The sequence below is a fragment of the Dermacentor andersoni genome, chromosome 8 (genome assembly GCF_023375885.2).
Source record: "Dermacentor andersoni chromosome 8, qqDerAnde1_hic_scaffold, whole genome shotgun sequence".
NCBI classification, from domain to species: domain Eukaryota; kingdom Metazoa; phylum Arthropoda; class Arachnida; order Ixodida; family Ixodidae; genus Dermacentor; species Dermacentor andersoni.
The window spans coordinates 146,649,307-146,793,485 of NC_092821.1; the positions used below are offsets into that span (position 1 = coordinate 146,649,307).

The following is a 144,179-nucleotide window of genomic DNA, read 5'->3' on the forward strand; positions in this document are numbered from 1 at the left end:
GGCGCGGCCTGTGGTGTTTGTAGCAGACGAGCGCGGCGCGCTGCGGGAAGTGTCGTCTGCTATCCCGGGGCTACTGGATCCGGTTTTTTCATTCACCTGGCTTCGATACAGTTGCATCGACAAGTAACTCTTCCTCCATGCAAGCGCACGTAATGCTTCTGCCGTCTGCCAGCCTTGAATAAATAAATAAATAAATAAATAAATAAACAGGCACAGCATAAGTAAAGAAACAGAAGATGAAAACCGCAGTGTTCTTTCGTCTGCTACTTGGCATCGTTCCTTATTTTTCTTTTAAATTTTTTTTCGTAGCGTGCATCCGACCAAGATCAACCGCGTTGTCATGGGATAGCACGGAATAGGTAAGGAATATATTAATTTGAATCGCATTCGCTCGTTAGCTTGTTCTCGAATGCAGTAGAGGTCTCGAAGAATGCCCGCACAGGTCGAGGGTTAGAAAAGGGGTTACGGCTTGCGAGCGATGCTTCATGCACAAAAGGTTTGATTTGTTGAAAAAAAGTTTCAGTCAGAATACCAGCAAAAAAGAGGACCTACGCAAGATGGTAGGGAATTCCGAGAAATATACAAGGAACTACTCGGAAAGTGGTGGAGAAGGCATTAAACATTGCAGGAAATTCTTCCACGCCAGGCCATTTGACGGGACGACTTGAGTCTCGTTGCCGACGGCAGAACGTGTTGAATACCGAGGTTTCGTATATATTCAAGAGGTGGGCACGGAGCTTTAAGGGTCGCTGTTCGCTTCTATTTTCTATTTCCAAAGTTTCAAAAGAAAAATTGCAGTCTTGGTGCGGGGCTTGAGCACTAAAACGCCGGCTACAAGCGTGGCTACTATGTTGGTGAAATGCCGTTAGAACGAATATTTCGTGAAAGAACCATTCAAATCCCCAAGCAAAATTACAAAATCCAGGCGCCGATCTCCGATGGAGTAACTTAGGCGATCTCTCACTTACTCTCTTCCCCACTCAATCCTCCCTCACTCTCGCTGATCATTCAACACCAGAGGATCACTCATTTCCATCGTGATCATTAACACTCAATCACCCGCTGGCTCGCTCGCTCGCTCGCTCACTCACTCACTCACTCACTCACTCACTCACTCACTCACTCACTCACTCACTCACTCACTCACTCACTCACTCGATTATCAATCGCTCATTTGATGATCATGCACTGGATCGCTCATACTCTCTAAGGTCACACACTCACTACGCCCAATCACTTAATCACTCACTCACCCACTCGCTATCTTGCTCACTCTCTCGACAACCACTCGCCCCTCTGATGACCCCTCGACATTTATTCACTCCACGATTGCTTAGTCAACAGCTCATACTCTTACCCAATCACTCACCCTGCCACTCGCTCATTAAATTATCACTCGTCCCTTTGATGATCACTCGACATTTATTCGCTCCATGATCGCTCCATGATTACGTAACCAGTCACTCATCCACTTATACGCATCACTCACATTGTCGCTCGCTTACTAAATGACTGCTCGACCACTCATTCACTCCGTGGTTGCTCTCACTCACTACCCATTTCTCCAGTCCCTCACTTACACCTTTTTACACTCACTCGATCAGCCGTTCATTCACTTGGTGATCACTCCATCATTCACTCACTCTCGCAATGTGTCACCGCGAGAAGGATATCAGACAACCTTAAATGTGGATTCGACCGTTTACTAAAACGCACGCGAAATTAATGGAGCCTCTTGCGCGGCAAACGGATGGCGAACGCCAAATGTTGTGGCGCCACCTGGTTTTATAGATCAGCGCACTTTTGCAGCAACAGTGGCGTCTTCTTGTTTTCAGGTTTGACAGCGCCAGAAAGTACGGCTGATCGCGATATTGACGACAAAACATCGCCAATACTTGGTCCCGGAGAGATAATAGACTTAGCTAAAGCAGATTTCAAGTTTTATCGCTGTCGCGGTTCTGAGTCGTTCGCTGTCGCGATCGACAAGGCTGAATTCACTCCGCAGCGATGAATGATTATTAGAGTCTTTTGGCTACGTAACTTGAAATTCCGTGCCTGTGGAGATAAATGTTACCAGAAACGAATTCACCTTTCATGTAAACGCTTCTACTCGTCTAATCGAATGCCGTCAACTCTTCCTCAGCAAATTAACGCTTGGTCACTTAAACAGAAAGTAAGTGGACGCAACACGCGTTGTTTTGTCCAGCGCGTAAAACTCAATTTGCCTGCAAAAAAACGTAAGACTCGCGATTTGTGCAGAATGCGGCGCTACGACTGTGTCACTTTGTGTCTCGTATACTCATGCATTCCGATGGGCTGTGTGGCGACATTCTTCTTACTGTTTGACCCGGCGTAACCGCACAGCTAGTTCTGCCTGCATGCGCCGACGCCTTCTTCAGCCAATGGTAAAATCCCCGCGATATGCATGCCACTATAGACTAAAACATCTCCGAGACTTCCGAATCAGTCGTGGGGAGGCGACAAGCGCAACTGGAACGTTGACAGCGCTGTCATCGGGATTTTACCAAAACGCCAGCTTGCCTCACTCGGCAGGAATCGCGGCACACCAATACAAAACGTTCAACGTTCCAAGGCGTTCCAAGCAAGTGTCCGGCATGATACTTCGTCGCAAAGGCTGAGCCTATCGCGCGATCGTTAGTCCACGGAGTCGCTTTCTTCGACAAAACTGCTCGCAGTTTTTCCCTGCGAACGGTCAAGTGTTTCCTTTAACTAACATTATCTCGCCCCGAAAACGAGAAAAGTTATTGTTCAGAACCTCAAGCTCATAAAGTCAGTGGATGCCTGAAGCATAGCACAAGGGCAACCACTTCAGAAGAGCACGGGGGTAGCGCCCGTCTCCTCGATGATAGGTACGCAGTGTGACACAATACACCCATGTAACCTTCTTCGCTAGAGGGATGTCTGCAGTTCGACAGCAGGAGCAGCTGTGAAGGGTGACGATGGGCGTCCGGGTAGACATAGCCCTTTGCTGCCTTCCTCCTCTCCTATTGTCCAATCATTGCACCAATGAGCGAGCGCCTCCGCGCTGTGCGCGCGGTAGCGGTCAAGGAGGCTTTGAAAAAATCGCTGGAGCGGAAATCTGGAAATGACGCCCCAAAAGTGAAGTCGGACCACCTCCATCTTAGGAGGGGCTCGATAAAACAATGGCGTGCACTGAACGGAAGAAGCGCGCTCTTCTCCCTCGCCACGAGTTTAGCAGTGCCTATATTTTGCCGTAATTCGTAAATTGCAAATGTGCCGTAAGGGAATTAAGTCAGACGTTAATTACTCTCTTCTTTTCTCTTTTTGCTAACTTGTTGAATATGCATGTTTCGGTTTCTCGTGCTAGCAATGCATGCACCCCCTCGAATTCATGCGCCTCCTAGCATGCGCCTCCTCGAAGTAGTTCGACGACAAAAATTATGCTATCTGCCGCAGGCAATATTTTGAAAATTCCGTAAAACATAGAAACGATCACCCTGTGTATTTAATCATTTACGGCGTTGGGCAAAAATTTAAAACGAAAATACACGCGAGTAAAACAGACATTCATACCATATTCGTAGGTGCTGTCTAAAACATGGCAGCCATGACGCGCTTCAGGCTCCGCGATCACTTACGGCGGATGAAGCCCACAAAAACATAGCCTATATACCCGTGACAGCCTAAGAGTTACGAGGTTATATGTGCGCCGTCACACACACAAAACGCAATTTGCGTAGGTGCGCGCCAGCCAATTAGGTTCGCTTATTTGCCTGACGTCAAGTGCTTGCGCATTTTAAAAACAACCGTTTTTCTCTGCGTAGATTTCACTTTGCATTAGTGGTTTCAGGATGAAACATTAACGTCCGGGGCAAATTTTGTGGGCGATCTTGATATCACAGCCCAACCATAGCTAAAATTTTACCTTGAAGCAACTAGCTTTTATTTTCCAGTTAGTCTGGCATTTACATTAACATAGCAACATCATAAACATGTGAGCGGACTCTACCAGGCTTGGCTCTCTTTCAAAGGTAAACGGCACGTGCACTGCGTTTTTCGTGGGACGAGCTTGACTTTTTAAAAAATTTCATTCTGAAGTTATCACCGACTTCTAGATATTAATTCTGTCCCTCAGGGGCAAGGAACGAAGCGGCCCACACCGCTGCCGGCGCAATCGTCAACTGCGGGCCTCCTGGCACGAAATCCTATGACCCGTTCCACCCACCCACATCAGCGGAGGAAACCGAAACCACACCGCATACTTGCCAAGCCACTACTGCAGCGCTAGCGGCTTGGACGCCGGCTACATTCTCCTCCACGTTCAAAAAACTAACGAAAGACGAACGCGACGGCTACAGGCGACTCCAGAGTAATATCCTTCACACGCACGGCATATTATTGCATCCCATCCGACCGACGCTATACAGCTACGCCTGTCCACATTGCAACGTGCCCGACAGGGTTGGCACACCTACTGCAATGTAAGCACTACCGAGCAATCATCGCAGCGACACCACCAGCAGCAGCAGCAGCAGCAGCAGACGCAGACCCAAACCTCCTCACTGAAACTTGGGAGGCTACGAACTCCAAGCCGGAACCTATAGGACGACGTTCGCCAACTCGTCTGCCGGGCCCGGCGGGCGGTCCAGGCCAGAGGGCTTCTGGAATAAGGGACGACCCTCCCAGCACCTCGAGTGACAAGTCACTGTTACAGTAAAGGCTTACTCGTTCGTTCTTTCAGAGGCAACCATATCGCTGGGCCGCGGATTTGCACATACCACTTCCATCATACGGCCTCGCCCGCACGCGAAGTCAGCCGCCTTTGCCAGTCTACGTTGGACACGTAAATGTGTTTTGACCTATCTAGCTTTTCAATTTGCCTCTCCTTTGCATTTTGCAAGTTTGTTTAAAAGGAACTCGTTAGAAATGAAGTTCTTTGTGAAAGTGTTGCGGCTTTCGAATCTGGCGGGTATTCAACAAACATTTTTTTCTTGAAAGCCGCAGTCGTGGCCAGAGCATGTTTGATGGTTCTTTATGTAACAAGTGCAATACATCACTGTTGAGACTTTGGCGCCGTACACAGATACCGTCGACCTGTGCCGTGAAGTTCCTTGTCGCATGGCCGTTTCCTCGCCTTTAGAATTGTATAACGAGCTATGTTTCCATCGCAGTTAGAAACAAAAGACCAACCCTTCCCCTGCCGGAAAATTGGGCTAAGCGAACCTTGTCCTCAGTGCACCTGGCCCTCGCCAAGGTATAACTAACCCACCGGGAAAGGCGCCGGTTTGCTTCGGGCCGCCGCTCCCTCAGCTCATGATCTTCTCGTTGCTGTCGGGTTGCCTGGGCTCGTACGGCTCTAACGGCCGGATCGGCGAGCCCTTTCACGGGCGAGTTCTCGTCGACCGCTGCCCATTCCTCGGGGGAACGCACAACGCGTGGCCGTCCCATCCGTTTTCCCGAGACTGAACTGAAACGGCTCTGATTGGTTGCGAGCGCGGCGTGAGCGCGCGCCTGTGCAGCTGGAATCCTTGCTAATGACTCACGCGCCGGCGCAGCTGTCAACTCACCAAACCGCCCTTTCCTGCAGCTGCTCTGCTCTGGCCCAACTGCGTTTTAGCATGACCACCACAAGGCCACTTGTGAGCCAAAATAAGCTTCGCTTGAAAGGATAAACAAAAAAAAGCGGCCGTGGCTTAGCTTGGTTAAGCCTGGTGATTGCGAAGCAATAGTGTGTTATTCTCGGATCAGCTGGTAGTAATTGAGTAAATATACTAAGTAATGCCTGAGAGGAGCGGGAGTTCGGCCGCCGTTGGTGGCTACCGCCTCGCCTCGCGACGGCGTGAGGTGACGTCACCCTAGGTCACGTGGTGTGACGTCACGCAGCGAGGTCACGCTAAAGGTCAATGGTGCCTACCACCGCCTCGCCACGGAACAGGCTGAAGTGCGACCTAAAGTAGTATTGCTTCGCAATAAAACGAAGAAGGTACAATTGACAACTTTCGGTGGCGGCGCACTCAAAGCTGCTCGCATGGATGGAGCCTCTGCTCTTGTGTTACTGCGCCAAGTAGTACCAACCATGGAGTTTCCTACAATAAATACATGTATGAAACCCCATGCTGCCGACGTTCTGCTGGCGGTTGTGGTTCCAGTTGGGCTAGCGTATTCACACCATTAGCTGATTTTAAAGTATTTTCATGTGAGCTTGCTCGGCGCATAATTGCTGTCATTGCGATAGTGACAAGGTAACTCAGATATATTGTTCTCCAACGTCAACATGAAAAATTCAGTGCCATTCCACGCCGTGAAGATGGATGATCAGCGAATCCGCGTGTATGTGGGCCCCTTAATGGCGAACTGTCCATTGTCGTGGGTCGAACGCCGTACGCACACAAATGGAAGTCGAGGCGGCACTTGTCGCTCCTACACGATGCTGGGTATCGGAGGATGATTGAGGCTCCCGGGGAACGTTCGGCGGGACTGTAGCCACGTCGGCGGCGGGCATTCTCGGCCTCACGGTACTTTGGGTCCTGACGGGCGCACCGCATTCGTTTGGCGTTAGCGGCCCGCCCGTCGTCGGTCATTTTGACCCACCGTCGTCGCCCTTATCCCCGTTGTTGGCCCGCCGACGACCTGCAGAGGGGCACGCTGTTCTTCGTCTGTGAGGGAACAGCTACTCGATGTACCCAAACCGCTGACCCATTCCCACTTGTGTTCTCGTTGCCGCTTCTTGAGGGCACGCCCTTCTCCGGAGCGAACGATACGCGTCCTGCCCATAGAGCGGCCAAAGTTCAACTGATAACGTCGCTAGGGAAATGACTGTGTCAGGACAGCGAACGAAGCACAACTATCGGTGGGTGATGCAGTACTACGTTTCACTCCGGCGCTCCAGGCACCGACGCTCGCCCGCGCGCCGATAGCGTCGGACTACAAACGCTAAAGGCGCGTTCTACCAAAACCTCCTGGACGTTCTCAACGACTCGATAGACGCACGCAATTTTGCAGCGAAGCTTTAAGGGCTAGTTCGGCCAGGATCGTGTCCGTGCATAGACATAGGACTGCCCATACTTGGGCCGATCCCGAAGAGAGTGCCGTGGCGGGCCGACTCGCGGCGGAGGCGAAGCAGGCGTCAAGCACCATACGTGGGCCGATCCCGGAGATGGTGTAACGCCGGGCCTAACTGTGGCGGAGCTGCTGCTCGCCATTAAGGGGCCCATATACACAGCTTCGCTGGGCATCCTTCTTCCCAGAGTGGAAGTGTACTGTTTTTTCAAGCAAAGCTTGTATACACTAGCCTGCGCTGGCGATGTAACGCTAAGGAAACCAGCTGCTCCCAGAGCTGCGCACGTCCACGGTTGGGTATATATATATATATATATATATATATATATATATATATATATATAATCAAAGAGAAGAAAGGGGGTTAACCGAGGGGCCCGATATTTATTAGTCATATCATAGGAAGCCAACAAACACTGACACCAAGGACAACGTAGGGGAAATTACTTGTGCTTAATAAATGAAATAAAGAAACGATAAATTATTGGAAATTAAAGTGGATGAAAAAACAACTTGCCGCAGGTGGGAACCGAACCCACAACCCATGCGAAGGTTGTGGGTTCGGTTTTTGAGGATCAACGTCGTTGTACTTAGCCTTATTAACTGATACACGATTTCAAATTTTTCTCGTGATCATGACGTCACAAAATCTAGATAACTGCCAAATCTGGAGCTTCAAAACAAACTGTGTTATCGGAGTGAAATATTCTTTCTAGTGTCATCTTTTCGTACGCGATAAGAAACTTCGAAAATGCATGTCGGTGCTTGCAATAACGTCGTCGAAGTGTCCAGCGCAAGCGACCATTTTTTTTATTTTCCACCATGACCTATCACTATATATTATTTTATTTGTCCTTTTGTATACAACTGTACATAGTCTCTATCAAATGCTATTTGATTGGTAAATAAAACAACCATTTAGTACTTATTTCAAACAACCCGCGTTCTGCTGGGAAACCGGAATATTTTCCCCGTCTCGCTAGTTGTTCGTTTGCCCGCACGACACTCGTGCGGCGCTGCGAGCGTCAAGGACTCTCCATCTCTACATCACGCACGTTGAGCCAAGCGGATGGGTCGAGTCGCATGGGCGAGTGGCGCTGTTCGTTCCGTCCCTCCTCTGCTCTGAACCTGACAAAAGCGTCTCGTGACTGCTGCGCTGGTGGCAAAGACGAAGCCAGCGTCGCGCAGTGCCTTCGTCACAACCGGTGCGCGGTTCGAACGTTGAATGCTACGCGGTGACTTGATCAACGAAGCTCGCAACATGGGCACCGTACACATGCTGTCCACCTTGACTCGGATTTCTTCGTCCAACGCCACGCCGATTGCGCGGGCGTCGATGTCGACCGCTTCGAGCGCCAAGAAGCTTGCGGGGAAAGTTGCCGTCGTAACGGCGTCTACGGAAGGGTGAGTGCACTTTCGAGCCCTTGACGGTTCGCGACTCAGGACGACACGCGTAGGAGAGGACACACGAAGCGAAGCGAGCGAAACTCTTGTTTTGTGCCCGAGTTGGCTAAACTTTTTCCGTTACATCTTTTATCGCCGACTTGGTTGCCGATGCGGCGCCGGCGGACCTTGTTTGAGCAGCTGACGACATTGCGGGAAAGAACCTTGCGATGGAAGGATGCTTGCAGTTTTTGAATAAACGTCTGTGGCACGTCACACCAGAAACGAGGAGTGGCTGTTTCTTTTTCATCGTCGAATGCAGCGGTCCGTGCGATTCGGCAGTATGCTTTCATTCTTGTTCGTGACCGTTCGAGTGCGTCCCCTCGCTTGACTGACGTAGCCGCTTCGTTCGCGTGCTGCGAAAGTTGGGTTTTGTTGCGGCGGTCCGAAAGTTCTTTTCGGTCCCGGTGCTTGGCGGAACGTTCGAGACGCCGGCGGGTGTTTGCTTATCGAGCGTACTGTTGTAACGGTGGACGTTAAATGTTTACGGGCCGCCGTATATGGGAAAATTTTGAATTTCCGAGCAGTTTGTGACCGTAGTAATCAGAATCATACAAAACTACGTTGCGTCCACGCTTTCGTACTGCCCAGGTGGCGGAAATATTCAGTTAGATACCGCAGTGCGTAAACTTTTGAGGTGGACTGTAGCGGACTCCGGAGACGGCCGTCTCAATAGATTCTGCACTTGATATTTTATTTTTCTCGTTTTAGGTGTAGAACTTGCGGAGCGGAATCCTTCAGAACGTTGCCGATTAGATAATCAGGGCTGAAGATAAGAACTCGGGTGCATGTATCGTATGGAGCATAGCCGAGGCAGTACATTGTGATGTGAAAGTCAAAATTTTCGGGCGTCTACAGCGTGCTCAACACCGGAGTGATTTGAACAGATCATAGACGAATGATTTCGTTTTAGACGCCGATCGGCAAAACACTTTGGGCAATGCAGACGGTGCGAAAGTCTGGTCTGCGCACGAGATGCGAAACGGTTCCAACTTGCTTGTTAGTGACGCCGTCTTGAACGTCAGTTCTCTCTTGCCTCAATGCGAATCCCTGACGCCAGATATACGCCTCGCTTAAGCTGAACTTGGCCTGCTTTGTATCTTTCTGTAATTTTCCCAGTGTCAGCTGCGAGCTGAAGGCAACCGATAAACTTGGCCTGCTTTGTATCTTTCCGTAATTTTCCCAGTGTCAGCTGCGAGCAGAAGGCAACCGATAGCGAACTCGCCGGACTAGAAAGGGGAGACGGAGAGCTTTTCGCGCTCTTCTAGTTGTGCCGTTGTTGACCTTAATTGTTATGCAACCGATCATATCAGCCTGGTGGTTTGAGATCGGAAACGACATAAGCCTGCAATCGCACACCTTGAAGGGGATTGGGAGGGGGGTGTAATGCGGCTGGGAGACAGTGCGCATAAGCCGTTTTCTCAATATAGACGATGCCTCACTGAATAGCTGATCACGGGCTTGTAAAGCGTGAAAGCAGTCTGGTGTTGGTTTCAAGTCAAATCCGCGGATGATCGGACTAGAACGGCATTGCGTATGAACTACTCTTTGCATACAAGCTATAGTATTTTGAACAAGCAGTAGATTAGCGCTGTTGTTAACATTGTGTCGAAGTATTTTCTCGACTTCTTTCCAAAATCCAGAAATTTGAATCTCCGTCACAGATTTTACGGCCTTTCGCATGTCTGTTATCAGTCGAGTGCCTCCAAGGTGTCATCGACTTGTACGAAAGGGCCTATGTAGCCTGCAAACGCCTAGACGATAACGTAAAGTCAAGTTCTTTCTCTGACGTAGCGCTGCAGCTTTTTTAGAGCCTTTTACATTCCTTTTAGCAGCCTTCAAGATGACAGTGCCTGTAGATTTAATCATAGAAAGCACAGTTTACCCGCCGACACGTTCTCTCCATATTGCTTTTGTCAATGTCGCCGTCTAACGAAAGGCGGTAAGAAACCTTCATACAGTTACGAACAGGAGACGCTAGCGCGTATACGCTAAGGCAAAGCTGTGTTGCTTGACCGTGTCCTCGACAAATATGCACGTACGACACGAAAGACAAAGGCATTTAGGGAGCCGTACGTGTCAGGGTTTCCTCGTCTTGACTGAAGATCCGAACGTTCTCCTTTCTTCTTTTTTTTCCTCCTTTCGAATGACTTCTGGGTGTGACAACCGCGCGTGTCACTTTGTGACTTTCGTAACCGTGCGTATAGTCCTTGGTGCAACGTACCTGTCCCTCGGTTCCGCTTGTTCATTTCTGCGCCCGTATCCGATTAGAAACACCCGACCCATGAACCGGCCTTGCGTCATCCCGTGCCGACCGGCTCTGCCCAGGGATCCTATGATCTTGGGCACTCGCATGGATTTCGCGCACATTGCAGGAGCCCTTAAGCAAGCAGCCAAAGTGCGGGGTGATTAAGATCGTCGTTCTGAAATCGCCGTCGATTGCTTCGGGGGGAAGGAGTAATAAGAAAACAACTCCCGCGCGCCTGTTTTGTTATGCAATGCCTTGAAATTCGTCCTTGAAATGGACGCGGAGGTGGGGGAGACCTTGCGACGCAACGACGCGGAACGAATAGTTGTAGCAGTTTTACCTTCACACTTCTTTATCTATTTATTATTTCATTTCTTTGTTTTTTTCTTCTGTACCTCTCGCTTAGCGCAGGAGCGGAAATTTTTCTATTCGCCTAGTACATTGCGTGCGACGCTTCGAACGGCGTGAAATCTCGAACGCTGTGCTTGCGTGCAATGAGGGTGCTTTTGGAGAAATAAAAGAAAGAAGGCGCTCTAAAGTGAGACGAAGAACAGACGATGAGCAGACGAAGAGCAGACGTGCGCGCCCCTCTGCGCGTTAGGAAATTTCGTCTGCTTTCCGCTATACGTGGAAAGCACGATGAATGCATATTCTTTTTGTTTAGTAACCTTCAATAGACGCCCCTAAAGCGCCGTGTTTGGAAAGGTGCGGAATCTTGGTCAAGAATGTGGGGCCGTAAGTGGGTCGGGGGATTCGAAAAAATAAATTAAGTTCGCGAGGTACAACTATGCCAAAGTTCGGCACTAAAAGGCACTGTGGTGATAGACGGTGGGGCATAGGTGAACGTTTTGCACGCCGCAGACAAATTTTCGTTTCTTTTCGGGCCGGTCGCATAACAGAATGTTTGACTCAACCAATCAGTCGTTCAGTCGATGCAAACTTCATTAAATGTTTAAGAAATTATATACAGCTAACTGAAAGCGCGGTTCGAAACGTGTGCTGTCTTGCTGCTTTGAAGTTTCATATGAAGCTCCTCGGGTTATTGTAACCGAAACTGCGCTCGCCTTGAACGCCTTCTGTCTGTCCTTCACAGTAACTTCTGTTTCTCGTTTTTTTCCTTCTTTTTTTTTTTCTGCTTAGCGTCGCTGTTGGCGTGTTATTAAACCATCGTCAAGGAAACGTCGGGAGGTCGGTTGTGGTGATAGCGCTCAAGCTGAGAAAGACCTTGCGTGGTAAAAAGGGTTGTGTGTAGGGCGTGCGATGGTTTCGTATCTGAGTGCGTGAGTCACCGTTGCCTTCTGTTTAGCTTCTGCTATAGGTGAGCCGTTTTGTTAAGAATAAAACCAGCGCAAAAAAAAAAAAGGCGGCAGCACAGAAGCAAACACGCAAGACAATACAACACGCGAAAAACACATATGTGCGAGCACTTAGAAACATGCACATTTCCTCAAGGAAGTTCAAGTACTGTAAAGTTGACTCCGAGAGCACTCGTGCACACAATTTTGCAGACGAGCGGACCAACCTGACTACGCACATTATTGCATTTTTAACAAATTTAAACGTGCATGACACATATATGATCTGTAGTATTGCGGTATTTTAATTAATAGCCATGGATATTCATTCTCCAGGGATGTCTTCAAATCGACAAGCGTTCCTTTCTGGAACACCGCTGTTGGCCATTTGCAAGTGTTGTACATAAACGAAGGAAGGACTTAGTCAAGCACCCACCAAGATAATATGAAAATAAAGGGGAAGCGGAATGCACCAATAATCAAACATAGAGCACCTTTCTTTTTGTTGAGTTCGTTACGACATTTCTTTTTTCATTTGTTTTGCTAATGTGCGCTGTCTGCCAGGCGCTGCCACTCAAGCCCTTGGTGAGGCTTTGGTAGGCCTGATTTTGGTGTAAGAGAATTGATATGAATAAAAGAATTGAATTGAATTTCAGGGCGAAGGGTCCAAGATCTTGTTTAACAACATTTAAGGTGCACTCAGAAGAAAGACTAAATCAATTTAGACTGGTAACGTATTGTTTCACATTTCTTGTTTCACTCGTTCGTGCGGAAAAAAAAAAAAGTTAAGAGCGCTAGCACTGCGACGTCGCGGATTTCAGAGTAAATCTTGGTATTTCGGCCGGTTTGCTGCAGACATATCGCCGTATTGTCAAATGATCCACAACTAAAAGTTATTCCTCCACTTCACTGAGTTGAGCACACTGCCACCCATGGACTGAAGAAAACGCTACACGCTTTTCAAGAAATCCTATGGAGTGTGAATTAAGCGCAGTTACTACTTCTGTCGAGGGATGGAGCTACCGTCTACTGTCTTGTAGAGTTACTGTATACGCTCCCTGCAGGAGCTCACGCAGTAACTAGAAGATATACAGTGATCCTAGAACGCCCGGCCCCTCCACTCGGCACTCCACCTCGACTGGATGGATGGATGTTATGAGCGTCCCGTTTGGAACGGGGCGGTGGGTTGCGCCACCAAGCTCTCGCTATTGTACTGCCTAATGCCCTACCTAGGTTCAAAAAGAAAAAAGAAAACGCTATGAACTGCCACAACCAAATTTTCTGAGAAAGAGCTTATAGTCGAGGATCGTTTCAGAATACCGGCACGCAATCTAGTCACCCCTCCTCCCCTTTTTTTTAACCGATAAACGCTTATCTAGACCCGACTTAGGCCTACTTTGTCGATGGTAATGACGTCATGGCCTGTGCGGTAACATAGGGATGGTTTCGCCACTTGGCCTTCGTTCTTGCGTATCTCTCTGGCTTACCGGGCCTGTTATCACACTAAGTGTGGCCGCTTAGACTCGCTGTACTATGTTTAAATTATTGCGTGCAGGCCTTTTTTGACCAATAAGCCATCAGCTGCATTAATTGCGCGTGGATCGAACTTATCGTCCGTAATTAACTGTTCGTATAGTCCGAGGGCTGGTCTGTACGCATCCCGGCACCTCCGAGCACTTTCTCTTGCGCTCCTTTGTCTCCGGACACAGCTACTTACAGAAAATGGCGACCATCGATCATTAGCGTGATTCGCCTTAATGTGCCAACTTAATGGGCCTCTTTAGTGTACTTCCCCTTTAAATCTACCCTCGGTATATCGCCTTGTAGAGCCGTGGTGTGACCACCCCAGCACCGGTGTTTTGTGCAGGTTCCTTTCGCTCGATTCCGTACCACGCTTACCATCCATCGTTAGCGACCGGCTGATCCCGTTGATAACGCGGGTGGATCGCCGCTTCGACTACTAAGTGCGGGAAGAAATATATAGCATCGGAAAAGGCATCGCTACAAAATCGCGCCACGTGAGGAGGTAATCAACACCCGAATTCACATCGCCATTCAGTTCAGCTGGTCTTATATATATATATATCTGATTAAGAAGCGCGCCGTCGTTGTCCACCTGGCATTCTTCAACGCGCATGCACCTAAATTTTAGCGCACCAGCATTTTCACAATTCGCCCCCGGTCGAAATGCGGCCGCCTCGGCAGGGCTCGCACTCGCGACCTCGAGCTTATAACAGCGCTCAACGCCCTAGCCACTATAAGCTATACCGCGGCGGTGTGACAGAGGACGACGCAAATCAGGCTCAGAAGGGATTTGCGTTAAGGCTATACCATACTTTGTGCCTGCCAACTTGGAGTGTCGTTGCCTCCCGTTTGTCGTCTGTTCAACAGATCCGGTTTTCCCGGAACCTGAAAAGCTAAGTGCAAAAAATTTGGCGCATCGTCAAGAGCCTAGTTCTCAGGTGTATTGTGAGCAGCTCCAGGCAAAAATTTTACGCTTGAAACACGAGTGGATGCGTCACGATAAACTCGCAAATGTACCCGTTTTGAGACTAAACTGAGGACGCCGTCATTATCGCGCGCCGGAAGTGACGCTCAACTCTGAATGTTGAACATCGGCGCGGCTTCTCGGCATGAAACGTGCATTACCCTGCACGTTTGGAGATACGGCGACGTGCGGCCCTTGGTTAAGGTGGCTTCCTTGGCATTACCCTGCGTGTTTTGTGCAGGGTAATGCAGTAATATTTGCGGTGATATTGTGCAGTAATATTTCGTAGCAGAATCGCATGTCATGGGACGGATTATTCCATACAACACTTATTGGCACTGTCGATTACTTGTAATGAGAAATGCCAAGCTGTCTTCTTGGATGTCCTTGCGTGCTGCCCAACACATGGCGGATATGACGTCACGTGGTCGCTTCCGTCGTTTGCTGTACGGCAAAGCATGGCCTTCGAGATTGGTTTCTGCCGCTCGCTGGAGCGTGCGATATGTACACCCGGCCACAAAAGTTTACGGACCACGGGATCACAGAAAACGTTCAATTTCCAAGCAGCCTGTAGCAGTAGCCTGTAGAACTGTATACGAAAATTTCGTTAACATATTCTAGGCGATGCCCGAAATGCAAATGCTAGGTTGCGCTGTGAGGTTGCGGAGATATTCAGCTTTGTCTCAAATTTCATGGTCCGTAATATTTTGTGGCCGGATGTACATCACAAGGCGGCATACGCAGGAGAATTCGCGTGTTTAAATTGAAGCTTTTTTTGCCTACCTTCCTGGACTGCTGCTGCTGTCTTGCACACACGCACTGTATGCAGCACGCATACAAGAAGTCTGTTGATAAAGCCGTCTGAACATAGCCCTGCAGATGTGTCGATAACCGGCTTTATTTTGTATGTAATTATACACAGCGAAACAAGAATTGGTACCTTAATAACCTCACTGCTATCGATGCGCACATTGAAGCGCATTATTCCACTATGGCTTTCTTCCAAGGGTTGGACACGTCTGCAGAGCCGGTTTCTCGACGGATAAAGAGGGCCGATCTCGGAGTCAATTCTGGATCGTTAGTCATCCGGGTCGATCCCAGGGATGGTGTGATGAAACTGTGCCCATCCCTGAGGCAGTGTAATGTATGGCTTGCTTGTTTGCCGTCTTGCCGGACATGCACCTGATCGTTGTGCTGCAGGACACGGTGCAGTTATGAAACAGTCACCTGAGTGTTACAGCGAAAGCAAATGACACAAAACTTGTACAACGGGCGAAGAACGTGAACGGCTTTCTTGCGCGGTTACTCAGACTATAAATCAAATTGCGGGCCTCGTGTGTCTGAATGAGTGAGTAAAGAAACTTAATCGCAGGTCCGGCGAGGACGCAAACTCGTTGCGCACCCGGCTAGTCCCACGTCGGGACCGGCAGGTCTATCTAGCCCACCGGCCCGGTCGGGGGCACGCTGGACAGTCAGGACTTCCTTTTCTAGAGCGGGGCTGCGCAGAAGCGAGTCCCACTCCTCCTTGATGAATTTCGGGTATGTCGACCCGCATTCCCCGAGCATGTGCGCTAGAGTAGAAGTCTTCCCGCAGGACGGGCAGGCGTCGTCGCGATACACGTCGGGGTAAGCCTCGTGCAGAGCGGACAGACACGGATATGTGCTGGTCTGTTGAAGTCTAAGCGAAATAGCTTGCGACCTATTCAACATGAGGTGAGGGGGGGGGGGAAGACCTTTCTAGACATCTAGAAGAATTTAATAACCTCGTTGTGAGTAGCGGCGTCCATGTGGCCGTAGGGAGGAGGGGAGTCGGCGCTCCTTGCAGAGGAAGCGCGGTCGGTGAGGCCACGCTTAGCCACGTGAGCAGACTCATTGAGCTTCGGGGGAGCACCATCGACCGACCTTACGTGAGCGGGAAACCAGAGGATTGAACGATGCGTGAGAGCATATATGGACTCGAGCTACTAAGAAGACGAGCCGCTTGCTTGGCGGTGCAACCCTTCTGAAAAGCCCTTACTGCCGTTTTGGAAAGGCTATAGATCTCGGACCCACGACCGTCTAGCAGGGCGAGGGCGATGGCGGCTTGCTCGGCGACTCCGGGATCTGAAGTGCGAATCGAGGCGCTATTGGAAATCTTGCCGCTGGAGTGGACCACAACGACGGTAAAGTCTTCCCATCGCTGTACACCGCGGCGTCGACGAAGCTTGCTCTAATGTCTTGTTGCTTGATCTGTTTGAGGATGGCTGCAGCTCTGGCCTTGCGTCTGCCCTCGTTGTGGACGGGAAGGACGTTTCGGGGCACAAGGGCCACTTCGAACTTGTCTCGAATGCACCTAGGGATCGGGGTACTGACCATCGGGAATCCCGCAGGGTGGTACCCAGCTCTTCGAGGATGCGTTCACCCGGCGCTGTGGTGCTCAGGCGAGTGAGTTGCGCGCGTTCTTGGGCTACGGCAATCTCCTCGGCGTTGTTATGCATCCCCAGCTTGAGGAGATCCTTGGTGTGGGTCCCGATGGGTAGCCCGAGAGCCCTCTTGACTACTTTGCGGATGAGAGCGTTAAGCTTGTCTCGCTCCGCTCTGAGTCAGTTGTGCATAGAAATCATGTACGTGAAGTGGCATAGTACGAAGGCATTGATCAGCCTGAGGAGGTTGTTTTCCTTCATGCCTCGGTGCCGGTTTGCAATTCAGCGGACGAGGCGGAATGCGTTGTCCGTCTTTGCGATGATCTTGCGGAGAGCCGTTCCGTTCCCGCCGTTGAATTCGACAAACATGCCCAGGGCCCGAATAACGTCGACCCTAGGTATTGTCTCCTGTCACAAGTGCGATGACTGATGCTGCTTTTGGAGACTGGCTTCCAATCTTTGGGTCTGCCTCCTTTCTCTTTTCTGTAAAGCAGAAGCTCCGACTTAGCGTGGGAGCATCGAAGTCAGGTGGGGCGGAGATACTCCTCGATCACGTCGATCGCTTCCTGCCTGGCTTCTTCGACTCTGCCCTCGCAGCCGCTGGAGAACCATATGGTGATGTCGTCGGCGTAGATGGTGTGCTTGACGTCCTTGACGCGTGCCAACCTCTCGGAAAGACAAATCATACAGATGTTAAACAGTGTGGGGCAGACGACGGCGCCCTGAGGAGTGCCCCGCCCTCCGAGGGGTACACATCTTGTGTCTCTCCTTGCGTAATATTTTATTGGAAGGTGTTACGATATAGCTTCGCTTAACGTTGTTTGCAACAGATCCGATGGATCTGCGTAATGTTATTTCTGTATGTGACCTATTCGCAAGTCGGCAAAGTCTAGCTGGGAGGGTCCTCAAAGAGAGCTTGGCTTAAAAAAAAGGAGAAAGAAAAACGGGGCGTTAAAGAACCGCAGGTGGTCAAAATTGATCCAGAGTCCCCTGCTACGGCGTGCCGCATAATCAAGTCGTGGTTTTGGCGCGAGAAACACCGCAATCTAATTAGGTAAATCTTAATTTCAATGCGCCACGAAGGTCGCCGTTATCGCTCCCCATGTGGCGATCTGAACGCGTTCGGCATGCCGTAAAAGGAGGGAGTGATTGAGAGAGAGAGAGAAAGAAGACGGCCGCGAGCACTTTTTAACGCAGGTATCCCCGATACGAACCACGGCCGCGACGTCTCGAGCGCATGCTAATCGCGTCGAGTCGAATACAGCATCCCTAAGCGGTCAACGACGCAAGCTCCAGCCCGCCGTCTGCGCACGCAGCAACGAACACAAAAATACGAGAAAAATAGTCGCAACGCCCTTCGCGACGCAAGGTGAGCCCGTGCGCAACGTGGCGCATGTATACACGTCACGAAGTGCCTCGCTGTATGCGTAACGCACACGGCGTGCCTGATAGAGGGGAGACCTTCGCAGCTCTGGCCTTGCGGGTCGAACGCACACTGGAGCGGGCACTCGCGAGGATCGACCTTGTCTCGGCGCGGTCGGGGGACGCGGCTCCGTCGAGGCTGCGTCGAGGCGTACACTGTGAATTGTCAACAGTATTCCGAGACGGTATGCAGTAACGGTGATCAGTAACGATACTCAGTTACGGTGATCAATAACGGTATTCAATAACTATAATGAGTAACGGTAATCAGTAACGGTATTCAATAACGATAATGAGTAACGGTAATCAGTAACGGTATTCAATAATGATTAGTAACCTTATTCAATAACGATAATGCGTAGCGGTAATCAGTAACGGTGTTCAATAACGATGAGTAACGGTAATCAGTAACGGTATTCAATAACGATAACGGTATCTATTTATGTTCTTGATTTCCTAATAAAAATTCAGTTGCAAATTCAGTGATCCTGTGTGTGTGTGTGTGCCTCCTCTTGCCTTGTGCTACGCGTCTTTTCTTTCTTTTCTGTTTTTTGCGCGACTGCCTTGTTTGCTGGACGAGGTTTCCGCCCACGAGTAGAATAGTTTTGGTTTGTAATAACAGCATACACCGTACAGTATGAACCGATCGAGTGGTCGAGCTATACCGCCTGCACGTGGCGCGATCGTCCGAGGTAGTGGTACATGCTGTGTTATAGATCTGTTTGTTCTGTACGCCGCATGGTACGAGCATGTGGCATGCCTATGCGAAGTCTTATGCGACATTATCCCGTCTTCTGTGTTTTCTTTCCTTTCTTTTGCAAAAGAACGAAATTACTTCTTTTTTTCTCAGTCTTGTTCGTCCCGGTCCTTTACAACGCATTCATCCGCCTTGCGGAAATTGTCTACTCGCAAATAGCCGTCGCATTCTTTTTTATGCGATCCCCTTTTGATAATCATGCTTTACAGGGCAAAAAGAGAACGCCGAGCCACGAAGCTTATATGTGTCATGCTGGTTTACCAACCTCAGTGATCGCTCTGTTGATTAAGCAATTCCGTCGACCTCGTACAGGAGGCTAATGGAGACATGTCGCAGCGATTTTAAGTATACTAGAATTTAAATTCTAGTATGGCTGACTCAAATGTTTAGCGATTGGCGCTTAGATGTTTCGGGGGTTGAATTGGATCGGCCGTACGCGAGCACTCTTGTGTTTTCGTTTTCACGAGAAGCCATCAGACAGTGAGAAAGATTTTTTTCCGATTCGCGCTGGCAATTCACAGACGCCGGTTCTCTTCGTCGAGTGAAAAAGCTATACAAGCCAAGAAACAGTTCACTACAGGCAGACACACCGTGGCCGATGATGCGCGTCGCGTTTTTTTTTTCGCTCAGCCAAGAGAAATTTCCGCGTACCGTAGCCGTGCTGCTGCACCTAAAGGCTACACGGCAGTTGTCCGACGACCCCTTCTGAACTGACGCCGCGTAAATGTCACGGAGAACGAGCTAAAAGCATCTCCGAATCGTTCCGCAGCACATTCAAGCAGCACGGTGCCGGGTCGGACATGCAAGAGAGGAGGAAAGGATGCGAGAGGAATGTATTATGTAGGATACGGGAAAGGCTCACCGCCCGGCATTTCCTCCTCGCCTCATGATGAATTTATAGTGTTTCTTCATCTTTGTTTTTTTTTTTCATTTTAATGCTAACAATAAACATTTTTTTTTTGCCTGTTCAAATAGTTTCATACGCGTGCATGTTCTCACGTCACCGATGACGTCAGGAGAAGCAGCTCTCTGGGCTTCCTTGTCAAGTTTCGGTTTCGTAAAGTGTTTGTCGTCTTCTCTCTTGTTTCTTCTGCTTATTCCATATCACTTCTGCGTACTTACGCATACTGGACTACGCTATAGGCGTGACAAGAGGCGCAGGGTGTGATGCAAATCGTGCGTTTGCCGGACACGGTAAAAAAAAACAAAAAAAATCGCCGCCTTTGCTCCTTCGAGCGCTTTAACTTCGGTGCCACGCGGGCGCGGTATCACTGTAGCGGCATTAGGGAGCTTTACATTAGGGGACGCAAGCGACTTGCGTACGCAAGAACAAGGGGCCATGGTTCTGCGCATGCGCAGAACACTATGTCTGGGTGTGCGCATGCGCAATACCGCCACCCCTAGTCCTTGCGTACGCAAGCGACTTGCGTACGCAAGAACTAGGGGCCACGGTACTGCGCATGCGCAGACCTCTACGTCTCGGTCTGGGCATGGGCAGTACCGTGGACCCTAGTTCTTGCGTACGCAAGCCGCTGCGTCCCCTAACCTAAAACTATCTATTAGCCTCCCGGTGGGAGGTTAGCGGCCGGCCGGTTTAAAAGCATCTCCGTCCGCGGAGGTCGCACACCGGTTTCGGCTTTTGTTTCATCACGCGCAGTCTGCGCGTTTCGTCTGACTCATGTTTCGTCCTCTGGTTGGCTCCCCCAGCTGGGCGCGTGCTATGTTGGAAACACGTTTTTTCTTCGTTCGTTCGTTCGTTGTCGTTCCTTTTTAACTACGCGAGTTAAGCCTTCATCGCGTTCTCTTTTCTTTTTCCACCTTCTCGTCTTCCGCGTTTGGGAACTGCCGCATATTCGGGCGTGTAGTGGCTGCACCATTTGTGTTTAGAGGGATAAGAGCTGCTAAGTACGCGCGAACGGAGGAATAATTTTGCCCGGCATCCGCTGCACCGTATTCATTTAGGTTGGTTGCACTTAAGAGAAGTTAATATTTGGCATCTCCGCCTTAGAGTAGATTTTTAATTTAGAGCGACTTTTCTTTATTTCGCAAGAAATGCTGTAAATCGCCAAAGAATATCAAGTTTACAATTCTGGAACTTTGAGAGCAATAGAAAAAAAAAAAGATATCGCAATTTTGTAAGTTGCACTTATTGAGACGCATCTCGAAATTGATGCATTCTGAACCGCTCTCAAGTAGGCCACTAATTTCTGAGTGGGACTCTTCGTTTTCTTTTTTTAAAAGCCCTCGTAAATGTGGTAACCACTTCACGTACAACCTGTAAGTCCATGCCTCGAACTCGCTCGTTTCCCGTGCCCCAACAGCTGCAATTTGTAGCATTGCTAAATCTGTATTTGGTGCAGTGTTGCGAACCTGTAACATTTGTGCTGTTAAGTTTTCTTCTTAAAGCATACCAACGTTAGGCAATTTTGGTAAACACGACACCCGCCGTGGTTGCATAGTGGCTATGGTATTGGGGCTGCTAAGCACGAGGTTGTGGGATCGAATCCCGGCCACGGCGGCCACGTTTCGATGGGGTCGAAATGCGAAAACACCCGTGTACTTAGATTTAGGTGCACGTTAAAGAACCGCAGGTGGTCAAAATTTCCGGAGTCCCCCACTACGGCGTGCCTCATGATCAGATAGTGGTTTTGGGCACGTAAAACCCCATAATTTAATTTTTTTTAAACACGACGACAGGGCCCCAAACCAACATTGGGCTCCCTGAAGTTTTTATTTATTTTTTAGTCGGTGGAATTAAACTTGTTCTCCTAAATGCTGCAAAACTTCCTTCAATTAAATGCAGCGGATATTCATTCGAATCGTTTGAGCGGTTTTATAATGAGAAACTGTGCGTTTCGCAAATGCATGCATGGCACGATGCTTGTGCCTCTGGAAGTCGCCGTAGCCCCTGCGCAAACTCGTGTTCTTGATGTAGCTGATTATCTTCGTTTTTGCATTTCTTTCCCCTGATTATAGATATAAGCGCGTCGTGTGGGCTTCTGTTGAATCCGCGATTAGTGACCTTGATTTACTTTCTCAGTCACCTTATACTCGGAGCGATGTAATCTCTCTTTTCGCTGTGCTGATCTGCCAGCCGCGAGAGGCACTGATACTTCTATTTTTGTAATAACACTTAAGTCGCGATAAATGTTACGTATGGGATTGCGTCCTTGAAGGCGTTGCTTTCTTTATCTGCAAGGTCGGCTGCACTGCAGAGCGGCTTACGGGCCATTATACGTTTTTTTTCCCTTGCTCTCTTTTTCAATGTACCCTTGGCACTCATCTCCTGGTCTATATATTCTCGAAGGCACATTTAGTGTTTTTTTTTTTAATCTAGTCGATGGTCGAAGAAGATTGGTTGACTGATCAATGTGGACTGGTTTTATTTTTTCCCCTCTGCCAGTCTATTCTCGTACTTGTAGTTTAGTCTTTAGGAATCTAATCGATCCAGGAAGTCGTGTGTGGGGCTAATTTATTTTTGTCTTTTCAATGCTTACCTGTTATCGTTTTTACGTTCGGTGTTTCTTTTTTTCTCTCTTTAATCCAATCGAATAAAAAAAATAAAGGTCGCATATTGATTGTGTTCAGTGTCCCGGAACTGTACACAGCGCGCCTCTGAGGGACGCTGGGTTGGGAACCTCCGCATTCTTCCCATATACGAATAATAATACTGATACAATCCTAATTGTGCATCAAGGCAAACAAAATACCCTCCATCCCCCATCTATGAAGACACCACAATACCTTCCGCGCATAGAAATCAATCTACGAGGGAGAATATTGAGGCCTACTATATCAGGAAAAAAGGATCGCGTTGTGTAAGCATGGCATACTTAAATTTTTATGACAGTGAATTTGAATTTTTAAGCCGCCTCATAGTGCAGCATTAGATTACAGGATTTTGCGTTTTTGCCTGCGCACTGATAATGACGTCATCGATGGGAGAGCACGCGGCTATGGGTTGTAGTACGTAAGTTTGTGTACGCCTTCGAATAAAGTTAGTTGGGAGTGCAGCGCTGTCCTGTGTGTTCCTGCCTTCTGTCTTCGTCGTCTTGCGCTGCCCCTTCAAATACTTTCAACCAATACCAAATCGCCTTTACCAATACCAAATACCAAATTAACGACTTACCTAACAATATATCATCTTCTGTGCGATTATTTGCTGACGACTGCATTGTATACCGTTCGATTAACTGTCCCTCTGACCACGCGGCACTCCAAGATGATCTTGCACATATCAGTGATTGGTGTGCTACGTGGCTCATGTCCCTAAACGTGTCGAAGTGCAAAGTAGTTTCCTTTTCTCGAAAAACTGTTAACTCTCACTTTTCTTATCATCTGGATTCTAACATAGTTGACCACACCACAGAATATAAGTACTTAGGAGTGCTCCTTACACACAATCTTTCATGGACTAAACACATCACCTCCATTTCAGCTAACGCCTCCAGATCATTGGGATATCTGCGCCGCAACTTAAGAAGTGCGCCTTCACCGCTACGAAAACTAGCTTACGTAACTATTGTACGGCCACAAATTGAGTACGCCTCTTGTATATGGTCTCCTCATCAAAATTACCTCATCGAACTCCTGGAGAGCATCCAGAATAGAGCGAGCCGTTTCATTTCTAAAAATTATAGTAACCAGTCAAGTGTAACCCAAATAAAAATCGATCTTTCGTTGCAACCACTAACTACTCGCCGTGATATTTACCTTCTATTATTATTTCATAGATTTGTTCACACCGTTGGCCTAACATTATCAAACCTGAAGAAAGCATCCTCGACGTCACAACGACTGAACAATCAGTTCAGCTACACCCGAATTTATGGCAACACGCACGCTTTTAATTTTTCAGCTTTGCCCCGTGCGGTCCGCTTATGGAACGCACTGCCAGATACCATTGCATGCCAAACTAAACACACTGCATTTCGCAATCTACTAACCAATCAATATGCCGTTTCAACCGTCTAAACACGTCATGTCTTTTGTAATTTTCTTACATTTTTTCTGCAATGTTAAAGAATTTCAGTGCTCCCATTTTTTTTTTTTTTTACAATACTTACTACTGTATAACATGCAAAAACGTTTACGATGGTATTATGCTATTATGTTATTGTTTACCATTTATTGTTATTGCTCTACATATTGTATTTGCTAACGTATTAATTTTCCATGTTCTGTTGCTGATGTTTACTTCTTTCCCGACTCCATACTAATATGTTACCGTATTTCCCCCCTTACACTATGCCTTCTCGAAGGCCTGTAAGGTACATGTAAATAAATAAATAAATAAATAAAATAAATATGGATCCTTCTACAAAACAAAATACAGGTAGCAGGCAGGCCCGTCAAAGCCTCGGAGGGCTTGACTCATCGCTTGACTACCGAATGCGTCCCGGGAGTCGAACCTTTTACCTAGCGTAAGCGGAGGCGGAGCCGTTCTTACGAATGATAACGCGCGAGCTACGTATGAACAGAGCCCATTGATAAAAAAAAAACACAAGTTTTTATTTGCATTTATTCGAGCAGTCAAGTTCGTTTAGAAGGCCGACTGATTTTTAGGGATGGGCAGTGTGTTAATTTTTCAGTCGCTATGTTACGGCGGTTAACTTCATCAGCGTTGTCAGCTAAATATCACCTACTGCGCCCGCAGTAATTTATTATAATCACATGAACATGCTGCAAATTTACAATAATAAAACGTCGCGTCTGAGCCGCGTAACTTGCTGTCAAAGCACGAATGTCTCGCGATGGTAGGTTTCGCGTCACAAATTTAACGACGTCATCGAATATTTCATTATTATTTTCTAAGTTACTGGTTGAATTCTTACTGGGACAAATTAAGTTGTGCAGATACATCATACGGCGCTATCGCTTCGGGTGTCTTGAGAAATTCATTCAAATGTTTTCAACGATAACGTTGTTAGTGTTGACGTTATTTTCGGACACATTTTTCGGACACGTTTCCATATCGTGTGTGTTAATGACCGGGCGGAGCTAGGGTGCCTCGATGCCAGCTCCGCCGGCGGCGCTGGCATCGAGGCACCCTATGCGGAGCATGCGCAGAGGGCGCCCGTCTGGAACGTAGTGCAAAAAAAATCGCCTCCCGTCGTCTCTGCCACCGCACACGTCTGCTTTCCCAGGTGCAGACGTCTGCACTAAAGGAAGCGAATTGTGGTGTCGTAAACGGAGCCAGGAAAAGCGAAACGGTCCTGACCAGTGGGGTCGATCATGCCATTTAATTGCCGGTTCACCTTCCGCTGCAGCCACCGGCAGGGTCACGCTGCATCACGGCCTGGCATATATACCGGAAGTGTGCGCACGTGTAACGTGGCGTTGAGCTTTCGTCTGCTAGGCCGGAGGATAGCGGGATTGCCGGAAGCAAGGGTTTCGCGGTCGTTATCTATCGGCGCTCATGACACCTCTTGAACGGCCATTTCCTGGTTTCTTTCTCTTTTTTTTTTCTTTTTCGCCTTTACGTCTGTCACGTGGCTGCATGAACGCGTGTGCCGCAATATGCTAGGTGGCATTCATCAAAACTCTTGAGTGACAGACGATATCGTGATTATGCGCTACGTGGCGCCTTATGCCGTCTGCTCGCATCGGTGTACGCTCGCACTTGTCTATACACATATGTTCAGACAGCTCTCACTGACAAGTCTGCTTGCTTACAGGCCCCCTGAAGTGAATCCGTATGCCGTCTTCTGCAGCACGTCTGCTTGTGCTGTCGATTTCCTAGAGCCGTTTTGTGACGTAAATAACAAACAAACAAACAAACAAACAAACAAACAAACAAACAAACAAACAAACAAACAAACAGTGATTTGAACTACAATTACGCATTTCTGCTTTATCACCTCCTATTGTTGGCCTGCAGAATCTTCTCGCGACACGTCTTTTTACGTCCTCCGGGAAGTCTGCACGCCCTGGCGGGGCCAGTAGAGTCTTTCTTTGGTCCTGCTATAAGCCGAAAAGCAGAAGGCTTGCCGGAAGAGCGTCTGCTGTGATTATGTATGCGAGCTCTGGGCATTTATAGCTGTCTCCTTTCGTCGCGTCGTTCCTTCAAGCTCCGGGAAGCCGCCCGCCGGGTAATGCGATGATTGTTGTACGCCTCGCCACGATGCGAAAATACATCAAAGTCGCGAGAACTGACAGGCAGTTCTGCTGCCGCGCGCGGTGTGCGCGCTTCGTCGTCTGCTGAACTCGTCCCCGCCCCGCGGAGAAAACCTGTTTCTGGTCTGTGCACCGAGAACAGACGATAAAAAGTAAAGTACACTACTTTCAGAACAACATGGAAGAGTGCGACGAATCTAGCAGACGACGCCTTCTCGCTGCATCCACTAACCGACTATTTTCGTTTCGTGGCTTGACTATGCCACGTCAGTTCGCCTACGTACTCCTTCGTGTAGGCGTAGGGACGTTTTCCTGCTTTGACGCAGAAAAAGAAATATGTGTCGTTGTTTGGGGCGTCTCCACGTTGAAAAATGGTTGGCTGAGAAAGCGAACGCTTTCTGTGGCTAGTGCCACTGCCGAAGGTAACAACTATGCGCCGTACAATGAAACTGCCAGCTTCCCACTTTGCACCTGATTGCACAGGACAGAGCTTGTGCGGCGTTGCACAGGTTTGGCAAGTAAAACAGTGCGGGGAGGCTTTTCGCTTTGTTGTAGCTCTTTAAGCACTGACACGTCCACAAATATTTTTTTTTTGTTTCTGCCGTTCTTATATGAAATAGTTATTCTTCGGTTTGCTCTCCGTGAAGTCAGTTCCAATCGGGATGCCGTGCATGGCAGGTTCTTGAATTACGAGTGAAAATCGGGTGGTATTGTGCGTCTGTCCTGTTGTCAGCTAGATGTTTCTGCCAAGTTGGAGCAAACGTGTCCGTTTTTTAATAGCAGCTCGTGTGACGAACAGCGAGTGCATTCCTCGAAAAATAATTAAAAAAAAAATGAGCTCTTTGAACTTTGGAATGTGCAGCCCGTTCAAACGCAGCTGTAATTTTTTTTTTTTTTTGCCCACACGTTACAATCAACTGCTTCATTCCGAAAACAGCTGGATTTGTAGCGTCGGCTGTAGAATATCAATTATGCGCACTCATTTTACGAAAAAGATTTAATGAAAAGGTGACTTTAATGAAGTTGCAGGCTAGCTGTGTTGCTTTCTTTAACAAAACGAAAAGGAAAATGGGCCTCGTAGTAGACGACCGTATTGCGAAGCAGTCCTCTCCTTATCTAGTCTCCTCACGCTCGCTGGCGTCCGTACTTCGAATTTTATCTGGCATCCGAATAATCAGCGGACGAATTAGTCGCTAGAAAGCATGCCGAATTTAATTGCACCCACGTGGCAACTTCATCAGCTTTCGCGCGGGTGCCCGTTTGCCTTACCTTGACTGCTCGTCGTTTTTTCGTTTTGATTGTTATCCGTTGCAGACGATTTTCATTCCCCTGTATATTGCGATATTGAGAATCTTTTGATTTCTCCTACGTTACGGATGAAATATTGATCCTGATACAGGGGCACGTTCTCATACTCATGCTGTGAAAATGAAAATGAGTTATTCTCGTCGTGTATCAATAAAGAATACTCCTTTTCGTTTGAATTACCGTAACAATACCAAAAGAGACTTCAACTAAGCAAGCAGAATAAAGCGGGAACCCATATTCAGGGAATCTGAAAAACGCAGTGGTTCTCGTTGAAGTCGACAGTGTACTATATATAAAGAAAAAAGTGCAAAAAAGTGCATATTGCAAGCTGCTGATGCGAAAATTGACGGGTAACGGCTCTCTTAATTTGTTCCTTTCTTGCGTCTTTGTCGTTGCCTGTGCAGTTGCACCGCATGGAAACAAAACGCCGAGTTCTCTCACTTTGCACTTGTGTATGTGCGTGTGCCTTGTGCCATTTCGTCTTCGACCAGCCGTGGTATGGTGGTACGCCGTGGCTATGGCGATGCTCAGCTGAGCTCCAGGTTGTGAGTTCGATCCCCGGCCGTGGCGGCCGCATTTCGATGGGAACACACTCGTATACTTAAATTTAGGTGCACGTTAAAGGGTCACAGGCGGCCAAAATTATTGCGCAGTTCAACACTACGACGTGTCTCATAGATCGCGGTATTGGCCCGTAAAACCCCAGAATTCAACCTAATTTTTGGCCCTGTCTCCGTCGTTGCAGAAGGTATTTTTCGGCCCGATTAAAAGTACAGCAGACGGCTTTTCAGCTCTCTGAAAGCTGCACCGCACTGGACTTTCCAGCCGCGCCTCTGGTTGTTGCAGCCGATCTTCGTCGCCGCGATTACGACAGACGATCGGATTCTTGACAGCGCCGAGCAGACGACACGCCGGGAGCACGCCCGGGAGCATGCCGGTCGCGTGGCCTTGCACTCAATCGACAACTTTCTTTTTCTCTTTACATTTAATGACTTCCTTTTCTTATATATGTATTTCTTAGCTTGCCGGCGTCCTGTTGCGTCAATTTCTTGCGAACAGTCGCCGCGCTGTGCCGGAGGTGGGCGTACGCGAGCCGCCGTCGCGTTTCCTTGTACCGGTCGCTGCCGCGCCACCTGTCGTTTAACATTCGGGCAGCCGGCCAAGCGTTCGCCTCATAAGCTCTTTATTGCTTTTACTTTTACGAGCTGAGTCATTCACGGGAGTCACGTGCGTGTCATCATTCGGATGTCTGTTGCCCCGTACGAGCTAGCAAGAAAAAAAAACCCGCAAACAAACGAAAGATGGCCTATTCAGAAAACGAAATCGTGGCGCTCAGAATACGTGTGTATCCTTAATAGCACAGCCTCCTTCTGGCGCTACCACTTAGTCTCGTCACGCAAGGTACCTGTTTTTCACATTCGATGCCCTCCACACACCTTTCCGTCAAAACTCGACGACCGCGTGCACTGTAAAACAGTTTACGCCCTTAAAAGTTAATAAAGGTGTAAATGTGTCTGTAACTCGCACCCTTATTCACGTCTAAGGGTGTAAGTTTTATAGTGTGGTGGTTGCGGAGAAGTTGACGTTCAAATCGTCATGTGAAGCACCCACGTGTCATTTCCCCAGACTCGGAGTCGTGACAGGCTTGCTTTACGTCCGTACCGAGAGGCTTGCATACATAGGAACGGATATTTTCATTCGGTTCTAATGCTTCCTTTCCCATGATTCAGGAAAGCTTAACTTTTCCTGACGCATCTACAAGTATGAGCGGTATTACCCCGGGGGCTTCTAGCTCCAACTACCGATGCGCATTTGGGCTCCACAAGTGTAGTAGGTGTATAGGTTGTGGGGTAGACTAAACCAAGGTTGTGACAGGTTGGTGACAATGACGTCATCGATTTCGGCGCACAGGCACCTTCTAGACTGATAGGCTCAATCATCATCCATCAAATAATAATAATGATGATGATGATGGCGACAAACTTTTGTTTGTCTAGGATTGTAAATTACGCAAGTCATTGAGATTTAGAGCACAGATAGATGGGGCTGTCGTTTCATTTCCTTGAATGAAAGCGCATGGGAGCTAAATACTTTTAATTCAGCTCACGGTGACAGGAGCTCCTTCCTTATCTTGTAACGTCTTACATCATCGGCTGCTTACGTATCAGCACTTTCTGGCAAGCTGCCATATCCTTTGCACCAATCCCCCTCACTTCGTTTCATGTAAGGGCAAATTTCTTGCGGCCATTTACCTCTAGTTCGAGGATAGAATCACTTTTGAAGTGGGTTCTTATTAATGACCATGGTATGTTGTGAATGCGAGAAACCCACGTTTTCTTTTTTTCTGGTAATGCTTTTGTTAGATGCCAGAATCAGGTTCTCCAGGTATGTGGACAAAGTAACCATTTCCTTATTTCGGTTGTGGTTGATTTTGCTTTCACATCCACGAAAATTGCAAATGCAACGTCATGGGATGGTTTGCCACGTTGACACTGCATGCTGGATTTTGTTGCGATTTCAGTGCTGTTCGAAACGTACTTCATAGTTGCCTTTTGTCTTCTGTGACCGCACAACAGCCTGTGTCAAATCGGTGTAAATTTTCTTGAAAGCTGGTGGCAGGAATATGGTTAAATTACTTCCGTGCAGTTTTGCATGCATCTGACATCGTATCCTTGGTGAATGTGTTACGTAATCGCTTTACAGTCACTTTTGAGGAGAACTGAAGGCAGCCTTCTGTATTTGTATAAGGAGTCCCAGTAGGATATAGTTGAAAAGAGCAGTTTGGGGAGGGGGGCGCTGGCTTGTAGGTAGGAAGGAAGGAAAGAAAAGCAGAAGGCAGTGAGGTTAACCAGAATAACGTCCGGTTGGCTACCCTTTGCCAGGGGAACGGGAAAGGGAAAAAAAAGATGACGGGGAGAGAGAGGAGGGAAGGAAAGAAGGAAATTAGCTTGTAGGTATGCGATGAAGGAAGCAACTAAAGCGGGTGAAAAGACAAGAAAAGGGGTGCTCATAAGGACTAGTGTGCGGTCACCTATTTTGTCCTTGTCTATTAAGTGCTTAATTGCTTATTTTGCCTTGCTATACAGGTTCTACGGTTGATCATCTGACCGCTTGGCCTTGTCACACGGTTAGCGGTATTGTGGCAGAAAGAAAGCAAGCGGGATGACATTACAGTTATTATTTCTGTACACAATAAAACAGCCCTTCTGTTATAGTAGGCCACAATTACAGAAATAATCATTGGGGTTATACTTTCCAAGGCCATCAAAGAAAATTAAGTGGCAACTCTGCGGTGAATGCGAGAGAAATGCGTTAGCATCACGTTGCACCTCATTGTGGTCCCGGACCCATGATTTTTACCGCGTTCACCACATCGCAAAGTGTTTTTCAGGAGCTTACTCGACGCATGTCCTGCCCCCTCTTCGAGGAGCCAAGTGCAACTGATTGTGGTCCGTGGCAGATGACCCCCAGTCGCACTATATAACACCACGTGACTGGCTTCTCACACATGCCTTTTTTTTTTTCACTTTAACACTCCTAATGCTAAGGCATTAATAGAGCTGCGCTCGAGATAACAACAGCGTAACAACAGACAAATCTTGTTCTGCGCTTCCTGGTATGATGTCCCTTACCCAGACTACATGTGAGTGGCCTTGCTTATAAAAAGGTACAGTCCCATATTTCCGCATCCCCGTGAGTCGAGTCCTGCTCCTGACAGTGTCTCACTAATGGTAGTCCTTCATGAGTAAAATAGCCGCTCTTGTCTAGGACCGCGATTGTCTACGCTTTCCTAAACTACCTTGTGGAGGGCAGACTACTTCACCAATAATTGACTCCTTTGAGAAGAGCAAAGTTACTTACCTCTGGTCTTGTTTGTCCACAATAGCTTGCTATAATAACAGGCTTTTTAAAGGGAAACTGAAGATGAATATTAAGTTGCACTTTGCCGGTAAATTATGATCCTGCAATAGCAAAACCAGTCATTATGGTGAGCCACAAAATACACAAGAAAGACGGCCGGCGAAGCGACCCTGAAGTTCTCGCACCAGCTCGCAATGAGGTCACTAATTTGGACAGTGTCCGCTTGGGTTTAGCCAATTGTTCGTTGGGGAAGGAGTGTACATTGCATTCCAAGCTATGCAAAAGCTCAATCTAAGGAAATGGCCCGAATACGAGATGGTGCCTTAAAAAGTGTGATGTGCAGGTGGCATCGTAGATTTCACTGTATGGCTTCTGTATTTTGGCCTGTTCTTTGCAAGAAGCACTCGCACGATGTTGCCAGGGTAGAATCTGCATGATTTTGTGCGTAAGGTACCGTATTTCTTGCCCGTAGTCCGGGGACTATGCATGTCTGAAATTATCAAAGGTAGGCAAACTATGCGTTATTTAATAATTTTCTTAAGATCGTAGGCACGCTTCAAAAATCGAGGCTTGGCTGTGCTTGGGAATTTCTGCTATGCTAAATCACATTACCAGTTAATAAAAGCTGAAATCTAACAGTTCAATGAAGGAAGCGGGGCCTCAATCCTTGAGATTATGAAAGGAGCTTTTTTTCTTTTTTGGTTGAAGATCAGTGCTAAAATAAGACATTCCGGCAGAGCCCATCCCATGACGAATTTCCACGTTAACGCCATTAACTTTGAAGCAGTATGTGGCAACATGCCGTATGGCCACCGCAGAGACACGGCATGTATGAGGCAAATATGGAACCGGTTTTCTCTCCTGTGCTATCTATGATGATGATGATGTGGCCATACCCTTTGCATTGGGCTGGTGTTATGTAACTCCAGGCGAAAATTAATAATGTAAAAAAGTGAGTAAAAGCTAAAGGAACAAAAACCCACATGTCTATGCTCACCGCATTAAAAATAAGTAATGGTAGAAAGAAAGTAAATAAAGGGCAGAGGAACTAAAGGCATTACGTCTACGCACGCCGCACTAGAGATCAGCACTCCGTCATCAGCTGCTGCTCACCAGTCACTGCCACCATCGCGCGCGTTTCTCCAGTGTCTTCGTTGGGTGAGGAGAAAGCAGGCGCCCTTTCTGGGCACGCTGCGCTATCTAGCGGTGCCGCTGCGAAGTCCGTGCGTAGCGCGTGTGTGGATATATACATATTCAGACAAGATTGTCTGAACACATACATGACGTGGGTTCGGTGATTCCGCCCAGCATCGGAGGAACCTGTAATGATATTTTTTTGTCATTGCAAGAGCAACACATACCCAGTGACCCGAAAGAACTTGCTGTTGGGCTAAGTTGGTACCACATCTCGGGTAACTAAGAGATCGCAAATAGGCACACTCGCAGCCACCTACACACCCACATACATTGGATGCGTCCCCCACACACAGTGACAGATACCCAACGACCCAAATTGGCATGAAAGAGGTTCATTGGAGAGTGACCCTTACCCAGTGGTACACACCTAGTGACCCAAGTTGGCGTTATAGTTTCGTTGAAGAGCGGTACAAACCCAACGGTCAACCCAGTGGCCCAAATTGGCGTGAAAGAGGTTTGTTGAAGAACCGCACTTACCCAGTGGCGCGTGTGACCCAAGTTAGCGTGAAACAGGTTAGACATGGACAAACATACAGTTGTGAGTAATATGAAAGTGAAGAGTGCATTTTTTAAAGACTACTATAACTCGTGATGCATGGGTTCAAGATTTGGAATTGATACATATAGCAATTATAGTTTTCCTGTTGAGCATTTTGTTTCATTCAACACGTCTATGAAGAGCATATGTGTTTAGCCACAGCAGGCGTTTTGGTGTTCCATTTCGTATTGCTGACGACTGCACACCATCATCATCATCATCATCAGGCCATGTTATTAGGCTGCATTATTCAAAATGCTCTTTGGCCAAAGGTGCCCTTGCACCATTAAAACCCAGCATTCATGGGCCCACACACGAGCTTGCACCACTCTATCCATTACGTGCACACACGAGCTTCATAGGCGTTCGTGTTAGTTGCTGGCTGATCGCCCGCGATACATCTACTTAGGGCAGGTGGCGACCGCGGATCCAGATCATGAGACTGAAATAATCAGAAGAGTAAGAATGGGCTGGGGTGCGTTTGGCAGGCATTCTCAGATCATGAACAGCAGGTTGCCATTATCCCTCAAGAGAAAAGTGTACAACAGCTGTGTCTTACCAGTACTCACGTACGGGGCAGAAACCTGGAGGCTTACGAAAAGGGTTCTACTTAAGTTGAGGACGACGCAATGAGCTATGGAAAGAAGAATGATAGTTGTAACGTTAAAGGATAAGAAAAGAGCAGATTGGTTGAGAGAACAAACTCGAATTAATAACATCTTAGTTGAAATCAAGAAAAAGAAATGGGCATGGGCAGGACATGTAATGAGGAGGGAAGATAACCGATGGTTATTAAGGGTTACGGACTGGATTCCAAGGGATGAGAAGCGTAGCAGGGGGCGGCAGAAGGTTAGGTGGGCAGATGAGATTAAGAAATTTGCAGGGACCACATGGCCACAATTAGTACATGACCGGGGTAGTTGGAGAAGTATGGGAGAGGTCTTTGCCCTGCAGTGGGCGTAACCAGGCTGGTGGTGATGATGATGATGATGATGATGATGATGATGATGATGATGATGATGGTCGCCCGCGAACCCGAACTTTGGTTCAGAAGTGGAGTTTCGGTCCGTGGGTGATCAGCCGCGGTAACTACCGCTACTGTGCACGGGTACCGTGCTGTCGGCAACGACGTTGCCAATAGTACAGAACGTGTGCACGTGATCTTACGCCCGATCGCCGATGTGGTCTCCTGGTACAAAGACTTTGAGGGCGAACTTTCCACAACGGCTTGCTGCCCGCCACAAGTATACCCACCGGCTAGGCCTAACCAGCGCCGCCACGTCTTCGAGGACCAAAGTTGAGGTTTGGTGCCCAGTGAGGTTACAGTGATGATCATAACGCCGTCTTTGGCATGCAACTAGTAACATCTAGTAGTGGCTTGCTGAAATTAACCAGCAGGCAGATATGCCCGACTCCTAGTTAAACTTTTTTTCGAAATTTTAGCACTTCACATATCAGGGGTCGCGAGCATTACACAAATAACTATGGTAGACCCTCCAAGGTTTCCGATATCGCTAGCGAAAGAAACTGGATTTCGTACCAGCATCTCGAATCACTTGCCATTCAGACTGCAGAAAAAAACGCTGCATTGCAACGATGGCAACCTCCTGCATACACAAGATGTCAAGTTCGGGTACTAAAACGTACTTAAGCTCATTGTGTTGAACAATTAGTGTTTATGAACGAGCCTTCTCCATGGAAGCTGATACGTCTACTACTTACTAGCACCTTTTGGTTGGTGTCCTTTATTTTTCTCAATTGTCACACAAGTTATATTATAACCAGTTTAGGCAAAGTTGAAAATTTGTTGCAGTTGGTGTTCAATGGGTAGTAATGTGGCAATGACTTCTGGCATTTGTCCTCACTAGGCTTGCTTACTTCTCTTTTGTGCCCAGGATTGGTTACGCAATTGCCGAACGCCTGGCACAAGACGGTGCCAAGGTTGTTGTCAGCAGCCGCAAGGAGGACAAGGTCAACCAGGCGACCTCACGGCTTACTGCGCAGGGTCTGGACGTAATTGGGGCACCATGTCATGTTGGCAATGCCGAAGATCGGGCCAACCTAATCAAACTGGTGAGTAGCAATGACACACAAGGCATAAGAGGCTTACTTACCACACAAATATACTGTTGTATATAAGTGGCGGGGATGTCGGGTTAAAAGCTGCATAACAGCAGCCTTGCCTGGCCCTACCTTCCTGGGAACTAGGCAGCAAACATGAAACGTTTATTTTACATGCTTGTGGCAATAGTCGTAAAGAAAAGAGATACGAGAGCAAAAATTTCGCAGCTGAGATAGTGACAAGAGGAAGAACATATAGCTCTCGAGCAACGCAAAAAATTGTGAGCATGGCGTAAGTGTCGGTCTGTTATTTAGCTTGTATTTATGGAGTGTTGTGAGGAGGCAGTAAGGGAGTGCTTGAAGGCCAGGATTTGTACAGTGCTCACGGAATGAAACGCGTCAATTTAGGGCTAAGTAATGCGCATACTTTCGCTTCAACTGGCTGCAGTTCGTGTCACATCGACGTAATTCTGGCGCGTACACTTACATCGGAGCCCTCGTCACCTTTGGTGACCAAATCCCTAGCGACATGACATTGTGCTCTCGCGTACTTTGCACATATGTAGGGTTGTACTAAATGCTCCGTGTCCTATTTCAATCCGTGAGCACTGTACATGTGGTACGGCTCAGTGCCCCTGTACAGATGTACAGAGTCAATGCAAATCACATGATTTGCTGACAATTGTAGTGTTGCTGTAACTGAAGAATTTGCAGCACGTGTACACATAAGCTGCATATTTTGTTGAAAAATCCCAGTTTTTGTAAGTGAACTTAAATAAGCCTTAGATTGACGAGGATCTGCGACTTGAAATCAAAGCATAGTTACATGTGTTTGCACACTGCTAGCTTGGTTTATGCACTAGACAAAATATGTGTATCAAGTTTTCTGAAGAAATACGACTAGGCAGGGAATAATTAGTGGGCATTTGGCTATTGCTGAGGAAGTTGTGGTCAAGAGTAAGGAGGTGTACTTTACTAATTTATGAGAGAACTGTAGCTTCAATGTTTCTATGCCCAGTGAAACTCTGCAGAAGATGTTGCTGCCAGATTTCGGCTGCTACTAATTAAACCTACTTTGCTTGCTAAGTTTCATTTCGCATTGGGATCGGACAGTACTGCAGCTTAAAGGAATGTGTTGCTGAGCTATTTGATCCATACTTGCAGTGCACGCTTTGCACAAGGATAGAAGAGTGACAAAAAAATACGACAAGCGCTACTCACAACTGAAGTTTATTTAAAGCAGACAAGGGAAATACTGAATAAAATGTGAGCAAGGTGCGCAGAATGCTTCCTGCATAAGCAGAAAAATGCATTTCTAGTCATCTTCCAATCTAGTTACACAACCCAAGCACTGCAGATTTTTTTTATAAATGGTTGCTCACTGCTATGCGACAGGACACATGTCACTAATGCGAGTCTTTTTATTGTTACTGATAAAAAAAAAGGACTTTAATTATTTCTCATGCAAGCTGGGTGAGAGTGCAGGCACACTTGTGCGTGTATTAATTAATACATGCAATGAGTGTCCTAAAGGATCAATTTTCTTGCCTCATTATCAAAGGGCTTATCAAAGCATTGTGTGCTTCAGAATAGACAATAATGATAAGCTAGTATGAATTAAAACACATGTGCTTATTCCCATTATTTATGAACAAGAACGACTGTGCACATTTGCTTCTCATGCAAGTGTGCATTTGTTAGGGTAGTGCTCGCAAATACAGTGTAGTTTCTCAGGTTACATACTATGAAGTGCCACTGAAAGGCAAACAACTGTGGCACACCTTGCTCACAGAAGTATGGGTGATAGCTGAGGCTGTTTGCGACGAAGGCAGCAGCTCTAGCTGTCTTTTTCCTGTAGGCTTTGCATAGTCAAGGAAAGTGACAAGGCACCCTTTTCCTCTTGTGCAGCTGGTGGTTGTTTTATCTTTGTGATTTTTACAACAGACAGCAGGCTTGCAACAGGTAAACACCTTGCTGCTTTTAGTCACTTTGAAACGCTGTGTTTTTGTGTGACTGGGGACTGTAGTACAGGATGTTGGGCTTGTTTGTTCACGCAGCTGTTTGTCGGTCAAGGGTTATGAGGAAAGAGGTGTCACAGTTGCTGCTCAAGTTAATGTGGAATTCTGAGACTGTCATAATTATTTGTTTTGTCATTATTCATTAGTTGTCATTGCTCAAACTAACTGACATTGTTCTCAACATCAGCAAACTTTAACTCTTACGCATGCACCACAATTCACACGTGGGTGGAACAGTGACAGCCTCTCCGTGAAGTCTCAACCCCATTGGTGCAGCAACAAAGCACTCTCTGTTACCCAACCCTCTATAGACAAGTGCCCACTACAGGCAACACACTAGAAGAATAGTTTTTGAGTATGGAGCTTTTGCTAAATGTTTTCGGCCCACACTGAATGATAGGCTACAAGTGCCAATTGATGAAATTGAGCAGGAACATAGAACGACGAAGCAGCAGTTTACCGTGTGACTTGCTTTCTTTTGAAAGCAGAGTTGGGAGAGAAAGACTGATGCAAGATTCTTGGCTGCAGTAGTATCACACAGGTAATGTAGAACAAATTCAATGTACATATGCACCTATATTTCATATCCGACGAGAGCAGTCTATACATGTTCTACATGAAGCCATAGGTCGCTTGGGGTGAAGCTCACACCCAATTTTCTGCTTTGTGTTGCCCAGCTGCCGCTGAAAAAGTTTCCGCAAAATAGTCTTTTTCATTGACATCCACATTGCCAGTGTATATTGTACATCTCAGTGAAAAAAAAAAAAAAACCTTTGAGTATTTTGATGTCTCTTCCTTAAAGGGTTAGTATAAATGTTTTTAGAACGAATTGCCAACGAACAAGGGCCATAGTAAAGCAAACAAAACTATGCAAATGTAAAAAGACCTCGTAATGTACTCATTTTATAGAAATGCCCACATGGCATAAGTGGGCCATATATATATATATGGCCCACTTATATATATATATATATATATATATATATATATATATATATATATATTGCCAATGAATAAACAGTGTGCTGAACATTTGTCACCCAACACAGGCTTTTGTGTATTTTAATCAACCCAAGTTTTTTCAGTTGCTGCAGATTCTAATGATGCAAATGCATTGGGGAACACAATTCTGTAGCTTAGCTAGTCGGCTGCAGCGAAATTTCGTGGAACAGTTATATAGAATTGTGCATTGTATGAACAGTTCACTGTAGTGCAGTGATATTGTGTTAACACTGTACTGGGCCATTCTGTAGCACACTTTAAAATTAACATGGCCATCTTAGTTTCTGTATTAGACCACAAACTTCTGGGCTTCATAAAAAGTTGAGCAATATATATATATATATATATATATATATATATATATATATATATATATATATATATATATAAGCACTATATGCGACTGTGCCTTTCATCTTTCTCATCCGTGTCGGTCATCAATGCACATCATCTGTTCTCCACTGTAAATTCTCTAGCTTGGCTGGAATGAAGTGCTTCCTCATAATATATACATATGAGTTTATAATCTTTTATATAGCATTCCATGTGTTTCTATTACGAAGACAGTAAATAATGTGGTTGTTCGATCTTACTTTTTGTTTACTGTTCATGTGTATGTGCAGGTCATCGAGAAGCTCGGAGGCATCGACATTCTCGTGTCCAATGCAGGCATGAATCCTGTCATGGCACCTGTCCTAGACGTGAGCGGACATTGAAATATGAATTCTGTGTGGCCACTCACACTGTATGTTTTACGGGAGCATGACAGACGTGGAAGTAGCTGGCTGTGCAGGAAAAAAAAAAATCTAACTGCCACTAAAACTGAAAAGCAGTGAGAAAGTCGCTTACTTATTAAACACTGTGGTAGGGAAATTATGGTCATGATAAAAAAGTTGAACATATAGTGTCAGTAAGAAAATATGGTTAAAAAGTTAGTGTAAAAGGCAGACTCGCCTATGACTTCAATATCTTGCATATGCCAGTCTATTTCTGGTGTCAATGGGCATTCACTTCTATGCATTGATAGGCACAGTAAATATTTTAGCACCAAAAATGTGATCACACGACAGGAAGGACATAAAGACAGGACGAGCGCTTCCTCCCTTTTGTGCAATTCTGTTTTTGGCACTAAAATATTTATTGTATGATCTGACATGCACTAACTAGCCCAACAGCAAGCACTACCATTCATAGTTGCTTGTTTGCGTTTGCTCACCTGCTACCTATCTGTGCAATTTTCTTGTGAATGGCAACCAGTGGGCTTATTGGAACTACTCTTCATATATATTTAATGAAAGCTAGGTTCACCTCACTTGCCCCATTTTTTTAGAGCGCAGCTCTTTGGCGTCCGTTCCTGGGTTTCGCGTCGTCGTCGGCGTTGTCGTCGGCCTCGTAACCAGCTCCGCCCCCCTTTCATCCCCCCAGCGCTAGCAGCGACCGACTGATACCGCTGGATGCCGCTGACGCCGCTAGAGAGTCAAGATAACGTGACTGCATAGAACACCGTCGCCGCCATGCAGAAAGAGGAGGAAAGGGTCCCCCCCCCCCCCCCTGTTCTTGTGTGGCGGATAGGGTGCTCTTCAGTTGCCGACGCGCCGGTTATTTCACGTAGGCCCCGGCACGTCGACGAATACGTGACCACCTTCCCACGGCTAGACCTGGTTCTTAGCGCTGCGGAAGCGAGGGTATCATATTGTTTGTGTCGGCATCGGCGGCGTTGTCCCTGAAACCAACTCCGCAGATGGGGTTGACTCACTATCGGCGTCAGCAGCATCAGTCAGTCGCTGCTATCTCTTCCCTCCTCCCTTTATCGTGTTGTCCGCTTGCTGCGCGCGCTTCTGCCCCCATCGTTTGCCGCTGGGTGTACACGCCGCCCCCCTCCCCCCTCTTCCTGCGAGTCTCCGGTTGTCAAAGCGCCGGCTCGAACTTAATTCCTTTCTTCGCTCCTCCTCCAATGCAACCCCTGTGCGGTGGCAATCGGAGAGCCAGATCGGTGGCGGCGGATGTGTATATGTGCACTGCCCGAGCCGAAATTGCCGCTGCCGTTCGCCCTGTGCGGTGGCAATCGGAGAGCCAGATCGGTGGCGGCGGATCTGTATATGTGCACCGCCCGAGCCGAAATTGCCGCTGCCGTTCGCCACTGCGAAATTATCTTGCTGGTAGTAGCTGCCTACTTCGCCCCTACCGCACTCACGAAAGACGTCGTGCACTTCCTGCAACTCGCATTAACAGTCCATCGATCCACACCGATGTTAGTAGTGGGGGACTTTAATGTTGACATAAAGACAAACAGCAATTTCCTAACACTTATGCGGGAGAACATCCCGTTCCTCTCGCTCGTAACGCGTCCCACGGCTGTGACAACCTCGCGAGGCACTTGTATAGATCTCGTCTTTGAGAATCAAGCATTGGTGTACCAAGTCGAACATATATCAGTCTATTTCTCCGACCACAAAGCTTCCTTCATGACTGTCAAGAACTGTTAGTGGAGTCTTTGTTAAAGGAATACGTGTGAAAAATAAAAAAAAAATTCTGTGATAGCGCATACATGTGTTGCTCGATTTCTTTGCCTCAATCTATCGAAAAGGTGAAACAGCTTATTTGCTGCGCTCAAATTTCGCATTAGGAAGTAACGTAATCGTCGGTAATTTTTACTTGCTGTTCAATGGCTGCTATGTTCGCTTGCCAAGATGAGGGTTTGATTTCAAGCCACACTCTGGTAGGCGTGGGGTTCAAAAGTGATTGCGCATTTTTATTTATGTGCAAGAATTCCTGCCCACTTTGGTATTTCCTTCAACCCAGCTGATGCTTTGGTACATTGCTCAATCACTCAATCAACTAGCAACTCAATCTTCTCCCCATTGCCTAATTGTCTCATAAACTTCAATCGAAAAAGAAAATACCTTGTTTTTGACTGTCTCATTTTGTCTGTGATGTTCACAGTTCATTTTTCTTTTTCATGGCACCTACGTTTGGGCCAGACGCCAGAGGCTGCCTGGGACAAAGTGAGTTTCGCCTTGTGGTTCTCACATCTAGTTGATAAAGGCCTAGTTGCCTGTTAGTCTTGGTAGTGTCCCACGTTGGATAATAGCTACAAGATTAACTGTGTGACATAGATTTGTTTAGGAACAACATTTGAAGTGTGAAGGGAGCTTGCAACACTTTTTCAACATTTATACAAACATGCCAGACGTTGTACCCCAAGTTTTTCAACATCATAGATAAACCTCTCTAGTCTTTGCATTAGTACCTGGGCCAACTACACCAATAGTATACACATCAGGGGACTTATAATTTAACTCAAACAACCTTTTCCCATTTCCTTGAAGCTCTTGCAATTCTTCATGCTTGAAGGCAAACTGCAATAAAATTTTGAATCACATAAAAGGCATTGTTTTAAACACTGCAGACTGTGCAAAGATTGCATTTGATGTACGAGTGGATATTTAACGGAAAGCTAGCAAAGGAGAGGCATTGTATACGACAAAAAAAAAAAGGTATTGCCACCAAGATTGTTCGCCTGAAATTACTTGGACACGGGACAGAAAACCAATGCGAATTTTTGGTATGAACCTTTAAGATCAGTCGGTGCCCATTTCACACTGGATATCTCAGCACCAGTGTTCCAAATCCTGCATATTATATCCGTGGACCACCAGGTGCCCACATCATCCACTAAGTGGCTATTTGAAGGCTATTAATAAAGAAATTATTATTGCCAGTGGTACAGCTTTGCCAAAATTATTTTAATAGCATGTTAAGGCATATATTTATTCAAAATGATGCTCCAGTGCTGTTGGCCTTTGATGTAACGCACTGATAACGTGATAAACATCATGGCAAATAACCAGGCTTATTCAGGTGTTGCAACAAAGCGCGCAGTTCTCTCCTACGAGTACCAAAAGTAAATTCTTGTGATTGATGTGGTGGTGGCGCCATCTGGTGGAGGAAAACATTATTGCTGCTCTGATACTATGGCCTCTGAGATTGGGTGGTGCAACTGACTGATCATAGAGGCCATGCTGATACCAGAGCTCAGCATAATGATGGCTGGAGCAATGCTGTTTCTCCCTGTTTCTCTGTGTTGCTCAAGAACTGTCGGAGCTTTAAGAGTCCTGTCAACGATGATAAGGATATGGGAATTTGTAAATGCATGCAAGTCGTGTCTTGTGATTGCTGTGTTCATGCCCAGCACATTCAAAACCCAGGTGAAAATTTCCAACTGGGAATGCAACTGGTTCCAGTTCAACTGGTTTATGGAACAATTCCCAGTTGGTCCCCATTGCAACTGGTCCCAGTTGATCCCCGTTGCAACTGGTCCCAGTTGATCCCCATTGCAACTGGTCCCAGTTGATCCCCATTGCAACTGGTCCCAGTTGGTCCCCATTGCAACTGGTCCCAGTTGGTTCCCATTGCAACTGGTCTCAGTTGGCCCCTTTGCAACTGGTCCCAGTTGGTCCACATCGGAGCAGGTTCCAGTTCCTATTGCAACTGGCATCGATTGTGCAACAGGGATAGTGAGCCATGGCCAGCAGGAACCACTGGTAAACGTTTACATACTGGGATTCAAGCTGGCCATAGCTTGTTTGCTTTTTGTGGTTGCCATCGTGTGTCGCAAAGAACCAGCCGGTTCAGTGAACTTTACGCAGCCAAAGCAGCTTGGTGTTGAAATTTGACATTTATTAGAACACTTGAGCTTGTGTTTAGCGATGAAACGTCTTGAATGCTCCCTTGATGACCTTGCACACGTTTACACATTTCGTAACTCTTGCACATCACCATCTGAAAGAAATATTTATATGCATTCAGTAAAAAGGCAACCACTTCATACAAGCAATTCTACTTATACATCATACAGACGTGTATCAGTAGTGTATGCGCTTCTTTTACACGTTAGGCTGAGCTACAGGTGCGCGCCAGTATACGCTTAATACTTCTATGTGCTATTCAAAGCACAAGCCTTGCACGACACTGGTTCGTATTGACACGTTAACTTTTCTCGGTAACTGCACTCACCCACTGACCACTTAAGTTTATCGCTCTGCGCAAGGCGCACCTGCATGGCTGTAACTTACTCGAATGTTATCGTTGATTCTATTTGTTGTACTGTATATATGTTATCGCCTAACCTAGGGTAATCAGATTGTATGCGCGACACGAATTGTGTAGTACTTTCTGGAAGTAATGCGGGCACCATCGTTTACGCCAGAACCTTCGACAAGTTATATGAAAAAAACAAAAAACCCTACGCGTTTGACTCGGGCTCAAAAACAAGCACCAAGCTCGCAAGCATTGATGTGTACATGCAAACGTCACGTAGTAGAACACTCGAGTCAACGACAATGTACTGCAGTATTGACACCTTTGTGATAAAGAACCACTTGCACTAGAAACATAAATAAGTTCAATATATAATTACCTCCAAATGGCAGAATCAAGAGCAGGGAAAAGTGCGCACGTCATTCCACACACGATGGGTCCACAAAGCCGCGTAGTCGGTGTTAAAAGCAGGTGCCATCCATTGGCCTGTAATCATGCCGTCTTCCAAGGGTGAAAATGTCCAACACTAATACTACTTAAATGAGGTTACGCAGGCAATGACACCACAGGTTCCTCTAGAAAAATCTTCACAACCGCGCACGCTTCGCTCCATGCCTCGCTCGAACAGCTCGCTGTTAATATGGCTGCCGAAGTACGCCGTCACGTTTCCACAGTTTCGTATTTGTGAAGTTTCTCGCTATTAATAAATAATACGCTATCTATGTGAGGTAACAATTTTATTTCACTTTTATTTGACATAATTTAAATTTCTTGCTATATGATTATTATTGTTTGAGCCATAGAGGTTTCAGCCGATCATGAGAAGATACGCAACTAAAATGTTTTTCTTTTCAACATGGCGGTTGTTGTGGTCATGGTAGAGCACGGTCGGTGTAAGCATCATAATATGATAATATTCTTTCACCGTGTGGAAGAGTGTACTAGTCTAACCATGGGACGCGTAGTAAGCGTGCGTTGTGTAGCTCTATGCGCTGCGGAGCATTTTCTTTTTTTTTTTTCTTTTCTCGTAGGGAAGTAACCGCCGTGCTGCAAACACCAGTTGTTTCCACCAAATGCCATACAGCTCACTAGCGCTTAGCTAGGCAACAACGTCAGTGGCACAAAGTTGGTGCAACACTACAATAGCACCGCGGTGTCGGTCAGGCACGCAGCGGTAACATCATGAGACGATATGCCTCTGTGGACAACTAAAGATTAGGGCCAACATTCACAAATTTAGTGCGCTGAAACTAAAGCACGCGTACGTGTCAAGGCAATGTGCTCCACATTTACGCAACAGGATCCTGCACGATTCAGTTATCCATATATATAAATCGTGTGTCGGTTAAAATCCATCTCTAATGTACCCCTCGTTGCAGCATTATATCGCTTAACTTTTTTATGTTAACAGTTGTACGAGTACAGATCCCAACTACTAGCAGTTGCTACTATACAACTGGTCAAAGTTCCAGTTGGAATCCAAATGGAACCACTTGCTTCCAGTACAGCTGGTTCAGGTTCCAGTTGGATCCCAACTGGGACCATTTGCTTCCAGTACAACTGGTAATGGTTCCAGTTGCGTTCCAGTTGCATCCCAACTGGGACCATTTGCTTCCAGTACAACTGGAGATGATTCCAGTTGGATCCCAACTGGAACCAGTTGCATCCCAGTTGGTTTCTAACTGGGACCAGTTGACCTGTAACTGGGACCAGTTGGTTTCCTACTGGAACCAGTTGGTCCCAGTCAATACCAGTTGGAACCAGTTGGATTCCAGTTGAATATTTTCACCTGGGAAGGTTTTGTTGGGGATGATTCACAAGTTGCCTCCCTCCAAGTCAAACACATTCCGCATGTCTTTTAAACAGTGTATCAGTGCAATTTGAATGCGATCCTAAGAAGGGCTTTCAGTAGCTTACGTGGTGCTTTGAGTAACATGTATTATTCATGTTTTGCTTCCCAAGATTTTTGACATCAACGTGAAGAGTGCCTTCCTGCTCACAAAAGAAGTTGTGCCTCACCTGGAGAAGCGAGGGTGAGAAAAGCATTCTTTTTAGCTCTGTTTGCTTGTTGTTTGCATCGCGCTGCCTGTCATGTCACTTCATGCATGTCACACTTCCTTTACTTTGCAGGGGAGGTTCTATAGTCTATGTCTCATCCATAGCTGCTTACCAGTCAATCCCCGTGAGTTTTCCCAATGTTTCAACCTTCTTTCTTAACAAAAAGGAGGGAACATCTTCTGTGGTCTCCTTGCACCATTCATAAATGTTGATGTATGCATGGCAGCTTAATGTTATCCTTGAAGGGAAAAGCACATGATCAATACATTCTGCCTGTATCATCTATGGTGTTCAAACATATAGGAGACAAAGTAACTCGGAAGCAGTGTTGCCATCAATTTTTGAAGCCTGTCGCTAAAGTGAGATGAAAAAGCAGCTAAATTTCCTCTACATTTTGCTGCAAAGTCGCTAAAACTGAGGAGGGCGGTAGTGCGGTGCATTGTAAGCTTGTGCAAGGGAAGCCATAATTAGTGCCCGAATTGAACAACTGAATTGTTGCAGTGCTTTTTCCCTGCATACCAGTTATTGTTTGGAATTTGCTTGTTTTGCCCTGCTTCATTTCTGTACGTGCAGCTCCTTGGTGCGTACTCAGTGTCCAAGACTGCATTGCTGGGCCTCACACGAGCAGTGGCAGAGCAGGTGGCCCCACTCAACATCCGTGTGAACTGCATTGCTCCCGGCATCATCAAGACCAAATTCAGCCAAGCGGTGAGCAGCTGTCATCGCTGTTTTATTGCGATAGCAGTTATACAAACACTACCGAGCTGCATTCGTGCCGTCGATGCCGTTGTGCTTTCCTGTGTGTGGGTGCATGTAGCAAACCACACGCGATGATTTAGAAGGCCCTCAGAGACATGCAGTACATTTGGCTGCAAAAGCGACAAAGCCAAGTGGTCACATTGTCACACTCCGCTCAGTCAGCTCTGCCGTTGGGAGGGTAGCATTCTGGCTTCTGCTGCTGGCACGAGCATTGTGCACACAGCATGCAGTAGTGTCCGTGCTAAGCCGGCTGTGTGCATGCCGCTCAACATGGTGCAACACTGAGTGTGAAATGGACAGTAAATGTCAAGCTAAATCTATGCGATCCATTTTTGGGTACTGGCAAATGCCCACGGTTTTCCTTCAAGGCTCTCATATGCCAGCTAGGTGCAATGCTGCTGGCAGCACTCATCGAGTCAGCTTTTCGAGACTCCTTCAGTGCAACATGAAACCATGCTGTTGCTCTCAGTGCTTCGCCTTCAAGTGGAATTGACAACATTTTGATAACAATGCTTCTTGTAAATCAAGCCCCCTAAAATTGGGGCTCCGGTCATATGAGTTGTCTAACTTGACCTAAACATCTCGCCGTTTTCTGCTCGCACTCCACCCTTCCTTTCTTTCTTTTTTTCAGATTTAACATGCATTGGTGCCCCTTAAAATTGGGAATCAAAGAAACATGAATTTTTCACATGTTCCCACTTGGTGATGCTGATTTGGTGGTGTGCACACTGCACTGACACCTGAATTCACACACCTACAAAATTTAGGTTTATTAGCTTGCTATTTTTCAGTAGAAGGATGGTGGTGCTATGCTGTGCTTTGCAAGTAGTCAAGGAATCCCAGTTCTGTCCGCCCAACTGGTTTGTGTCCCAAATCACAATTTACACATTTCAGAACCTGTTTAAACCTGTAAATGCAAACTTTGTACCAGAACACAAAAGGGGGGATCTGTGAGATTCAGTAAGCAGGCTTTCCTGCACACCTAGTTTGACCTAAGCATGGTGGCAGACCTTGGGTTAAAATCATAATTAAGGTGCCAACATGCAGGCTGCTGACGCCATTCCTGCTGCCTTCCCTGCCTTGGACCACCCAAGCTTTGAAAACGAGTGTTTCAGGTTTAACGGTGCTTATACCTAGAACATGGCCATCTTAGTGCAAGTTAGCCAAGTGAGAAAGCCGGTTTATGGAATTTCGCATATTCCCTGTTAGTTTGACCCTGTGAGGATTCGGATATGTCAGAGCAAAATGAAGAGTTATTCGGAGGGCTACTATTAAAATGTGTTCGAAGCATCCATTTGATTTATCAAGCATTTTGCAACATGCAGTGACAAGGAGTTCCTAAAGGTCATGAGGTGTCATTTGTATTCGGTTTCTTTTCGAGTGTTAGCATGTTGTGACGTTGCTACAATGAAGCGCTTGCATGTTGTGCTGATTCAATAGAAGTTTTAAACTAAGCTACAACTCTTTCCCTTGTCTCTTGCTTCTTGTATGCTGCAGCTATGGAAAGAACAGTCCATAGAAGACGCCATCTTGACACAAGTCCCGCAGAAGAGGTGAGCAGCATTAGAAAATAACAAGCTTTGCATGAAATACGTGAAGCCTGCTGTTAGCCGGGCTGATTGGTTATGCGACCAGATAATCGGATGACATGGGCACCTGGGTCGGCTGTTTCTCAGTTTGTAGCCATGTTTTGCACTGTTTGCTGTATTAAGTGAGTGCATTTCTATACATGTGTGGGCAGTTCTATCATAATTCTAACTAATTGTTTTGATGTCCACCAATGACCATCACAGGAATCCAAAATTGTTTTGCAAAAAGCTTATGAAGAAATAAATCAATGGTGCCCTGTGCTGATTTGAACTAGGATGCCGTAGATTTCCGCTCGATGGTTTTACCTCTTGGCCACTTTGGCCATGCTGCAGCCTGGGAGCTGCTGTGACTAGCTGATGCCCACTAAGCTTTGCGTCTTTTCTATTGGATGGCGCCATGACCAGCGCCTTCTTTGTCTTCCAGCGCATTGTCATCCCAGTTTCAGAGGGTGCCTGTTCTTTTTTTCTTCTCAGAAGGAAATTGCTTACGTAGCTGTGCAAATAAGTACTCCGATATCACTCGAAACAGTGCGAGGTTTACTGTGCATTCCAATCTGCTGTTAAAGAGAACATTTCAGCGAGTGGCTCTTGCATTGTTGGCGCTCCAGCTCCAAGTTCTAGCTGGAGCTGTGTCAATGCACTGCACAGGTGTTTCGAAAAGTTCTAATGCCACCCACCACAAATCATCCGCGGCAAAGCATATTGACTGGGTGGTGGCTTATCTGACTAACTGCAAGCAGTTTGTTTCTATTGATGATTATTCTTCTTACGAACTTTCAGTAACCTCTGGAGTACCTCAAGGTAGTGTACCAGGACTTTTACTATATCTGACATATGTAAACGACATTGCTGACTAAGTTTGTTACCCTGTTCCAGTTAGACTATTTGCTGACAATTATGTGTTGTTTAATGAGGCTACTTGCCATGATCAATTAATGCTTAATTCTGACCTTCAAAACATTGTTTCCGGGTGCAGTCAGTGGGGCATGGAAATTGAACAGAGAAAAAACAATTTACATGTCCATAACAAGAAAAATCAATAAAGTGTTGTTTGTCGATAACCTCGGCTCTGAACCGCTGACGAAAGTCAGCCAATATATATACTGTACCTTTGAATCACAATAACCAGTGACCTCAGCTGGAATATTCACATTTCTAACATATACAACTTGTATTTCAGGAAACTTTGTCCCCTCAGGCACAAATCAAAGCATGCTCCCTCTAGTACCAGGTTACTGGCTTACACTTCACTCATCCGACGGAAACTAGAATATGCATGCGTTGTGTGGGATCCCTATAAGAAAACTAACATTAACACTTTAGAGATGATCCAACATAAAGCTGTGTGTTTATTTTTTCTAAATATAGGCTGTGACTTTCCTACTAGCCTAATGAATGAACATAATATTCAGACGCTACAGCTACGTAGGAAAATACAAAGACTGAAATTTATTTTTTTCGCTTAGAAACAACTTGTTATTCCTCTACCCACAGGCTTATGTTAAACCACTTACAGCACGTTGAATATGGCATTGTCACGCTGATTCTTCAACACCTTATAACACCTGAACTAACCTCTAAGTTTTCTTTCTTCCCACGCACTATGACAGATTGGAACAGCCTGCCAACATCGCAGTTGATAAGCACTGATTCTATTGAACGCATGTGTCTTGAATGTTAAAGGTATTGCTCCCCTGCCAAATCTTGTTACTGCTTTGTTTCTTTTCCTTTTACACGCAAATTTTGTTGGTACATTCCACATCTTAATCATTTTTAGTATTCGGGAATGTTCGCTCGTTTGTCAACTTACCTCTGGTACTTGTTGCCTTTTTTCTGGCAATAGTTGCAAATGCTCGTATTTGGGTATCGCCTTTGTCCTGACGCCTTGAGCTCCGTCTGATACTGTTCTAGTATGTCCAGCTTTATTCCTTCAGTGTATTTTCAACTAATCTTATTTGGTCGTTGCTTTCATTTTTTTCTGATAAGTGCGTAAACTGCAACATGTTTGTATTCGTTTTTCATGTGTTCATATATATATATATATATATTCTTTATTTCAATTAGTAAGTACAAGTAATTTCCCCTGTGTTGTCCTTGGTGTTTTTGTTCGTTGGCTTCTTATGATATGATTAATTAAAATCGGGCCCCTCGGTTAACCCCCTTTCTTCTCGTTCAATACGTAACGAGGGTCTCGAATCTGGCAACATTGATACCTTCAGGTAGCACATGTGGGTTTATTGACCAGTTGCCTTCGCCCAAAAAGATCACGTACTCGTGGCGCCTGTGGCAGAAAGGATGTTCCACATCTGCCGCCATGGTTTGCAAGTGGTGGTGTTGGCTAACACTCCCAGGGTTACTTTGTAGTAGTAGCACATAAATACCCCAGAAAGTAGATGGGAAGACAGCGCCGCGGTAGCCCAATTGGTAGAGCATCGCACACGTAATTCGGATACGTGGGATTGTTCCCAACCTGCGGCAATTTGTTTTTTCATCCACTTTCGATTCCATTAATTTACAATTTCTTTGTCAGTAAGTAAGTACAAGTAATTTCCCCTGTGTTGTCCTTGGCGTGTTTGTTGGCTTCCTGTGATATATATCCTCCTGCTGCTTGGGTCCCCTTCTGGATCTGCAGTATTGTACACATAAATAAGCTGAGCAATTACATGCTTGCCAGAGAGAATGTTCACATGTGCTCAATACTGGTGTGTTCCTTTGAACTGTGGATTGCACTGTGCATATTGCACCAACTCTTGTGCCACAGTATGAGCAAAACTGTGAAATGTGTTCTGTGCATGGTGCTATACATCACACTTACTAACAACGCTTACTTAGGAACATACTTAAAAGCAACATCTCTATGTGACGTATGCGATTTTTAGTGGAAACGCATAGCTGTCAACTTGCCTCGAATTCGGGCTTGTTCTACGATTTTGCAAATGTTCTGTCAAGGGTCGCAAAATATACATTCTATTCATGGAAAAGTATCGTTCACAGGTCTCCTGATGACGAAATGACAGTAGAGGCATACCTGCTTCGAGCAAATTTATTGACGAGTTCCTGAAGTAGAGGAAGTTGGCCACAACATGGGTACTTTCTTTGGGAACATCAAAATCTATAAGTTGTGATGAAATTGCAAAGGTTGAAGTCTTGGTAATCATGAAGTTGTACGTTTGAATGATAGCCTCAGTAAAATTTTTTTATTGGTTCACTCAATGGGGGATGACCTTGGATGTTGTAGAAAGTGTTTTTCTTCTCATTTCTCGCAAGAAAACACCTCTCTTTTAATTATTTGCTAGGCTCCTGTGCCTTTTTTATATTCTATATAAATATTGAACCTTTTTTAATATATATATAGTTGCGAACTATAAATATTTAGGTGTCACCCTTTGCAGGAACCTGTCCTAGAACCTTCATGTGCAAGATATACCTTTCTCTGCCTTCTGTAAACTGTGCCTTCTCAAATACAAGCTTAAACATGCCCTATCCTCTGTTAAACTACTCACTTATTTCTAAATTGAACCAAAGTTGAAGTACGCCTGTGTTAACTGGAATCCCTACACTCAATGTAACAAAGAAACTTGAACGAATCCAAAGACATGCCATCCGGTTTGTTCACAACAAATGTTCGACATTTGGCTCTCCAACTGAACTCATGAGGTCCAATAGTATTCTTACAATTGAATGGGTTCCAAAAGAAGTTACGGCTCAAATTTCTCAGGTACTTAACTAACTGGCAGTCGAACTGGCAATATATCCAAGTCCACTAATATAGGCAAGTGATGTGGAACTGGGAGGAGCGCCAGAGACTTGGTGGCATCTGTGCTTGGCACTGTGTAGTGCCAAAACCACATGGACAGCGCAAGAGTAGTATGTGTACATTGCTGCAGCTACTCTTTGGCATTTGTTGTTGGCTACCGTGTTTACTCGTGTAAGATCTGCATTCCTATTCTCGAGGCAAGAAATTAAAAAAAAAATATTTTGAACAGACATCTTTATCCGCTCATACTGTCGCTAAAGGTTGCTGGAATACTAACAGCATGGACGGCACCAAGGAGACTATCTTTGAAAGTGTACCAATGAGATAGTAAACTTCAGTGGTGAGTGCGGAAGCGATGAGTAATGCAGCGAAACTTGATTAGTATTGCTGAATCCTAAATAAACGTGTGTACTGTGTAGACAGTGTTGGCGAACACTGTCTCCAGTACGTCTGTGCACCAAGCGTGATATATTGTTTTAGCCCTACTCTACTGAGCGAAAAAAAGAAAAGTGGGTCTCGCATGAGTAAAATGGTATACTTTCATGTGACTCGGAAACTACCGACAGTCATTGCTTCACACAGCATAGTTCTTCATGTCAGAATCGTAACTTGTTTGCTGCAGGCTGGGAACTCCGGAAGATTGCGCTGGTGTCGTGTCCTTCCTAGTCTCCGACGACGCCCGCTATGTGACTGGGGAGAATGTTCCCGTGGCCGGCGGCTTCTTCTGCAAGCTCTGAGGACGACGTCTGCTGCTCACACGAGAAGCCTCTCTGAAAGTTGCACAAGAGTATTGCACAGAAGATGCCGCAAGACATTCGCATTACAAATTTACCAACCACACATATAGCCAGTATATGCACATGTTACAAACACAGTGCCTGAGGCACACATCTAGGTTCCTGTTGCAACACTAAAGAATCGCAAAGTCTGCTATGTACAATAGTCAAACCTCGATGTTACCAACTAAATCTAAGATATCTCGCCAATATCAGCATTATCATCAAATTTTTTGACGGTGGAATGCAACTCCGTTATAATGAGGTACAACTATTATATTGACTTGCAGGTCAAGTATATTGTGAAGTGTTATGGAGTAAAAGTTGAATTGACAGAGATGGCGTGAGTTAAGCTAGGTCTGTATGCCACTGGCCATGAGTGTTTCTTCGTGGTTTTCAGCCAGGGGTTACAGTGTGTCAAACCAGCTAGCCCGTCAAGTGCATCTAGTATGGCTTTCTGTTAAAGAGGGCGCCCGTTCAGTATTTGACTACCAATGAGAACCAGGTTACGGCACACAGACTATCTTAATGCATAAAGACAGAGTAATGCGTCTTGTCAGCCATTTAGTTTCTTCAGACAAAGTGAAGGTATTGAGTTATGCCTACTTGATTACGATATAGGAATTTGCTTTTACGAGTAGACTGTTACGTACATTCAACAGCTGAACTTTAATGAAAACCACAAGCACATGTTAAGCTGCATCTCTGTGCCTTGTGAATGTACAAATGCTGCTGTCAAGCAGCAGCACTTGCTAACTGCCTTTTCATCATTGTCACACCGAGTGCACTTTGGCAGCCAGTACGAGTTCCTGGCTCAGAACATCAGCATAGAGGCATGCCACCAAGGAGCATGTAGCACCGGTCACCAGATTGTACATTGCGTAACGTTTATGAGCATGAAAAGGCAAATTTCTCCTGAAGCACTGCTGTCGACAGCAAAAGGCACAGAGCCACAATTAGGAAATCGCTTGCATGACCTGCAAATTTGTGGTTGACTGTGTTGTGTCGTTCAATTTAAGCAGAGAGAAGTATGGGAATAGAGGATGCTCAGGGCTAATGTTTGCTCCACATAGATCAAGCATTTTTTTAGAATGTGTGCCAGCTAAAAAAAGCAATTTATCCAGCCTTCCATTAACCACCACTACAAGAATCTGTCCCTGCTGCAGATGTTAACAGTGCAGCTTATGTCTCAAGTGGAGGGTATCCACAGGCAGACAGACATCTGAACTGGGCACAAAGAGCTGCTAAGGCTTGAAAATGCATTATGGGACCTGTGCTGCAATCGAAATAAAGGTGTCTTGCTCTAAGCTCCTGCAGGACCAGTGACTGTGAAGGTGCCAAAGGTTGATCCAGTCACAGTGTGCAGGTGGCATGCATTTCAGCATTTGTGCCATGTACTTTGCAACACATGGCGCAGTGCGTGCATCAGACATAGTAGGATGGAGACAGCTGTATCGAGGCATAGCGAGCATTTTTTAAAACGTTCTTGCATGTGTTATTGGCAGCGGCTGTTTCGAAGGGCCTGCAGTTCTTCCAGTGAACATTACGGGCAAGTAGCAGGATATATCTGTACAATTCATGGTTCCAGGGTGTGCCATCCAATGTTGATCTTTTTTGCTTGTTTAAGTTTGAGCAATGCATTGTAAATGTTCCTGTTAGCCGAGTGAAAATAAAACAGTTGCTGTTCAAGTCTTGCGATTGTTATTACTGTTCAATTTTCTGAGGACAAACTAGTAGGCTTTCGTGGCACAATGACCTAATTTCATGATACATAAAATAGAGAACCATGGCCATGAGTGTGGCATTGAGTGGCCACTTTGCTGCCTTTAATTAGTCTCCTCACAGCACTAGGGTCAGTACTGACCAACCACTGGCAGTATTAAATGGCAGCTTGATGCTTCATACCTGTTGTCTGCTTGACGATGTCAGTTCATGGCCTGGTTACCATCTACATGCCGGAACATTACCTCCACCATATGACAAGGTCTGCTATTTTGAATTGCAGCAAAACCTTTCTTACAGCAAAACCCGTTTCATACGTTTCGGAGAGAAAACGTACGATTTGAAGCAACTATAAAATTTAGCAACTGTAGATGACATTGCTGGGGTCTGAGATGCGTGTTGTCTTTGCCGTTAAGCTTTACGTTTGTGCTCAAAATTCAGCCTGTGTCAGCAGCTTCTTCGAGTGGGGTATTTTGGCAGGAAGTTGTGACGTGCCCACCCAGATGCCGACGCGTGTCAAGCTGATGGAGCCGGAGACGCATGTCGTTTTCCTATTGCGCAGTGTTTTGAGACGACGACGGGAAGCAAACGAAATCGAGCTGGTGGGTGATACCAACATATAATGTCTCAAGAGCCAAACCTGAAAAAAAGAATGGCCTGTGGTTTAGCTCTGGTTAACCCTAGTTGAATTGCGAAAGCAAGAGCTGCATGGCTATGCTTGTGGTGCTAGCTTGTGGTTAAGTGTTTGGTTTAGCTCTGTTGTATAGACAAGACACACTGTTCAGGTAACGACTAGGCTAGGTAATTACTAGGGAACGTCTACGCAGAGTCTCATTCTGACACTCTTCAGAACTCAGTGGTCTCTTCCGCAGTTGAAGAGTCGCTCCGGGACGTGGCACGACTTCTAGCCGCATCTTCGGTGCGGCGCGTTCTTCTGGCATCTCTTGAGCACGTTGTCTCTTCCTCGCTTCGTTCTGTCGTTGTTGCGTCTCTTTCGCGCTCTCTATAACGACTAAATACACCGAGGCGAAGTGCATATATATATATATATATATACCCCCCGCGAGGCGACACCTCTCCCTCTACTCCAGTGGAGCGGGCGTCGACGGCGGCGCCATCTGTTGGAGAGGGGCTGCGGCGTTGCTAGGCAACGGCGGCGCAAGGTCGTTCGTCGGCCACGGCATACGGCTGCCTGCATACAGCGCGACGAGCCGAAATGGCTCGCGTAGTAGAGCTTTCGCTTAAAGAAACAAAGTAAGCTCACTTCACGCCGCCTGCAGCAGGGAACAGCGGCACGTTTCGGTTATCGCCTGTTATAAAAGCGTGCAGTAGTAAGATTTCTACGGCACTACGCCCCACGCCGCTGTCAGACCGGTGAAGGTACTTAGCGGAATAAGAGTTGGCGGCGATAGCGGCGACCAGGGAGGCGATAGCGACGACCAGGGAGGAAATTTGCTGGTACCGGAATAGGAAACCGAGCGGACGACGGGTGACTACTGTTGTTGATCGCGCGCTCCTCGCGCGTTTTTTAGTTTATATGGGGTCTGGCGACCGAAAAACGTATCATACGATCGCAGTTTCGTAATTCACCGAACGTTAGTTGCGAGATATTGTGTTATCCGGGAAATCACTAACCGCTTGAAAAGCGTGTTAGCGGGATGGTGTCAGCGATCGAGGCGCTCCTGTTTAGATCCTTAACTAAAATGATCTTGGTTGGCAGTCGTACAAAGCTAAAGGCATCAGGATCGGTTATATAGCATGATACGTGGAAAGACTATGGCAATTATCAAATAATAATGAAGTACAGTTATGCGAAACATTGCTTATCCGAGCAGTGACAACAGAAGCAGCATTCTGTGTCGTGATGTGCGAGCTCAAAAGGTATTTGTTTCTGGCATACTGAGGGTCATAAGCATCAGTATCTTCTACAAGACAGTTTCACAGTTTTCAAAGGAAACATTTATTTACAACGTGCAAACTTACCATGAATGCAGTGGGGATCGTTCCATTGTGAATAGACAGGATTCCTTATATGATAATGGGAAAAATAATGAGCCATCATTGAGAAGATTTTTATATAGAAATTATGTATTCTTAATCATAATGTCTTTACTATGGAAATGCTCTGCAAAAGTACAAAATTTCTGGGGAGGTCAACATACATTTCGATATAATTAGCATTACCTAAATATGTTAGTACACATACTGCAACGTTTGAGAGAGCGTTCGAGCTATGGCTCCGGTGATCACACTTACGTGCAGCAGTCAAATTTAAGGTTAAGAAATTGCATGTGTAGATTTAGTTACAGCATAGCAGCGGTTTAGGTAAATGTACGCCAGAATACTGGAAGACAAGCAGTGAGCCCTGTTCTTGGACTTATGATGGCAGCTTGTCTAAGGAAAACCTGGAAATTTCCAGCAGTGAGTAACAGTATTCCACGTATCTGCTAGCTCAAACTGCCACTGAAATACATCTTTCAGTATGGCATACATATATGCGAGTACGTCAGTTATGCTAAAGCTCTGCATTGAAAAAGAAAATACTTCATGTCTGTTCCGTAGTAAAATGCATGCTGGTGACATGCACGTTGGCTTCCCCCTATGCGTAACTAAGAGAGGTCACGCGTTCAACAAATTATGTGCTATGTGAAGTTTCAGCATGCCGTTGAGCTTAGTACAAATGGATGGTCTTGGGATATAAATAACCGGTTTAGTCTGTCATCCCAGGCCACAAGAGGGTACGGGAACACTGAACAATGAGGAAAGATCACTCTGTCTCCGCCTATTTTTGTTGTCAGTCCTTGTACACTTTTGCCGCCAAGAATGAATACCCGGATGAACAACACGGCCTATACTCTCGGTGCAATAAGGAGCTACAAACGTGGATAACAATCACTGTCCACGATGTCAGCCAACCTGATGTACCGCCTAATCTGCCGCCAGCTGTCCGCGTCCAGTCCGTCCAGCTGCAACCGCGGGCCACCTCGCTTGTCTTCGCACACCGGGTGACAGATCACGTTCTCTTGCACGACGCCCGCTGCCTTCAAGAAAGTGGCCATGTCTGCGAGCTCTTCCAGCGCCTGCTGAACAACACCGGCCGCTGTATACTCGTCAATGGAGGCGAACTCCGCGACCGTCCTGACCACGCCTTGACCACAGGACACCTCTTCCAGTGCCCTGGCGCATCGCTTGCTGTGGTTGACGCCCATGACGTAATGCGATGCCCGCATGGCCAGCGTCCGGTTGCGCCTCGCGACTCGCTGGACCGCTAGGTACTGCGGACACCCGTCGATGGCACTGTGGCTGAGCTCTAGCATGGAGTAGTTGCCGGAGAATCGCGGTTCCAACCCGCGGAGGAACGCCTTCAGCGCGGCGCGGTCGTTGTCTTCGACGAAGAAGCCGAACTCGCACAGAGTCGCGCTGTCCGCTATCGTCGCGGCCAGCAGTTGGATTTCGGGGTCGGTGAAGCGCATCTTGTGGATGCGCAGCGTCCGGAGACTCGTGTTCCGCGCGAGCGCGCGCAGCAGGCCTTCGCGGCCTCCGTAGACGAGAGGTCCGCTAGTGTGCAGGCTGAGGTCCAGCCTCCTGAGCGTCGTCGTCGTCTCCAGAAAGTTGGCCACCACGGCGCGCGCGTTGTCGTCGTCGAACTGCTGACCGCTGACCACTGTCAGAGAGAGTGAGCTGATCTGGGAAAATCGGGGCAGCAGGCGCAGTGCTTCGCCGACCATCTGCGGGTCCCGGAAGTTTCCGGGGTCGAGGACCACGTTCTTTATCAGGGCGGGATACTCGACCACGTTTTCGGAACACCCGTCCCTGAGGACGTAGGCGTGGTCCAGGCGGATGCGGTCCTTGGTGTCGGTCTTGCTGATGATGTCGCAGATAGCGCCAACATCTTCGTTGCGAATGCGCGCCAGCGTGACCACTCTCAGCGTCCTGTTGGCGCGGACGGCTTCGCAGAACGAGAGGCACTCGTTTACGGTGAACGTGGAGACGTCGACGGTGAGCTGCTCCAACGACCGGTGCCGGGCCAGGGCCAGGAGGCATCGAGGGAATCCGTTGGGCGCCTCGGATTCGCGCCTCTTCCAGTGCTCGCGGGACGTGAAGCTCCCCTGGAACGCCTCGAACCAGGAGGTCCCGATGAGCGTGAGACGTCGCAGCGTCCGGTTCTCGTTGAGAAGCTTGGCGACGACGGTGAAGTTCCATCTGCCCAGGAAGAAGCCCGCGACGCTGAGGTCCTGCAGCGACCGGTTTTGGCAGACGCCGTCCACGATGGCGCTTAGCGAGGGCGGGTGGCTGGTGCAGCTCCTGCGCACCGTTAGAGACAAGATCTGGTCGCAGCGCCCGTCGCTTAGGTAGTCTCGGAGAAGGGCGCTCGTCTCGTTGGGGTCGCGGATCACGAGGCAAGCGCTGAGCGTAAGCCTCCTCAAGCTGGCGTTCTTCTTGAGGGCTCCAAAGAGCGCCTCGGCGTTTGGAAGAGGCATGTGGACCTCGACCAGGTCGAGCGACGTCAGCGTCGACGTCATCCGCAGGAAGGCTAGTAACTTGCCGGAAAGAGGTCTCTGCAGCTTGTCGTGCGTCCAGGCAAGCTCTCGCAGTCGGCTCAGGGAACCCACGGCGTCGCCGAGACTGTCGACGAGCGGTTGACTTACGCGGTACACGGAGCGGATCCTGAGCGCCCTCAGAGACGACCCGGCCCGCGTGATGGCGTCGCGGGTGAGGTCTTCGTGAGCGCCGAACGTGCGGCCAGCGACGTCGACCGCGACGACGCAGCGGTGCGTCGCGAGGATGTCTTGGACGAGGGTCAGGACACGGGTTACATACTCTGTCTTCGTTGTGGCCGGGGCATCGCCTCCCGCGGAAGGGTCCTGTACGTCTGCCGCCGTCTTGCGGGCATCGTATTGGGACGTCGCGGCGGGCTCGAGCTTGCTGGATTCCCACGGTGACTCGTACCACGAGAGCGACAGCTGCCCAGGCAGGATCTCGACGAGTTCGAGTCCCACCGACCGCAGAAGATGGTTGAGCCCGTCGAGCTTATTGAAGATGGCGCAGGGACAGTCTGGCTCGATGCCCGTGCAGTGACCTACCAAGTCGCCGTCGGCCGACTCTACCGAAAAAGGTCGCTCGCGTCTAGCGCAAGAAAAATGCCGGCTGAGCGCTTTTCCCATGTCTCTGGAGTCGCGGCCTCCAACCGTAGGACACGCTGCAGAAAACGTGTTGACGGCAACCTGCACCAGACGAGAGAACGGGAGAGGACGCCCGATTGAATTCGATGCCTGACCAAAAAAATGACATTAACACAGTAAGAGAAATAAAGTTGACCGGCAAGTTTACGCTTCCGGGATCATTTCAACCACGAGTGAAAAATTTTGAGCCGCTTAGTGGCGCGCGAGGTTACACAGAAACTGACCTTAGTGTATAACATTTACCGCGAGGTGCTGCCGTTGCGTTGTGGCCAAGGGGTTTAAAAAAAGAATTGCGTGGATGTTACTAGGGGCGGTATCACTGGCGGCGTGGATCGCTTCTAGCCATTGGTTGACGGGGCACTGGGCTGACGTCACGGGCGATCGGCCAGGTGCGGCACGTGCAAGCGCATGCGTGCGCGTGCGGCAGCCAGCCATTTCGCTTTTTTCACAAGATCTCGCGCCCACGCTGCGATTTTGGCGTAAGACAAATACCACACGATTTCGTCAGGACGGCCGGCACTTGTACTGCAATCTTCGATAAGGTGTAATCACCAATGTCAAGTGCCGCGCAGGCAAATGCCAGAAAATAAAGCCAGCAAATCTCACGCCCTGTGGGAATCGATGTTGTGTGAAGCAGTGTGCGGGGAACGTATACCAAGTTAACGAAACGACCATGGGAGCACCAAGACGTTTCTTGAGCTATACGTGACACGTATCATCGTGACACTCTTGTCATGCTATGCGAATTTTGGTACATGGAAGTTAACGAAACGACCATGAGAGCACCAAATCGTAGGCGGCTAGACAGATGCTGTCAAAGCGACAAATGTTCGCCAAGAAATGCTTCCCACTTACTAATGGGATAACCGTTTTCCGCTCCACTGTACGCGCTCTCGCACTGCGCAGAACTCGAATTCCCGATAACCCGCGTGACCCAGCGAGACGAGCGGTGCGCGCTTGACTGAACTGCAAAACAACAACAACGAAGCTTGATAAGGTCAAAGACTGGGGCTACAGTTGTTTCTACACATGATTCCAAGTACTATAGCGGAACTTGCCGGGAACGAGGACAAGCTAAAGAAAGAATGACAAGACAAGCGACTGACTTTCAAAGTCGGCGGCTTGTCCCTTGCCTGCGGTTCTCGCAAGCTCTGTCCTCGTTCAAGGACTCGAGCTGTTGACAAAGCTGAACTTACCGCCACGTTCCGCTGCAGCCCGATCGGCAGCGATCGGTATACCGGTATACGATAGCTCTGCGCATGCGCACTATAGCGCTTGCTTGGTAGCGGAGCCAAGTTCCTGGGTAGATCTACACCAGTGCGTCGTCAAGAGGCAGGAGCGACGCACAGTCAGTTTGGCCGTATATTAAACTTCAAGGAACCAAAGCGAACGCAGCGTCCGGCTCCACCGAACCGATTCGCGAGAGCCAAACGAGAACAGCGTTCTGTTGCCGCCGTATATCGTGTTGCTATACGCCACTGCTATCGCCACTGCTATCGTGTTGCGATAGCAGTGGCGTTGTCGCCGAGCGGCTGTGAGTGAGTTCCCGGGGGCACACAACCCTGAGCGGAGCGGAATGACGTATAACGCCGAGCCAACGCTGTACTGCACGTCTAGCAAACGTCGAGACGACGCGCCATACATGCACGTGCAGCATACGAGCAGGTTCGTTCGGTATATGTATAGTTATACCCTTGGTTCAGTTTGTTTGTGGCGTTCCAAAGTGAATTCAGCCCTATTGGAAGTACTTGTGGTCGTACCACGTGCTTTTTCGCTACCACGGTGTACTCGTTGCCTGCTATAGCGACTGCCATGTTCCCAACAATGATCACCCATAGATTCACACCCTGTAATGTCCCAGTCACCCGGATCTCCGTATACTTGATTCCCGCAGCATTTACCCGCAGATTGGCACTCGGTTGAGGCCTTGCGCAGGGTCTGCGCGTCAGTTTGTTAATCTGCTGCAACTTCGCTTCCTTGGTTTCTGCCGCGGGTCGTTCTGCACGCGGAGCCAGCACGCTTGGCGCAAACACTCAGAGGCGGTTCCCGTACAAGGGATGTGAGAAGGCAAGGAAACCCCGATAAATAAACCCTGAGGTGAGCAAACCCTGAGAAGTAGGCAAGGAAACGTGAGAAGGCAAGGAAGGCAAGGACAGCGGTTGCGGAGAAACTGGATAAGCTTAAGTTCGAGGTACGGTACAGTACGGTCCTGCTGTTTCTGAAAAATAAGCACTAGGCAAATATGTCAAGCGGGCAAACTATACGCTAGAGCCGCATTAAATAAAGCGCACCGTAGGGTCCAAGCGACACTACGACGCTACGGAAGCGGTCGACCGTCAAACGAACACTTCTGTGCTCGCCGCGGTAGCCTTGCAGCTATGGCATTTCTAGAGGTCGTGGATTTGATCCCGACCGCGGCAGCCGCATTTCGACGAAATAGAAAGCGCACGTGCACTTAGATTTTGGGACACGTTAAAGAACGCCGCAGTGTCAAAATTAATCCGGAGTCCGCCACTACGGCGTGCCTCGTAATCCGAGTGTGGCTTTGGCAGGTAGAGCCCCATAATTCAAGTTTAGTACGTCTGCCACGCTGGTATGTGCCATGTGAGGCGATGACAATTCTCAACCTTCTCAGAGGTCACGAAATATGGCGCTGAACAGCGCCTCAAGCAAACGCCTCTCCCTTTGCGTTCTGTGTACTAACGCCGAGAGGCAGAAGTGGAGCCCGTAAGGTAACGTCTAACGTCAATCCGCCACTCTCGTGTTAGACCGAACGTTCAAGAAATTAAGCTTTAGCCGTCAACATCACCGCTCATTATCGTCGATCAGCGCGTTCAGCCCGGAAAGCTTCGCTTACATCGATTCACACAGCGCGTCGGATCTGCATAATTTTTGTTGTGCGTGTGTGTGTTCTGTTGCACTGCATGCATTGCAAACATAAAGGTGATTTCATTCTTTTCGGGGTTTTCAGTTCTCTTCTAGGCCCTAACCGTTCGCAATATACCTATATTCGTATTGATAACCGTGTTAGTCATGAGCACTTAAACTGAATTGTTCTGTTGTAAATCGCGACATGGGAATAAACAAAAAAATGTTGAAATTTGTTTCACGCACAGAGCAGCGGCTCCTGACACATTGGGGCTCGATCGTCGCAGCGATAACTTCCCATTCTCCAAAATAAAGTATTTTTTTTTCTGACACGTTCTGCGGCGTTTTATATATAGCCTCGATTTCTACCTGTCCTGTGTCTAGCTGTCCTGTGTCTCTGTCACGTCCCTGTCTTTTTGAATTGTCGCTAAAGGGTTTGCCATTATGAGTCTACCTAACGTGACCATTTCTTTCCGCTAAGCTAATTACATTTGCGACTAGTCTATTCACAGCGGTCCGAAAGCGCTTAATTAGTTATCATAGATTAAGACATCGAGACTAGCTGCTTCATCATGCACAAAGCGATCTTGCGAGGATTGCAAGTTGAAAAAAAAAGAAATATTTGGAGGACGCTTAAGCTCAGTCTTTAAGAGTCGAACGCGGTGGCATTCGAAGATGCCCGACTGCTTCTTACGCAACAGTAATGTTTACCGGGAAACGCTGGTGGGCGACGCTATAGCGTCGCCCACCAGCGCCCACCAGAAAGCGTCGCCTACCAGAAAGCTTCGCCCACCACTGGTAGAAACGCGGTCTCTTGCGTGGGCCGATCGATCCCGGAGGTAATGCAAAGCCGCGCCAAAAAAAGAAAAAAAAATCAGAAAGAACCTACATAATTTTCAGCCTTCTGTTATGGTTTCGCATTTTTAATATTTAAGCCCGAGAAGATTTAACATCGAAGGCATGCACTGTCGGTGTTTTGTTTCGCGACATTTGTTTGTGGGCTGTCACTTTCAAAATCCCGAGGAATGACTTTGTCAAGGATGTGAGGCAAGGTACGAGCAACCTTAGTGATAGAATGGTGTGGCAATAAAACCCGTACGTACCACATGTAATAGAGCTAGGCGTGGCATACACACATACCTAAACATATACGGAAATTTTCGTTCACAGGACGCCGACGCTGAATTTTCTGCGACAAGGGTGGGGGGCCGCTATCGCGTTAATACTGGTAACGTCCCATACTGCAACACCACCCCTTGCAGCGAAGGGAGGGGGGGGGGGGGTGGAGCCTCGAGAACGCCGGACATTTGGGCAGACTTTAACAAGCGAGTTTATTACGTGAATTATGCGGCATCCTTATAAACAAACCACAAGATCCGTCCTGCCAACTTGCGCATGCGCAGTAACGCGGGATCGGACTGACAATCGCAATCTGGTGGCTGGGAAACAAGTTCCACAGTGTCGCATATCCCTTCTAAATGGGCCACTTCGCGATCGCTTCACGCAGCATAAGCGTGTGTAGCCTGAACCTGCACGCGACGCCACTGATCTTAAACGCACAGGTTACTCCGCCGGTCACCGCGCTTCCCTGTACTTGTAAAAGGATCTTTGTGTCAAAGGCCTTGTCAGCGCATATTTCTATCGCACTATGGATCGAAAGCAATGTATATGTACTCCACTATGCCCGCTATAAAGCAATCTGAAACAGACGCTCGAAGACGCCATGTTGAAACCTCGCAGGCATGAATGCGCGGCGCGAGCCAATACAGGCTCACGCATTTCTTTAACCTTCATTAGGGGACTTAAGAAGCCCATTTCATTACGCATAACGAATCAACCACGCCATCACACTTTCCTGCCGCGTATACCTTCCAAACGCAACTTGAAAACTACCTTTCCCGAGACGGCAGCGCCTGAAAATATGACAGTTAATTCACCCTTTCCTTCGTTTCAGTAGTATAGTATCATAATCGTTAGGTCTAACAATAAGTCAAGCCTTTCACTCCCTTTTCTCGTTCGTATAACCTGACCAGATATTTCGCCGCAAGCTACCAAGCCTGCATAACGACAAAGCGGTAGACTCGATATTAACCAGTATTCTTCCTGGTCACTCTTCCACTGCTGGCATGATGTGTCATGGGCTGCCAGGGTGACGAGCACAACAGGTATACCATGTGCCCCAGCTAACGTTAGCCATGCTGTCAAAAGAAAAAAAAAGATTCAAAAGTATGCGGATCCCGCGCACCGATATTGGGAATGTATATAAGCGAAGCTCTTAGCGCTATTTGCTTTGATTAAAGATAATTAGCGGTGATATTGACGGCGAATGTCTAACTTCAACGTTTAGTCCGACACGAGAGTGGTGAGCTGATGCTAAGTCTTACATTTCGTGCACCACTGCTGTTTGTCTGCGTAGTACACAGAGCATACATATTGGAGGCGTTCGCTTGAGGCACTGTTGTATACGCCACACTTCATAAGCTCCGAGAAGAATGAGCATGCTCATTGCTTCACATGGCACATCGCATCGTGGCCGAAGTAGTAAACTTTAATTTGAATTACGGGGCTGCACGTGACAAAACCACATTTCGATAACGAGGCACGGCGCAGTGGTGCACTCCGGAATAATTTTGATTGGCACCGTGGTGTTCTTTAAAGGGAAGCTGAAAGCTTTTAAAAAAAAAATGAGTGACGAGCAGTACGTAGTGGTTTTCAACCCTCTGAATTCGAATATCGCATCGAAATTGAGCGAAAGAAAGCGCAAACATATTTTATTTCGACGAAAAGTGCAGCAGCAGACACGCCCAGCTCGCGTGCCTCGTTTCCGCCTGGGATTGGTCAGGCGCCTCGTGACGTCAACAATGGTGTTCGTCCGGACCGACTGCTGCCGCTACACACGAATCACGGTGCAAGGTGTTTGGGGCTGTTTGTCCCTTATTTTTCAGAAATAGCAGAAACGTACCATACCATATTTTGTACTTAAATTTATCCCGCTTGCCCGCAACCATTGTTCCTCGCCTTCTCACTTCGCCTTTTCTCTCTCCACCCCTTCACCCCCTCTCCCTCTGTGTGGAGACTGCAAGTGAAGAGTGGCAAGGCTGTTATTCACTTGTCTGGCGACTGCGTCGGTTCTACCCATTCTCTGCCACCTCTCCCCCCTCATCTCTACAAATCTATCTAGCTTCGATCCTCTGGACTTGTACATTAGTAGGAAGGCAAGTGCTATAATTTCTGCAATGCTTTTGCGGGGATTCACGGGTAATGACGGCTGTCAAGAGGCTAATCTGGCGACGCCCAGGAAGCTCCGGGGGCATTGTGCACATTTGACGTGGTGCTTGCTGCGGTAAAGCTAGGGAAACTATGAAGCATGTCTTATTAGAATGTGAAGACGCCTACCCAGCGGTCGATTTAAGCACCATTGGCCTCCTTGAAGCCCTTGGGTTCAGCGAGAGCAGTGGACAAGTAAACATATGTCCGCAATAGGGATTAGTAAGAGGCGATTAGAGGATTGGTGGAAGAAAAGTAGGGAAACTACAAAAGACGGAGACAGACAGAAGCACAGTTCGCAATAGGGGATCGGAAAATTTGGTTGTGGGAGTTCATCGTGTTTTTTTATTATTGTTTAACCTAGGTAGGACATTAGGCAGTATAATAGGACGACCTTGGGGGCGCAACCCCCGGCCCCGTTACAAAGGGGACGCTCATATCATCCATCCATCCGTGGGGCAAACTTCCGAACGGGTTTCTCGCGTTGCCTTTTATCTCTATGGCGCACCTGCCATGTGTACACACGATCTATACAGATAGCTACGGTGTTTAGTCTTCAGAGATCTGACGGCCGAGCATCATACTTTATTAAAATTGTACCTTGCACCGTGTATTCTATATCTTTTTCTTCGAACAGATTGGCCATCGTTAGCCGGGACACCCTCTAAATGCTTTTCGTTGGCATCTCTCGAGCATACACCATGTATATATGCTCTGAATGCACGCGCACCGACTAAAGCCTATGTGCACGAACGCGGTCTGTCAGAAAGGCGACACGAAGTGACATCACGATCGAAACGAAACCCGACACACGAGCATTTCGTGGAAGGTACGCTGCTCGACTTACTTGTTATAGGTGGGCAAGTCCCCGAGGTGTACGCAAGCCGTCTGTGCCCGTCACCGCGAGGAACAGTTGGTAAGTCGTTCTGATCAGTCAGTCAATCAGTCGTGGGGGATCGCAGCCTTCATTGCCTGCCCGTGAATATTCGAATTCACGCCGAGCACCCCTATTAGCCTTAACGCAGCCACAAACAAACGCCAAAGAAGCGAGTACATGCACTGGTATCTGTTGGTAGGGTCTGCGCCTGCAAACAAGGGCAACAGTTCTGCTTGTTATCGATGCGGCCAACCTTCTCGCGATTGGCTGTCGATTGTTCTCCTCCTCCCTCACCCTCCTCCACTTCACCACCGGGGCTCTTTCCAAGGCTCTCTGACTCACAGTGTCTCTCGCGCCAATTATATATCTTAGAACCAGAAATGGCGATGATACCCCACTCTCCACCCCTTCCACCCCCCTCCCCCCCGCTTAGCTCCACTATGCTGAGAGAGAAGGAAAGATTGGTCACTGGCGTACAATCAAGCGGGACACAAAAGAAACAGACGCGACAAGGTGCTACAGAATACAACTGAGACTCGCTGAAAGGGCAGGTCTGCACTATATAGGCAGGAAATCTTTTTAACAAACGCCATTGCTACTGCGCATGCGAGCCACTCATCCTCTGACTAGGACACTCCATCTCTCTCTTCGCGATGTGTACATACTAGCGGAAGCAGTTATCACTATCCTTTTTGGCGCTGAATAAATGCTGAAATGCCTCCGAGGCTGGTCTGTTAGGGCCTGCAGTGAAACCGACCTACATTATACGTGTGTTATCAAAAATGGGCGGCACTGTCATTTCTTACACAATTATCAGCGAGATAAGCGCCCAGGCTGTTGCTTCTACGTGTACGCCCGCAGCGCTAGCTGAGTAGTTATGGCGTTGAACTGCTAAGGTCGTTGGTTTGACCTCGACCGCAGGCAGCCGCATTTCGACCGGGGAGAAAGAGAACTAAACTTCTATTTTCTGAGACAGTAATCCCAACCAGAATCCGGCTATCCTAGGTGGGAGGATTCCTTATTCCAAGAACCCTCTGGCTTGGGCTGCCTCCTTGGCTCGGGCGAGGAATGCGAAAAAAAAAAAAAACACGCTCGTGTATGCGTGGATGCGGCTGCCCTCTAAAGGACCACGGGTGGTCAAAATTAATCCGCGGTCCCCCTCTAAACGGCGTGCCTGGTAATCATGTGGACTCAGCTCGTAAAACCCGATACGTGTGTCACCAGTCCAGCATATCACGTCTAACAATAGTTAAAAAAAAAGAGTCACGCCTTACCAGATGGGCAGATTGAACTGCGTGATGTTTGTAGGAACACATTTTTAACTTAAATGAATTTTGGGTTTCTTATACGTGTCAGAAACACGATACGACTATGAGGCACGTCGTATAGTATTCCGGATTAAATTCCTCCGGATTAAATTCCGACGCTCTTCCGACATATATGTCGGAAGAGCGTCGGAATTTAAGTTGTACCACCGTCGGGATCGGCCCACGTTTCTTGACCGCGCTTTCTCCGCTGGATCGGCCCGCGAAAGAGCCTATAGAATGAGGAACAGACGGTACCCCTAACAAAAGCGGCGGAAGACATTCTCTTTAAAAAAAAAAAAAAAACGAGCCCTTCAGATTCCCTTATTATTCTCGCTTGTGAAACAAGAACACATTATAGTATATCATTAAGCCTCGCTTATATGCTGCACTTCTAAATTGAAAGACTGCGCAGCGACACATGCAAGCTATATATAGAAGCGACGCTTACGTCTACTTCGTGTCAGCGCGATTCCAATTGCGCGCGTTCTTCACCGTGCCCCAAAAAGCCACAGTGAAACCGCGATATCCGACACGTTCACACGCGACAAATTCATATAGTCAAATCACCGATGGTTAACGTACCTGATAAGAAAGCGCCGTAAAAGAAAAGAAGAAAAACAGTCCCCTGCGTATTTGTCAGGATTCACAGCGAGCCCGCGCCTATTTATACACGCGAGATCCATCGTGTCGTCACTAATTCGAAAAGTTCACATCCCGCCCTCCCCCAACCGGCCTCATCGCATTGTCGTGCGCCCACCCTTAGCAATTCTAAATACCACATTTCCGCTGCTGCTTCTTTAACTTATCACGTTTCACTTCGGAGCGGTCACTGCAGCAATACATGGCAGCGCATGAAACCATTTAATTCGATGTGCGTAGCTGCGGGCAGGCGCGTTAGGCTTAATAAGCGAGCTGGCGCGTTAGGCCCAACCTTCGGTGGAAGGAGAAAGTGAGAGAAGTCAGGGCGAAGAGAGAGGATGAGGGCTCGAACAGCGATTGACAGCGTTTCACTAGCGATGCCTTCTGCAAATCAGGGGTTGTATAGTGTGGTTGTGACAGTAACAAGTTTGGCAAGAAATTTTTTGACGAAGCGTCGCTTGTCAAAAGCAAAAGAAAGACACGCGCGGTTTGCTTCGCCGCGTTAGGGTGGTTAGCCATGCTGCTCATATCTGGTGCTTTGTCTGGGCTGAGCGCCGGTGTAGGAAAGGGGGAGCACGGGGGAAAGAGTGGCCGCAGTGATTGCTGGCGCAAAGGGAAAGGACATACGCTCGGCCAGGAAACGGAGCCGCTTTTTATCTCCGCAATCTCTTTCTCGTTCTCTCTCTCCCTCTCCGCGTGCTCAGGGCAATCAAGCAGCCGTCGACGAATGACAATTCGGGCGTACACGCCCAGTTTCCGAACCCGCGCAAGAAGCCGCGACGTTTATTCGCAGCCGCCCGTGTGAGCCCGGTGACGTCATTGTCACGTGACTTCCGTGACCGCAGAAGACTGAAAGAACGTGCCCTTTCTCAGTGCTGGCTGTGGGGGGCAGTAATCGCGTTTCGTTTGCGAGCGGCTGTTGATGCTTTCCGGTCACCGCGAGAACGTCTGCGAGGCGACAACAGGACTTACGAGATCGTGAAAGGCCTTGACCCCGATACACAGTACCGAATTCGCTTTCGGTCTCGATGGAACGCGGACTACCGCCTGTTCTCTCATGTGCCGACGTCGGCCGGATATACCATGAGGTAAGCGTCTCGCGCGCAGCCGAACGGCTGCCTTGTAACATTACGTCGTCGAAACCAAACAACGTGAAAGTGTCTAAGGACAACGGAATCAAACGCGGGTGCTGTTGCTCGCAACTGAACGTTTTATCAAGCTGACAAGATTATACATACACGTACTAAGGTACGGGAGGCACAAAACGCATCCTAGGAATGTTAGCTCATGAAATGTACTTCTCTGTTGTTCGGCGCGATAGACGTTTGTGCTAAACACGCACTGGGTGGAATATTTAAGAATGCGGTGTATAGGCCTCGACGCGGTTTCCGCGTTGTTGGGAATTCTCATTTCTAAGCGGCACCTTGGGTTTCCTGAATCATGGCATCGCAATGACGTTTGCGCTGGCGTAGATTTATTTAGCGGTGGCTGTACAAGGTTCTGCCGCACAGCTGGAGGTCGCGGGTATAATAGGGCTTTTTCGAAAACTTCAGCGAAAATTCCCCTTCATAGTTTTCTCGCACCTCACTGCTGAGGGTGCGGGGCGGATTTACTGTTCCCGTCGGGTAGCCTTCGCCATACCCCAGATCCACCCCGTGTGTAGCACGTGACTGTAGGAGATAGGAGCAAGAAACGACGCGCACAGCTCGCGTTACGCCCGCTTCACGTGGTGCGAATTCGAATGAGTTTTAAAACTTGCAAATTCGCAGTTCCGCGCGCAAATGGGCCTCCGCGCCCTTCGTGCTTTTTCTACGTTCGGGGTGCTAAACTTCTCCGCGAAAACGCACGTGCAGCAAGAACGGGCAACCAATCGCAACGTAGATCATAGACACGTCACTGTCGCCTTTCTGCTTAATTTTTGTTTTCATAAGGTAATGCATCTGGACTAAGAGAGCCGCCCACCTAGGGCGAAGAAATAACTTTCTCGCTGTTACAATAAACGTTAATTCCTCCGCCTCCTCCTCCACAAGGTAACGCACGCACAAGTTTTCACGAAAACAGTTTCTAAGTTGCTTTGCTTCGTTCTTACCGAAGCGAACTGACGCCAAGAATAATTCAGCCCTCCGATAGGGGCTCGCAAATGCGAAAATCGCAACTTCCCCGCTCTGTGCATGCGAAACGGCAATGCCCAGTTCGTATTTGCGGAAACCGTAGCTGCGAAAAACGCAGCGTGAAATCGCACCACGTGGACCTGGGCTTTAGACGCATTTCTGTAATACCGATGAGTGAGAGTTACCGTCACTGACCAGCCTATCAAGCTGCTCAATATTCGCGCATCGACAGCTTCGTTTGTGCGAATTGGTTCGTGCTAAATAACGTATGTACAGCGCAACAACTTTACAAAGAAAAAAATATTTGTTCTGTAACTACGTTATTCAAAATTCACGCGTGCACGCTTAGTTTCACGTGCTTACCCTGCATATTTTCGAGGCCGAAATCCGCGAATGGCAACGTGAACTTCAAACTTGTTGTTGGTATCTGCCTGCGTGGTCGTGTTTATTTTTGCGTTATCTGTTGCAAGCCTGTGCTGCTGCGACAGAAGTGACTATGCCATGTTGGCACTGCTGGACCTGCTAAAATTGTATTTCAGGCAGTCGAGGGAAATTAAGTGCGCTTCCGAAAGGCATCTGTTAACAGAAAATAATTAACGCCAAGAAAGCCTTCAGTAGTTGTCATATATTAATTTAGGTAACCTGACGTGTCAGCACCAGCTCTGTTCTTTCCGTCAATTCTTGAAGAGTGCTCCTTGTTATCAGCCTTTAAAATTTTCAGGCAGTCGCTTTGGTGAAATGTGTGATGTTTGTCCGCATATCGTCGTACACGTTCTAAACTTGCCCGTGGCGTTCCTTTTGAGACACGATGGCAGTGGTACAAATATTGCCTCGTCTCCCAAACACTGGCACATACCCACTGTGGGGGATTGGCCAAGAAGCAGGCGTTTTCCCCCGTATGTTTAGAATTCATTTTACGCGCTCGTGATTTGACGTCGAGAATGTTGTCGTTGTTGCTTCCCGTCACGTGTGGCTCCAACCCACTATGGGGTCCTATGGGGCACGGGTCCTATGGGGCACGGGTCCTACATGGGGTAATTTCAAAAACACGTTTGCCATAACTGTTTCCGTTTAGCCCCCAGCTTCTTGGCCAATCCCCCGTGGTGGGTACGCGCCATAATATCGGAAGCAAGCTAGCCAGGAAGTGTTGAGCGAGTTTTTGCATGTAGGCAAGGCACCCTGCCGGCTTGTGTAAGACACCGAGGAATTTTGACGTCAATCCGAGCACTTCAGGTGTTGCTACTCTGCGCCGTCGGCCATTATTTTTTTGGTATACCACGTTTTCTTCACGCTGCCGCCGGATTTTTGCGAAATGGGTCTAATAATGCTTTCGCATTAAACAAGCAAAACTCGCCATCCCAGCCTTACGAAAGTGAATGTCCGGTGAAGCTGCTGAAAACAACCGCTGCAGCGGCTAATGGTGGTGTGCCATGCTTTATGGCTTTAGGGGAAATGGTAGAAACGGGAGTAATCGTAATTTTTTACAGCACGCCGCCGCCCATAGCGCTGCTGCAACACTGAAATCAGTTGCTAGGCTGGCTCTTTTATATATGAGGCTTAATGACATCACTCCCCACGTCTCAAGCTGCCGTCGCCGCCGCAGCTTACTCAACTGTAATCTTTATCGAGAAATGCATGCGCTGAGGGCTATAGTGCTTCGCCCTGCTATCACTAGCGCCTTATTATGTGGTTTGGGATGCTATTCTTAGATTGTTCTTTATTGAAACGTAGGATGTTCTGTACGTTGTATGCGTGATTCCAATGAATGTATGGACTGTTTGGTTCACTTTGCTGAGTGCTTGTAGCCTCTGCATTACGAGGGGGATGAACCGTTGCATTTTTGCTTGCTTAGGGGGGTGTGGGTCATCGCTGCTGATAAATTTTGTTCTCGGACAGATACGAAAAATGCCAACCACCGAGAGGCTAACAGCTTCGCTGTAAAATGAAGTCGAGATGCGTAAAAGCGGCGTAGAGCCTCGAATTTGTGAACAAAAATGTCTCCTTCCTAATGCTCCATTAGTGCTTTTAGTAAACAATGTGTTTCTATGTGCAGCGTAATGACACAAACTTTATAATGTTGGGGACACCAGGATATGAAAAATGTTTAAAATGATATGCACTCTTAAACAAAATGACACCCTTTGGGTCGTATCTTGACACAGAACAATGTCTTGTCCGCATTTCCTTTCTTCAACGCTGCGGGCCCGGTACTTGGAAGTCACGAACGTCATGCGCGTTATCAGCATGAGAGAGCATTCTCGACAGGAAAGTAGCGAGCGCAGCGTTTTGAAGAAAGGAAACGCAAGCAAGGCAGATGACAATTGTTATGTGGCGAATATACACCCCAAAGGGTGTAAATTTCCCCTAAGAGTGTGGTGAGACGGCCATGCATTATCTGCAATCTATTCGAAAGTACTCAATCCGCGCCCACTATTCGACTCGTACTCGACTTAGTATCAGAAACTACTTTTCGCACAACCATATAGTTTTGGGGATCATGCGTGAAGATCGACGTTCAGGTTTCCAGTGGCGATTAGAGGCATCGTCTTAACTGAACGTAACGCCTCCCTTCACGCGTGCCCAGCCGTAGGCGCTTTTACCGGGAAGGGGGTGCGGGCAAAGTATGCTATTTGACCCCACCCCAACCCCCACTTTTGCAAGCGGGCACTTTCGGCTGCACGCCGGAAAATCTCCTACGAAGTAGCAGCCGAGGCCAAATTCTGTTTCTGGATACAGTGGTCGCGTAGTATAGACATCTTTATTACAAGAGGATGGCGAACATGAAATTCTCTTTGCTCTCGCAGTCTTTCACCTCCCGTTGCGCTCCACGTTCGCTCTTTCATCCTTCACTCGGTTACGAGGTATACGCCGACGCTCGACGCAGGAACGGCAGCCTCAGAGCTGCGCTCTAAAATAATTAAATAAATATGTTAATAATTATGTTAATTTTATTGTGATTATGTTAATGTTATGTTAATAATTTACTTAATAATTACATAATTATGTGATCTTACGTGCCAAAACCACAATCAGCTTGTGAGTCGCCCCCGCAGTAGTGAAAAGATACAAAAGCAAAATAAGACCATAGAGTACGGGTGCTTGATTATGTCTTGCTATAGTCCGTGTTCACATTGGTAGAGTGGTAAAAAAAAAAAAGGTAACGCACTGCGCATACGACACCTGCCCTGTCATCTAGTCCTTTATGTTGTCTCCTTTGGTGGCCCATTTCTACCAAGATAAACCAAGATACGCTGTGCAGCTGTTTTGGTATGGTGTTTCTAAAACATCCTAATCTCATCTTCTTTAAACCAGATGAGATGGGCGTACGACTTCTTGCCCCACACGTGGCAAGCCTGCACAGACGGGAACAGTAGGAACAGACCCTGCCCGCTGGTCCAGGACGCGTTGCTGTGGAGTACTGAGTGCCGGCAAGTAGGCGTGGAGATACGGGAGGATGACCGCTCGCCGGGAAAGCTGTGTGTGGCCTTCGACGAGACATACGAAGGTTTGCCCCACTGTTGCTGTTGTTTGTTCAATAGAGAGCCTTAGCGTAACCGGGAATCCGGCATCGTTTGCGGGTTACCGGATTTCCGATGGCGTAAACGTGAGATGGTGATGATTTATTGGCATCCCATTTGAAAAGGGGGAGATAACAAAGTCACCTAGCCTGCTTGAGTTAACCAGGTACGCTATACATACTTTCCATTATAACATTGTTGTGTACATCTGCTCGTTATTTTTTCACTTCCTCAAAACTTCTGTATCTATATTGTACCGCTACCTGTGCCTGTAACGGATGCGTTCGTATCAATCTCTTACCTGCTTTTTTTTCCACCAATAATCTAAGTGTCTTTTAATTATCTCACCTGCTGGTAGGTTCATGCTTCCGACCACTTTATATCCAGCCGCTTCTGCAAGGTCTACGTTACCTACGGGTCTCCCTGGGTGAATGGCTCCGGTATGTTTCTGTCCTTAGGCAACCAGCTCTAGCTACGGATAGCAAGGCATTGCCCTTCGTGTTATCGTACAGATTTTCCCTTCCAGTTTCTTCCGATTCTTGTAAATTTCCACGGCCTTTTTAGTTTCCGTTCTTTGCGTCCAGCTCGCTGTCTGTTTCTTTTTGATGACTCCTGGTTGTTTATTCACACTTTCAATTACCATATATACTTGGTTGCCAACTTGCTGGACCTCTTTCTTCATTCTGCGCCCACGATTTTCAGGCACACATACTCGTGCAATTTAGGCGCCCATTTATGTTCATCGATGTTCCTAATTATTTCTTCAAAACTAATTTTGCTTTGTGCTTCTATGACTTCAAACGAGGCCCGACCCATCTCACCCTGCACTGCCCCATTTGTGGTTTTGCCGTGGGCTCCTAAAGCCACACGGCCTGCCGATCTCTGGTTACCTTCCAGCCCCGACAAGAAATCAATTTTAAGCGCAAAATGGCATTTGAGAACGTTAGTGCTGGCACCATTACTCCTTTCCGGATTCCACACACGACGTCATACTTATTGGGACCCCAAAGTGCTCCGTTTCATTACTGCTGCATTCTGCTTCCCCTTTATTTTCAGATTATCTTGGTGGGCGCTTGAGGAAGTCTTTCCTTCCTTTATGTATACACCGAGGAATTTATATTGCTCTGTTATGGGCAAAACTTGCTGCTGAATTGACACCACGTAATTACTCGTCTCGTCACTAAAGAATATAATTCCCGCTTTCTCTGTGCTAAACGTAAGACCTATAAATGTGGTGGCGTTCGCACACATATTCGCAAGTGTCTGTCCGCTAGTAGCAATATGTCGTCCGCGTACATCAGTCCCGGGACCCTCTGTTGCACCATTTGCCCATTACGCATGTAGCATAAGTCAAACCCTAATGCGCTGCTTTCCAGTCGTCTTTCTATGCCCTTAAAATAAATCATGAACAGCTATGGAAACAGGACATCCTTGGTTCAGTCCTTGGTGAATTTACACCACTTCATTACATGTTCGGCCTTCCCGCAGGATTTGTACTGTGTTCTCTGTATATATCTCCCTTAGCAGCTCTACGAAAGCGTCATCTGTTCCTTCTTGCTTGAGAGTATCCCATAACCATTCCCTGTCTACGTTTTCGTCGGCTCTCTTAATACACAGAAATGCTGTCCATGAAGGTGTATTCTAAGCTACTGAAATCTTTATGCACTTAGTTAGTACAAACATATTATCCTCTAAGCGTTTACCTGGTCTAAACTCGTTGTGTAGTTCCCCCAGTAGACCTTCTCCCGCGCACTTCGACAGTTCTAATTTTGACTTGCATTACCATCCTATATATCCCCGACGTTACTGTATTTGGCCTGTACGAGTTCATCTTATCCTTACTACCTTTGTAATGAGGTTCATGCTGTTTTCACGCCACCCAATCGGAATTTTCTTTCTTTTAGTCCCTTGCTCTATGGCATCAGTCAGCAGTGCCTTGCGTTTTAGACCGAGGTTTTCGATTAACTATTGATATTTCACCGGGTCCCGTGCCCTTGTTATTAGGGACAATTTCTTGTGTTTTCTTTTTCAGCAAATGTGTTCTATGCTACATTTTGATCTCTCGGGCTTCTCTATTGTTGCTGGATCTGTTTGAGTCTAAACTCAGTTTCCTTTCGTGCAGAAGTTGTCCCTTATAACGTATCTGATGTGCCACGGCGCATCGCCTCCTTCAAAGACATTTCCGTATTCATCCCTTATAACCGTTTGCGAATTTTTACTTGAAGCTCCGGGTGCACTTGCATTGTTCCAAAATCTTTTTGTTGCACCTTTGTCTCTTTAGCGAACTTGCTCTTGCATATTTAATTTTCTCTTGTACGAGCTCCCTCTATTGCCACCCTCTTCACCGTATTCGTTGCATCTAAGGAGCAGCTCTCCGTGTGATCATGGCATGAGTGCACCCATAGCCCTACCGCAGACGACCAAGAAATCGCGAGGGGCGCATGACTTCTGTAAAGGCCCCTCCGACTTCTGTAAAGGCCCCTCCGACTTCTGTAAAGGCCCCTCCGACTTCTGTAAAGGCCCCTCCGACCTCTGTAAAGGCCCCTCCGCTTTCTTTAACAATGGACTTTCTGCCTATTGTCTCGACCATATGCGGGAGATTATTTAAGGCCGTTCTGGCCCACTCGAGACTCTGATCTAATCACTTTGTACAAATGGTATGAATACATCTATTCTCGTTTACACCATCACGCTGCCCACTTTCGCTATCGTTTTCTGATTCCTGCAGTGATACCCACTTCATGCGGTCCAGATCGTATCAATTGGGTGCTCTTGTCGTGGAAATGACGCACAAAAAAGGCTGCGCGTTTACGAATAGGTCGCTGCCTCAAATTTACGTCACCGGCTAGTTCGCTCATTCACTGCAAACCAGATGGCGCTTCGGTCCCGCCGAACCACTCATTCGTTCGCGAATGCAAATGCAGAGAAGCATCGGCGCTGCCTTCGGATCCCGGTGCATTACTGCCGGCTGCACGCAGGCGAAGTGCGGCAAATGCTATATGTGTCGCAAGGCAGGCAGTATTCATTCGTTTCGCAACACCTACATTTAACGGTAACCCTTCATGAAAAAGGCAGAATTTCGAGAAGAGTGGGTTTAGCCCATTTTTCATAAAACTTGTGCGGGGTGCGTAAATCGCGAATGATCGGGCGGCGCCCGAAAACTACCCACTGCGGTTCGAGAACGTTGAATGTCACGTGCACATACATTTAGTTAACCTGCTTTGTGGTTAGTGGACAGACATATGTGGCATCCTGACGTGAATCTTCGTAGTAGAAACCCATCAGGTCGCAGTGTTTTCTGTTGACAAGGGCTGAAGCACCGTAAAAACGGGTACCTATCGTTAATGACCGCTTCGATATGCGCGATTTACTGTGGTTTCTCTCCTCCCAGGTTTTCTTCCTCTTGAGGCGCAATGCCGGAATAAAATGTCGCACCATCATCTAATTCGAACCATGGTGCTGCTGTAAAGAAACGATTTTCCGCTTTTCTTTTCTGAACAAAATACGGAGAGAGTAAAAATGAAAGAAAGGGGCCATGGAGGTTAAACAGAACAAAGATACGGTTTGCTACCCTACACTGGTGTGTTGCACAGTTCGAGGAAAAACGATAGCCAGATAGCATCACAAATTGATATTTAAGAGTAATACATGATTACAGGTGGAATAATGTCAAAACGATTGTAGTATGATTGTGCTTGAATACAATAAAAAAGAAATCCGGAAGTCAAAACATCGGGTATATAGATCTTGATAAATGCTATTCTCAAAGATAAAGAAAGACACACACACACACGTTAACGTCTAAGCTAGCCTAAGGGGATTTCATTTTCGCGCAATGTTCAGGTTTGTTATTCGGAAGTTTTCAACATATTAACATGGCAAGCTGGTGATTGAACATGTCCCTAGGGGTTGGTGGCGCAACGCGGACGAAAGACGTAAGCGCCAACCAGACTTCCATCGCTCTGTAAGATAAAGAAACGTGAGTTTTTTCAATGGCAACACAGGCTAACACCCTTTCATCCTTGTAAGCGTCACTTTACACGTGTTTACATTTTCTGTATATTGTAGTCACTTGTCTGAAAAAATAAACCAGTTGTTAGTGTGCGCTCGTATCTTGTGCTTCCTTTTGTCTTTCGCCCGGGTTGCGCTGCCCACGCCTAGGAACGTGTTCAATGTATTCGCACACGCTTATCGTATGTAGACTCCATAAACTGTCCCACATGGTTCGTTGTGCAGTTTGCAGCAGGGAAAAGGTTCTCCACCACCAGCTGTTCCTGAGTTTCCTCCTGCAGCAGCACCGGTGCATCGAGTCGGTTACCTTGAGCAGGCCGTTTACCTTTGGGCATGACCAGCGCTTCTTCGATGCGCTGCGTGTCAACGGACGCGTCCGCCGGCTGTCTCTGCTGGGCCACACCGGTGGAACCTGGGGGCTCTGCAACTGCCGTCAACACTTTGTGGATGCTTTGAGCGGTATGCTGAAGCTGCAGGAGCTGATCACCTCGGAGGCAAGTGTTTCTCATTACAAGAAGAAAAAAAGAGTGTTTAAGTCGGCAGAACGACAAGCTGTGTTACAAGCAAGAGCTTTCGCTCTATATTGTGTGTGTGTGTGTGTGTTGCTTGTGTGTTGCTTGTGTGTCCGTGTGTGTGCGCGTTGCTTGAGTGTGTGCGCGTTGCTTGAGTGTGTGCGCGTTGCTTGAGTGTGTGCGCGTTGCTTGAGTGTGTGCGCGTTGCTTGAGTGTGTGCGCGTTGCTTGAGTGTGTGCGCGTTGCTTGAGTGTGTGCGCGTTGCTTGAGTGCTCAGGTCATCACTGTGTACTCTACAACTACTACTCGGCAACCTGCAGGAACATGCCTGGCGATCAGCCGCAGGCTAATCTCTCCGGCATGTCGTTTAAAGCCTTGTCTCTCCCTCTATCAAGTGTCGCACCCTACACTTTCGCCAGCTTTGGCAAAGGGTAGCCTGTAGCCATTGTAACGTGGAGCATAAACAGATACACTAGAGATGGTACGAATCCTGAATTTAGAAATCTCCGGAAGAATCGTTGCACCCACTCCGACTCCCCGTTCTTTATTTCATTTTTCACTACGGTGTGTTCAACTACAAATTACAACTCCACTACAATTACGACTACTGTATCCTATGGTATGTGGGCTTCCCACTCGTGGGACTAGCTTTACATGCGTCGTTAAGTTTCCAGTTTCATGAGAGTTCTTAATATGTGCTAAATGAGAACATTAAATCGGCGACGTGAAGTGTTTTTTTTTCACAAGTGTATTCCTGGATATCTTGAGTGTCTGATCGTGCTTCAATCTATATTTCTAGTGCCTAAGGTTTCTAGTGCCCCTAAGGGGAGGTCACGCCCCTCCTACAGGGGCGGAGGCGGAGGTATCAAGCCCCTCCTACAAGGAGAGGCTCGATACCTCCCTCTCCCCTTCGGCTTGCCAAATGTAGCCCTGCGGCACCCATTCGACAGGCGCTTGAAGGGATTTTATTACCAGTAGTGCCAGTAAGGCAAAAAATCAATTAAATAATTAAGGTAATTACGCTAATTATCTTTTTTAATTACTTTTGCCACATATTTCAACATATGAATTATAGCCGCTTAGTTCGCGCAGCATGTCTACCTGGAACGAATTCTCTGGACAGCATCAGTTCTGAGATATTAATTTTCAAAGTGCTCGTCGAAATGCACTGGTGTTCCAGTTACTTTTGTGATCCAATGAATAAAACAGTGGTTTCTTTAAACATAACTGGAACGCCAATGAATTTCGTCGGACACTGAAAATTATCTCGTAACTGGTGCTGTGCCGAAAATTCGTTCCAAGTGGACATGCCCTGCGAACTCAGCGGCTGTAATTCGTAGATATAAATATGTGATGTAAAGCAATTGAGAAGTTAATTAGCGTAATTACGTTAATTATGCGATTGACTTGATGAATTTGAATTGGATGAATTTGCGATTGAATTGGACGATAATTTGGATGAATGGTTACAATATACTAGTCGGCGCCCTATGAGAGCTGTTTCTATTTTCCGTTATTGCGGAATCATGCGTTTGTATAACGGTACTCAAATAGTGTCATTTATGTCCCATCACTCGATCACAACGTTTAACACCCTGCGTGCTAATGACAGCGCTGACAATTCCGTATATGACAATTTTTTTTTAAATATAGGACAATAAGCAGAACTATTCCTTTCAGTTTTCTTTGTTACAGCGCAGCGATTTATGGCTAGGGTTCCGTGGATTTTTCATGTCCGTCAACAAATCTGTATGCAAGAACTCAGCTTCCGAATTTGATGCAAAAATTTCTTCATTCTATGCAGAAGCTTATACGTATATATCATCACTTGGATATGCATTTTCAGTAGGTTAGTTATCAAGAGGCACCATTTTCAATATAAGTAGCCTCTTAGATAGAAAACAATCTTTTTTTTTTACCTGATTACGGAGAGCGTGAGCCATTGCTTAAGCGGGTATGAGCCATTCATTGTCTTACGTTAACGCGCCAATTTCTCGTTGGGTAGGCATAGAAATGCTTACGCATTTAATAGCAAAGGTGATACGAGAATGTGTGTGCGTACATATCGTCGCGATGACCACCAACCAGAACAATAAATGTTTTCGTACCTTTGTTCAAAAGTATGTGTATCAACTCTGTGTAGTGCTAAACGATTTTGCTGGTCATGCAACTTCACAGAGTGGATTGGCGCATGATTCCCTTTTCACAGCGAAGCTGTTAAGGGCTAGTCTCCCCACTATTGTGTCCGCGTGTAGGAAAAGAACTATCATCATCGACAATGACTCGAGCGTCGTCTTTTTCCATGGCTGGCTCCCTTGCCGCTAGTCATTCCAGCGTAGAATTTCACTTTTGTCATCATAATGGAGAGGCCGTGTCTACGGGGTGTATAAGCCATTGCTTAAGGGGGTTTGAGGCATCATTGTCTAACGTGACGGACAGATTTAATTCTGAAGCAATGCAATTTCGAACAATCGCAAGTGGCAATGCCGGGCGGATGCCGCTGACCACGCCCCCGAGCATACTCGAGACATCGAACGCAAGCGACAACGGCGGACTGCGGACTTGCCGTCACTGACGTCGTTCTCTCCGTCACATCCGAACCTGTGTGTAACCTCATTAAGAAACGCAAGGACGTAACCAATAATTGAGGAAGACTTTAATGCACCGTCGGGATTAACCCAGTGATAAAACACCGGGGCCGCACGTTTCAGCTTCTCTGGTGAACCATCCGTACGGAGTGCTCGGGCGGTAAATTTTTTTCTTCTCCTTCACTTTCCCAGTTTTTTTTCTGCATCTACGCCAAATCGGAAAGCAATTAGGATGTTGTTAGTGACATTAATAAACGATTCAATTCGTCTCCACCTGTAGGACGTCCTGGGTAACGACGCGAGTATGCAATCGTTCGTCGATTACCTGGCGAATACGACCTCCCTGCAAGCGCTGGACCTGACCCAGTCGGCCCTTCCGTCGGCGGCACGGCGTGCTCTGTACAGAGGTAAGTTGGCTCCAACTCTACTCCACAGCGGACAACGCTGCGAAAACGATTTGCTGTATTTGTATATGATCCCCTCACCAGACAGGGACATCGCGAGGAGACAAAACGCAGTTCGTTCAATCGGCAGTCGGGCAAGGCCTGACTGTCCCAACGTGGGAGCGACCCGCAGCGCGCTGAGTCGCGTACCTCAGGACCTTATTAAAATTTTGCATCCATCCATCCAATCGCGCGTTGACGGTCGTTCCCTCGAAGTATCAAAAGCGCTCTCTCCGATGCATTAAAAAAAAAAAAAAAAAAACGTTCAGATTTCGAGCGAATGCCCGTGAGCCCTTCCTCGTGAGTGAGCCCCGCTTCCTGCCGGTAAATTGACGTCACACGCGTAAATGACTCCAGGTCAAGCTTTCAGGCCACTACTCCAGGTCACGCTTTCAGGTCACGCCTCCAAATGCGCGTGCGACGTCGCCGATTGTAGCACGTGATGCGTTTTCTCGGCTCGGTTGCTATTCGCCTCTGGTAAGCAGCGAAGCTCGCCTCCTGGCGGCACGGCGGCTCCGCATTTTGATTCCTCTTATTCCTCAGATAATGAACAAATTTCAGAAGTTATTTCGATGAAATGCTCCCTAGAGATCACACTTCACAAGTTCCATTGTATAATATCAACATCCCCCTTCAAGCCGACGTAATTTAGTTTCTCTCAATTGTAATAACTTTAATTCAGATCGGTTCAACCGGGTTCCTTCCATAATTCTCAACGGCTCTTTAATGAGAATATTTCTACATTTCATGTGCATTTGAATGCGGAAATCGAAATATGACCTGAGGCAATATCTGCTCTTCAATAAAAAAGCGCCATCAGCAGCGCTGTGGCTTTTTAACGTCGACTGTACAATACTAGTGCCCCTTGTAGGGGTCAAAAGCAGCGTCGTTTAAATTCGGCGTGCATGTAGTGACCGGATAAGCATCCAGTCACTACATGCACGCCGAATCTTTGCTAGTGATGTGTAATGTGTGGGCTAATCACAAAGACAGTAACAGCAGACAAGTTAAGTTAGATCCGGGAGGGCTCGCGAGGAAAGGTGAGGTGTGTGTGTGTGTGTGGTGTGTGTGTGTGTGTGTGTACTGCACAGTCGAAGCCACGAAGATGCGCTTGTCCAAATTGGTCCCCCATGACGGTGCAGGTTTGCTCGGGAACCGGAGCCTGAAGTCGCTGACTCTGCGCGGCTTCTACGCGGAGCGCGAGGCGCACAAGCAAGCCGTGTTCGCGTGCCTGCGCGAACACGCCACGCTCGAGTCGCTGACGGTCCACTCGGACAGTTTCCCCAGCTCTGCCTCGCTGGATTTCGTGGCGCGTTGCGCGGTCGCCAACAGGGGGACGCTGCGTCGACTGCAGCTCGTCGGCTGGCCCATGGACCTGGAAGCCGCCGCGTCGATCGGCCAGCTGTTCTCGGGCGACTGCACGCTCGAGAGCTTCGCGTTCGTGCCGCCACGTGGCGCAACAGACCGCTTCCACTGGCCGGCGGCGCTAGACGCGCTGCCTCCAACGGGACACCCTCAATTTCCGGTGAAGTCTGTATACAATGGGGGATATTTATTTATGATTTCGGCGCGCATGCCACCGGCAAAGGACCCACCATGGCAAGCACATGTTACGCGGTCTGTGACCTGTACGGAGACGGTGCCAATAGCTCAGACGTGGAACGCTCGTAGAAGTCAGCGTAGTGACAGCGTAGGGTGTTGTAGCAATTTGACAAAGACACTCATTTGACGGAATTCTTGTAAATGGGGCTCTTGCATTGCCCAGGGGGCGCTGCGAAAAAGGTGCTAAAAAGCGCCCTCTGTCCTAAAATGGGTCGTACCAAGCTCGGTCGTCTGCTTCGGAAAGCACGTTTACAATATGGACCCGCCACTTTCGGTTGTGTTGTATCACGGCCTGCAGCGAATATCGGGCGCAGAAGATTTTTTCAGGAGTGGCACGCTGCGTAAAGGCAAGAAATTATGCAGTGCCGAATGCGTGTATGCCGTTCAAGAATTAAGCGGCGAAGCTTTAGCGCGGTGTCAATCGGAAGTGAAGCGAGTCGCGTACGAAGTGGAACTTCAGGTAAGGTTTGCACGCTGCTAGATTCAGGCGCACAAACGCGAGGAAATGCTTGCTATAAATGAATCCACAGCAGCGATAAGCAGACATCATGTGTACGGAACTGCTCGAGCACACGACGGTACGCGCCGCGACGGCAGCGGTCTTTCAGCATGCCGCGATGTACGAACTGCTCGAGCGCACGATCGTACGCGCCGCGACGGCAGCGGTCTTTCGACATGCCGCGAAACGGCGGGTCTCCTGCAATCTTTGTTGACTGCATGCCGCTAAACAAGTAGTTAGGCCTGCGTTGTAGTAGCGGCCATCTGTCCCTTTTAGTAACTGGTAATAACTGATGCAATGCATATGAGCTCGCACGTACGTGCGAATCGCGCAGCGCGAGCTCGTGCGCTGCTCGCTTGATGTAGCTTTTAATGACAACGCTCGAAAATCGATCTGCTGTAATCAATACAATCTTGCTGCGCTGCCTCAACATGCTGGCTTGAGGTCAAGTATGAGCACATTTAACTCTCTAACCTGTGCTGCTCGTAGTGGGGTAGTGAATTATCACCGAATCAACCCGGCCATTTGTGGTCATTTGCACACACCTGGGCACTTCACCACTTCGCACCGGTCGAATTTTAATTGTCGCTGTGGCCGGGTTTCGAATCGTGAATCACCAGCCATGCCTGCTGCTATGTCGTTCTGCCGTCGGGACTGTAGGTGCAAAAGACCGAATTTTAGAACGCAGATCTATAATCAAGCAAGCTTCAAGACAGGTGAAGCAGTCAGCATGGCGCGAAGTTTCGCTTACCCAGCGCGACGAACTGCAGTTATACAGCGCGCCTGACGCTCCGCTTCGTCAGGCCTTGAAGGGAAACGATAGAATCGGATGTTGGGATTCAGGCCTTCTTGTTCATGGGAGCCCACGACGCATCAGTATCGACGGTGACGCCTTTTCGATGCTGAGCTAGGTCTCTCCGGATCGGCGTCGCCGATTCCTTCTGCCTCCAGCATTACGTCCCACGGCACACGGAGAGTCCGTTTTCGTTAAACTATAGGCTGCGACCAGCTCGCAGCGTGGTCGACGTGGTCTGTGAGAAGTGACTAGCCTTTTCGCACTCGCAACAGGGCAGAAAAAAGCGCAAATCGACGCAAAACTCGGCCTAGAAACGTGCTTCGCCACAGCCAGGGCTCAATACGACCCAAGCTGGTACGACCCAGATGTCGTTTCCCGCGCCGCCACCAGGCGCCGCTACTATACCTCAAACTCCAGCGCAAGACGCCCATTGTCGGTGCACGTGTCATTTCTACTACTACCTGAAAACGACGGGCCTGCCGACTAATTACGCGGGAATGTGAGGACGGAAATTACACCCAGGCAGCGAGGAATCGCTAGGAGCGTGGGAATAGAAGAGGGAGGGAGCCATGATGGGAATGAGTGCCAAAGGCTTGCCCAAGGTCTACCGATTATGCTAACGAGAGTAGGCACAACCCAGTACGTGGTTTAAATTCAGTTGTAACCTCATTCGTTAGGGGAATGTTGAGGCGGGCCAGAAGTGGCCACCTCCCCTTTTTATTGTTTACTGGAGTGTACGTAATGACTGTCCGGAACCAGTTCCTTTCAGTCTTGGCTGTAACCACTAAACTGGCACATCAGTAAGACTCTGTACGTTGCAACGCTAGTCTGGGTCGTAACCATTTGGTTGTCGAACAGCGAGACACGGCTGGTCGTATGTAGGGACAGTTGTGCGGGGCTCTAACGTAGGAAAAGGATGAGTAAGAAGCTGTTTACTTCTGGGTTTATCATCGGTGTTCTGCAAACTTTTCGCTCCACTATACCTCAAAGTTTTGTTACCTCCATCGTGGCTCCAGCCCGATTATCACCTTGAAGTGACTACACCATGCATCTTCAGGGAGGAAGAACAAACTTTATTCCTTCCTTGCCACGGTATAGCGGTTGTGCTTGGAGAGCTTTTTTGTGCTCGAGATGTGAGCGATGCGTTTGTGAAAGGATGAATCGGGCCGTTCAGCCTTTCCTGCATGGTATATCTTTGCAGTGTTCCGCGCTCACAAATGAAAGGGTCGGAGCAAGGAATTTCGAAATGAGACGATGATTAATGAATGTTCTAACGAGTCCTCGTATTATACGGTAACTAAACTTGCAAGTTAACGTGCAGTCTGTCACGTAGCGTATTTCATAAAAGAAAGAGAATTCAGTGAGCAGCTCTAAGTGCACGCGCAAGTCATTTGCTGCAGCATTGCGACAAAGTAAAGGAAGTTGCGCAGCAAGCAAGCACTAACTCAGCGACGTTGCAGGGTCAGCAACACTGAAGAGCTCGAGCTCTTCGGACGGAATTCTAGCGACACGCGGGAGGCGTCAGTCATTTACTTGCTGGCAACGGTACTGTTAATTATTGGCAGCGCCTGAGATCTCTGAATTCTGCTTCTCACAATTAAACTCTCACCCCTGTATGTCGTTTATACGCACAATTGTAATCAACGCCCAGGGAAAGTTACTCAGATGTAATAAACGAGAAGAAATGGGGTTAATCAAGAGGCCCTATTTTTACTAATCGTATCACGAGATGCCAACAAACAATGACGCCAAGGACGTCAACATAGGTGAAATGACTTATACTTACTAAATGAATTAAATGACAAATTAATTGCAATGAAAGAGGATGAAAAAACAACTTGCCACAGGTGGGGAACGAGCCCACGTCTTCTCATTACGCGTGCGATGCTCTTACGCGCGTAATGCGAAGACGGGGGATCGTTCCCCACTTGTGGCAAGTTTTTCATCCTTTCATTGCCATTAACTTATCATTTATTTAATCCATTTAGTAAGTACAAGTCCTTGTCGTATTTGTTTGTTGGCTTCTCGTAATACAAATGTCACAGAAGCTACAGTGCTGACTACTACATTCTTACACCATTGCTGACGTAACGGTGTGCGTCGAACGTGCCCTCAAACATGGCCCTGCCTTCAACACGGTCGTGTGGGGCTGTACTCTGCTCGATGGACTGAAATGGAGGCCGCATTATTAGGTAAAGCACAATCTTCACGTTAGCGTCCGTCTGCGTTTATTTCCTTGTCGCTCGCTACACTGGACAGAACTGGCAAAGACGGAAGCCGCGCGTACACAACAGCGCGGCGCACCATGTCTGAAAGGGGCTATACGTGACAGAATGTTTCGCGACTCCCCTTTCAGTTTGCCATTGACGATGGATCCTCGCCTTCTCTCGTCTGCCAAGAGGGCGTGCGTTCCATCTTGCACGGCATCGGCGAGAACCGAAGCCTGCGGGAAGTATCGTTCAGCCTGTCCAGTTTCACGCCCAGCGGCTGCGAATTGCTGGTCGGGGAGTTGCTGCGCTGCTCCACTCTGCGCAAGATCACCCTGGAGCCCCAGCGCTTCGACGCGGTCCGGGCCATCTGCCAGGAGCTCGGGGACAAGGGCCACGCCCGGGACCTCCTCCCCGCGGGTCGCAGGGACGTCTCCGGCACGCTCCTTCCCCAGTGGGTCGGTGACCGCCTCCAGTGCTCCCGCTTAGTCCTCGACCACAGTCGCATCTGGAGGGAAGACGTGGAGCGCTGTCCGCGGGGGATCTACGTGATGCCTTCGTTCGAGACGGTGACGTCGCTCTGCGTGAGGGTGAGTACGCGTATGTCTGTTTGCGTCTCTCTTCGTTTATGTATATGGGGATGGAAGGGGGGGGGGGCGGCGAACTGGAATTGCCTGAGATGGGATCGAACGCGACTCCAGTAGTGTCGGAATCGAACCGATTATCGAATAGTTTTCGAATAGTGAGCACTCTGTATTACCATTAATACGAAAACGATCGTCACATCCTGGTGCAATCGCAGCTTAAGAAAATTTATCATAAGATTACACGTTACAAATCGTTGTTTAGCAGGAAATCCGAGGACACCTAAGAATTTCTCGTGAGTTGTGAATGCGAAAGCAATAATGCCTAATTGAGCGCCGCTGAGTGGTCCTTCGACCTTTTGACCATCTGACGGGTTCCTTAGAGTGCGCCTAGTATAGAAGAGAAAGCAGGAGAGGTCGGCCTGTAGAGCGTCTCTAGCCTGCTACTCTTCACTGGGGGGAGTGGGAAATACAGGGAAAGCTAGGTGGCGGGTGATTATGTTATGGTACAATGAGCAACTATATACACGTTGTCCAACATGCGGATGCGCACTGTAGACGCAATACACGCAAGAGTAATTTTGTTCACACAAAGTAACCTTGTCAAAATGCACCTAAATTTAAGAAAAACGAGCGTCCCGGCATTTCACCGCCTTGGAAATGCGGCGGCATTTCGACGGGGGCCCCTTTAAGAGAGATATGCATGGAACGGATAACCGTTGCTCCACTATAGAGTTACAGAATGGACACGCACGCACACACACAAACAAAAAAGAAAAAAGGAACGCGTCAGAGGACTGAGAACGAGGCGGCGTGATGAAACTTGTGAAACTTGCAGTGAGTTGACGGAAGACGGGGACAACAGCTAGGGGACATCAATATACTGCAAGTAGGCTTTCCCATACTATTCGGCTGCGCTACACCAGACGTCCGAGCTTGAGCGAGGATAGGTTCGCAAGCAGCCAAGATATAATGTAATAATTAATGTAACAAAAAACAACGGGTAGTGACGACGATGGCAGTATCAGCGCGTGCATTCATGCTTTGTGTACTCATCTTCAGGTGTTGGCCGCCAACTCCTGCGGGCCAAGCGGCACCCGCGGAGAAGCGCGCTTGCATAATTTTGCGTTTACCCTGATGGAGATCGCTGGTAGATGCCATCGTCGTTCAGCGGACGTAAAATATGTCAATGTAGATCAATCAATCTGTAAATATGGGCAGGACTCTAAACCTTGTTTCAATGCTAGCAGCAGGTGTCCGTTTGCTGAGATTGGGATAAACAAGGAGCTGGAAGACAAAACGCAGAGCCCATGACGGGTATGGGGCGATCCACGGAGCAAAGCTTCCAAGCTCGCTTTGCTTACTGCCATGCACTGCTTTCCCAATGCGCTGCCTCTGCCCAGGCGTCGTTTCTCTTCATTACCACGTCGAACAGATATTACAACAGCTCTCGTTGAGCAACGACGTGAAATAGATTCTTTACTGGCATACGGGTTATTCTTGTGATAGATGAAAGTGAACAAATGACACGACGCGGATGATGCGATAAAAATGATGTTTACTACACTTTCTTTTTTTGACGCCGTGGACAGGAGGTGGCAGACGACTTCTTAAACAACGGTACTTGTCGGCTTATGGCCGAATACCTGGCCCGTACGACGGAGCTGCGAGAGCTGAACGTGACGGTGACGGGCTACCGCTCTGGTTGGCGAGGCGTGGCCGCTCCCGCTTTGTCGGGCAGCGCCGCGGATAGCCTCGCCGCCTTCGCAGACTCCCTGGTGGCGAACGGCGGCGTCACTCGGGTGTTCCTCTCGGGCCTGCCCCTCGCAGACGACGCGTGCAAGGCTCTGGCGAGGGCGCTGCGGTCCGGGTGGCGCGTCTACGACTTGACCGTACTCCATCCCACGCACGCTATCGAGGCGTTCTTAAGTGCGCTGATGGAGGAGCCGCCAAAATTGGAGGAACTCAACCGGAGCCTGACAAAGCTGCACGTTCGCTGCACTCAAGAAAAGCAGACTGCGTGGTACAGTCATGCTTATTTTTTTTTAATTCGATGCGCGTTTGATCTCGTGTGGCTATAAACGTTAGTCAAACCACGTTCAGCGTACTTGGGTCGCGGACCAAAAAAATGTTTTAAATATTTATTCTTCCATGTATGGTGCTCAAACATTTCTCAATACAGCACGTATATGTAAGGTTATGTGCTTATTTGTAATATGGGGTTCCATTTTGATCCACGTAATGTGGCGCGCCTGCGCTAATTGCGCCCTTTCGTACGCAAGTTTCTGTGCCAAACACCGCCAGAAAAAAAAAAAAAAAACGGGGTAAAATGGCCCAAATTACGCCAAGATGCCCCAGAACACCGCTCGGACAATGCGCGAGAATCGTGTGTCAGTGTCGCATATTCAAGAGTGCATCTGCCAGAGACGCACCTTTTCGTCTCCATCGTCCAACGATGTCGTCACTGATGGGCTGCTTCCGTCAAACTCTGAACGAAAGGCGACGTCTGCGCAGGTAGTGCGACTACCGCAGACATAGAGGCATGAACTGCCCGGTCTTTTCGTGTAAACAGTCTGTGAGCAAGAGTAGCAAATTATCTTTATTGTTACAGTGTAACGAATTTTATAAGCTTATAACATTTCCAATCGCGAAATACGTGTTTCAATATTACTACCGATTTCACTTTCCGTATTAGTTCAGTTGTCCTTTATATATGGCTACCGTGGCTGCACACTTCGATGCAGCCATGAGAGTTTGCCGAACACACTCACTGCCGAGCGCGTTCTGCAGCTACTGTCTCTAAGAGTTCCCGTGTGACAACCTCCGAATGACACTGTGGCTGCGTAGTGGACTTTCTCAAAGTGACACTGAACGCGTTCCTGGGACTAGAGTATAAGATCGGCGAACTGTTTGCGAACCGTATATTTGGTCCGGTGTAGCGGTAAACACCACTGCTTCGTAAATCGTACGCTATTATAAAAGGAGGGCGTGGAGCGCGTTAGATTAGGAACTCAATGAAAAAAAAAAGTTTTTTTTGTTTCACTGACGGTGATCGCCGAGGATCCAGAATAAGGGAAGGGCTGGGTTGGAAAACTTTCTTCACGCAGGAAAATCCTAAGATTGAAATTCCTTTACAATATATATAAAAGTAAAACTGGTATCGACAAAACACTGTTCATCAAGGAGCCGCATTACGTTTCATCTAGGAGAGACCACGCAAACAAAATTATAACTTATCAGTGCCGTACCAATGTGTTTAGGTATTCATTTTTTCCTAACACGATTAGCGATTGGAATGAGCTCCCTAATGAAGTGATGGCAGCTTCTAGTTTTGAAAATGCTATTGAGAGTCATATTCTTTGATTTTTCTGTTATTCATCCCTGCACATACGCAACTTTTTTTTCTGTTTTGTTAGTTAGTCACTTTGTCACTCACTTTGTTTTGTACTTTGTTAGTTTCTATTCCGCTTTTGCGAATTTCAGTGCTTAAACTATGTTCTATTTACTGATGTATTCTTTTGATGTTGGCGAATATGTTTCCATTGTGACCACCTGTATTTTAACCCCCCTACGATAATGCCGTACAGGCGATGTAGGTATACCGAATAAATAAAATAAATAAATAAATAAATAAATAAATAAATAAATGTCGTCCATTTCAAAGCTCGCATCATAACCCGGATGCTTCGCGGCACGGACATCATCACCACCACCACCACCACCACCACCACCCCCACCACCACCACCATCATCATCATTATGGCCTCGTTCCACCTCAGCCGATGTGGCCCGAGTGGGCGCCCGTCGTCGTGCCGGCAGCGCTGACGGACGTCGTGCGACGAAACTGCAACGTCGCCACGCTGGCGGCCCACCACGTGACCGGAAGGAAGGCCGACGCCCGCTGCGCCGACGCCCTGCACCAGATCGCCAGGGCCGACCGAGCCGCCGTCTGCGAAAGGTACGCGCAGAATCTGGTATACTAGTTATACCGCAGTTTCGCACTAATGTAACTATACAGACGAAACTGTGGCACTTGCCTTCTGCGGGAGCTGGAGAGAAAAAGAGGGAGGGAGGGAGCAAGGACGGGAAAGGCAGGGAGGACAACCAGACGATGAGCCGGTTTGCTACCATACACTGGGGGTGAGGGAAGGGGGAACTACGACGGAAACTGGAGCGAGGTGCCAGTTTCCGTCGTAGTTTCCCCTTCCCTCACCACCAGTGTGTGGTAGCAAACCGGCGGCTCGTCTGGTTGTCCTCCTTGCCTTTCCCGTGCTCTCTCTCTCTCTCTCTCTCCCGTTTTCTCATCCCCCTGTCAGCAGCGAAACTGACTGGACAGCCTGGCTCAGTTCCGGGGACGTCGACCGACAGCTTGAACTGGTGGACTGGGCGGAGAAGGCCAAGCAGGCCCAGGGCCTTACTTGAGCCCAATCCCTCAGCCACCTCCGCCCTTTCCCCTTTTCAATAGTTTACGACCGCCACCACGACGGAAACTCTGCCGCTAGTGTCGGCGGCGGTTCGGCCAGCGTGGTAATGATGGGAGAGCAAACCGATTTTGCCTAAAGTTCGTCCTTGTAGCTCCGAACAGTTTCGCCACTTCTCCAGTGCAGGATATAGTTCAATTTTATGTTCCATTCGTAATGTGAACTCGTATGCGCGGTGGATAATTGACTCCCTGTATCTGTAGAAAGCGTATAGTGCTTCGTAAGTTCGCCGAGATGGAGCGCATTAGATAACGCCACGAGAACGTGTTTGAACACGCGCATTATTGTCATTGAAAACTTTGGTGTATACACTTGCACTCCTTGTAATGCAAAGCAAGATTAGAGCCGGTAAGTTATCCATACCGTGAAACAAAAAGAAAGGTTAGGTATAACGTTAAAATACAGGAAGACAGGGGTGCGGATTCGAGAGCTAACAGTGTTAGCCAATATTGTAGTTTACATTACGATGAAGCATTCGAGTTGGGCAGGCTATGTAGCAATGCGTAAGGCAGACAACCGGTGGTCTATTAGAGTTACCGGAATGGTGCCAAGGGAAGGAAAGTGCAGTCGAGGCTTGCAGACAACTGGATGGTGTGATGAACTTGGGAAATTCTCCGGCTCTGATGGCGTCAGCTGGATCAATACAGAGGTAATCGGAGATCGCTGGTAGTGATCTATTCGCTCTGTAATTGACATAGATAGTTGACATAGTGTCATACATGGATATGTCTAATCTTCATCATCGCTCCTAGAATCGTATACAGCATAGAGAAAAATGGAAAGCATAATTGTATGTGGAAATCTAAATGTCTTTTCTTGTGCTAAAAAACGACAAAGAAATGTTTCTACCCAATTTTCCGGCGTTATTTCCCGGCCCCTACATCTTTATGCTAGACTCTCTTTTGTTAGTTTGTACGCAAGTGTCTATTAAACTTTATTATCGAGGTTACCAGAGTGTGTCCGCAATGCCTCGTCTTGTGCATATGTGTAGAGACAGAGAGTATAAGCGACGTTACAAAGATCGAAACCACGGTCGGAGAAAAGAGGGGCCTGAAAAGAAGTTCCCGAATCATTGCGAATTGTGACACTTGTAACGCCGTATTGTGCTGTTACAAAGGATCAATACTGGGAGCATCGGGGAACCAGGTTCAGGCGCATCCATGTACTACTCGAAATTCGCGTGCCGGCTGAACGGGGGATACTTGCAGCCCCCGTAGACAATAGGCGTGGCGGCGACAGTACCGACATAAATGGCAATAACGGCGACAGTATACAGTGACTCCTCTACCCGGCAGTGATGTTGACAATAGTGACATTTGACTGGTCGCGATCGGTAGTGATTAACATGCCATCGACAACGCTCACGCAGAAACCCTGGACTAGTGGCCAAGGTACAGGAACTCGCGCTTTTGGACATCGACCGCGACTGGGCCTGCCAGATGATAAGGGACAGTGCTCGCTGTTTGCTCACCTTGGACGGTTACATGCGGGCCGCGGGCGTGGTGAGGAAGACGGTCGAGTGCCACCCGGACCCGAATGGCCGAAGGCAGCTTCCAGACATCGGTGACGACATCTGGGCTTTCGTACGGCGCTACCTGAGCGTCACTGACGTACTGTAGTACTACTAAAGTACTAGCTATACAGACACGCTGTACGCACTGTACAGAGAACATGCACTGCCTGTGCGAGCTTGGTCCCAAAGATGTAAATCTGTGCCCACTGGTGTACATAGTGTTGGGCGAAATTTTATTTGCATTTTAATAAAGTGAAGCTTGACCTCCTTACCCCACTTTGTAAATGCTGTTTTGCCGAGTAGGCAAATTCATGACGTCCCAGGGTGCTAGTGTGGAACCCTCGGGGCGGCGTCACCACCCGTATTTCAAGTTTCCTTTATTTTCTTCTTGTTTTTCTTTTCTTTTCTGGCTTACTAAGTGCCTTTTTGTGGTAGCAGCGGTTTCTTTTTGTACTGTAGTAGGGTAAAATTTACTAACACAGTTGAAATAAATGTTCTCTTTCGTGTCCTTTCAAAGCTAGGTATGATGAGGTTGTTTATGAGGAGAAAACAATAAAGAGTGATTTGTTTTGTGAGCTCGCGCATGGCACCCGCATAGATTGCTAGATGGAGTGACGGTGGAGTGACGTCACTCCGGAGTGACGTGTATCATGACGTGGTGACGCATCGAACTTCTTGGGTGTCTAATGCATTCGGCCTGCGTTCACCTGCTCCCGCCCGGCCGGCTGCGCCTTGCTATACGTTTGTCAAGGTTTCTGGAACGTGCTGCCAGATGTGAGCCTGCGGTATTCTTGACAGCGGCATTGTGTACTCCGAGGCGAACATTAAGACAATGACCGGTCTGCCCATAGTAAACTTTGGCCCAAAATAACGGTATGCTGCGTACCACCCCCTGCAGCGCTCGTCATGCCTGAATATTGAATTGTCTGTTTCGCGTTGCTCGTTTTCGAAGATGGTAATCTATAGGCACTCCACCGGAAGCACCACTGGTCTCGCCTTTCCCTTTTTTTTGTACTGGAGGTGTTTGCCTTCTAGCATTTATTAGCGCAGCTTCACAGCAGGTTGCTGTAGCAATGGCAGTACAAGCAAAGGACTGGCAAGCGCGCGTCAGTATAGTTGTCGATGTTGACAGCTTTTAACTTTCGCAAGAAACACGGAGCTCTTGAGAAGAGGAGTTGCACGCACACGCGGACACACATGCGCGCACACAAACAGACGCACGCACGATGGCTGCATTTATAATTGAATTCGTATTAGGAACTGAAGAGCTTCACAGGTCAGTTTATACCAACTCCCCCAATTTTTTATTATTGCGACAGCAAATATATGGACACTCCAGGCGCATTTCTGCCGACGTCGTCTTCACAACCGTCTCTGTGATGTTTGGTGTGAGCTCCAAGGGAGATAGCATAGCCTTCGCGAGCCGTATGCTGTATGTGCGAGTGAAAGGGTGTGAGAGTGAGCCGACGATGGTGGCTCAATCTAGCGCGCTCAAAGGAGGAAGGCGGGGAGGAACAGGGCCTAAAAGAGAGTCATCTTCCCTCCCGCGCAAAGCACCGGGGGAGGGCGGGCGCGTTGTACTCCGAGCGGCTCGGGCAGCCGCGCGCGCACTCCCGGGCCACTGGGTCTTGAAAGCCATCTGCCACGTGGACAGAATCCTCCGCGCGCTGTTTCCGCGGCTTAGTTCTTGTTCATAGTTCTTGTTCAGCACGAAGGTCAGCACGGAAGGGGGGGGGGGGGGTTCTATTCCGGCGGCTGCTGAGCATGACCCTATCTTTAAAGCGCGGTTCGTGCGAGATGCAGCACGAAGGTCAGCATGGAAGGAGGGGGCGGTTGTTCTATTCCGGCGGCTGCTGAGCATGACCCTATCTTTAAAGCGCTGTTCATGCGAGACGCAGCACGAAGGTCAGCACGGAAGGAGGGGGGGGGGCGGTTGTTCTATTCCGGCGGCTGCTGAGCATGACCCTATCTTTAAGCGAATTGCGATCTGGAAAGACGGCACCGAGCGATGACAGTTCTGCTGGTGGCGGGCTTCCTCACGTCAGCGTTTTGACAGCGAGTTTCCGCGGTCATCGAGTGAGATGAGTTCACATTCACCATGCTTGTTCGTTTACTTAGCAAGCGAATGCTTACAAGTTTATACGGCAGATGAAACTACTATTTTTCCTTCGTATAGCTGTCTACTATATAAGTTGTCGCAATCGCTGCTGCGATTTTAAGAGAAACTGCAACTTTTTTTTGCTTAATCGGCGTCGGGTTTAATCAGCATGATGTCGTTTCTCTTCAGTAAAACTGATGCAAAACTGTTTAAGAGGCAGGGTCTCCTTTCAGGTTATTTGCGTCTCCTTAGTGCCTGCCTCCTCACGAGTGTGCGATAATAAATCAAATCAAATGAAAAGCAGTCTGCTTTCCTCAACACATACATAAACAAAAATGTAAGATCCTGTATGGACATTTGTGGCCGTTCAGCCATTAAAATTTGTTGATCAATCAATCAAAAAGCACATTGGAATCTGCCATGTCATCCTGACGCATCGAAGCTGCGTTTGAGGCGCGTAATTCTGAACCGGATACTGTTTCTCCGTTGATAGCCAACTTTTTCTTTTTTTCGCCAAATAAATTTACATCGATTTCATGGAGAAAAAAAAGCGTGACCAGGCTTAGATGATCTTTCCTTTAAGTGTACTTCAACCTAAATCCGAGCCATAGCTTCATGCTCTACAAAAATGTTGTTCATAGCCATATGTTCAACTCAACATCCACTTCAACCATCGAGCTTTAATCATTCGTGTCACACATATTTATGACGTGGTGTACGGCGAAGGGCCATCCTTGACAACGACCGTCTCGTCCGCCGAGTTCCCTGGTTTCGCGAGAGTTCCCAAGACGGTCGCGCCCTGGGCACAGGCAGATCATTGCTCGCCTGGGCGCAGGATGACCACCACCGCGTTTCCATCGGTCAGATCGTGCGCGTCGTAGCTCGGCCTCGGCAGGTGTCCTTTCGGATGCGGGCGCTCCTCGTTGGACTTAAGGCCCTGCTGGGTCGCGTGTCCTCCGTGCCCATCGATGACGACCAGGGCTGCGGCGACACGGAAGACCGCATACAGGAGGCCGATCAGTCAGCACGGCATGGAACTCACGGTGCCGTCCTGAAGAGGCACGGTGTAGGCGTCCGTCGTGAGCAGCGTCTGCCGGTCCCCGTTGGTGGAGGGTAGCCTGTGGGTCGTCGCCCGCGGAGCGTAGTATTCTGGTGGTGTGGACGGGGAGCCGACCGTTCCGTGCCTGTACTGCTCCGTGCAGCTGGCCGGCCCGCCGTATCGTGCGTTCGTCGGAAGGGGGTCCCGTACGCGCGATGGCCATCGGGTTGGACGGCGTCGTGCGGGTTCAAGCGCTCTTGGGCGGTCGACTTCGTGACCACTGTTGGTCGCCATGGCTTCTTCTTCTTCTTCTTCTTCTTGTGTCCAAACAATTCCTCATATCCAATACGCGGGACGGGCCGAGAAGAAGATGATCATGATTCCTTCTTTAATTGCGCAGACTCACTGTGGGGGATAGTCCACGAACCGGGTGGTAACATGATACAAAAAAAGAAAAAAATGCCAGCTGTTGTTTTCAAGTGTTTGATAGGACTACAGACCACTTTGTATTCGTCGCGCGGATTGGCTTTGCTGTTCTAGAGCGCAATGGAGGAATCCTCCATGAGGGATAACTGTAGTGGGGGCGTGGTTACGAGTGGAGAATACAAACAAGAAGAGATTTAAAAGAAACGGATCAAGTAACTAAAGAAACAAACCGATGGACTGAATCCGTGCGACATTACAGTGAAGAAGTAAACTGCATACACGAGTATATAGCTCTTTAAAGAGAGAATAAGGAAGCAATGACACTCAAGCATCCCTTTCCAAAGCAATGAACTGAAGACATAATTACAAATGTTAGTGCGGCTAACGTCTGGCTCTCGGGGTTTCCATATTACTTTCGCTGATGTTTACAAGCGAAGACAAAAAGCCGCTATTTTCCCACTAAATCTTGCATCAAGGTCGCTAAATTTTCGCTAAAACTGAGTAAAACTTAAAGTGATGAACGTTTAGGAATAATATAATATAGGCCAACGTGGCGCAGATCATCTACCGAAGCGCTTCATGTTTGTAGTGCCTGTGAAGCTGAGAAACAGTAAGTTTAACGGCGTGCTGTACATGACATTTAAGTTACTAATACTCGTATACATCTTCATGAGATCGAGGTTCAACACGTAGGAGAATAAGAAAATAACGGTAGCGTTATTTTAGACACCAAAATTAAGGATCTTGAAGCAGATCTTATCCTCGTAAAAGAAGAGTAAAACGTTTCGACACGCGTTCGTTCATGTGCTGTTATCACGGCGATGAAAATTGCGTGATTTTTATAGGTGCCCGGCAGTGTTCGCGTTGATGCGAGATGCAGCACGAAGGTGACCACGAATGCCCTCCCCCTCTTGCTGACGAAGGTCAGCACGAAAGGGGGGTCGGTTCTACTCCGGCGGTAGCGGCATATGAAGCCATCGCGAGCGACCGCCTAGCCTCTACCTTGAAATCGATCTTCGATGCTTACACAGTGCACCGAGCTTTGATCGTACGGCTGCTGCCACGCTTCCTCACGCCAGCGCTCTGACTTCCGCGGTCATCGAGTGAGATGTGTTCATATTTTCTTATGCGCGTGTGATACCATGGTTGGTAATTAAGAAGTAAGCGAATGTTTACCATGTTTGAAGGGCCGATAAAACTGCTATCCTAAGTTCGTTTATCCGTCTACCTCTATCGCGACCGATGCTTCGCCTTTTAGGCGAAACTGCGAAATTTTTATGCTGAATCGACGTCTTGTTTCACCAACATGACGTCGTTTGCCTTCAGTGAAAATAATGCAATACTGTTCAAGGAGCAAGGTCCTCTCTCAGGCTTTGCGTGTCCTTGTAGTGCCTGCCTCCTCTAATAAATAAATTAATAAATCATATCAATTGAAAAGCTGTCCCCTTCCGCCCATCACCTACACACAAAAAGAAAGAGAAATCCTGTATGGACGTTTCTGGCCTTGCAGCCAATAAAATGCCTTAATCAATCAATCGAAGATTGCAGTGGCGACAAAATTATCTCAAACAATCGTGCTTCTTTACCGTAGACGTCACATACTGTCAACAAAAATAATGATGCTGATTTTCAACACAAGGTTTCTTTCTAGTCTAAAATACTGTCACTTAATTTGTTTGGGCTACTACCACACAGGGAAATTTGGAAAAGCTTTATCTACTGCAAAAAAGATTCCTACGAGTTGTAGAAAACGTTCCAAAATATGTTCATATACGTGAATTTATTATAAAATACAATATAATGCCAATAGCCAGCATGTACGATTATCGGCTCTGTAGAGCATACAAACAAGAAATAAAAAATTGAGTCAGCTTTCTAAGAACACTAGCGAATCTAAAAATCAACGTTACAACATATACGACAAGGAACAGAGAGTTTTGGAAAGTAGAAACCGTTAGCACGACATACGGACAACAAACTCTTCGTAACAACCTGCCAAAAGGCTACTAAATAGATTACACAACGAAACCAATGGATTGGAAAGTACCTTTTCTAAAGCTCTGTATAGTTATTTCTTCCTGCACTGGATTGTTTGCCTGGCTTTCGCAAATTCTTCCTTATTCAAGCTAACGAGTCCGACTGTATAGATTATATTCTTGGTTTTTCTTTTGTTTGGTTTGTATGAGAAATGTTATTGTTGCGGCTTGTGTTCTGATTATATCTTTTTCGCCCTCGTGTTTGGAACAGTTGCCATACCGTTATACCTATCATTGCTTTTTTGTCCTTATTGGTTGGAGATGTTTTTTACTATGCCCTGTTGTTAGAGCACATTTTTTTTTCTTCATTTGCTTCGCATGGCATATGCCAATGCGGGGGCCTGCGGCTTTGTCAAGCTGTCGATGTGGCAGCTTTTTATGCATGCCCCTTGTCGCGTACTGATTTACTGATGCAAATAAACATCATTGTCATTGTCAATCTGTCACGTCATACTGACACATCGAAGCTGGGTTCAGACACGAAATTCTAGAGAAGAGAATGTTTGTGCGCTGATAATTTATTTCGCTGATGGCCACCTTTCTTTCGCCAAATAATTGTACATCGATATCACGGAGAAAAGAAGGCGTGACCATACTTAGATTACATTTCTTTTACTACAATTCTTTTAAGTTTACTTCAACTAAAATCCGAGACATAGCTCCGTGCTCTAAAGAAATGTTGTTAATCTCCATATATGTTCAACTCAACATCCACATCAACCAGTGAGCTTTAATCATTCGCGTCACACATATTTAGGACATGGTGTCCGGCGCGGAGTCATCCTTGGCAGTGACCGTCTCGTCCGCCGAGCTCCCTGGTTTCGCGAAACTTCCGAAGATGGCAGCGCCCTGGACACGGGCAGGGCGTTGCTCTCCTGGGCGCAGGATGACCTCCACCGCGCTCACATCGGTCAGACAGTGTGTGTCGTATCTCGGCCTCGGGGGGGGGGGGGGGGGGTGTCCTTTCGGCTGCGGACGCTCCTCACTGGACCGAAGGTCGTCGCGTGCTCTCCGGGCTCATCGATGACGGCCAGGGCCGCGGCGACACGGAGGACCGCATACGGGAGGCCGATCACGCAGCGCTGCATGGGTCTCACGGCGCCGTCCCGAAGAGGCACGGTGTAGGAGTCTGTCGTGAGCAGCGGCTGCCGGTCCCGGTTCGAGGTCGCCGCAGCGGTGCGGGCGACGCGGTTTGTGGAGGGCCGCCTGTGGGTCGTCGCCCGCGGAGCGTAGTATTCTGGCGGTGTGGACGGGGGGCCGACCGTTACGTGCCTGTACTGCTCCGTGCAGCCGGCCGGCCCACCGTGCGGTGCGCTCATTGGAAGGCGATCCCGTACGTACGATGGCGACAGGGTTGAACGGCGTCTGTTGCCCGTCGCCGGCAGCCGACGGTGGCGGCGTGAGAAGCACTCGGGGGCGGTCGACTTCGTGGCCGCTGTCGGTCACCCAAGCTTCTCCTTCTTCTTCTTCTTCTTGTGTCCAAATACTGCCTCATATCCACTACGGTGGATAGGCCGAGAAGAAGGTGATCATGATTGCTTATTTAATTGTGCAAACTCACTGTGGGGGATAGGCTACGAACCGGGCGGTAACATGATAAAAAAATTAAAAAGAGACAGCTGGTGGTTTCACGTGTTTGATAGGACTGCAGACCACTTTGTAGTCGTCGCACGGATCGGCGTTGCTGTTCTAGAGCGTAATGGCGGAATCGTCCATGAGGGATAACAGAAGTGGCGGCGTTAAATTGTTACCAGGGGATAATACAACCAAGAATATATTTAAAATAAAGGGCTCAAGTAACTAAATAAACAATAAACCGACGAACTGAATCCGTGCGACATTACAGTGAAGGGAGGAACTGTATACAGGAATATATAACTGTTAAAAGAGAAAATAAGGAAACAGTGGCACTCAAGCATTCCTCTCCAAAGCAATGAACTAAACACGTAATTACAAGTTTTCGTGCGGCTAACGTCCGACGCTCAGGGTTTTCATACTTGTTTTAATGACGTCGCCAGGCAAAGACAAGAAGTCGCTAGTCTTCCGCTAAATCTTGCCTCAAGGTCGCCAGACTTTTCGCTAAAACTGAATAAAATTTAAATGGGATTCACGTTTTGGAATAATATAATATAGGCTAACGTGGCGCAAATCATCTACCGAAGCGCTTCATGTTTGTCTGTAGTGCCTGTGAAGGTGAGAAACAATAAGTTTAACATCGGGGTGTACATGACATTTGACTTACTAGTATCCGTATATCCATTAGCCCCGAGAACGAACTACAGGGGCCCTGCGAGCACCGATCGCGTGACGTCAGGGCACGGACTCGCGCCTGCCTTCTGCTGCAGTTCGGGCTAACTTTGGGTGGTGTCCGGGCGCTTTCGGCAGTGTTTTCGTTTGTTCGCTATCGTTCCTTGTGCTTGTATACTTATGGCGGTAATCCAAATATATTTTTGCCATGTCTTCGCTCGCAAAAATTTATTTAACGAGCTCATTTCTTGGACGACAATGCAGCTCTCAAAGGCAACGCTACAGTGCCAGCCGAAGGAGCGCAAACTAGCCCATTGCGGGTTTTTTTATGCGCGGATCGACAGTCGCAAAAACCTAGTATATAAGAATCCAGCTATGATAACATACCTGCTGCGGTGCAACGAGTATGTCACTGACGCTGACTATATATGGCTTCTACAACAAACCTTGATTTTAATCCGCTAAAACAGGTTTGCTCACGACGAGTAGCTCATGGTATACTATGGAATTTTCTCCTTTCTTCACAGAAACGCTCGGCGGTAACACGAGGACTTAACTCACACTGCAGTTTAGATTCTACCAGCACCACTTGCTCCTTTAACTGCTTCTCAAAAATAGGCGGTCCTTTACGTGTTTATTTTAAGCGGCGGTGAATTGAAGTAAAGCTAATTGAGGCTTACAGCTGTTTACGGAATACCAAAAGGAATGTACCAATATATGTTCCCTTTTCAGTGCTTCACGTTTAACTCACTTGAGAAATTTAGTGGTGTTTGTTGCTTGAGGAAAATACATGACGAATCTGTTTGGCGAACTGACAGAGGCTGCTCTGCCCAACTTTTTTAGTGAGATATGTCTTTTGGACCGTATGTGTGTAGCCTTAAAGAAGCCGAAGCGTCATTCATTAGTAGTATGGGACATATTGAAGATATCATAATTCCCCGATGGAGAGTCAAAAATCAAGTGAAATATATAAGGCTTGTGGGGTCTTCCTCGTGAAGGTTTGTGAGGTTCTCTTTCATGTACCGACGAAGCGAATATTTCTCCGTCTGTATAATTAAACAACGCTGGATCGAGACATGATGAGACAGAAGGTGCTTGAATTTCCCTTTTCTAGGCACCCTAAGCTGCACTGTAGTACCTCGAGTATACTTTAGGCACTGCAGTTGGCGCTGTATAAAAACTGCTTCACGGTTTCAATTCCAAATTGTAGTGAACTGATGGGTTTCGGGAACAATGCGTGCCAACAGTCGGTTGCTACCGTTGCCTGAGGGGTGTGCCCCTCACGCAACGCTATCTTATTGTTGATAAAGGCTACTGATGGCCACCATGAAACATTTCATCGCTTGCAATGCATTGGCTCTAGATCTTAAGCACGAAACTTTTCTCTCAAGTGATTGCTTCTATGGTATTTGTGAATTAACTCTGTAAATACTCTACATGACGCGCCGTCGGTTTAGCAGCCATGAGCAATTCGTTTTTTGGGGGCCTGTTTCAGAGAGCGGTGAAAGCAGCAACAAACTTTTTCATACGAAATGCGCTTAATTAACCCTTTCTTTTACGCATTAATAAAGTGGCCATATTTGACGAGAACAACTCATGAGAGTAATAAGAATCATGACGACAGCTTCGCTGGCCAGTGTCTTTCTAACACGGATAACGTGTTAATACCAAATACCAAGATTTTCCTTCCATGTAAAATGCAAGGTCTCTCATGTCTAAGTACAAAGAGAATGTTGAGCGTTTAGCAAAGCATCGTACACAACTTCGCGTGTTGAATTTGGGGACATTCTTCTTACGCAAAACTTATAGGCAGACATGGCGCATAGATGCATTGCAAAACCAGTAGACTCCTTCAACACTACATAGCTTGCGATATCCAATCCGCACATTTTCTCTACTCACGCGCTTCTGAACAAGGAACTGTGGTTGAGGCATGACAGTAAGAAGAAGCCGACATATCCTTCAATAAGTACGGCTCGAGCCAGCCATATTCCAAGCATACACGAAGGGAACTAGCGCGTACAGCAGCCAAGCGAGCCGGAGCGAGCGGCGTCGTGGCCGTGACGTCACTCGAGAGAGGGCACCACTCCAAGTTCTCGCCGCTAATATGGCGTCGAGGTTAAAAACGTAGCAATATAAGAAAGTTACGGGTCGGGTTATCTTAGACACCAAAATTAAGGAACTCGAAGCATATCTTCTCCTCGTAAGAGAAGAACAAAACATTTCAACATGCGTTGGTTCGTATGTTGCTATCACGGCGATGAAAATTGCGTCATCTTTGTAGGCACGTGGCCGGTGAGCGCGCACCTATCTGACAACGGCGCGTGAGTTTTGTTGGCAGAGTTCGCGTTGATGCGGGGCGCAGCACGAAGGTCAGCACGAAAGGTGAGGGGGGTACGTTCTACTCCGGCGGCAGCGGCGTATGGCGCCTCCGCGAGCGATCGCCTGGGCTCTACCTTGAAATCGAACGGCGATGCAGACACAGTGCACCGAGCTCTGATCGTGCTGCAGCTGCCGCGCTTCCTCACGCCAGCGCCCTGACAGTGAGCTTCCGCGGTCATCGAGTGAGATGTGTTAATATTTGCTTGTGCACGCTTGATATCATGCTTCTTAATTTAGTCAGTAAGTGTATGTTTACCAAGCTTGTAGGCCCGATGAAACTACTACCCTAACTTCATTTATCCGTCTACTACATCTGCTATCGCAACCAATGCTTCGCCTTTTAGGCGAAACTGCGAGCTTTTTTTTTTTGCTGAATCGACGTCTTGTTTAACCAACATGACTTCGTTTGCCTTCAGGGAAACCGATGCAAAGCGTTTTATGCAGCAGGGTCCTCTGTCAGGCTTTTTGCGTCTCTTTAGTGCCTGCCTCTTCATGAGTGTATAGAACAACACTATGAGTCATATCAAATGAAAAGCTGTCGTCTTCCACCCATCCGATATACACACAAGAAAAGAGAGATCCTGTATGGACGTTTCTACCCTTGCAGCAATTAAAATAAATAAATAAATAAATAAATAAATAAATAAATAAATAAATAAATAAATAAATAAATCTAAGATTACATTGGAGTCTGTCACGTCCTACTGACGCATCGAAGCTTGGTTTAGGCGCGATGTTCTAGAGGGGATAATAGAGACATTTAGAATAGGGGGCCCCAAAACAGAAATACCGTCGAAGCCACTGCGCAAGCGCGACACGCAAATTTCGTTTGGGTTTTACTTTGGGAACGCTATTTCACCAATTTAGCGGGAGCCAAAATAGCGGCCCCAAAAGCTTTGCGTCACCAAACATGTCGGCACCCATGGAAGCGACGGTTCTAACCTAGCACAAAACTGGGTTGGATTCATGATAACGCGTGAAGTTCGCAAGCTAGGAGAAGTGACTGCGGTTATCGCTTTCTCTGAACTAGCGTGTGTTATGAAGATTGCTTCATTAGATCAACGCCGCCGATTACGAATTCGATTGTTGATCTTATGGCTCGTAGGCCTAGCACGGCTAAGCTTGGCTAGTGAAGTCACGTAAAGTTGGTTTGCTTAAACCTAAGCGCAACAAATTGTTTGCTGCTTACAGAATAACATCTAGATTGTAATTAAACGCGAATACACGAAATTCAAAATTACCATTCCTCTAATAAAATGGTATATTTTATTATTTCTAATAGCTTTTCTTTGACGCCGTAGTGGCGCTGTCAGCGCCAGACGCTATCCGCAAACGCAAAGCCCTATCTGAAACTCTCAACTCCTGCGTGCCCCAACGCTAACACCCGCAAAGCTCTTCGGGGCCCCAAACTATTGGGGCCCCTATTCTAAAGCTCTCTACAGTTTGTGCGCTGATCATTTTCTCCGCTGATGGCCACCTTTCTTTTTTCGCCAAATAAATGTCAATCGGTTTCATGGGGAAAAAGCACGACCAGACTTAGATTGGATTACTTTTAAGTTTATTTCAACCTAAATTCGAGTCATAGATCCATGCTCTACAAAAATGTTCATCGCCGTATATGTTCAACTCAACAACCACTTCAACCAGTGAGCTTTAATCATTCGCGTCGCACATATTTATGACATTATCCGGCGCGGGGTCATCCTTGGCAGCGACCGTATCGTCCGTCGAGCTCCCTGGTTTCGCGAGAGTTCCGAAGATGGCAGTGGCCTGGACACCGGCAGAGCGTTGCTCGCCTGGGCGCAGGATGACCACCAGCGCATTTCCATCGGTCAGATCGTGCGTGTCATATACTATAGCTTGGCCTCGGCGGGTGTCCTTTCGGCTGCGGGCGCTCCTCGTTGGAACGAAGGCCGTGATGGGGCGCGTGTCCTCCGGGTGCATCGATGACGACCAGGGCCGCGGCGACACGGAGGACCGCATGCGGGAGGCCGATTACGCAGCACTGCATGGGGCTCACGGTGTGGTCCTGAAGAGGCACGGTGTAGGCGTCCGTCGTGAGTAGCGGCTGCCGGTCCCGGTTCGAGGCCGCCTTGGCGGTGCGTGCGACGCGGTTGGTGGAGGGCCGCGTGTGGGTCGTCGCCCGCGGAGCGCAGTATTCTGGTGGGGTGGACGGGGAGCCGGCCGTTACGTGCCTGTACTGCTCCGTGCAGCTGGCCGGCCCGCCGTACGGTGCGCTCATCGGATGGCGGTCCCGCACCCACGACTGCAATCGGGTTGGACGGTGTCGGTTGCCCGTCGCCGGCAGCCGACGATGGCGGCGTCGTGCGTGATCAAGCACTCGGGGGCGGTCGACTTCGTGACCGCTGTCGGTCGCCGTAGCTTCTTCTTCTTCTTCTTCTTCTTGTGTCCCAACACTGCCTCATATCTACTACGGGGGACGGGGCGAGAAGAAGATGATCATGATTCCTTATTTAATCGCGCAAACTCACTGTGGGGGATGCGCCACGAACCGGTGGTAACACGATAGAAAAAAGAAAGAAGACAGCTGGTGGTTTCACGTGTTTGATAGGACTACAGACCGCTTTGTATTCGTCGTGCGGATTGGCGTTGCTGTTGTAGAGCGCAATGGCAGAATCCTCCATGCGGGATTACTGTAGTGAGGGCGTGGTTACGAGGGGACAATACGACCACGAAGTTATTTAAAAGAAAAGACTAAAGTAACGAAGAAAAAACAATAAACCGATGGACCTAATCCGTGGGACATTACAATGAAGAGGGAAACTGGATACAAAAATATATCTCTTAAAAGAGAAAATAAGGATGCAGTTGCACTCAACCATGCCTTTACAAAATAAAGAACTGAAGACGAAATTACAAATGTTCGTGCGTCTAAAGCCTGGCGCTCAGTGTTTCCATATTTCTCTTACATATTTCTTTTACGTCTCTTAACGTTATGCCTAGCAATCTTCGTTCCATCGCTCTTTGCGCGGTCCTTAACTTGTTCTTGTTTGTTTGTCAGTCTCCAAGTCTCTTCCCGATATGTCAGCAGTGATAAAATGCAATGATTGCACACCGTCCTTTTCAATGATAATGGTAAGCTTCCAGTCAGAAGCTGCCAATGTCTGCCGTATGCGATCCAACCCATTCTTAGTCTTCTGTAAATTTCCTTCTCATGATCAGGGTTCCCTGTGAATTATTGACCTAGGTAAACGTACCCCTTCATAGACTCTAGAGGGTGACTGGCGATCCTGAACTCTTGTTCCTTTGCCCGGCTTTTTATCACTATCTTTGTCTTCTGCATATTAATCTTCAATTCCGCTCTTACACTCTCTCTGCTAACGTCCTCAATCATTTGTTGTAACTCGTCTGCGTTGTTGCTGAATAGAACAATGTCATCTGGAAAACGAAGGTTGCCGAGATATTCGCCGTCGATCTTTACTCCTAAGCCTTCCCAGTTGAACAGCTTGAATACTTCTTCCAAGCACGCAGTGAATAGCATTGGAGAGATTGTGTCTCCCAGTCTGACCCATTCTTTATAGGTATCTTCCTGCTTTTCTTGTGTAGGATTGAGGTAGCTGTAGAACCTCTGTAGATATTTTCCAAGGTGTTTACGTAAGCGTTCTGTACTCCTTGATTACGTAATGCCGCTATGACTGTTGGTATCTCTACTGAATCAAATGCATTTTCGTAATCTATGAAAGCCATATAAAGAGGCTTATTATGCTGTGCGGATTTTTTGATTACCTGATTGATGACATGGATGTGATCCATTGTAGAGTATCCCTTCCTGAAGCCAGCCTGTTCCCTTGGTTGACTAAAGTCCAGTGTTGCACTTCTGCTGTTGGAGATAACTTTGGTAAACATTTTAAACAATACTGGAAATAAGCTAACGGGCCTATAATTTTTCCATTCTTTGACTTCTCCCTTTTTTGTGGATTAGTATAATGTTTGCCTTCTTCCACTTTTCTGGGAACCCTTGTAGTCCATAAACACCTCGTATAAAGAGCCACCAGTTTTCCAAGCATTATGTCGCCTCCATCTTTGAATAAACCGACTGTTATTCCATCATCTTCTGTCGCTTTTCTCCCTTTCATGCCTTGCAAGGCCCTTCTGACCTCATCTGTAGTTATAGGAGGACTGTATGCTGTATGCTGTTCATTATTGTTTCGAATATAGTACTCCTGAGTCCTCTGGGTACTGTACAGGTAACTATAGAATTATTCCGCTGCTTTAATTATACGTTCGAGATTGCTGATGATATTACCCTGCTTATATTTCAGTGCATACATCTTGGTTTGTCCTATGCCAAGTTTCTTTCTCACCTATTTCAGGCTACCCCCATTTTTTACGACTTCTTCAGTCTTTCTCACGTTATAGCTTGGAATATCATTATTTTCGCCTTTTTGATCAGTTTGGACAGTTCTGCGAATTCTGTGTCATCTCTTGAGTGGGACACTTTCATTTTTTTGTGGTTTCTTTATTAGTTCCTTTGTTACTTGGGTGGGAGAGCTTGCCTACTGCTTGCCTTGGTGCCTCCCACTACAATTGCTGCCTCTGAAGCCGACCTAGTTACGGTTGCATTCATTAGCTCTATGTCATCATCATCTCTCTGTTCTAAGACTGCATATTTGTTTGCAAGTACCAGCTTGAATTTGTCTGCTTTTACACTTACTGCCTCAAGGATGACTTGTTTCTTCTTAACAAATATTGCTCGTTCTGTCTTCAAATTGAAATGAATGCTAGACCTCACTAACCTATGATCACTGCACTTTAACCTAGCTATCACTTCTACATGCTGCACTATGCTGGGATCAGCAGAAAGTATGAAATCAATTTCATTTCTTGTTAAACCATTAGGGATTTACCAGGTCCACTTTCTGTTCCTACGCTTCTTGAAAAAGGTGTTCATAATTCGAAGCTTATTCGTTTCTGCACATTCTACCAGCATCTCTCCTCTAGAGTTCCTAGCATCGACGCCGTAGTTGCCAATTACCTGTTCCCCAGCCTGTTTTTTCCGCACTTTTGCGTTGATGTCGCCCATTACTATAGTATACTGAGTTTGCACCTAACTTATCGCTAATTTAACATCTTCATAAAAGTGATCTACTTTGCCATCATCGTGACTGGATGTTGGAGCGTAGGCTTGTACTACCTTTAATCTATACCTCTTATTAAGCTTGCTTTCGACTACATCTACCCTCTCATTAACGCTGTAGAATTCGTCAATGTTACCCGCTATGTCCTTATGGATTAGGAATCCTACTCCGTATTGCTTCTTATCTAGGAGACCTCCATAGCAGAGGACATGTCCGTTATTCAGCAGTGTATAAGCCTAATCAGTTTTTCAAATCTCACTAAAGCCGACGATGTCCCAAACAATGATAATTCCTCAAGGAGGCTGCTAAGCTAGCCTCACTCGAGATGGTTCGGGTAACGTTGCAAGGGACAGTTTCCAGTGGCGACCTGTCCGGATCCAGAGATTCTTAGCACCCCCTGCTGCGTTAATGGTCAGACCGCCGCCTTAGTCAGTTGCTCCGCAGCTGCTGGGGGCTGAGGGCCATTGGGTAAATGAGTGAGCCATGTGGGAGGGGGCCACCTTTCTTCTTTCGCGAAATAAATGTACATCGATTTCATGGAGAAAAAAAAGCGTGACTTGACTTGGATTATATTTCCTTTAAATGTACTTCAACCTAAATCCGAGCCATAGCTCTATGCTCTACAAAAATGTTGTTAATCGCCATATATGTTAAACTCAACATCCACTTCAACCAGTGAGGTTTAATGATTCGTGTGAAGCATATTTATGACATGGTGTCCGGCGCGGGGTCATCCTTGGCAGCGACTGTCTCTTCCGCCGAGCACACTGGTTTTGCGAAAGTTCCCAAGACGGCCGCTCCCTGGACACCGGTAGAGCGTTGTTCGCCTGGGCGCATGGATGACCGCCATGGCTCAGATTGTGCTCAGCTCGCGCTCGGGGGGTGTCCTCTCGGCTGCGGGCGCTCCTCACTGGAATGAAGGCCCTGCTGGGTTGCCCGTCCTGCGGGCGCATCGATGACGACCAGGGCCGCTTCGACACGGAGGACCGCATACGGGGGGCCGATCAGGCAGCACTGCATGGCACTCACGTAGCCGTCCCGAAGAGGCACGCTGCAGGCGTCCGTCGTGAACAGCGGCTGCCGGTCCCGGTTCGAGGCCGCCGCAGCGGTGCGTGCGACGCGGTTGGTGGAGGGCCGCCTGCGGGTCGTCGCCCGCGGAGCGTAGTATTCCGGTGGGGTGGACGGGGAGCCGGCCGTTACGTGCCTGTACTGCTCCGTGCAGCTGGCCGGCCCGCCGTACGGTGCGCTCATAGGAAGGCGGTCCCGTACGCTCGATGGCGATCGGTTTGGATGGCGTCGGCTGCCTGTCGCCGGCAGCCGACGGTGGCGGCGTCGTGCGAGTTGAAGCGCTCGCAGGTGGTCGACTTCGTGACCGCTATCGGTCGTCGTAGCTTCTTCTTCTTCTTCTTGTGTCCAAACACTGCCTCATATCCACTACGGCACCGGGATCGGCCGAAAAGAAGATGATAATGATAACTTAATTAATTGCACAAAGTCACTGTGGGGGGATAGGCCACGAACCGGGTGGTAAGATGATAAAAAAAGAAAAATAAGGCAGACAGCTGGTGGTTTCACGTGTTTTATACGACTACAGACCGCTTTGCATTCGTAGCGAGGATTGGCGTGGCGGTTCTAGAGCGCAATGGCGGAATCCTCCATAAGGGGTAATTGTAGCTGGGGCGTGGTTAACGGGGGGACAATACAACGAAGAAGGTATTTAAAAGAAAAGGATCATGATTAAGAAAACAATAAACCGATGGACTGAATCCATGTGACATTACTGTGAGGAGGGAAACTGGATACATGAATATATCTCTTAAAAGAGAGAATGAGGAAGCAGTGGCACTCAAGCATCCCTTTCAAAAGCAAATAACTGAAAGACGTAATTACAAATGTTCGTGCGGCTAACGTCTGGCTGTCGGGGTTTCCATATTTCTTTTACTGATGTCGCAAAGCAAAGACAAAAAGTCGCTAGTTTTCCGCTAAGTCTTGCCTCAAGGTCGCTAAACTTCTAAAGCTGGGTAAAATTTAAATGTGATTGACGTTCTGGAATAATATAGTATAGGCAAACGTGACGCAAATCATCGACCGAAGCACTTCATGTTTATCTGTAGTGCCTGTGAAGGTGAGAAAACAAGTTTAACGGCAGGGTGTACATGACATTTAAGTTAGTAATACCCGTATACCTTCACGGTCATCTAGGTTATAAACGTATGTGTATAAAAAAATGCGGGTTGTATTATGTTATACAGCAAAATTAAGGAACTTGAAGCAGATTTTATACTCGCAAAAGAAGAACAAAACTTTTCGACACGCGTTCCTTCGTGTTCTGTTATCACGGCGATGAAAATTGTATCTTTATAGGTGCGCTCGGTCAGCGCGCGCACCTATCTGAAAACGGCGCGTGTGTTTGCGCGGCAGAGTTCGCGTTGATGCGACATGCAGCACGAAGGTGACCGCGAATGCCCTCCCCCTCTTGCTGACGAAGGTCAGCACGAAAGGAAGGGGGGGGGGGGCGGTTCTACTCCGGTGGCAGCGGCGTATGGCACCGCCGCGAGCGACCGCCTTGGCTCTACCTTGAAATCGATCTGCGATGCAGACACAGTGCACCGAGCTCTGATCGTACTGCTGCTGCCGCACTTCCTCACGCTAGCGCTCTGACAGTGAGCTTCCGAGGTCATCGAGTGGCATGTGTTCATGTTTACTTGTGCGCGCTTGATACCATGCTTGTTAATTTAGTTAGTACGCGAATGTTTACCAAGTTTGTACGGCCGATGAAACTACTATCCCAAATTCATTTATTCGTCTACTGCATTCGCTATCGCAACCGATGTTTCTCATTTAAGGCGAAACTGCGAGCTTTCTTTTGCGGAATCGACGTCTTGTTTAACGAACATGATGTCGTTTGCCTTCAGTGAAACTGAGGCAAAACTGTTTAGGGGGCAGGGTCCTCTGTCAGGCTTTGTGCTTCTCTTTAATGCCTGCCTCCTCTTGATTGTACGATAAGTATATATGTCATATCAAATGAAAAGCTGTCGCCTTCCCCCCATCACATATACACAAAAAATAGAGATCCTGTATGGACATTTCTGTCCTTGCAGCCATTAAACACGGCAGCGCCGACGCGGCACGGCACGGCACGGCCGGACACGGCAGCACCGGACAGTACTGGACATGGCAGCACCGTCGTGACAATGTCGCCTGACGGGCCGCTGTTCATGCAGATTCTCTGCGCGTGCCGTAGTTTTCATCGCTGGAGGTGCTGCGAAACCCTTCGACGCTGGAAACATCACGCTTCACTACGATGCTGGCCCGCTGCGGCACTCCTGCGTGGGCGTTGTAAAAGTTGTAGGTAGTAGGGAGGAACTTGGAAGGAACTAGGCGTACGGGATTTATTTGCAGATTTACATTAAAACAAGAGATACAATGGACAGTCTAACGTGACTCCCAAATGGAGCCCGCAAGACGAAGCATACAGCACACCAGCACACAGCTCCAAGCACACTGCTTCTCGAGCACGAGCACTCACTGCTCACGAGCACACTCTAGCAGCCGACAACAGCTGCTTATAAACACTCTGTCCTCCCTAGATCCCTAGGTGAAGGAAAAGCGGCAGTTCACCGCCGATTCGTAGCGTCCAACGTCATTCATAGCAGTCGAGCCGCCTTTTAGGGGGAAGGTTACACACACTTCCACACAGGTTTTACTGACCACGTTGAGGAGAGCGGGTTCTCTTGGTCACGGTGCTTGACCCGAGCAGGCGCCTCCTAATACCCGAGCTTACCTCGTACAGCGGCCGCCTCGGCTGTCCATTGTCTGGCGTCTTCAAAGGCTCATGAGAAGGCACCGCAAAGCATCTCCTTCCAGGGATTCCCCCTGCTTCAGTCGAACCATGAAGGCATTGGCGATTTTACTAACAATAGTTGGTCCGCCGATCGCGTTTCGTCATAGCGGCGCCTAGGGGGTGTTGACGCGGCATATCGTCGTCCCTACGAAACGAGTCACCGCGGCAGGTGGTGAAGGCTTCCATGGTCTCTTCGGGGAAGCTCGCCACGATCGCAGCTGCAGCTGGCTGGGGAAACTTTGCATATCGGCACCTCTGCAGGCCGTTCCTAACAGCGGTTACTTTGGACAGTTTGCTGACCTCGCCTGTATCCAGGGGCATCGACACGTGGATGGTCTTTTCGACTCACCATCTGGGGGCACGATGACGTCAGGACGCATGCCCAGAAGGGATCAGCTGTATGCTATAAAAGCATGCCCATCGCCTACGAGCTTCAGTGGACACGGCAGCACCGCCGTGACGATGTCGCCTGACGTGCCGCTGTTCATGCAGGGTGCATGGTGACCGAAAAAATGGCTTCCATAGTGATGTTCTTGGTATTATAGCGCTGCCGTGTCCACAGCTTGTCGTTGACTCTATGTGCGACTGTTTTTCTATTGCGGGCCTGTTGTTGAGCCTCCCTGGGGACGTCGAGAAAAATCCAGGACCAATAACAGAAGTAATGTGCAGGGAATTGCTCCAAAACCAGAAGGAAATTTTGTCTAAGCTCACTGCGGTTCAAGACAAGCAAAACTCGTTTGAAACAAGAATCCTAGACATGCAGAACTGGCTTCTTGTTATGGAGAGTAAGGTACAAAGCTTAGACGAGACTCGGAACAGGCTCGTAACTCTTGAGCCAATTGTAGCTGACCACAGCGTTGAAACATTTAGTCTGGTCCAACATCTGGATGATCTGGATAATCGTTCACGACGAAATAATCTTATCATTAGAGGAATTAAAGAAGAGGAACATGAAAACGAAAAGACCCTATTAAGCAAAGTAAAAGACGGAATCTTCAGCGCTACTCTGAAAATTAATGTATCTTCTATTGAAAGAATTCAGAGGATAGAGATGAAGATTTCTGGTATAACTCGACCAGTCATCCTGAGGGTGGCAGACTATAGGGATAGAATGAAAGTTTTGCAGAACTGCACAAAACTGAAAGACACGGATTACAGCGTAAGTGAAGATTTCTCTAACAGAGTACAAGTAATAATAAATAAGCTATGGGCCCCGGCAAGTGAGGAGAAGAAGGCAGGAAAGAAGGTAAAGCTTCTTTTTGATAAATTAAAGGTAAACAATACGCTGTACCGCTGGAATGAAGAACGTGAGGAAAGGTGCAAACTGCGAACTGATTCAAGAGCAAGTGATAATTGAAGCAAGCAGGGCCAACAGGCTGGTTTCAAAATAATCAACGTAAATGCAAGAAGCCTGATAAACAAGGCACATGCGCTTGAAGCTCTAGTTATTGATCACGCACCTGAGATTGCTGTAATCACTGAAACCTGGTTGCATAAAAATATAGCCGATAGCGAAATCGCGCCACGCGGATATTCGCTGGTTAGGAGGGATCGAGATGGAAGAGGCGGAGGCGTGGCCCTTCTGGTGAAAGGGAATATCATGTTTTCCACTGCAGAAGTACCAGGAAATATTGGGGCTGTATGGATTACTACAAAATTGAATAATCGCACTGTATTCATCGGAGCGGTATACAGGCTTCCGATCTCTCCTGTAGAACACATTTTGCTGTTAAGAGAATTCATCGAAACGTACGTGAAAGAGCAAGAGAGCATACTGTTACTAGGTGATTTTAATCTCCCGGCTATTGATTGGGATTCATATGTAGCCGGAGACACAGATGTTACATCGTCTGAGATGTTTTTTGATTTAATATATTCCTACACTTTAACCCAGCTTGTCAACCAATATACTAGGGTGTGTGCAGCAAGGTCATCTGTACTTGATATTATATTAATCTCAAATGCTTTGACACCACATGTGATTGACTGCCTTGTTGATTAAGGGCTATCTGACCACAAAACAGTTATTCTGTTCTTGAACATGTAATCGTACCCTTTGCACCAGGATTCAAGCATCCAATACTTAAACTTTAAAGCTGCTGATGATGTTAGAGTCTTGGATTACCTTGAAAGTTGTTTGATAACTTTACGTCTGTTTATGAATCCAATGGTGGCACTGACGGTCTCTGGGACATTTCTCCAAGGTTACGATGCACTCCATTACGCGATTTATCCCTATAGGCATAAAAAAATGCAAACGAAATAACCCATGGATTACAAGGGAAATAATACATGCCAAACGAAGGATAAAAAGGAAACGAAAAGCTTGTTCTCGAGATCCTAGCGCCCAAAACAAGACATTGCTTCATAACATCAGGCTCGACTTAAACCGTCTGATCAAGGAATCCAAGGAGAGATTCTTTAATGTAAGACTGAAAATTTTCCTTCATAAAGCACCTAGTCAATTTTGGAGATATGTGAACCCTTCTAAAAAACAACATAATGATGAGGATGAAAGGATTAACCAAGAACGTACAGAAAATTTCAATTCTTTTTTTTCCTCCGTGTTCACGAATGATGATGACACACTTCCGTACTTTCATGACACCTCTGACCGCCCTTCAGCATCTGACCTTCTCATCAACGAGGAAGGAGTCCTGAACCTTCTTCTGCGCATTAACATTAAGAAATACCCCGGCCCCGACACCATCCCGAATGAGTTCCTATATAGGTATGGTTCATGGGTTGCTAAATATCTTACCGTAGTCTTTCAATCTTTGCTAGCCCAGGGAACATTTCCTACAGCCTGGAAGCAAGCTAGAATAATTCCAATTCATAAAAGTGGGAGCACATCTGAGGTAGGAATCTACAGGCCTATTTCTCTTAAGAGTACCTGCTCCAAACTGCTTGAGCATATAGTTTGTAAACAGCTATCAAATTACCTGGAGGCTTACAATTTATTATCAGCAGCACAACATGGTTTTCGCAAGAGGTTGTCTACAGTAACACAGCTTGTTCAAACCGTTCACGATCTTTCACAAACATTAAATTGCCGAGGACAGGTCAACCTGATTTTTTTAGATTTCGCCAAAGCGTTCGATAAAGTATCACATCCTAAGCTGCTGTTAAAAATGAATGAAATATTTAGAAATCCAAATATTACTAAGTGGCTTACATCCTACCTTCAGTCTCATGAGCAGTATGTTGAAATAAATAAAATTAAATCCATGCCCAAACCGGTTTTGTCTGGAGTACCCCAAGGCAGTGTCTTGGGTCCTCTTTTATTCCTTATAGTTATTAATGATTTGCCTTCTGATATAACTGTTCCACTAAGGTTGTTGGCAGACGACTGCGCTACTTACAACAGGATCGAATCTTTAAGTGACCATTTAGAACTTAAGAACAATTTACAAGGAATATTAAACTGGTGTAATGAATGGCAAATGTCACTGAACCGAGTAAAATCAGTTTGTGTGACCATAACAAGAAAGACGGTGACTTTGCGGTACAAATACAGCATCGGTCCACACGAACTAATAAGAGTAACAGAATATAAATATCTAGGATTAATATTTACTCAAGATTTGAGGTGGAATACGCATATCAATCAGGTGTGTAGCAGGGCAAATAAAGTCTTATGGGGTGGGAGGCGAAGACTGTACAGCGCAACTCCTGAAGCGAAAAGCTTGGCATATAAGATATTAGTAAGGCCGATTATTGAATACGCTAACATTGTATGGGACCCGCACACTGTAACCAACCGTCATAAATTGGACAGAGTTCAACGACTCGCCTCCAGATTCATATTTAATAAGTATCAGCACGTGCACTCTCCTACTGAACTATGCAGACGTACAAACCTCTCCGCTTTAGAACTAAGGGCTAAGTTTGACCGACTGAAATTTTTATGCCTAATAATTCATAACCAAGGTAAAATTAATTTAACTGATTTCTGTATAATTTCACCAGATCAACGCTCCAGACACAAGCACAGTTTATATATACAGCCGCCAGTTACACGGAATGACACATTCAAGTATAGTTTCTTTCCGAGGGCGATCAAAGAATGGAATGAATTACCCAATCCACTTGTCACATGTTCCTCTGTCAGTGCTTTTACTGCTGGTTTGGAGAACCTTATTTTTCCGGATATGAATGGATCGAAGCATCTGTTTCTGATGCGCATACTGCGAGTGTTTTGTCTTTGATCACCGCATGTCACTTTTCACAGATACTGCTATTGTATTTTGTTCTACATGTACCGATATTTTGTATCTTTTTTGTTGTATTTCTATCCACTACTGTAATGGTCCGTCCTTGGACTGACAGTATAAATAAACAAACAAACGAAATGCCTTAATCAATCAATCGAACATTACATTGGAATCTGTTACGTCATACCGACGCATCGAAGCTGGGTTTAGGCGCGAAATTCTAGAGAAAATGTTTCTCCATGGATCATTTTCTTCGCTGATGGCCACCTCTCTTTCACCAAATAAATGTCCATCGATTTCATTGAGAAAAAAAAAGCGTGACCAGACTTAGATTATATTTCTTTTAAGTTTACTTCAACCTAAATCCGAGCCATAGCTCCATGCTCTGCAAAAATGTTGTTCATCGTCATATACGTTCAGCTCAACATCCACTTCAACCAGTGAGCTTTAATCATTCGCGTGACACATATTTATGACATGGTGTCCGGTGCAGGGTCACCCTTGGCAGCGACCGTCTTGTCCGCCGAGCTCCCTGGTTTCGCGAAAGTTCCAAAGACGGCCGCACCCTGCACACCGGTAGAGTTTTGCTCGCCTGGGCGCAGGATGACTACCACCACGTTTCCATCGGTCAGATCGTGCGTGTCGTAGCTCGGCCTCGGCGGGTGTCACTTCGGCTGCGGGCGCTCCTCACTGGACTGAAGGCCGTGCTGGGTCGCGTGTCCTCCGGGCTCATCGATGACGACCAGGGCCGCGGCGACACGGAGGACCGGATACGGGAGGTTGATCATGCAGCACTGCATGGGACCCATGGTGCCATCCTGAAGAGGCACGGTGCAGGCGTCCGTCGTGAGCAGCGGCTGCCGGTCCCGGTTCGAGGCTGGCCCAGCGGCGTGTGCGACGCGGTTGGTGGAGGGCCGCCTGTGGGTCGTCGCCCGCGGAGCGCAGTATTCTGGTGGCGTGGACGGGGAGCCGGCCGTTACGTGCCTGTACTGCTCCACGCAGCTGGCCGGCCCGCCGTACGATGCGCTCATTGAAAGGCGATCCCGTACGCACGATGGCGATCGGGTTGGACCGCGTCGGTTGACTGTCGCCGGCAGCCGACGGTGGCGGCGTCGTGCGGGTTGAAGCGCTTGGGGGTGGTCGACTTGGTGACCGTTGCCGCTCACCATAGCTTCTTCTTCTTCTTCTTCTTGTGTCCTAACACTGCCTCATATCCATTATGGGGCGTGGGCCGAGAAGATGATGATCGTGATTGCTTATTTAATTGCACAAACTCACTGTGGAGGATAGGCCACGAACCGGGCGTCAACATCATTACAAAAAAGAAAGGAAGACAGCTTGTGGTTTCACGTGTTTCATAGGACTACAGTCCGCTTTGTATTCGTCGCGCGGATTGGCGTTGCTGTTCTGGAGCGCAATGACGGAATCCTCCATGACTGATAACTGTGATATCTGTAGCGGGGGCGTGGTTACGTGCGGACAATACAACCAAGAAGATATTTAAAAGAAAAGGCTGAAGTAAAAAAGAACTATAAGCCGATGGACTCAATCCGTGCTACATTACAGTGACGAGGGAAACTGGATACAGGAATGTATGACTCATAAACGAGAGAATAAGGAAACATTGGCACTCAAGCATCCCTTTCCAAAGCAAAGAACTCAAAGACGTAATTACAAATGTTCCTGCGGCTAACGTCTGGTGCTCAGAGTTTCCATACTTCTTTCACTGATGTCGCTAAGCAAAGACAAACTGTCGCTAGTTTTCCGCTAAATCTTGCCTCAAGGTCGCTAAGCTTGCCGCTAAAACTGAGTAAAATTTAAATGTGATTGACGTTTTGGAATAATATATTATAGGTAAACGTGGCGCAAATCATCTACCGAAGCTCTTCATGTTTCTCTATGTAGTCTCTGTCCAGGTGAGAAATAATAAGTTTAACGGTGGGGTGTACATGACATTTAAGTTACTACTACCCTTATATCTACATGGCATCGAGGTTAAAGACGTAGGAGTATACGAAAATTACGGGGTGACCACGAATGCCCGAAAATGACCACGAATGCCCTCCCCTTCTTGCTGACGAAGATCAGCGCGAAAGGTGGGTGGGTTCTACTCCGGCGGTAGCGGCATACGGCGCCGTCACGAGCGACCGCCTGGGCTCTACCTCGAAATCGATCTGCGATGCAGACACAGTGCACCGAGCTGTAATCGCACTGCTGCTGCCCCGCTTCCTCGCGCCAGCGCTCTGACAGTGAGCTTCAAAAATCGACGTTACAACATATACGACAAGGAACAAAGAGTTTTGGAAAGTAGAAACCGTTAGAACGACATACGGACAAGAAACTCTTCGTAACAGCCTGCCAAGGCTACTAAATAGATTACGCAACGAAACCAATGCAATGGAAAGTACCTCTTTATAAGTTCTGTATAGTTATTTCTGTCTGCACTACATTGTTTCCCTGGCTGTCGCAGATTATTCCTTATTGAAACTAACGAGTCCCACTGTATAGATTATATTCTTGGTTTTTCTTTTGTTTAGTTTTTATGAGAAATGTTATTGTTACGTCTTGTGTTTTGAATATCTTTCTCGCCCTCGTGTTTCGAACAGTTGTGATACCGTTATACCTACCATTGCTTTTTGTCCTTATTGGTTGGAGATGTTTCTTACTATGCCCTGTTGTTAGAGCACTTATTTCTTCATTTGCATCGCATGGTTGACGATGCTAAATTTTCTATAAATGGCATTTCGAAACAATGATGTACTTCCTTTGTGTTTGCTAACGCCGCGCAAAGGCCAATGCGGGGGCCTGCGGCTTCGTCAAGCTGCCCATGTGACAGCTTTTGCTGCATGCCTCTCGCCTCATGTACTGATGTGCTGATGCAAATAAACATAATTGTCATTGTCAGTTTGTCACGTCATACCCACGTATCGAAGCTGGGTTTAGGCACGAAATTCCAGAAAAGATAATCTTCGTGCGCTGACCATTTCCTTAGCTGAGGGGCACCTTTCTTTTTTCGTCAGATAAATGTACATCAATTTCATGGAGAAAAAAAAAGCATGACGAGACTTAGATTATATTCCTTTTATTATATTTATTTTATGTTTACTTCAACCTAAATACGAGCCATAGCTCCATGCTCTACAAAAATGTTGTTCATCGCGATATATGTTCAGCTCAACATCCACTTCAATCAGTGATCTTTAATCACTCGCGTCACATGTATTTATGACGTGGCATCTGGCGCGGTGTCATCCTTGGCAGCGGCCGTCTCGTCCGCCGAGCTCCCTGGTTTCGCGGAAGTTCCGAAGACGGCCGCTCCCTGGACACCGGCAGAGCGTTGCTCATCAGGGCGCATGGGTGAGAACCACCGTGTTTCCATCGGTCAGATCGTGCGTGTCGTAGCTCCGCCTCGGCGGGTGCCCTTTCGGCTGCGGACGCTCATCGATGGACTGAAGGCCGTGCTGGGTCGCGTGTCCTCCGGGTGCATCGATGGCGACCAGGGCCGCGGCGACACGGAGGACCGCATACGGGGGGCCGATCACGCATCGCTTCATGGAACTCGCGGTGCCGTCCTGAACAGGCACCGTGTAGGCCCCCGTCGTGAGCAGCGGCTGCTGGTCCCGGTTCGAGGCCGCCGCAGCTGTGCGTGCGACGCGGTTGGTGGAGGGCCGCCTGTGGGTCGTCGCCAGCGGAGCGTAGTATTCTGGTGGTGTGGACGGGGGGCCGACCGTTACGTGCCTGTACTGCTCCGTGCAGCCGGCCGGCCCGCCGTACGGTGCGCTCATTGGAAGGCGGTCCCGTAGGCACGATGGCAATGGGGTTGGACGGCGTCGGCTGCCTTTCGCCGGCAGCCGACGGTGACGGCGTCGTGCGGGTTGAAGCACTCGGAGGTGGTGGACTTCGGGACCGCTGTCGGTCACCGTAGCTTCTTCTTCTTCTTCTTCTTGTGTCCAAACACTTGCTCATATCCACTACGGGGGTTGGGCCGAGAAGAAGATGATCATGATTCCTTATTTAACTGCACAAATTCACTGTGGGTGATAGGCCACGAACCGGGCGGTAACATGATAAAAAAAAAGAACGAAAGACAGCTGGTGGTTTCAGGTGTTTCATAGGACTGCAGACCACTTTGTATTTGACGCATGGATTGGCGTTGCTGTTCTAGAGCGCCATGGAGGAATCCTCCGTGAGGGATAACTGTAGTTGGGGCGTGGTTACGAGCGGACAATACAACAAAGAAGATATTTAAAAGAAAAGGTTCAAGTAACTAAAAAACAAAAAAACTGATGGACTGAATCCGTGCGACATAACAATGAAGAGGGAAACTGGATACGGGAATATATAACTCTTAAAAGAGAGAACAAGGAAACAGTGTTAAAACTCAAGCATCCCTTTCCAATGAACTGAAGACGTAATTACAAATGTTCGTGCGTCTAAAGTCTGGCACTCAGTGTTTCCATATTTCTTTTACTGATGCCGCTAAGAAAAGACAAAAAGTCGCTAGTTTTCAGCTAAATCTTGCCTCAAGGTCGCTAAACTTCTCGCAAAAACTGAGTAAGATTTAAATGTGATTGACGTCTTGGAATAATATATAGGCAAACGTGGTGCAAATCTTCTACTGAAGCGCTTCATTATAAGTTAATAATTACCCTTATATCTACACGGCATCGAGGTTAGAAACGTAAGAGTTTAAGAAAATTACAGGGAGCGTTATTTTAGACACCAAAACTAAGGAACCTGAAGCAGATTTTATTCTCGTAAAAGAAGAACAAACATTTCGACACCCGTCCGTTCGTATACTGTTATCACGGCGATGAAAATTGCGTCATCTTTATAGGTGCGCGGCCGGTCAGCGCGCGCGCACCTATCTGACAACGGCACGCGTTTTTGTGCGGCAGCGTTCGAGTTGATGCGACATGCAGCCCGAAGGTGACCACGAATGCACTCCCCCTCTGCACTACGAAGTCAGGCACAAAAGGCGGGATTCTACTCCGACAGTAGCGGCGTATGGCGCCGTCGCGAACGCCCGCCTGGGCTCTACCTTGAAATCGATCTGCGATGCAGAGAATGTGCACCAATCTCTGATCGTACTACTGCAGCCGCGCTTCCTCACGCCAGCGCCCTGACAGTGAGCTTCCGCGGTCATCGAGTGAGATGCGTTCATATTTGCTTGTGCGCGCTTGATACCATGCTTGTTAATTCAATTAGTAAGCGAATGTTTACCAAGTTGGTACGGCCGATTAAACTACTATGCTAAATTCATTTATCCGTCTACTACATTTGCTATCGCAGCCAATGTTTCGCCTTTTAGGCGAAACTGCGAGCTTTCTTTTGAGGAATCGACGTCTTGTTTAACCAACATGATGTCGTTTGCCATCAGTGAAACCTAGGCAAAACTTTTTATGCAGCAGGGTCCTCTGTCAATTTTTGTGCGTCTCTTTAGTGCCTGCGTGCACTTGAGTGTACGATAAGTTGTTAAATTATGTCCCATGAAAAGCTCTCCCCATTCCCCCATCACATATAGACAAAAAAAAGAGATCCTGTATGGGCATTTTTGGCCTTGCAGCCAGTAAAATGCCTTCATCAATCTATCGAAGATTACATTGGAATCTGTCACGTCATACAGACGCATCGAAGCTGGTTTAGCCGCGAAATTTTAGAGGAGATAATATAGAGTTTTAGAATAGGGGCCCCAAAGAAATAGCGTTGAAGCCGCTACGCATGCGCGAGACGGGAACTGCGTTTGGGTTTTGCGTTGGGAACGCCATTTCACCGATTTAGCGGGAGCCCATATAGCGGCCCCAAAAGCTTTGCGTCAGCAAACATGGCGGCATCCATCGAAGCGACGGCTCTAACCTAGCACGAAACAGGGTTGGATTCGTGGTAACCCGTGAAATTCGCAGGCTAGGAGAAGTTTCTGCGGTTATCGCTTTCTCTCAACTAGGGTGCTCGTAGGCCTAACACGCCAAAGCTTGGCTGGTGAAGGCACGCAAAGTTGGTTTGCTCGAAAATATGCGCAACTAATTGATGCTTACAGAATGACCTCTAAGTTGCAATTAAACGCGAATACACGCGAGATTACTATTCTTTTCATAAAACGGTATATTTTATTTAATTATTTCTTGAAGCTTTTCTTTGACGCCGTAGAGGCGCTGTCAGCGCAAACGCTATCCGCAAACTGCAAACCCCTATTCTAAAGCTATTCACTCCTGCCTGCCCCAACGCTAACACCCGCAACGCTCTTTGGGGCCCCAAACTATTGGGGCCCCTATTCTAAATATCTCTAATGTTTGTGCGCTGATGATTTTCTCCGCTGATGGCCACCTTCCTTTTTTTGAAATCCATGGACAAATAAATAAATGTCCATCTATTTCATGGAGAAAAGAAAGCGTGACCAGACTTAGATTATATTTCTTTCAAGTTTACTTCAACCTAAATCGGAGTCATAGCTCCATGCTCTGCAAGAATGTTGTTCATCACCATATATGTTCAACTCAACATCCACTTCAACCAGTGAACTTTAATCATTCGCGTCACACATATTTATGACATGGTATCCGGCGTGGGGTCATCCTTGGCATCGACCGTCTCGTCCACCGAGCTGCCTGGTTTCGCGAGAGTTTCGAAGACGGCCGCGCCCTGGACACCGGCAGAGCGTTGCTCGCTTGGGCACAGGATGACCACCACGGCGTTCCCATCGGCCAGATCGCGGGTGTCGTAGCTCGACCTCGGCAGGTGTCCTTTCGGCTGCGGGCGCTCCTCGCTGGACTGAAGGCCGTGATGGGTAGCGTGTCCTCCGGGTGCATCGATGACGACCAGGGCCGCGGCGACACGGAGGACCGGATACGGGAGGTTGATCACGCAGTACTGCATGGGACTCATGGTGCCGTCCTGAAGAGGCACGGTGAGTCCCATGAGCAGCGGCTGCCGGTCCCGGTTGGAGGCCGCCTCAGCGGTGCGTGCGACGCGGTTGGTGGAGGGCCGCCTGTGGGTCGTCGCCCGCGGAGCGCAGTATTCTGGAGGCGTGGACGGGGAGCCGGCCGTTACGTGCCTGTACTGCTTCGCGCAGCTGGCCGGCCCGCCGTACGGTGCGCTCGTCGGAAGGCGGTCCCGTACGCTCGATGGCGATCGGGTTGGACCGCGTCGGCTGCCTGTCGTCGGCAGCCGACGGTGGCGTCGTCGTGCATGTTGAATTATTCGGGGGCGGTCGAGTTCGTGACCGCGTTCGGTCGCCATAGATTCTTCTTCTTCTTCTTCTTCGTGTGTCCAAACATTGGCTGATACCCACTACGGGGAATGAAAGAAGACCGTGAAGACGGCCGACCACATCTGCCACCGCTAATTTCAACAAAATGGAGCAAATAAAGTTTTTCCTTCTCCTCCTCCTGTCCAACAAGGTGTGGATAAGCAGCACCTGCAAATCTCGGCATAAGCGCAAGCGCAGATATATGACCGGACATATAGGAGGACACCTAGGGCTGAACACGGCTGGGCGATCGGGGCAGCGCGTAGCCGACCATGCGCTAAAGGTTGCCTTCCATATGCAGAGCCAATAGACTCGCATTGCAGCATTCTAGTGGTCACGTGTTTGGTTGTTTTCGCATATAGGAAATAAAACAAATTGGACGTGTATCTGCGTGCTTCGCTGCAATTGTATTGCAAGCGCGGAAACGTGGTTCCGCTACCCTGGTGCGTCGCCGCATGTAAGACAATTTTATTGCACATACTTCATATAGGTGTTCTCAAGAGACCCACTGTTTTGACATTGCTACGTTTTCAATTCGATGTAGTCCAGTGCCAAATTCAAATAAGATTCCATGTCAATATGGGTATTTGGCTACTGTTCAAGTTTGTTTTGCGTGTGGCGCGAGTAAAAATGTGCGGTAGTATTCTCTGAACAGTTTCAAGCAGGAGGTTCGGTTGTTATCAGGAAGAAATCAGGTTAGCATGGCTTGCACTGCAGCATCATTTCCCCCCGAGTGTGGCTATATCCTTATTTCAATTTATAAAACGGTATTGAATAAATTGAAACGCAATGTTTTCAGTCTATTAGCACATCGAAAAAGTATGTATTTACAGGAACCAAATTAACAAAGTAAAGATGTTTATCTTGCAAAGATCTAGTAAAATCTAGGGGATATCTTCGTCCACTTTAGGGGAAAGCTGGCTTCAGATGTTGGGAGCGCTAGCTCGATACCTCGCAACGCGCGTGCAAAAGCAAGCAGCTTTTCGACTGTGTCGAACGCACTTCATTTTTTTTCAACACTCATTTTGAAGCAATTCCGTGCAGTGAATCCTTATTCACGCCTATGTTTCCGTAAGCCAGCTCGTTGAGGCGGCGCGCAGTACGTTGAGTGATCAGTATACCGTGACGTGTAAATGCCGCGTGACCGCTCTAAGCCAGTCACACGCGCGCAATGGCGAGGAAGCGCGAGGATGAGGACTTCGGCGGGTAATAGATGAAAGAATGGCGGCACCATAAAACTTGTTTGTCTATAGACCGCAGAAAATGAAATTCTGCGGTTCTGCGTGCCAAAGCAACATAGTGATTATGAGGCATGCCGTGTAGTGGGTAACTGCGGACCAACTGGGGTCCTTTAATGTGCCACCCAATGCGACAGTGCACGCATGTTTTCTTTCTTTTTTTTTTGCATTTCGCCTCAGTAGAAATCTGTGGCCTTCGTGGCTGGGATTTGAACACCGCGCCCTGAGGCTTAGCAGCGCAACACCAAAGCGGTTGGGTAGCTAGTGGCCTTAGGCAACTCCGGTAACACACTCGTAACACTACCCGAAATTTTCTTATACTCCTACGTTTTTAACGTCGATGACATATAGATATGCGGCTATTAGTAACTTAAATGTCGTGCACACCCCGCCGTTAAACTTATTGTTTCTAACACTCACAGGCACTACAGACACATGAAGCGCTTCGGTGGATGATTTGCACCAGATTTGCATATATATTATATTATTCCAGAACGTAAATCACATTTATATATTACTCAGTTATAGCGAGAAGTTTAGCGACCTTGAAGAAAGATTTAGCGGAAAACTAGCGAGTTGTTGTCTTTGCTTAGCCACAGCAGTAAAAGAAGTATGGAAACCCCGAGAGCCAGACATTAGCCTCACGAATATTTGACATTAAGTCTTCAGTTCTTTGGAAAGGGATGCTTGAGTGCCACTGCTTCCTTATTCTATCTTCTAAGAGTTATATATTCCTTTATCCAGTTTCCCTCTTCACTGTAATGTCGCATGGATTCAGTGCATCGGTTTATTGTTTCTTTAGTTACTTTTGCCTTCTCTTAACTATCTTCTTGGTTGTACATTCCCCTCGTAACCCGCCCCCAGTACAGAAATCCCTCACGGAGGATCCCGCAATTGCGCTCTAGAACAGCAACGCCAATCCGCGCGACGAATACAAAAAGTGGTCGGTAGTTCTATCACACACGTGAAACCACCAGCTGCCTTTTTTTTCTTTTTGGTCATGTTACCACCCAGTTCATGACCTATCCACCACAGTGAGTTTGCGCAGTTAAATAAGGAATCATGATCATCTTCTTCTCGACCGATCCCTCGTAGAGGATACGAGCCAGTGCTTGGACACAAGAAGCAGAAGAAGAAGAAGCCAAGGCGACCGACAGTGGTCACGGAGTCAACCAGCCCTGAGTGCTTGAACCCGCACGACGACGCCACCGTCGACTGCCGGCGACGGGCAGCCGACGCCGTCCAACGCGATTGGCATCGTGCGTATGCGACTGCTTTCCAATGAGCGCACCGTACGGCGGGCCGGCCAGCTGCGTGGAGCAGTACAGGCACGTAACGGCCGGCTCCCCGTCCACCCCACCGGAATACTACGCTCCGCGGGCGACGACCCACAGGCGGCCCTCCACCAACCGCGTCGCACCGCACCGCTGCGGCTACCTCGAACCGGGACCGGCAGCCGCTGCTCTCGCCGGACATCTACAACGTGCCTCTTCGGGACGGCACCATGAGTCCCATGCAGCGCTGCCTGATCGGCCTGCTGCATGCGGTACTCCGTGTCGCCGCGGCCCTGGTAGTGGTCGATGCACCCGGAGGACATGCGACCCAGCACGGCCTTGAGTCCAGTGAGGAGCGCCCGCAGCCGAAAGGACACCTGCCGAGGACGATCTACGACACGCACGATCTGACCGATGGAAACGCGGCGGTGGTCACCCTGCGCCCAGGCGAGCAATGCTCTGCCGGTGTCCAGGGAGCGGCCGTCTTGGGAACACTCGCGAAACTAGGGAGCTCGGCGGACGAGACGGTCGCTGCCAAGGGTGACCCCGCGCCGGGCACCATGTCATAAATATGTGTGACACGAATGAATAAAGCGCACTGGTTGAAGTGGAACTTGAGTTGAACACATATGTCGATGAACAATATTTTCGTAGAGCATGGAGCTATGGCTCTCACTTAGGTTGAAGTAAACATAAAAGAAATATAATAAAAAATATAATCTAAGTCTCATCACGCCTTTTTTCCTCCATGAAATTGATGTACATTTATTTGACGAAAAAAGAAAGGTGCCCATCAGCGAAGAAAATGGTCAGTGCACAAACGTTATATTTTCTGGAATTTCGTGCCTAAACCCAGCTTCGATACGTTAGTATGACGTGACAGATTGAGAATGACAATGATGTTTATTTGCATCAGTATCTCAGTACATGACGTGAGGGGCATGCAGAAAAAGCTGCCTGACGAAGCCGCAGGCCCCCGCATTGGCGTTTGCGCGGCGTCAGCAAACACAAAGGCAGTACATCATTGTTTACAAATGCCATTTACACAATATTGAGCATCACGAAGCATGCGAAGCAAGTGAAGAAAAGAAAGATGTGCTCTAACAACAGGGCATAGTAAAAAGATCTCCAACGAATAAGGAGAAAAAAGCAATGATAGGTATAACGGTATCGCAACTGTCCGAAACACGAGGGTGAAAGAGATAATCAAAACACAAGACGTAACAATAACATTTCTCATAAAAACTAAACAAAAGAAAAACCAAGAATATAATCTATACAGTGGGACTCGTTAGTTTCAATAAGGAAAAATCTGCGAAAGCCAGGGAAACAATGTAGTGCAGGCAGAAATAACTATACAGAACATTAAAAGAGGTACTTTCCTTTGCATTGGTTTCGTTGCGTAATCTATTTAGTAGCCTTGGCAGGTTGTTACGAAGAGTTTCTTGTCCGTATGTCGTTCTAACGGTTTCTACTTTCCAAAACGCTCTGTTCCTTGTCGTATATGCTGTAACGTTGATTTTTAGATCCGCTAGTGTTCTTAGAAAGCTGACTCCATTTTTATTTCTTGTTTGTATGCTTACAGAGCCGATAATCGTACATGCCGGCAACTGGCATTATATTGTATTTTATAAAAAATTCACGTGTATGAGCATATTTGGAACGTTTTCTACAACTCGTAAGGATGTTTTGAAGTACAGAAAGCTTTTCCAAATTTCCATTTGTGGTATAGTAGCCCAAACTAAGTGACAGTAGTTTAGACAAGAAAGGAACATTGTGTTGAAAATCAGCATCATTATTTTTGTTGGCAGTATGTAACGTTTACGGTAAACAAGCCGGATTGTTTGAGATAATTTTTTCACTACTGTAACCTTCGATTGATTGATTAAGGCACTTTTATGCCTGCAAGGCCAGAAACGTTCATACAGCATCTCTCTTTTTTTGTGTATATGTGATTGGGGAAGGCAACAGCTTTACATTTCATATGATTTCTTAACTTACCGTTACATTTATTAACTTATTTATTAGAGGAGGCAGGCACTATGGAGACGCACAAAGCATGACAGAGGACCCTGCTCCCTAAACAGTACTGCATCGGTTTCACTGACGGCAAACGACGTCATGTTGGTTAAACAAGACGTCGTTTCAGCAAAAAAAGCTCGCAGTTTCGCCTAAAAGGGGAAGCATCGGTTGCGATAGCAAATGTAGTAGACGGATTGACGAAGTTAGGATAGTAGTTTCATCGGTAATACAAACGTGGTAAACATTTGCCTACTAACTAAATTAACAAGCATGGTATCAAGCGCGCACAAGCCAATGTGAACACATCTCACTCGATGACCGCGGAAGCTCACTGTCAAAGCGCTGGTGTGACGAAGCGTGGCATCAGCAGTACGATGAGAGCTCGGTGCACTGTGTCTGCATCGCAGAGCGATTTCAATGTAGAGCCCGGGCGGTCACTCGCGACGGCGCCATACGCCGCTGCCGCCGTAGTAGAACCCTCCCCCCCCCTTTCGTGCTGACCTTCGTGCTGCGCCTCGCATCAACGCGAACACTGCCGCGTAAACACACGCGCCGTTCTCAGATAGGTGCGCGCGCTGACCGGCCACGCACCTATAAAGATGACGCAATTTTCATCGCCGTCATAACAGCATACGAACGAACGCGTGTCGAAATGTTTTGTTCTTCTTTTACGAGAATAAAATCTGATTCTAGTTCCTTAATTTTGGTGTCTGAAATAGCACTACCCGTAAATTTCTTATCCTCCTACGTTTTTAACCTCGATGCCGTGTAGATATAAGGATATTAGTAACACAAACTTTATGCACATGCCGCCGTTAAACCTATTATTTCTCACCTTCACAAGCAGTACAGGCAAGCATGAAGCACTTGGGTAGACGATCTGCGCCATGTTTGCCTATATTATTCTAAAACGTCAATCACATTTAAATGTTACTCAGCTTTAGCTAGAAGTTTAGCGACCTTGCGGCAAGATTTAGACTAGCGACCTTTTTTTTGTCTTTGCTTAGCGAGATCAGTAAAAGAAATATGGAAACCCTGCGCGCCAGACGTTACCGCACGAACATTTGTAATTACGTCTTTCATTTCTTTGCTTTGGAAGGGGATGCTTGAGTGCCACTGTTTCCTTATTCTCTGTTGTAAGAGTTATACATTCCTGTATCCAGTTTCCTCATCGTTGTAATGTCACACGGATTCTGTCCATCGCTTTATTGTTCTTTTTTGCTTGAGCCTTTTGTTTTAAATATCTTCTTGGTTGTTCTGTCCCCTGGTAACCACGCCCCCACTACACTTGTCCGTCATAGAGGATTTCCCCATTGCTTTCTAGAACAACAACGCCAATCCACGCGACGAATACGAAGCGGTCTGTAGTCCTATCAAACACGTGAAACCATCAGCTGTCTTTCTTCCTTTTTTAATCGTTTTACCGCTCGCTTCGAGGCGTATGCCCCACAGTGAGTTTGTGCAATTAAATAAGGAATCATGATAATCTTCTTCTCGGCCCATTCCCCGTATACAGTGGATATGAGGAAGTGTTTGGACCCAAGAAGAAGACGAAGAAGAAGAAGAAGCTGTGGCGCTCGACACGGGTCACGAAGTCGACCGCCCTCGAGAGCTTGAACTCTGCACGACGCCGCCACCGTCGGCTGCCGGCGACGGGCAACCCGATCTCCATCGAGCGTACGGGATCATCCTCCTATGAGCGCACTATACGGCGGGCCGGCCAGCTGCGCAGAGCAGTACAGGCACGTAACGGCCGGCTCCCCGTCCACCCCACCGGAATACTACGCTCCGCGGGCGACGACCCACAGGCGACCCTCCACCAACCGCGTCGCCCGCACCGCGGCGGCGACCTCGAACCGGGACCGGCAGCCGCTGCTCACGGCGGACGCCTACACGGTGCCTCTTCGGGACGGCACAATGAGTCCCATGCAGTGCTGCCTGATCGGCCTGCTGCATGCGGTCCTCCGTGTCGCCGCGGCCATGGCAGTCGTCGATGCACCCGGAGGGCACGCGACCCTGAGTCCAGTGAGGAGTGCCCGCAGCCGAAAGTACAGCCGCCGAGGACGATCTACGACATGCACGGTCTGACCCGATGGAAACGCGGCGGTGGTCATCTTGCACCCAGGCGAGCAAGGCTCTGCCGGTGTCCATGGAGCGGCCGTCTTGGGAACACTCGCGAAACCAGGGAGCTCGGCGGACGAGACGGTCGCTGCCAAGGATGACCCCGCGCCGGACACCATGTCATAAAAATGTGTGACACGAATGATTAAAGCGCACTGGTTGAAGTGGAAGTTGAGTTGAACATATATGTCGATGAACAACATTTTCGTAGAGCATGGAGCTATGGCTCTCATTTAGGTTGAATAAACATAAAATACATATAATAAAATAAACATAATCTAAGTCGGCTCACGCCGTCTTTTCTCCGTGAGATCGACGTACATTTATTTGGCGTGAAAAGAAAGGTGGCCATAAGCGAAGAAAATGGTCCGCGCACGAACATTACCTTCTCCTGAATTTCGTGCCGTACGCAGCTTCGAGTCGTCAGTACGACGTGACAGATTGAGAATGACAATTATGTTTATTTGCATCAGTATCTCGGTACATGACGCGAGGGGCATGCAGAAAATGCTGCTTGACGAAGCCGCAGGCCCCCGCATTGGCGTTTGCGCAGCGTCAACAAACAGAAAGGCAGTACATCATTGTTTACAAATGCTATTTACACAAAATTGAGCATCACAAACCCTGCGAAGCAAGTGAAGAAAAAAAAGATGTGCTCTAACAACCGGGCATAGTAAAAAGATCTCCAACCAATAAGGACAAGAAAGCTATGATAGGTATAACGGTATCGCAACTGTTCGAAACACGAGGGCGAAAAAGATAATCAAAACACAAGACGTAACAATAACATTTCTCATAAAAACTAAACAAAAGAAAAACCAAGGATCTAGAGACTGATGGCTCTAGGAGTGCACAACACATGGGCAGAACTGGCGGAAGCGGTGCGAACCTCTCAAATTGAGAGACTTAGCACCACAAGGACAGGAAGAGCCATATTGGCCAAAGTTGGAATAAATCCGGACAGAGGCCCCACCCAAAAGGTGGAAGCAGATAGGGAAATGAGAAAAATCTGAATCTCCCCCCCTACCAGAAAACATGCGCCCGGAACATAGCAAAGACAGGAGGCATAAATGAGCCGAAGCATTAAAAATTAGATTCGGTAATATTTAGGAACATGAGGTGGCCTTTGTAGACGCGGCGGGAGGTAGCGGCAGTTGTACGGTGGCAACGGCCGTCAGCGGCCGGGGTATTCCGGCGACCGCTGTCACTCTGCGCGGGCGCAGCATAGAAGTTGCCGAGGAAATTGCGATCGCATTAGCTTGCGCTGGAAAGGACGCGAAATTTGTGATCAGTGACAGCAAAACTGCCATACAAGATTTTAGCAAGGGAAGGATCTCGCCCTTAGCGGCCAGAATCCTAGGCCAGAGAAAGTTAGATAGAAAAATTCATATAATTTGGACTCCAGCGCACAAAGCCGTCCCCGGCAACGAGGCGGCCCACGAGCTGGCTCGAGATCTCTACCGCTGAGCCGCTACGGGGCCCCTCGATGACCGAGGGAGTGGACAGCGCATGCTAAAATATGGGGAGATCACGCAGCATTATAGATTGGCTCGTAGACTGGTATCCCCGCCAGACCCAAAATTAAACAACAGAAGAGCAGTCGCGTGGAGACGACTACAAACTTATACGTATCCGCACCCGGTTATGGCGAACCACATGTTCCCCGAGGCCAGGAGCGATAAATGTAATCTTTGTGGGGCGAGAGGGACCCTCGACCACATAATATGGAAATGTCCGTACTCTCCCGGGGGAACGCACAAAATGGGTAGTAGAGACACCTGGGAGACCCTGCTGCGCAGCTCGGACTCTGAGCTCCAGCTTCGGCTCGTCCAACTGGCTGAAGAGGCCGCTGGGACCCAAGACCTCCCAGCCTGCATCTGAGGCGGCGGCACTCGCCCCCTGACCTGCGTGTGTGTGGGGGGGGGGGGGGGTAGATCACCTTATCCGTTGGACATTAAAGTTTATTCTATCTCTATACAGTGGGACTCGTTAGGGACTCGTAAGCCAGAGAAACAATGTAGTGCAGGCAGAAATAACTATACAGAACTTTAAGAGAGGTACATTCCATTGCATTGGTTTCGTTGCGTAATCTATTTAGTAGCCTTGGCAGGTTGTTTCGAAGAGTTTCTTGTCCATATGTCGTTCTAACGGTTTCTACTTTCCAAGACTCTGTTCCTTGTCGTATATGTTGTAACGTTGATCTTTAGATCCGCTAGTGTTCTTGGAAAGCTGACTCCATTTTTCTTTTTTTCTTTTGTTTTCTCTACAGAGCCGATAATCGTACATGCCGGCAATTGGCATTATATTGTATTTTATAAAAAAATTCACGTGTATGAGCATATTTTGGAACGTTTTCTACAACTCGTAAGAATTTTTTTTGCAGTACAGAAAGCTTTTCCGAATTTCCCTGTGTGGTAGCAGCCCAAACTAAGTGACAGTAGTTTAGACAAGAAAGGAACCTTGTGTTGAAAATCAGCATCATTATTTTTGTTGGCAGTATGTAACGTTTACGGTAAACAAACCCGATTGTTTGAGATAATTTTGTCACTACTGTAACCTTCGACTGGTTGATTAAGGCACTTTTATACCTTCAAGACCAGAAACGTTCATACAGCATCTCTCTATTTTGTGTATATGTGATTGGGGAAGGCGACAGCTTTTCATTTCATATGATTTATTAACTTACCGTTACATTTATTAACTTATTTATTAGAGGAGGCAGGCACTATGGAGACGCACAAAGCACGACAGAGGACCCTGCTCCCTAAACAGTGCTGTATCGGTTTCACTGACGGCAAACGACGTCATGCTGGTTAAACAAGGCCTCGTTTCAGCAAAAAAAGCTCGCAGTTTCGCCTAAAAGGGGAAGTATCGGTTGCGATAGCAAATGTAGTAGTCTGATTGAGGAAGTTAGGATAGTAGTTTCATCGGCCATACAAACGTGGTAAACATTTGCTACTAACTAAATTAACAAGCATGGTATGAAGCGCGCACAAACAAATATGAACATACCTCACTCGATGACCGCGGAAGCTCGCTGTCAGAGCGCTGGCATGAGGAAGCGCGGCAGCAGCAGTACGATCAGAGCTCGGTGCACTGCGTCTGCATCGCAGATCGATTTCAAGGTAGAGCCAAGGCGGTCGCTCGCGGCGGCGCCATACGCCGCAGCCGCCGGAGTAGAACAGCCGCCCCCCTTTCGTGCTGACCTTCGTGCTGCACCTCGCATGAACGCGAACACTGCCGCGCAAACACACGCGCCGTGCTCAGATAGGTGCGCGCGCTGACCGGCCGCGCAGCTATAAGGATGACGCAATTTTCATCGCCGTCATAACAGCGTACGAACGAACGCGTGTCGAAATGTTTTTTTCTTCTTTTACGAGGATAAAATTTGCTTCTAGTTCCTCAATTTCGGTGTGTAAAATTTTTATTTTATTCTTTTTATTTATTTATACATTCTGCAGACCACATAACGTGGTCCAAGCAGGACGGGCATTTTTTTAAACAAATCACATTGAGTATATGGGTGCACATATATTGTGTTTTACATCCAGATACAAATAAATAGCAAAAATGAACACAATGGCTAAATGTATACAATGCTACATGATGGCAAGACGATCGCGCTCTGGTGTAGAATTCCATTGACACACTGTGTGCGGGAAAAAGGAAAATTTATAAGCATCTGTTTTTGCGAAATATGGCGTTAAAGATCTTGGTTGTTGACGTCGTGTATGTCTTGTTGATAGGGGGGATAAATACAATGAAGGGTCAATAGAGAGAATTCAGGAAGCCCAAACGAAATTGTCTTCTTCTGTACTGAAGGGGGGTATGTTATTGGCTGTCATTAGTTCTGACGGAGAGTCCACACGACGAAATTTAGAAAAGATAAATCGAGCAGCCTTTGTTTGAATTCTTTCGAGTTTATCAATGTTATGTTTTGCGTAGGGGTCCCATACTATGCTTGCATATTCTAGCTTTGGTCTGATGTATGATTGATAGCATAGAAGTTTTACATTTGGTGGTGAATTACGAAGCTTGTGTATTAAGAAACACAACTTTCTGAAAGCAGAATAAGACTACCCGTAAATTTCTTATGCTCCTACGTTTTTAACCTTGATGCCATGTAGATATAACAATATTAGTAACATAAATTTTATGCACAACCCCCCGTTAAACTTATTATTTCTCACTTTCACAAGCACTACAGGCAAGCATGAAGCGCTTGGGTAGATGATCTGCGCCATGTTTGCCTATATTACATTATTCCAAAACGTCGATCACATTTAAATTTTACTCAGTTTTAGCTAGAAGTTTAGTGACCTTGAGGCAAGATTTAGCGGCAAACTAGGGACTATTTGTCGTTCCTTAGCGACATCAGTAAAAGAAGTATGGAAACCCTGAGCGCCAGACGTTAGCCGCACGAACATTTGTAATTACGTCTTTCAGTTCTTTGCTTTGGAAAGGGATGCTTGAGTGCCACTGTTTCCTTATTCTCTCTTTTAAGAGTTATACATTCCTGTATCCAGTTTCCTCGTCACTGTATTCTCGCACGGAATCAGCCCATCGGTATATCGTTCTTTTTTACTTGAGCCTTTTCTTTTAAATATTTTCTTGGTTGTCCTGTCCCCTCGTAACCACGCCCCCACTACAGTTATCCCTCATGGAGGATTCCGCCATTGCATTCTAGAGCAGCTACGCCAATCCGCGAGACGAATACAAAGCGGTCTGTAGTCCTATCAAACACGTGAAACCACCAGCTGTCTTTTTTTTCTTCTTTTTATCATGTTACCGCCCTGTTCGTGGCGTATCCCCCACAGTGATTTTGTGCAAGTAAATAAGAAATCATGATCATCTTCATCACGGCCCAGCCCCCGTATACAGTGGATATAAGGGAGTGTCTGGACACAAGAAGAAGAAGAAGAAGCTATGGCGATGGACAGCCGTCAATGCTTCTCAATGCTTTCAATGCTTTCTCAATAGCTATTAGGAAATTTATGCTCCATAATAATTTCGAATAATCCACCCATTTCTTGGCCAATCCCCCAACGTGGGTAGGAGCCACACGCATCGTAGGCTACAACAACAACAACAACAACAGCCGTCCCGAAGACGACTGTCCCCGAGTGCTTGAACCCGGACGACGTCGCCACCGTCGGCTGCCGTCGACAGGCAGCCGACGGGGTCCAACCCGTTGGCCATCGTGCGTACGGTACCGCGTTCCTATGAGCGCACCGTACGGCGGGCCGGCCAGCTACGCGGAGCAGTACAGGCACGTAACGGCCGGCTCCCCGTCCACGCCACCAGAGTACTACGCTCCGCGGGCGACGACCCACAGCCGGCCTTCCACTAACGGCGTCGCCCGCACCGCTGTGGCGGACTCGAACCGGGACAGGCAGCCGCTGCTCACGACGGGCGCCTACACGGTGCCTCTTCAGGCCGGCACCGTGAGTCCCACGCAGCACTGCGTGATCGGCCTCCTGCGTGCGGTCCTCCGTGTCGCCGCGGCCCTGGTCGTCATCGATGCACCCGGAGGACACGCGACCCATCACGGCCTTCAGTCCAGCGAGGAGCGCCCGCAGGCGACAGGACACCTGCCGAGGTCGAGCTACGACACCCGCGATCTGGCCGATGGAAACGCCGTGGTGGTCATCCTGTGCCCAAGCGAGCAGCGCTCTGCCGGTGTCCAGGGCGCGGCCGTCTTCGAAACTCTCGCGATACCAGGGAGCTCGACGGACGATACTGTCGCTGGCAAGGATGGCCCCGCGCCGGACACCATGTCTTAAATATGTGTGACGCGAATGATTAAAGCTCACTGGTTGAAGTGTATGTTGAGTTGAGCATATACGGTGATAAACAACATTCTTGTAGAACATGGAGCTATGTCTCAATTTAGGTTGAAGTAAACTTGAAAGAAATATAATCTAAGTCTGGTCGCGCTTTTTTTTCTCCATGAAATCGATGTACGTACATTTATATGGCGAGAAAAAAAAGAACGCGGCCATCAGCGAAGACAATGATCAGCGAACAAGCATTATCTTGTCTAGAATTTCGCGCCTATTCCCAGCTTGATGGGTCAGTATGACGTGACAGATTCCAATGTAATCTTCGATTGATTGAATAAGGCATTTTAATGGCTGCAAGGGCAGGAATGTCCATACAGGATCTCTATTTTCTGTGTGTATATGTATTCGGGGAACGCGACAGCTTTTGATTTCATATGATTTATTAACTTATCGTACACTCGACAGGAAGGAGGCACTAAAATACGCACAAAGTCTGACAGGGGACCGTGCCCCCATATGTTTTGCCTCAGTTTCACTGAAGGCAAACGACATCATGTTGGCTGAACAAGACATTGTTTCCGCAAAAAAAAAAAAAAAAAGCTCGCAGTCTCGTCTAAAAGGCGAAGCATCGTTTGCGATAGCAAATGTAGACGGATAAATGAAGTTAAGATAGTAGCTTCACCGGCCGTACAAACTTGGTGAACAAGCATAGAATCAAGCGCCCACTTGCAAATAGGAACATACCTCACTCGATGACCGCGGAAGCTCACTATCAAAGCGCTGACGTGAGGAAGCGTGGTAGCAGCAGCACGATCAGAGCTCGGTGCACTGTGTCTGCATCGCAGACCGATTTCAAGGTAGAGGCCAGGCGGTCGCTCGTGGCGGTGCCATACGCCGCTGCCGCCGGAGTAGAACCCCCCTCCCCACTTTCATACTAACCTTCGTGCTGCGTCTCGCATCAACGCGAACTTTGTCGCGCAAACACACGCGCCGTCGTCGTATAGGTGCGCGCCCTGACCGGCCGCGCACCTATAGAGATGACGCAATTTTCATCGCCGTGATAAACAGCATACGAACGAACACGTGTAGAAATGTTTTGTTCTTCCTTTACAAGGATGAAATTTGCTTCAAGTTCCCTAATTTTGGTGTCAAAATACCCCTACCCGTAATTTTCTTATACCCCTATGCTTTTAACGACGATGCCATGTAGATATACGAGTACTAGTAACTTAAATGTCATGTCCACCCAACTTATTGTTTATCACCTTCACAGGCACTACAGACAAACATGAAGCGCTTCGGTAGATGATCTGCGCCACGTTTGCCTATATTATTTTATGCCAAAACGTCAATCACATTTATATTTTGCTCAGTTTAAGAGAGAATGTTAGCGATGTTGAAGCATGACTTTTTGTCTTTGCTTTGCGGCATCAGTAAAAAGAAAATATGGAAAGCTTGAGCGTCAGACTTTAGACGCACGAACATTTGTAGTTACGTCTTCAGTTCTTTGCTTCGGAAAGGACGGGTGCGCTCCGATTCGCCGACCTCTCCACAGAGACACTCGCTGGGGAGCAGGGGTACCCCCGAAGGCTCGGTCGTCTCCGCTATGCTTTTCAACCTTGCCATGGCAGGACTTGCTGAGGAACTCGGACAGATCCACGGGCTCGAGGACACCGCATAGGCAGATGACATTACCTTGTGGGTTTCGAAAGGAACCCCGGACATGGTGCAGGACATCTTGCAAGAAGTAGTTAACACCGTAGAAGAATTTCTAATTCCCACAGGACTCAGATGCTCGCCTACCAAGTCGGAGCTGCTCGTGCGCCGACCCGCGCAGAAGGGCCCTAAGCCATACTCGTCAGACTTCGATTATAATCAGGAAATTACCATACCAACCAATTCGGGACACCCCCCATACCGGGCGTCGACAAAATGAGAGTCCTGGGTATGATCGCAGAGACTGAAGACGTCAATGACTCTACTGTTCAGAAGCTAATCACCAAGACCGACAATGCTATGGACAATGCAACGTATGCAATGCAACGTATGCAACGTATGCAACGTATGCAACGACAATGCAACGTATGCGAAGCATTGCCGCTTCGCATACGTTGCGGCAATGCTCAATTGGTCATGGTCCGAAAGAGACAGACTTAATGCCCAAATCAGAAAGGTCACCAAGCAAGCTCTCGGCATTCCAACCAGCACCAGCAACGAGAAGCTGGGGCACCTGGGCATGCACAGCACCCTGGAAGAAATTGGCGAAGCCCAGCAGCGCGTCCAGCTTGCTAGGCTTTCGTCGACGCCTCCGGGGCGCAAAATCCTAGGAATGCTGGCTTTGCTCAAGGAAACAGAGAAAAAGAGTTTGCGGACCTCCCACGGGACATCTGCAGCAAGATCACGGTCCGACCTATGCCCAGAAACGGACATCCCGAAAACAACAGGGGCCGACGGCAAGCGAGAGGACAATTCTTCCTTAACAAAGGTTTGGCGAGCCGCTAACGCTCAGCTTTCGTGCACGCGGTGGCATACGCGGGAAACAAAGCTTTCGCAGTGGCGGTTGTGGACGGCCGCGGATCCAGAAGACATGCAAGCACGGTAATTGCAAGGAAGCCTCAACGGGCCGAACAGGTTGCGATCGCTGTTGCGCTCACCGACGACAATCTTTTCCATATATACAGCGACTCCATAGCCGCTATCAGAGCTTTCCAAAAGGGCATGGTCTGCGCACAGGCTCTCATAATTATCACAAAGAGAAAGATTAAAAACCACGACATATACTGGTTCCCGGCACACTTAGGACCAAAGGTTGGCGACGTCGCCAACCTTAACGAGGCGGCACACGAGGCTGCGCGCGCGTTTACAGACCGCGCGGCTTCACCCGACCACTCGGAGAACAAGGACGCCCCCACTACATACATTGAAATCACTAAACGCTAATACCCACAACGTAGAGAGTATAGCACGCCACACCGCACGCTCACTCGAGCTCAAGCGGTTACACTCAGAATGCTACAAAAAGACACATACCCCACGCAAAACAGACTACCACCACTACATGCCTGAGCTCTACGACAAGTCTTATTGCACCAATTGCAATACATCCCTTAACGTCTATTATTTACTCTGGTCGTTCTCGCAAGCTCACATAAACTCCGAACCGGACAAGCGCAAGATTGAAGAAGAAATCCGAAGCGAAGAACTCGCTCCCCAACTCTGGGCCGTCCAGCAGGTTCACGACGCCGCCAGGAAACTCAACTTCCCGGTTCTGTCGGGGGATACGCCCACTCCATGAGAGCCCCAAAGCTCTCATGGCCTGCCGGACCTTGTATAAAGTTTATTTCCTTCCTTCCTTGCAAAGGGAGGCTTGAGTGCCACTGCTTCCTCATTCTCTCTCTTAAGAGTTATATATTCCTGTATCCAGTTTCCCTCTTCACTGTAATGTCGCACAGATTCAGTCTGTCGGTTTATTGGGTTTTTTTAGTTACTTGAGCTTTTTATTTTCAATATCTTCTTGGTTGTATTGTCCCCGCGTGTCCACGCCCCTACTATATACAGTTATCCCTCATGGAGGATTCCATCATTGCGCTCTAGAACAGCAACGCCAATCCGCGCGCGAATACAAAGGGGACTGTAGTCCTATCAAACACGTGAAACCACTAGCTGTCTTTTTTTCTTCTTTTTATCATGTTACCGCCCGGTTCATGGCGTATCCCCCACAGTGAGTTTGCGAAAGTAAATAAGGAATCATGATCATCTTCATCTCGGCCCAGCCCCCGTATACAGTGGATATAGGGCAGTGTTTGGACACAAGAAGAAGAAGAAGAAGAAGAAGAAGCTATGGCGACGGACAGCCGTCACGAAGACGACCGTCCCCGGGCGCTTGAACCCGGACGACGTGGCCACCGTCGGCTGCCGGCGACGGGCAACCGACGCCGTCCAACCCGATTGCCATCGGGCGTACGGGACCACCTTCTAATCAGCGCACCGTACGGCGGGCCGGCCAGCTACGTGGAGCAGCACAGGCACGTAACGGTCGGCTCACCGTCCACCCCACCGGAATACTGCGCTCCGCGGGCGACGACCCACAGGCGGCCATCCACCAACCGCGTCGCCCGCACCGCTGCGTCGGCCTCGTACCGGGACCGGCAGCCGCTGCTCAAGACGGACGCCTACACCGTGCCTCTTCAGGCCGGCACCGTGAGCCCCATGCAGCGCTGCGTGATCGGCCTCTTGCATGCAGTCCTCCGTGTCGCCGCGGCCCTGGTAGTCGTCGATGCACCCGGAGAACACGCGACCCAGCACGGCCTTCGGTCCAACGAGGAGCGCTCGCAGCCGAAAGGACACCCGCCGAGGCGGAGCTACGACACGCAAGATATGACCGATGGAAACGCGGCGGTGGTCATCCTGCGCCCAGGCGAGCAACGCTCTACCGCTGTCCAGAGCGCGGCCTTCTTCGAAACTCTCGCGAAACCAGAGAGCTCGGCGGACGAGACGGTCGCTGCCAAGCATGACCCGCGCCGGATACCCCGTCATTAATATATGTTTGATGCCAATGATTAAAGTTGGAGTGGATGTTGAGTTGAACATATATAGTGATGAACAACATTTTTGTAGAGCATGGATATATGGCTCGGATGTAGGTTGAAGTACATTTAAAAGAAATATCATTTGTTTCTGGTGATGCATGCATTTTTTTGTCCGTGAAATCAATTTACATTTATTTAGCGACAAACAGAAAAAGTTGGCTATCAGTGGAGAAATTGGTCAACGGAGAAACAGTATCCCGTTTATATTTGCGCACCTCAAAAGCAGCTTCAATGCATCAGATTCCGATGTGTGTTTTGATTGATTGATCAACGAATTTTATTGGCTGAACAGCCAAAAATGTCCATACAAGATTTTTTGTTTGTGTTTGTGTTGAGGAAGGGTGACTTTTTTCATTTGATTTGATTTATTAACTTATCGCACACTCGAGAGGAGGCAGGCACTAAGGAGGCGCACGTAGCCTGAAAGAAGGCCCTGCCTCTTAAACAGTTTTGCATCAGTTTTGCTGAAGAGAAACGACATCATGTTGATTTAACCCGACACCGACTAAGCGAAAAAAAGTTGCAGTTTCGCTTAAAATGCGCAGCAGCGATTGCGATAACTCATATCGAGTCCTGCTCGAGTCCATGCAGAAGCTCGAGTCCATGCAGAAGTTCCGCAGATTCAGGGACTTCAGGCTCCGGTTCTTGAGCAAACCTGCGCGTAAGGGGACGCTTGTGGACGCATTAATCTCAATCACTGACCGACTTTGATTGCGCAATGAACCGGTCCGTAAACGTACAGTGTGCTGCTTTAATGGACCAGCCATGTTCAAATCACGCCCGCCATGACGTGCTTCAGGCTCCCACAATGGCTTTCGACGCTTGCCGACAGGAAAAAGCCTAGCCTTCGAGATCTGTTTTTACCACTCTGAGGGAGCCGTCGCTGGGGCGCGCATCTGTGCACCACTTATGGTGAATGTTCGATTTCGAGCTGTTAAGAGAACTATCGTGGTACGGTTTACGTGCGCCCGATCGAAATCAAGTACTCGGAACACGTCTGGACGGTCGTCTGGTCAATTCAAGAGCTCGGCGCTCTAGCTCAGAGCGCTCGGAGGCGCTCCCACTGCTCCCACCTTCAACCATGGGGGCTCCACCGAGGTCCGACAGAAACTCGATCACGTGACTATTCCGATTGCTCTGAGAGTAGCTGGCACGTTCGTATGAGAAATGATCTTATGGCTTCCATCTCGAAAGGGCTCCACGTCGCTGCAAACCGAGTTCGGACGTGGTAGGAATTAACTAGTCGAATGGACCATTAGAGAGTTCTAAATACTCCGTGAACTCCTATTCTTTAAGGATGACCGGTTTACATGAGCCGAGAACGATAGTAGCATAAAGTGGCAGCGGCATCTTGGGACACATCATCCAACTACAATGCATGTAAAAAAAATGGCACGTGAGTGATCCCGCTGAAGGGAAATCATGAAAGTACTGCACGTTAACAAGTATTGTACTACCAACGCAGTTAACTGGAATAAGATAGGCGACTGCAGTGTTACCTGCGTGCGCTCTCACTGAGCTCTGCGCCGCAATATGTCGCAACCAGCATTGTCGCCACCGTATATACCTACGCCTTACCTGCCTTAATACGTTTACGAACAAGATAAAACAGTACGTTAACGTATGAGCCGTCACTGAATACTAGGTGACACCAGGAAAGGGTGAACTGCAGTAGCATCATTGGTTGCGACGTCTTCTGACGATTTCTCCAGTCATAGCGCTTTTAATTTTTTTTTACGTGGGCCTTGTTGTGAGAGTAGAAAAATAAAGGCTTTACGTTCACTACAACGTTTCGAGGTGATTCGGTTGTGCGAAGTGCGATGGCGCCTGACTCCGCTTATTGCGAAATGCGAAGCGGAAAGTCCGCCCGATGCAAGCATGACGCGGTGTGACACCTTTCGTTTCTTCGCGTAACCTAGTGAGGCAAGGAACGCTGTGAAGATCACTCCATGACAGGATGGCAGCTCCTTGGGCCTAAATCTATCAAGTTGTAACAGAAAGACACGCCAGCTCGTGCTCAACGGCGCGAGCAGCGTTTCTCCACCGTCTTGACCTCACTATCGAGTGTGGGTGCGTTTCCCTTGATGTTCTACGGGCTCTCCCGCTGTTGCAGAGCACGTTCCGCACTCATATGCTTCCTTCAGGGCCTATCCGCTTTTAACAAAATGACGCTTACAACGAAGTACAGCTGCTGTCCTGATTTCTCCGTTGTAGCGAGGGTTTACGTTTTCGGAGTTCCTTCTAAGGTGGAACTCGGAGGTTGTTCTTCGGAGTTTCTTTTTTTTCATTTCCTTTATGACGGAACAAAATATTGAGTTTTTCGGACTTCACGAAAGCTTACTCAGCACTAATTGGAATGGCCAATAGTTCGGCATGTGATGTTTGTGAATGCGAGGAGAACGCTGACCAGTTGTTGTGCCACTGTCCTGAATTTCAAGCGCAAGGACAATCTTTGTCCAACACATTGAGGAAACTAGATGATCGTTCTCCGAGTGAACAGATAGTACTGGAGCACCGTCCCCACCGATAATCGGCTCAGAAGGCAGTAAATGCACTTTTGTGCTTTCTGAGAACGTCTGGTTTGAGCGAGCGGCTTTGACTCAAGTACTGTCCACGCCCCACGTCTCTATACCTTCTCTCTCCCTTCTCTATCTTCCCCTTCCCCCTTTGCCAAGCGTAGGGTAGCCAACCGGACTCTTGACTGGTTAACATCCCTGCCTTCCTGATATCACTGTCACTATCTCTCTCTCCCTCTTCGGACTCTAAAGCGTTATTCACCTTTTTGCTTACCCATACCCGAAAGCCAGATTTGACTGCGACAAATAAATACATAAATAAATATATCTTCCTATGCGGTGTAGTAGTAGTGACACAAATTGGGAAAGTGACGGTGACAGTATTTACAGTAAAATTTCATGGTGTCACTCTGGAAACTAAATGGACGTCATAGTGACAGTATAGTGATACTAAATGGCGGTAACGGTAATGATTGTGATATAAGATATAGCAGAGACGGCACTTTAGCTGTGTCACCAAATGTAAGTGACGCTAAATAGAAGCGACGGAAACAGTTATAATAACAATAATGACGGTATAGAAACAATAAACAGCAGTAGCGGCATTTAAGCACACGTAATGGTGGCGGTGTCGAAGCCAGAAAGAAGTGCAAGTAGTGAGACTAAAACAGAATTGACTGCGAACATTCGCGACACTGCATAGTATAGTGATGGTGAAAGAATAGTTGCAGGAACCACTCGAGGCTGCCCAATGGTGCCATCCTGCCTGGAACAGTGATAACCGCAGTGATAATACGCCTATCGGAACCATTCTTGCAGGTATCCAGGACTTGTAGCCCGGGTGCAAGTAGTGAGACTAAAACAGAATTGACTGCGAACAATCGCGACACTGCATAGTGTAGTGACGGCGAAAAAAATAGTTGCAGAAATCACTCGAGGCTCCGGCCCCCACCCCCACTTGTGCCATCCTGCCTGGAACAGTGATAACCGCAGTGATAATACGCCTATCGGAACCATTCTTACAGGTATCCAGGACTTCTAGCCCGGGTCCAAGACCTGGCGCAATCGGCCGTCGACCACGACGCGGCGTGCCGCATGATG

The 144,179-nt window shown here is 47.8% G+C and overlaps 3 protein-coding genes and 1 long non-coding RNA gene across 7 annotated transcripts; 2 read left to right on the forward strand and 2 right to left on the reverse strand.

The window, feature by feature from the left end:
- Nucleotides 1-8,086: 8,086 nt before the first annotated feature.
- LOC126528947 (dehydrogenase/reductase SDR family member 4-like) lies at nt 8,087-53,865 on the forward strand. Its single transcript, XM_050176534.3, has 9 exons — nt 8,087-8,445; nt 35,012-35,189; nt 38,821-38,898; nt 41,179-41,202; nt 45,200-45,270; nt 45,368-45,419; nt 45,869-46,003; nt 47,552-47,607; nt 52,023-53,865. Exons 1-9 carry the CDS (start codon nt 8,267-8,269, stop codon nt 52,135-52,137), a joined length of 888 nt encoding a protein of 295 aa, XP_050032491.2. The 5' UTR covers nt 8,087-8,266; the 3' UTR covers nt 52,138-53,865.
- Nucleotides 42,857-45,034, reverse strand: LOC140219898 (uncharacterized). The gene is made up of 2 exons (XR_011896165.1): nt 43,617-45,034; nt 42,857-42,979 (listed from the first exon to the last, which is right to left on the reverse strand). It is a non-coding gene; the product is annotated as an uncharacterized lncRNA (long non-coding RNA).
- Nucleotides 53,866-55,968: 2,103 nt separating the features above from the next.
- LOC126528942 (uncharacterized) lies at nt 55,969-68,808 on the reverse strand. 4 transcript variants are annotated; one of them, XM_072290023.1, is made up of 2 exons: nt 67,983-68,808; nt 55,969-59,123 (listed from the first exon to the last, which is right to left on the reverse strand). In XM_072290023.1, exon 2 carries the CDS (start codon nt 59,061-59,063, stop codon nt 56,772-56,774), a length of 2,292 nt encoding a protein of 763 aa, XP_072146124.1. In that variant the 5' UTR covers nt 59,064-59,123; nt 67,983-68,808; the 3' UTR covers nt 55,969-56,771. The 4 variants fall into 4 exon arrangements, with proteins under 4 accessions (XP_072146124.1, XP_072146122.1, XP_072146123.1 ...); XM_072290021.1 differs by lacking the exon at nt 67,983-68,808 and adding an exon at nt 66,064-66,426; XM_072290022.1 differs by lacking the exon at nt 67,983-68,808 and adding an exon at nt 60,278-60,530.
- A 117-nt stretch (nt 68,809-68,925) lies between these two features.
- On the forward strand, nt 68,926-93,175 carry LOC126528944 (uncharacterized). Its single transcript, XM_050176532.3, has 9 exons — nt 68,926-69,127; nt 73,463-73,655; nt 77,905-78,173; nt 81,060-81,186; nt 82,365-82,747; nt 86,476-86,916; nt 88,503-88,933; nt 90,575-90,868; nt 92,761-93,175. The coding sequence occupies exons 1-9, from the start codon at nt 69,068-69,070 to the stop codon at nt 93,008-93,010; spliced, it is 2,448 nt and encodes an 815-aa protein (XP_050032489.3). The 5' UTR covers nt 68,926-69,067; the 3' UTR covers nt 93,011-93,175.
- Nucleotides 93,176-144,179: the final 51,004 nt, after the last annotated feature.

Excerpts from the sequence above, each read along its gene's own strand:
- LOC126528947 (XM_050176534.3), top strand. The coding sequence starts at position 8,267 with ATGCTACGCGGTGACTTGATCAACGAAGCTCGCAACATGGGCACCGTA. Across the intron at positions 8,446-35,011 it reads GTAACGGCGTCTACGGAAGG|GATTGGTTACGCAATTGCCG; the intron begins GTGAGTGCACTT and ends TTTTGTGCCCAG. Across the intron at positions 35,190-38,820 it reads GGGCCAACCTAATCAAACTG|GTCATCGAGAAGCTCGGAGG; the intron begins GTGAGTAGCAAT and ends GTGTATGTGCAG.
- LOC126528944 (XM_050176532.3), top strand. The coding sequence starts at position 69,068 with ATGGAACGCGGACTACCGCCTGTTCTCTCATGTGCCGACGTCGGCCGG. Across the intron at positions 78,174-81,059 it reads AGGAGCTGATCACCTCGGAG|GACGTCCTGGGTAACGACGC; the intron begins GCAAGTGTTTCT and ends CTCCACCTGTAG. Across the intron at positions 90,869-92,760 it reads CGAGCCGCCGTCTGCGAAAG|AAACCCTGGACTAGTGGCCA; the intron begins GTACGCGCAGAA and ends ACGCTCACGCAG.